Consider the following 144,179-nt stretch of genomic DNA (forward strand, 5'->3'; position numbering starts at 1 on the left):
CTCACCTTACTATGTCCTATAGAAAACTCTTGACCCATTGTCACCAGGATACAATGCTTCAGGTAGGCCCCTCGGTGGGCCAGAAGATCCTTGAGCACAGGGGACCATTGCTCTGAATCCTGGGGACCTCATACACTGTCCCACAGAAAAGGGACTTAATAAATGCTCCTTGGATCAGTTCATGGGGCCTGAGGGCAAGTCCCCTGAGAACATTTTAACTGCCCTGTGAAATGGCCTTCTCCTTGGGTTGCCCAGGGTTTCCCTGGGGGACTGAATGGAATGGGGCGGGGGGAGAGGTGAAGCTTAACACTTCTGCTGGTAATGAAGTGAGTTTTGGGAAGACCAGACCTGTTCAATGCTGCTACCCCAGGGGAGCAAGAAGAGAAACCCTGGATCCTGAATGAAGTGACAAGAACCAAAAGAATATTTTTAATAGTTGCCACAGCACTAGAATAGAAAACAGCTTTGAAAGTCTTCAGAAGTCGGACCAGTGTGTCAGTTATGATGGCAGAAAACTCCTGGCTACACCCCATTTTTGGTAGTGAGGTCCTCTGGGAGCCTGGCCTTGGGTGAGGAAGAGAGTGTGGTGGCTGCACAGAGCCAGGACCCAAGGGTGGAGATGGCAGCCCTGGGCTGGTCAGGAGCCTGGCGACGGGGTCTGAGAGCTAGCTTTGTTACCGGTTAGCTGAATAGCCTTGTGGGACAGCTGGGGGAGGCAGAGCAGCAAGGGAGCTGGGTTTGGTATCAGAAAATCCCACAATCCTAAGATCTTGGAATCCCAGAATTTGAGAGCTGGAAGGTGCCTCAGCTCTCTAGTCCAAAGCCGATCTGGAAGGAATCCAGGTACAACAGAGAAATCAGTCAGTTAATTTTATATTAAGCACCTATGCCTGGCAGTGGTGACACAAGTCCGAAGAAAGAACATTCCCTTCTCACCAGCTTTTATATAGATATATAGATCTGCATTCTGCATATTTAATTTTACTAGATATCATATGCTATATCATATGCTATATCATTAACATATCTTAATATGACATTATCTGTCCATCCATCCATTCATCCGTCCAATCCATCAATCCATCCATTTATCCATCTAAAGATGGATATGTCTCTGTCTGTCTGTCTGTCCATATGTCTGTCCATCTGGCATAATAGAGAATTGGTCTCTGCCCTAGGGAGTCCTGGATTCAAGTTTCATTTCAGACACACACTGATGCATGATGCAACGAGTTGCACTGACTAGCCTTGTGATGAGGAATTTCCTTAGTGGGTCCTTCCCTTTCTCCGCAAAATCACAGTCCTCCTCACTGTCTCCAATTCGACCTGGTAGTTGCAAAGCTGCTTGTCTGGGTCCCCTTCTGCTTTCTTCTGAGTATTCCAAAAAATGTCTCACTGAAGTTTATCTTCTTTCTTCATTTCTTGTTCCTACTTGCCAGTTCTTCCTGCTTCCCAAGTAGCAACCCTCCATTGTAGTGAGTGTGGTCAAACCAAGAAGCGAAGGTATCTGAACATGTAGGCCTCATTCTGCTCTTCCAGGGCATCATACTGCTACCAAAAATGGGGTGTAGCCATGAGTTTTCTGCCATCATAACTGACACACTGGTCCGACTTCTGAAGACTTTCAAAGCTGTTTTCTATTCTAGTGCTGTGGCAACTATTAAAAATGGTTTTTTTTTTGGTTCTTGTCACTTCATTCAGGATCCAGCCTGGGTTATTTTTGTTGGTTTTTTGCAAGTCAATGGGATTAAGTAACTTTGCCCAAGGGCATCCATCTGGATTATTATAAGTATCTGAGGACAGATTTGAACTCAGTTCCTCTGAACTCCAGGGTCAGCGCTCAATACACTGCATCAGCTAATTACCTCTTAGTTTTTCTAAATGTATTAAATTCACATTGTTATGATACATTAATATTCGGTTACATAAATCTCCCCAAATGTGCTCAGCCATTCCCAATGATTCAATCACTTTGTTTCTACTTTATTGCTACAATCAAAAAACTCTGGGAAATATTTTTGTATGAGTTTTTTTTTTAATCCCTTTGAGGTATACCTACCTTATAGTATTGCTAGGTCTTTGTATAGGCTCAGTTTAGTGACAGAATTTTGTGGCCTAATTTGGGGACCACTTTCTCCATTAGTCTTCTTATCCTTCCACTTTCCCTCCATAATGGCTAATTTCATCTTGGGTGACCTTGAGTAAGTGGTTTAAACTTTTTTGGGCCTCAGTGTCCCTAAGCTTGAACTTAATGGTCTGAAGTGTTCTTCTAAGTCTGAGAGAAGACTCAGTAACTGATTGGAAATGAGGATGGGACGAGGGAGAGTGTGCAGACCAGGAAAAGATGACAAGAAGAAAGCCTGCTATGGGGATGAGTTGGGAGATGGGTGAGGAATTGGAAATTTTCATTGGATAATTTGTGGCCTGGAACAGTGCTGATGAATAGATAGAGGTGAGGGATGGAATACTTTCTCCAATAACACACTAGTTTTAAAATACCTAGCACTGGTAGAACATTTCTCTAATACCACAACATTAACAAATAACTTTTCTCCCAAACAGCCTGGTTAGTAGATTTTATGAGGTTCGTGGATATGCAATGGGGGAAGGGAAGGCTGCACTCCCCTGCCCCTTCTAATGCTAGTGTGCTCACCATCTCCCAAGGCAAGTCTGTGCCAAGTCCTCTGGTGGGTAGGAACCCCACACTCACATACACCAACCCGAATATCCATAATGAGACACACTAGCCTTGTGGAAAATGTGAGATGTTAAGATATATTAAGAGTCTGGAGGCCAACTGAGTTTGAAGCCAGTTGCCCTCGGATCAACTTGACATCTTCTTTGCGGGTCATTTGACTGCTTTTTGTCATTATTTTGATGACAGAAGGAGTCCAAACTGCGCAATTTACAAGAAACAGGCTCTGCTGACTTGCCTCAGGTCACATTGTGAATTAATAGTAGTTTTGGGCTTTTAAAATTCATTGCGATGTGGGCTAAGAAAGCAATCTTACACAGTGTCAGTGGGGGGGGGGTTGAGAAAAATTTAAGTATTTGCTCTCTGAAAAAAAAGACTGAGCAGGCAGCACTTCTAAGGTTGATGAGCAGTATTAACATTTCTCCATCATTTTTCTAAGTCTTACATCGACAACATGAACTGGATGCCCATACATGCAGCCTTTGATTTCTGAGGTATAAATGTTCACACAAGATATTCAACAATCACTCCCTTCTCCAACTGGAGCTGGCTCCAGTCTGCACTGGGCAAGTTAGGGGGAGATACAAAAGTCTTAGTGACACTGTCTCTATGGGCCATCTTCCTGGTGGGCATGAGCAGAGCAAGCCAGCTGACTGTGACACTGAGAGGTTCTTCCTCTATGATTCCTCCACTTGACTTCCCCAACGGTAATCGCTGTCCTCTTGACTGGTCAGTCTCCCCCGATTCACCTTGCCTGCCCTCATAGGGCTCCCATTCTACCCAAGTCTAATATAAAGGCAATATAGACAGAAGATCATCCGAGAGGGAAAGCAGCACCTGGGGAAGAGTGCAGATTCCAAATAATCCCTTGAGATGGATTCTTAGAGGATAACAACCTTGCCTGAGGTAGAAAATGACAAGTGTCAGAGGCAGAATCGGAACCAAGTCCTCTGAGTACTACTGTAACCACACTACTGATCTATGGGTCCAAATCAAACACGCTCCATGCTGGATGATGGGGAATGGACTTCTCTTTGCCACAGGAGGAGGTAACTCTCCCATGGGATGTCTCTTCTTTGTGTGTTATTGGCTTACTTCTAGGCTGGAGCATAGACATTCATCTGTACATGATGACCCTCTGGAGGAGATCGGTCTCTGTTAAAAGTCAAGTTGAAGTAATCTTGAGAATTGCTTCAAATACTATTCCACTTGCCATCACCATGTCTTTGCACAGGTGGATCTGTGTGCATTCTCTCTGCAGAGGACCTGGACCTGCCTTCAGACTCAGGTACAACCTCCATGAGGCCTCTCCTGAGCTTCTCCACCACCCCAGGTGGTAGGGTCCCCCACACCAGCAAAAAAGTAAGTTTCTTCCAATGAGAGACTGATAGATTTGGCCTAATGCCTAATTATTCTTTGATGAACTCAACTGGGTTGCATCCTATTTAACTACATTCGGTCATGGGATTGAGCCTCAGTCTTTCCTTTGTCAAATGGGATTGAATTGATAGGACCTTCTGAGTCTCTTTCAGCCTTCAGTCTATGAATGAGTATGAATGGTTGGTCTGTCTCCCCTACCTCCCTCCTCTAGACTTACGACTCAGACATTGCCAGAGATTTCTTAGGGGTGACGTCACTGAAGTTTCTTTGATGTATGTCTCAGTCCTTGGAATAATTGACTCGATTTTTTGTTTCTTAAAAAAAGCCCCTCTTGTTGTACTCTCCTTCCCTGCAGAGGATGATTTCCCTCCTCAAAGAAGCCAAGGCCCTCTATTGCCACACCTTCTTATCTCCAGAGCAGACCATCTGCACCTCTCCTCTGTGTCCTGCCTTGATTCAGAGAAAGTATTTTCCTTGACCCTCAGGGGTGGTTTCAGAAGTCTGATTCCAAAGACAGTTAGGTTTCAGAACACTCAGCCCAACTGCCACACCTACTGACAAAAGGCCAAATGATTGGTTGGGAAGGCTGAAAAGGCGGCTGGTCCTATGTTAGATCAAGAGGTACGTCTGGGGTCTGAGCTTCGCCAGGTTAGACACAAGAGGATTCAGGTTTCATCTGAAGAGAGTGGGTATCAGATCTTAGGACTGAAAGAGAGCCTGGGGTGGCTGGTCTGACCCACATTTCAGCAGGAAGGTCCACCATACCATACCCTGCCCTGTCATCAAGGCTTGGCTTAAGGACCACCTCTTCCAGGCTGCCTCCCCTTATACTTTTATTGGCATTGAAGATCTTCTCACTTCATTTCCAGGCTCACACCTTTATTCCTGCCAAACTGTTCATTTTTCATGACTGAATTGCCCCTCCCTCCCTCTCAGTTCTACCTCTTGGAATGGAACCAGAGAACCATATGATCATCTGGAAAGTCATGTTTATTTCTAGAAACCACCTATCTTTTGAGAAAGCAATCTTGGTAAATAAAGACCCTACCATCCATGTCAACACTTATCACCAACTGCCATCCAATTTAATGGCAGGAAGGAAAACCTAAGAAATCTCAGGAACAGTGACATCACTTTCACAAACCAATGGCCCTATTTCTAGTCTGCCCTTGAATCCATTGTTCAAGTAAGCAATATATGGAGAGTGATGGCCTGCCAACTGACCCTCTAAGAGCCACAGCTCCCATCCTCACCAGTCAGAACTACCAAAAATATGGAAAAGGGGTCATCCATTAAGCCCTTGGAAGTGTCAAAAGATTCAACAGATATCAATGAGTATGACATCAAAGAAGGAGTGTGACCATCTGGACCTTCTAGTTAGTTCCCTCTACTCTTAGGTCCCACAGTTGAACCTTGCCATGGATATCATTGCTTCTGTGGTTGGAGACTAACTGGTCCTGCTCCTATCACCTCCTCAGCTTGCTCCCAGCCTTCAAATTCAGATGCCTCTTAGTTGTGAGACCCTTCCCCTTTCTGGCCTTCAGTTCCCTCATTTATAAAATGAGGAAATTGAATGAATGGCACCTGAGAACCCTTCCATCCTCCAGTTTCTGATCCTATGAATACAATGTGAGATACTTCTGCTTGTCTTTTTTTCCATCTCTTTCCCCTTTCCCTTCTTTTTCTCTTCCTCCTCCTTTTCTGCCTCTTCCATTTACTTCATTTTCTCTTTTTTCCTTTCTCTTCATTATATATCAGGCTCAGGTCTGGGGAGGAGGAGGACAAGGCCTAACCAATCTTTTCTTTTGTGATGGCATCATATCCACTGGTCCCATTTTCAATCTGCTGCTCATGAGGGAGCTTGGGGAACAGGTATCTGACTACAGCCCCCTGATCCTAGCCCAGGACCAGAACAATGAGGAGGCCCTCTTTATGACCCGGGTGAGTGGCTGGGCTTCTTCCTCACATTTCCAGGCTCATACTGTCTTGTGGCCAGACTTCTAGAAGATGGCAGGGAGTTCTTAGCCAGGTGCTTGGAGCCTCCAGTGAACTTTCCTAAGGGGTAAAAGAGTCTCTTCTGATTGACTTCTCAGGAGGCAGAATTGAAGTAGTTTTTCAAAAGAATAAAATGTGGGAATGCAGTCAGGAAGCCTTGGGTTCAAATCTTTCTCAATCACCTGTTTACTGTGGGATCCTGAGGAAGGCCTGAAGTTCTCTGTTCTAAGGGCTGAGGACTGGAAGAAAAATAAAATAATCCCTGCTCAGAGAGCTTCTATTCTTCTTGGGGGAGGGGGGAGTCAATGTGGAGGCAGGATTATGACACATACACAGAAAAACCAAATACGAGGTCGGGGAACTGGGACCATGGCAGAGATTCAGGCAAAAAGTCCTCAAAAAGTCCACAAAGAATGTTTGTGTTTGTATCTTTGTGTATGTGTGTGTGTATGTGGGTATGGGTGGGTGGGTGTACATGGGTGTGAAGACAATTTTGAGTGATCATATGTACCTGCATATTTCCAAATTTCCAAATTTCCTTCCACCCTCCTTTCCTGGCCCCCTCCCCTCATCAGGGCACAGTCGGGTTAACATTGTACATGCATATTTTGGTGAACATGTTTACTAATGAGTAATTTTGGGGTTGAGGATTTAGGATTAAAGAAAAGAAATACATAAGAGAATTTTTATAAAGTGTTCACCAGATTCTGAAGGGGTTTGGTTTCTGGCTTTTGCTTTTGTTTTTTTGTTTGTTTTTCTTCCTCTGGATGGGGATAACATTGTCTGTAGCCAGTCTAATACAGTCGTCCTAGCTCTCTGACCGGCTGAAAGGAGCTGCTTCCATCAAGGTTGTTCATCTCACAATGTTCTTGCTAATGTGTACATTGTTCTCTTGGTTCTACTCCCTTCACTCAGCATCAGATCCCATAAGGCATTCCATGCTTCTCTAGAGTCCGACCATTTATGGCTTCTTATAGAACAATAATACTCCATAGTATTCATGTACCACAACTTGTTTAGCCATTCCCCAATGGATGGGCATTCTCTCAATTTCCAATTCTTTGCCACTACAAAAAGAGCTGCTATGAAGATTTTGGAACATGTAGGACTTTTCCCTTTTCTATAATTTCTTCTGGATATAGATCTAGAATTGGAATTGCTGGGTCAAAGGGTATGAACAGTTTTATTGCTCTTTGGGCATAGTTCCATATTGCTCTCCAGAAAGATCGGATCCATTCACAACTCCACCAGCAATGCCTCAATGTCCCAATCTTCTCCAAGATTGATTATTTTCCCTTTTTCTCATCTTGGTTGATACCTCATTATTGTTTTTAATTTGGATTTCTCTAATCAATAATGATTTGGAGCATTTTGTCATTGATTATATATAGCTTTAATTTCTTCATTTGAAAACTGTCCATATCCTTTGACTGTTTATCAATTGGGGAATGACTTGTGAGCTTATAAATTTGATGCAATATTTTAGAAATGAGACCTTTATCAGAACTCCCAATTGTGAAGATTGCTTCCCAGCTTTCTGCTTTCCTTCTAATTTTCTAATTTTGGCAGCATTGATTTTTATTGTGACAAAACTTTTTGATTTAATATAGTCAAAATCATGATTTTGCAGTTTAAAATGTATTCTAATTCTTGTTTGGTCCTAAATTTATCCCTACTCCATAGATGTGATAGAGTATTTCATGTCCTATGAATTTTTCTATGGTGTTACTCTCTAGGTCTAAATCCTGTACCCATTTTGACCTTATTTTGCTAAAGGCTGTGAGATGTGGATCTATGCCTAGTTTTTTGCAATAACTGAAGAACTAAGGGCAAATTCTGTCTCCAACCCTCAGCCTCCTCATCTGGAAAATGGGTAGTCATTTATTTACTACCCATATCTCAGGGTTCATTGGTGGGGGGGGCAAGCATTTAGCAGACCTTAAAGGGCTAGATAGATGTTAAAGATGATAGTCGTTAGCTCTGCTCTTTTTAATAATGAAATGGGATTTCCAAATTTCGGTGGCTTGACCCTGACAACAGGTTCCCACAGGCCACACATCTACAGGTAAATGAGTGTACATTATATGTAATTACATAGATATGCAGTTTAAAAAGAAAGCATTTCATAATTCCTGATCTATTTGGCATTTCTGTGGGGGTGTCTCAATAAATTATCAACACCTCAAGGTCTGTGCCTATTGTGTGCCAACTATAATACTCTGGCACCTGCTATATAAATGTCTGTTGGTTTTGGAATATACCTGTAGATGTGCTTTCCTAGAGTCTGGGGGCATGTATGCATGGGGGCCTGACAGCAAGAGGGAGGGATGTTGTAAGGTGACAACTAGTAAGGCTTCTTCTCGGTGAATGAAATAGCTATATCCAAAGATGCTGATCCAAGTCCTTAGGAGAACCACCCTTCCCTGGCATTCATCTAAGGCGCCAGCCACTAATTTAGTCAATAGTCCCAAGGCAGGTGTGGGGTAGGGCTGGAAGTGAAAAAGGTGAAGTGGGAAAGGGGAGCAAGAGCTGAAGGGAAATCCACCACCCACCTGGAAAGATTGCCCACCCTGTCAAACTCATCCTTGAGGGCCATTTAGTGACTTAGAAATCCATAAAAGCAACATTATCTAGATTATAATGGATTTTCATTTCTTTTGTTCCTTATCTCCCTGAGCCCTGGATCTGCCCCATTCAGTAGAGAGCATTCCCAGGAGAGGTGGTGGGAGAGCCCACCAGCTCTATCTGAGAGGGGGCAGGCCCCTTCTCCAGGGCCTTAACTGGAGCCTCACTCTTCACTAGCGTCCTCCTCTTTCTAATGGAAAGGGGCTCCTTCACAGCATTCTGCACAATGGAGGGAGAGTCCATCTGGAGATCTTGGGAGATCTGAGAATGAACAAGGGAAGGGGGTATCTGTGAGTTGTAGAAAAGTGCAGGCCTAGACCATGGGCCTAGTCATAAGCAGGAACGGGGAGCTTGTGCTCTATGGGAGGCCCACATCTCCTGAGCCAGGGGGAGTAACAGGGTAGGAAGCAAGGGAAAGAAAGGGCCGGCCCAATGGTCACCATCTTTTGGTTGAATCAGGTGTCTCTGTGCCAAAGGCTTGGTTTTCATTTTATTTTCATCAAAGAGAAGGCAATATAAGGGAGAGAAAATAATTGTCATTTGGGGCAGGATGCTGTGTTTCAAAACTGGCCCTCTGGGGGCCAAAGGTATTTGTGAGATGAAGCCATTGCTTTCCTAAGTCTACACATCCACAATAACTCAGACTGTGGTTTGTACTCTGGCCTTTGCTGATCTGCAAGGTTCATACTGAAAGTTTAACAATCAGCTCTCCAGAGCTATTGAGCACTGCTTCCACAAAGCCAGGAGCCCAGGTCTTCCACTCGAGGGACAGCCAGCCCTCTATCCACTATTCCACACTGACATTCAAAAACCCCACCTCTTTTCTAAAAAGCTTGTCTCCCTAAACCCTCTTGGACCGTGAAGCATAGACCTCGATGACATAAAGGAGGGAATCCTGCCATAGCCTAATTCTGGAACCCAAGGTGATCGGCTTCCTCAGTGTTCAAGCAAACCTTAAACCAGACTGGAGAAGTATAGATATCCCCATAACCTGGAAGCTAAGGGGTGTCAGCCTCCCCAGGAGAATCAATCTGTAGCATGGGAGGGCAATAAGGGGTATCACTGATGAAGAGGGTCAGTTCCAGAGGTGATGGGAAAACAAAGATACCCTGACATAGACTGGGGCAAAGGGAAGGATTTTAACCCAGGGCCTAGGATGCTCCTCACACTTAGAAGTGTGAGGGACAACAGAAAAGTCATGAGGCAAAGGTCCCGGTGGGGAGGGGTGGGGCACACTATTTTTCAAGGGTTGATTTGCATTTGTTAATAGGAGTGAGAGATTAGTCTCTGGCATGGATTTCAAAACAATTGAGATAATAAGGACAAAGGAGCTGTGAGGAAGGCCCAGAAGTCTCTAAGACCAAGTCAGGGGTAGTGCAGGTACTTAGCTGAGGAGGTTGTTTCCTCATTGGTTGCTCCCTACACCAGTGGAATCTCAAATCCAGGCAAACAATCCTCCAAACCATCATATTCCTCTCTGCTGTTGACTTCATTATTTTTCTCTCTGAGCTGAAGTCTCAGAGAGGCCCAGTTCTGAAGCAGGTGGAAGCAAGGTTCAAAGCACTTGAAATTAGGTTTAAGAAAATTCAGAATTTTACAGCTCCACTCTACCTTCATTTCTAACTCTACCCAAGTCCCAGCCTCATCCTCCGTCAAGGACTGTCACTAACTTCTCTCAAAAAATCTTCTGGGTTTCCCTTAAGCACAGTCCTATGGCAAGACCAGAATTGAAACTGGCTCAGGGACCCTTCATGAACCTGCTCCCCAGGGGCAGGGTTCCATTCCCTTGGCTATACCCCCTCTTCTCTGAGACATGGCCTGTCCATGAGAACAATGATCCAGATGATCCAGACCCATCAATGCAAGTGATCTAATTTTTGGCACAGCTCTAAGTCCATGACTGGACATAAACAACAAATGCCAGAAGCAAAAATAGACAGAAGATGAATTCAACAGAAACAGAGGCTGAGTATTTTCTGAGTAATTTTCCCTTCTGAAAAATCCTCAATCCTCAAAAATCCTGGAAAATCAAAGTTTTGTTATATAAATGAAGATTTCCATGAAAAGTAGATTCAAACCCAGAGGACCTGAGTGTGCCCCCTTAGAGATGTACCATCACTATGAAAACAAGAAAGATGCTTTGGGTTCCTGGGTCTCTATCTTTTGTTGTTGAGAAAGGCATTGGAGGGTAGGGAAAAGAGCCTTGGCATATATTTGTAAGACATAAATGTTAATCTTGGTTTCATTACTTGTGCAACCTCTAAGAAGTGACTATGGCTCCCTGAGTCTCAGTTTTCTCATCCAGAAATTGAATGGGTTGATCCCATTGACCTTGGAGGTGCCATCCAGCTCCCTATCTATGATGTCGGAATCTAATGCAGAGACAGCAAGATCTCCTTCTTAGAGGCCCTCCCCTGCACTGCCCCAGGGTTGAGGATACTTCCAGTCACTTTCCACCATAGTAGAATGGAAACCAATAGGAATAAATAGTTCTTTGAGTGACTAGCTTATCAACGACTATAAATCTCAATAGATAGGAAGATTATGCCTTGGAAGAACAACATACCAGGGCGGCTGAGTGGCACAGTGGATAGAGCACTGACCCTGGAGTCAGGAGGACCTGAGTTCAAATCCGGCCTCAGACACTTAATAATGACCTAGCTGTGTGGCCTTGGGCAAGCCACTTAACCCCATTGCCTTGCAAAAACCTAAAAAAAGAACAACATACCATTGGAGAAGGGACAAGGGTTTCTAACTGGGAGTCCTTAAATAAATTTCAGAGGGTGCATGAATTTGGATCCAAAAAACATCCACCTGGTGTCTTTGACCTTTGATTCCTTTGAAAATCCACTTTATTTCCTGCATTTAATAATATATTGGAGGGGAAGCTAGGTGGTGCAGTGGATAGAGCACTGGCCCTGGAGTCAGGAGGACCTGAGTTCAAACCCAGTCTCAGACACTTAATAATTACCTAGCTGTGTGGTCTTGGGCAAGTCACTTAACCCCATTGCTTTGCAAAAACCTAAAAACAATTTATATTGGAGGGGGGCACAGCTAGGTGGTGCAGTGGATAGAGTACCAGCCCTGGAGTCAGGAGGATCTGAGTTCAAATCTGGTCTCACTTAATAATTGCCTGGCTGTGTGACCTTGGGCAAGTCACTTAACCCCATTGCTTTAAATTTTAAAAAATAAAAATAAAAAATAATATATTGGGGGAGTGGGGAAGTTTCTGTAGTCTGTTCAAGGGAAGCAAGGATTTCTGAAACCATCAATCTGGCCGGTGTCTTTTGAGGCTCCTCCTGTGTTGGGTTGTGGTAGGTAGGATGGAGAAATAGGGATACGCGCTGTTCTTTGGGCTTGATTGGTCGGGGGTGCTAAAGTCTTTTGGAGTTCTCATATCCTGTGATCCCCTGATAGTTCCCCTGGTTTGGCTACACCATTCCCTCAAGTCTTTTCTCCATGGATGGTGGGGAAAGTGCTGGTCCTGGAACCAGGGAAGATCAGTGTTCAAGCCTGGCTTCTGGCCCTTGCTAGCTCAGTGCCTCAGCCTTCACATCTGCTAATTGGGAACCATAATTTCAGGGGTACCTACCTAAGTTCACAGCAGGAACCTGAGGGTCTAATGGGATAAATCTATAAGGGCCACAGTCTTTCTCCCTACCACTATCCTCAATTGTTGAACACAGAGTAGGGTCTAAACTAGAAGCCAGCACATATGCTTGTGTGTCTGCCCCCAGCCCAGGGCTCTGGATCACCTCAAGAGATCTAGCTCTCTCCTGGCCCTGAGAGGTGGTCTTCCCTCAGCAGCAGCATCCCTATTTCCTTCCTTCTTTCCTCCATCCTTACCCCTACACCACACACACACACACACACACACACACACACACACACACACACACACACACAGCAGGAGTCCCTCAAAAAGTCACCAGTCCCTGGTCCAGATATTGATGGTTTCCAGGAAAGTGAAAGTCCCTGCTGATAAGAATGAACTTCAGGGAAGACGCCAGACTGATTGAGGATTGCTCTTGCAAAAGAGGGAAAAGGAGGAGGGGAAAGAAGAAGGGAATGGGAAGGGGGGGAAGTGGAGGTGGAAGGCTGAAGGAGGCTGAGGAAGATGAAGAGGGGAAAGGAAAGAGGAGAGGGAGGGGGAGATAAATGAAGCCCCAAACACAAAATCCCAGTTAAGTACTTTCTTGACCCTCCAGTTCCAGACTCTGGTTCTACTGGGAATCTTCTGAGTACCTGAAATTTTGGTTTTGGTATCTTTTTTTAATGGAGAAAAATTCTTGAGGGGACTTTCTAGGTCTGCCTTGTACTTTCTGCAGCTCTGCATGCTTTTCTGTGAGAGAGAGAGAGAGAGAGAGAGAGAGAGAGAGAGAGAGAGAGAGTCAGAGTCTAAGGTGATAAAAAAAATGTCACTGGGAACAAAAAAATATGTTGGGTTCCCAGCAATGAGCTTCTGATCATTGAGAGGTACAGGAAGGAGGAGGTTCATACTCCCCAAAACAAAAACAGCAAGAAATTCTCCCATCTTTGGAAGGTCCTGAAGTCGGGGGGCACAGCAGAAGCCTGGCCACACAGCTGCTGCAATATGGCTTAGGGGAGGTCATCCCCAACTCTCCTCAGACCCTCCTGGAACTCCCTCATGCCCCCTTTCTCTTTCTCTCCCTCCCTTTCTTCTTTTCCCTTCCTTTTCCACCTTCCATCCATAAGCCTTCAGCCAGCCAAGGCAACTAAAACATGACATGGTCCCACTGCTGGCCTCTAGATGTCATAGGTTCCAAAGATAGAAGATGGGGCTCCAAGGAGCAGGGCTCTAAGTTCACTAAGCAATAGTCCTCAAGAAACGAGGTGGGAGCTTGCTGCCCAGACCTCTTGGAAAGCAAAGCACCAGCTCAGTCATGTGATCCGGAAACCCCCCCTTACCCACTCATAGCTAAGACATCATTCATCTTCGTCTTTCTTCAGACACTGGATTTCCTTCATTTAGACAATTCATGTACAACTCACATGTCTGGCCAAGGGGCCCACAACCATGCCCATCCTCCCCAGAAGCTCCAAAAACAGCCCCTTCTTGAACCCTTCTGATTTCAGGATCCTCCTCGAGTGACTGGTCCTGTGGAATCTGAGATGAGCCCCATCCTCTGGACTGACAAAGAGGACTAAGGAGCAGTTTCCTTTGAACTCAAAGATGAAGCAAAGATCTTTGCCCAAAGAGGCACTCAGTCAACTTAGGATACACCCCAGGCCTGGGAACTTTCACCAAATCCATCCCCTTCCCTGGGTCTGTTTCCCCATCTGCCACCAACCGACGCACTCCTCTCTGCCCAACGTGGAAGGAGACACGTCAATGCATGGATTTCAGATCTGGAATCCATATCCAAGGCAGGAACGAACACTAGAGCTCTGGAATCTTTGATAATGATGAATGCTAACTGTAGAGGGCACCAAAGCTACGCTATGAACAGGGACTCAGACCTCTTCATCCAGTAGGAATCTGGGTGCACTAAGACAGCTCCATTTGCAGAGATAAGGAGAATCTAACACCATCAGAGCCTTCAACAAGCTCGAGTGTCCAACAATCTCCTCTTCTTCCAGCTATTGCCCCATTGCTGCCCCTCAAATGCTCTGGGCTTCAAAATTATATATCTCCTTTCCTGAGTTTCTTCATCAATCAAATGGAAGCTATTTAAACTGAAGCATGAGAGACTGATGGGTTTAAGTCATTTTCCCCAAATAACAGAAACCTGCCGAGATCTCAATGGCTTCCTGAGGTCCTACTGTGAGCAGCTATCCCAGGGAGCTCACCAGAGCTTCAGCTCCCTTGCCCACTTCCAGCCATGTAGGTTTCCAAAGATTCCTGAGGGAGAACTTTGTTCAAGCTCTTCCCCTTGACTGACCACATTATTCCCCATTGGCAATTTGTACCCCTATGGGTGGGTGTTGACCCCACGCCTCCATGCCCTGCCATGGTCATATAGCATTATAAGACTGGGGATTCCATCTTTCCCAAGAATCGCATTCTCTCCACTGAATCACCAGGAAGTCAAGTGGAGTCCTGGACTTTCACTAACTGAAGAACCGAGGGCAACTCACGTCAGCTCTCTCCCCTCAACCATGATGGGAAAGCCACGATATGGAAGGGATAGTGATAGTGAAGTAAAACAAACTCCCACATTGGTCATGTGGCTTCATCATAATCCTGGGCCCATCTCTTCTTTGGCCAAAGTGGGCTAGCAGCTTCATCCATGACCCTCAGACATCACAGTCAATCATTGGGTTGCTCAAAGTTTTAGGGTTTAGGAGAATTTTAGGTTCTCCCAGCTTAGTGTTCTCTCTCCATCTTTAATTCTTTCTCCAAGGTGATAAACAAGTTGAAAAGTGCAAATCCCTTGGGCTCTCCTCTAGGGACTCCCTGCCAAATCATTCTGGATCCACTAACCACCTATCGGTTCCTCTTGAGTGCCTCTGAGAATTCTACTTAGCAGGTAACTACTCATTTCCATCTGGAAGAGGCTCAGGTCAGTGCCTTGCTTGACAAGGTTTTCTAAGCTGATTTTTGGTTTCTTCCAGCCCCAGAAAGGAATACACTGGCAAATGGTGGCTTGACAGGCCTGGAAGAGGGAAACATTCAATCCAGGCTGGCCTATTTCATTTCTGGCTTTGTTAGGGTGGGCATCAAAGGTAGAGCCAAAGCTGGCCCATGACACATTCTCTCCAGACACAAAGGGAATCCTGAATCCACCTATGCTCCATAAGAATCTAAAAACCAGTTGATTTCCACAATAATCCTCTGCATTTCATATGAGACACTGAAAAAATGTACTGAGAAAGTGTCTAGTCTCTGTCCCAAAAAAAGTGCAACACATACCCCTAGGTTATAAGTTATTTTGTTCAACCCCTCCCTCCTAAATATTAGGAGATTGGGGGGGGGTTCTAAGGGGACCAAATGACTGCTCCAAGGACACTTCACCACCTTTAAGAACCAAACACCCCTCCTCACCAAGAGAAGACATAAGGGGAGGATTCTGGTGTCCCAAATTTAGGAAGAAAATCCCATTACATGAGGTCAATTCAAACTGTGTCCTGTGGGAAAGAGATCAGAAACTGATGGTTGATGGCAGGAGAATGCAGAATGCAGGTTCATAGTACCATAGATCACTAACCCCATGGTCATGGAGAACAGGCTGGGAAATGTGGGTGGCAGAGGGAGGGTCTGCCCCAGACCCAAAGGGCAAAAGCTCAAATTCCAGAAGGATGAATGTGCCACTCATTAACCATGATGTCGGAGCCACCATCAGGCCTCGGTTTGGGTTGGGCTTTTTTTTTGGGGGGGGGGGACTGGAGAAGGATTAAATTAATTTAATCAGAATGGGAAGCTCCCTTTATCAGTGCAAGTCAGCACCTCCCCAACGTCTTAGCAACTTCAGAGTGAAGAGACTGGTCCAGGGTCACACAGTCAGGATCTATCAGAAGCAGGGCTTGAGCCTAGCATCTTCCTGTTTCTGCCTGAGACCACCAAGCAGCACTGATTCTGACGTGGACTTTATGAACAGAAATGTTTAAATACACAGTTAAGTCATGTGCAATGCATTTATCACAGAATGTAGCTGTCTAGTAATGCTGCCGGTAGATGCAATAGTGATGCATGGCACATATGACCTTGCTCGTTAGTATTCTTAATGGAGCCCAGTCCAAACGCAATGTCACACTTGAATTCCTTTGATCTTATTAATATCAACTTAGAATTATTTTGAAATCTAGTCGATGGCATCTACTGATCATCTAGAAATCCGCAGGAAGAAAGCTCAGGGAGGTTATCACTTTCAGAGTTAACCAGAAGGTTCTAGTCAATCCCTCAAGCTTCACTAAACATCTAGTCTGGGTCCAGACCCAGGTTCCTGGCTCTAGACCTGGAGGGTCTAGAGATCATTGAGTCCCACCCCCTGCTCCCACCTGGATGGAAGGGGCCAGGGGTGACCAGCCCATTGACGGACCAGATGTCCTCTCCTTCTCTGTCCACCAGAGCTCCCAGAGAGGGCCAGGGGAGCGGCTCACCTGGGTCACTTCTGGGCAGGGATCCTGCAGGTGGAGAATCAGCGGCATCCAGGTCTTCCTGACCTCCATGGTGAAGAATTTTTTCTTCTTTCTCCCAGCCCAGTTGGCCAGCTTCTCAAAGAGGGTGAAGGCCTGAAGATGAAGCATCTCGGCCTCCTGCAGACAAGAGAACCAGACAAAGTGAGATCCCCAGGGCCTCTCCACTGCCCCATGACACCGGGGACCTGCCGAGGATTGGGTTTGATCCAATCCACAAGCCAAGCACTTCCTTAGGGGATACCTCCTGGGAGCCCCTCCAGGCCAGGAGAGACCAGGTTAGAACCAGAACTCCTCCTGCTCTGCAGGAGCTGCCATCCTCCCAGTGGGGGCATGGGGATGTGACTACAAAATGCACTTCAGTAGCAAGGAGAGACCCCAGAGGACCAAAGAGAGGGTGGGCCACCTACTGGCTGAGGGCTCCGGAAGGTCATGGGGGAACCTGAGCTTGGCTCCAAGCTCTTGGAGGATGGAAAGTGTCTGAGCAGCATTGCCTGAGAGGGCAGGGTGAGTGGAAGCCCCCTGCTACTGTGAGAGTCCCAGGAGTCATCCTAGGGACAGGCCACAAGGATTCTGCATTACTGCTAAGATGGCCACATGATGAGCCTGAAGTCAGAAAGATGTGGGTTCTAATCCTGCCTCGGATACTGACTAGGTGGTTTGGGGGAAGTCACTTGACTCTGAGCCTCAGGAAGGTGCCTTCTAGCTTGGTCTCTGATCCTGTGACCTTCAGTATCTGCAGATCCCGAGCTTAGCACAAATTCATTTGGTTGCATGGAATCATACATTTCCAGTCCACCACTCTTCTGCCTCTGCCTCTTCTCTCTCCATCCCTCCCTTCCCCCAGACACCTCCCCAGGACGGACCTCTGCCCCTCTCCCCTTGACCACAGAGAGAACATCTCTTGGACTCCAATCTCTCCCCAGTCCAATCCATCCCCACTCAAGATGCTTCTCCTGAGATGCTGGTCTGACCAGGTCACTCCCCGGCTCTGACTAGTCACACCTCCCAAGGGGACTCCCTCCCCCCTTGCTACCCATGTGCACCCTCCATCTTCTCTGGTCTCTTGGGCAAGCATTTTGCAAACTTTCCCTCTATGAGACTCATCTCAGGGGCCTCCTCTAAGCAACCCTCCCTGAGCACCCCCCTTGTACTGTTATCTCCTCCATTCCTCCCCAGGAGTGCATACCCTCCCGGGTCAGAGAATGTCTTTTATCTGCCTCTTTGTCAGCAAACTTGGCCATTCTGGTTGGCCACAGCTATGGTGCTTTGTTATTCTGCAAGCCCCAGGAAAAGAGGAATGGCACCATACCAACCCTGAAATCTCCTCGTGCCTGTCTCATTTGGGCTACCCTACCCCAGCCCCCTTCCTCAAAATCTGAGAGTTTGGCAGATTTGGCAGATGACCTTCCCTGATGAGGTCATCCAGACTCTGAATCACAGGTCAGATGTCTTTGGTGCCTCAGGGATGTAGCTCCCACCATCTCTACTGGGGCTCCATCTCAGCCCCTTCCCTTCACATGGCCATGCTCCCACCCTTTCCTGGCTCCAGGATTTTACCCACTGGGTGTGTCTGTAGGAATTGCTCTAAATTTCTCCCAATTAACCCCTCCAATTCTCCTTTCTCTATGGCCTCCCTTCACATGCCATCCCACTTTTGATCTATGTCTGGAGGAAGAGATGCCCAGAGACTCATGGAGTGCCTTGCCCAAAGCTTCAAAGGCCAAGATAAATGTGGGAGAACGTCCTGGTCCAGGTCCCAGCCTTCAAGAAGCTGCTTGCTTCACAGTAAATGAAGACTTGGATTTGGACCCCAGGGAGCCTGGTCTTCCCATCTGTGTTACCTGGAGAACCTGAGCTCACCACTCTGCCCTTAGCTTCCCTGACTGTAAAATGGAAGAAGACTTCTGAGACCCCCTTTAGCCCCAGAATCAGGGAAAAACCCCTGCCTGGCCCAGAGTCACTGACACACATGTCTTCAAAGAAGACCCTGCACCACTGGAGACTGAAGATCTCAAAGGTACAACTTGAGTCGGGCTTGTCCATCAGCCCCAGGACCTTGGACAGCACCTCCACCCCCTCTTTCATGACCTCAAAGGGTCCCTGGGGATGGGAGGAAGCTCCAGAAGCTTCCTCTAGCTTTTCACCTGGGGGGAGTGGGGGAAGAGACAGACCACGAAGCCCCCCGGCCACCCATGGGGGAGTACCCCCAGCTGCTCCCTCGTCTCACCTCCTGGTGGCCATGTTGCCCAGGGTCCTTATGGACATGAACTGCAGAGTGTTGTGGGCACAGCTGGCCCCCTTTGGCCAGCTTTGTGACTGTGGTCCTCAGCATCTTCTGGCCAAGACCTGGTTCATGCATGAATTTGGAAAGAGAAGTGTTCCCAAAAAAGAGGCCAGGATCAGTAGGGCACTCCCCCCACACACTGGGAGTCCCCAAGAGCACAGGGAGGAGGGAGGAGGCAGGAGCCTGATGAGAGGGACTCAGGACTGGGCAGTCCTTGATTCTGAGGAGATTCCCATTGTCCTCAGTACCTGGCGGGCACTTGGGATGCTTGTTTAACAAACCAAGCCTGACTGAGACCCCTCTGTGGGCAGCCCCTAGCCCAGAGGAATGCAGGTGGCTGGGGGAGCCTGGGGGCCCCTGAGCCCAGGACCAATGGACCTCCAGGAAGGAGGCACAGCTGGCCCATGTGTCTGCAATCCTAGAAATCTGGGCAGTCTCCCACTCCCCTCAGCCACCCCAGCTCCCTCACACACATTCACAAACATACACACACATACACACAATACATACACATGACTCATTTCACATGACACTCACATTTACAACTACTCCCACACATATGCACACAATAGGCTCACACATACTTACACATGGACATTCACACACATAAGCACACACACAAGCACATACATGCTCACACCTTAGACACATTCACACAGAAGCACGCACATGCTCACACATACACATACACATGAACATTTGCAATCAAACACACATATACTCACACCTACTTATACATGGACATTCACAAATACACACTCCTACACACAAGCATACAGCACGCTCACACATACTTACACATGGACATTCACCTTTATAAATATACGCACTCACACACAGAGAAACATTAAGATAACCTCCATCTCTGACTCCCCTGGGTACAAGTCAGGGAAAGGGATCACTGGCTCCCCACTCCCCACAACAGAGACCTAGCTGGGATCAGCTCCCCATGGAGTCCAGGAATGGCAACAGAGGCCAGGCAGGAAAAGGAAGAAGGAAGTGGACCCTGGCCTTGGAGCAGCACCCCTGGCCCCCCTCATACTGCCCACCACCTCCCCCAGCCCTGGGTCGGCACTCACTTCTATGAAGAAGGTCATGCTGTTGATTCTCCAGGAGACCGAATCCACATCCAGGCCCAGCAGAAGTAGCTCTGCCAACTGCTGTTTATAGGTGCCCAGGTGATGCCTGATGGCTCTGGGGAAGGAGGGGAGAGGCAGTTGGGGGAGACAAGGGCTTTTCTGAAGCCCCTTATGATTTCTTAGAGAACAATGATGTTCCATCAAGTCCATAAACCACAACTTGTTCAGCCATTCCCCAATTCAGCATCCCCTCACTCACTTGCCAATTATTTGCCACCAGAAGAGAGTTACTAGGCATATTTTAGCTCCTGGACAGTTTTCATGGTCAGCCATCAATTCATTAGCAAGTTGCCAATCAAAAGGGGGAGACAAACTGCAGATGAACAATGGGCAGCTGAGGGAAGGGCTGAGAGCTATCTGGAGAAGTGGGATTTTAGGGGGGACTTTCAGGAGACTTTCAGTAGTACCAGGAGAGGAGGGGAGTGTCTGGGTGTGACATAACCCAGAAGATGGGACCACTCCACCAACTAACACCACCCTTACTCCTCCAGCTTTGATCTCACATCATTTCCTTGACTGATTTTCCAACCCAATTGGACCACACCCTCTCACGGATGTCTCCCACAAATCTGCCACAGTCTCAAATGTGCCCATTGATCAAGACTTGTGTCGAACAGTTCTCTGGGTGGCTCATCCCAACCTCAGATTCTAAGTGGGGCAGGAGCTGCCCCCAAGCTAAACTGCCTATCAATCTCTTCCAGTGGTTAGCAATGTGCTCTGCACACAGTTGGTCTGAGGTCAAAGGAATTGACAAGAAGGAACCAACCTGACTATGTAGGAGATGAGACCTCGTCCAGGGGCCAAGGGCTAGGTCAGGGTGGGAGTCAGGGACAATGTTCTAACCTCTCCCTTCCAAATCTTAACATCTGTGATTCAGTGAGCACCTGTTCTGCTTCTTTAGTCAAGTCATTTCATCCCTCAATGATGCCTGAGATTCCTTCTCATTAAATCTGTGTGCTCTTAAGGAAGGCCTGCATGGGAGCTCCAATGAGTAGGAAGAACAGGCAAAAATTCCTGAGGGGGACTTGGAAGGATAAAACATGTGTGAGGACATGATTTGGGTTTGGGACCTCTGGTCTTGTTGGCATAGGGAGTTTACTCCCCCACCAGAACAATTGGCATTTTCTCTGAGGCTGCGAACCTTAGAGAGTTGCTTTAGATACACAATGGTCCATTGACTTGCCCAGGGTCACACAGGCAGAATGTGCCAGACATAGAACTTGAACCAGATCTTGATGACTTTATACTGGACCCACCATTCAACACGCCACCCTGCTTGGAAGATGTGAAATCAGAAGTGGGTCTGATTGCTCCAATGTGGTTGGGTGTCTTAATCTTCAAGGATGTTTCTAATGAAAATGTTTAGTTGTGGAGGTGGGGGTGGGGAGAGCATGGCATTACCCAGACTCCAGACTAAGGCTTGGGCCTCCAGCCAATGTTCACCTACTTATTCAGAGGCTGTGGCTGCCTAGCAGACAAGTCAAGACTACCTCCCTTTCCTGGTAACAGCCAGTCAACAGAACACAAGCTTCCACCAGGTGATGAAGCACTTCTCCATGATGGATGGAGGGCAGGTAAGTAAAGATGGTGCTCAAGATCTCTTGAACCTGAGGAGATGGAGGACCATGACCCTAGGAAAGGAAGTGCTGACAAGACCTACCCCACTCACTACCTTCAATTTAAGGTCATGCCCTCACAATTGGAGAATGGTCTTCAGCCGTAACTCAGCACCCTTGTTGTGTCTGAGGCCACTGGCCTCTAGGCTTTCACAGGCACTTTGACACTTTGATGCTAATCACTAGGGAACCATACCAATGGAGCAGAGAGGTCATCAGGGAGTTCCTCAAGCCTCCCATGTCCACTCACCCACAGGAATGAATCCAGAGCAGAGGCTCTTTACCTAGGTGGGCCAATCCTCTATATTTTCATTTGACACATTTAAACAATGTCTTCTGAGAAGAGTTGGAGAAGAGTTGGTCTGTAGACCACCCAACTGCCAAAGGGGCCCAAGATCCAGGAAAGGTCAAGAGACCTCATCTAGAGATTCATGGTCCTGGAGGGACCTAGTCTCCCTGGATCTAGAGAGGAAAGGCGGAATCTTGGGGCTGTAAGGAACCTCAGTGGAGGCACAGTCCCATCTTGGGATAGAGATCATTGTGAGCAAGTCTTTCCTAGAATCAAGCCTAAATTGACCTTTTGGCAATTTTTCCTTAGTTGCTAGACCCAGCCTGCCATATGACAGCCCTTCATATAACTGGAGACATCCAGCTTATATGGCCCTGCCTCCCACCCCACCCCCCATTCTTCTGAGCCACATCCCAGGTTCCTTCAATTGATTTTCCTACAGTAGCCCTGGGGACTTTCACCATCTTAGTGGCCCTTCCTGTGTACAGCCTCTGGTTTTCCCCAACGTACTTCCTCAACTCTGATGAAATCTAAGGAAGGGGATAGTGGGACCAGCAGCTCCCTGGTCTGGATACTAAGATGGTGAAAGTCCCCAGGGCTACTGTAGGAAAATCAATTGAAGGAACCTGATTCTCTCAACTGATACAGCCCATGGCTGACTCCTGTGGAGCCAACTCAACCCTTTCTTTCTGACTGACCCCACTAGGTCTCTGATGCCCAACCCAGAAGAAGGAGCCTTCCCAAACACAAAAGACATTGCTTGAGCACAGAGGGTGGCCCTGGTATGGTGGGGCACCAGGTGAAATCTCAAGCAATGTCCTTCCAGGCCATCAGTCTCCCCTGGAAGAAGCTAACTCTGATGTTAAGAGGTTCCTACACAATCTGGGGAGAAGCAGCCTAAAGTGGGGAGGCTGTCGGGTCCAGACTTTCATGGCTGCTCGACAGTTCAGCACACAGTGCCTGGGGTCTACAGTCAGAAAGGTCTGAGTGTAAATCCTCCCTCAGCATTGACTGGAAGGCTCTGGAGGGGCTGGGAGTCCAGCATGTGGAGAGATCCCAGGGGAAATCTCCCAACCCAGAGGATGCTGGGCAGAGCCCTGGGAAGCTTCTGGCAAGTTGCTGGGGACCACATACTGATGTCCTAGTGGAGGTGTGGGGAACATTGGGAAACAGACCCGCCTTGTGCAGGAAAAGAGTCCACCTTCAGCTCCCTCATGGGAATCATAATGGAGTCAAGCTTTCAGAGCTGTAAGGGTCAAGTGAGGTAAGAGGTGTAGAGTGTTTTACAAATCTTAACATGGTGGATAAATGCTAACCAGTGATGGTGGTGGTGGTAGTAGCAGTGGTTGTAATAGTGGTAGCAATGCGGGAAGTAGCAGTCGTCATAATGAGAGTGGGGGTATTGGTGGTGGTGGTGGTGTGGGTAGCAGTAGAGTTGCAATAGTAGTGGTGGTGGTGGTAGTGCCAGGAATCCCCCTGGGAAGACCAAGGAGCCCCACCCACCCACTCCCACCCTCTGCCTGCCAGCACACACAGAATTTGACTGGCAGTAGCAGTGGGCATGGGAGGCTCAGCCCTAGCTGCGGCCTGGATCAGACACTGCCCCAAGCTCAGGGAGCTGCCTCGGTCACCTCAGCAATTTTCAAGGACAGGGAGGACATCTCCTTTTCATCTGTGGTGTCCAGCTCTTCTTTTATCTTCCTCAGCACCCTCTCTGTCTTAGGGTCCCACTGGGACTCGGGCTGACCTGAAATTGGAAGAGACTGTGATAACCCTGCACAAGGCGGGTCTGTTTCCCAATGTTCCCCACACCTCCACTAGGACATCGGCATGTGGTCCCCAGCAACTTCCCAGCAGCTTCCCAGGGCTCTGCCCAGCAGCCTCTGGATTAGGAGACTTCCCCTGGGGCCCCTCCACACCCTGGACTACAAGCCCCTGATTAATGTGACAGAAAAGGGAAATGACATAGGATGGTGGGGATGTGGAAAAATTAACACACTCATGGATTGTTGGTGGACTTGGCCAGTTATTCAACCATTATGGTGGGCAATTTGGAATTCTGTCCAAAGGATGTTACCATTAAGCACACCCTTTGATTGAGCAATTCTGCTACTGGGTCAGAAATTAAAACACACAAATGGACAAAGACAGTTTTTAGCAGCTCTTTTGAAGATGGCAGAGGAATTAGACATTGAGGGAATGTCCATCACCTGGAGAAGGGCTAAACAAGTTGTGGTATCTGATTGCCATGCAAAACTATTGTACTTCAAGAAATGATGAACAGGATGAGCCCAGTAAAACCTGCCCTGATGTAAAATGAAGTGAGCAGGGCCAGAAGGCTGTGCACAGAAAAGCACTATTGTACAATGACCAACTGTGAAAGAATTAGCTCTTGTCAGCAATACAATAATCCAAATTGCAAAGGTCTCATGATGAAAAACCCTACCTACCTCCAGAGAACATGTGATGGAGGTTCAATGAAGAGCAAAGCAGTCTATTTTTCACTTTTTATGGTGCCTTTGGTACGTGTTTTCTTTCACAACATGTCAAATACTGAAAGGACTGCACATGTAGAAACTATCAAATTGCCCTACTTCTCACAAAGGGAGGAAAGACTTTAGAACTCAAAAAATGTTTTAAATGAATCTTACAAAAGTGACTGTAACTGAGGGAAAAACATAAAGTGGGAAAAACCTAAAGTCTTTAAATCTATAAGGGTCTTTGCTTTCTCTTCTCAGGAAGAGTGCCATCTCTTTAAGGGTAGGGCCAACCCCCAAAATCCTCTGAATGATCTCCCTCCCACCCCCAACTTGAGAAGAGTAGAAGCAGACTGATTGCTTGGTCTTCTCACCCTAGGTCTATCAGACAGATGATGGCATCAATGGTGGACTGGCAGGTCCTTAGATGCCAGTCACACTAAGTGGAACCAGGATTCCAAGGAGGGAGCCAAACTGACCAGGCTGCAGGTCTATCTGTTGATGATGCAAGGGAAAATGGCTGGACTGGTTAGAGACATTGACTCTGGCACCCTCTCTCCCCCTGTCTCTCTGCCTGTCTGTTTCTCTGACACACATACAATAAACACTTTCATTACACTCACAGCTGGTCTCAGATATCAATCCAGAGACAATTCAGTTTATTGCTAGAAAACTTATTGAGAAACATTTCTTCCTCCTCTCAACAGGAAGGCAAGGAGACTGGGGGTGTGGAGTGGTCCATACAACTTTAGCATGATCTCTGGGGGCAGCTGGCTTTATGTAAGAATTTCTGGATTTTGTTACAAGGGGGTGGAGGGTCAGGGGGATAGGATTGGGGCCAAAAAACAGGTGACAATGAAAAAAAACAAAGTTTAGTAGGCCAAACCTGCCCCTTCATTGTCCTGGAGGACTTCCAAAGAAGAAATACACTCTATCGATTCGGGGCTGTTATTAAGAGTCTTAGGGTCAACCCCAGCACTGAGAGGAGAAGGGAATCACCCAGGGTCACACATCCACTAGCTGTCAAAATTAGCATTTGAATCCAGCACAACTGGATGTTGTGAAAGTGCCCTAACACCAGGACCTGCAGTATCACAGGTTAGTGATGGAAGAGTGAGTGTGGCTGACCCTGGTTATTTACTGAAAATGGAAGCCGCCCAAAACAAGAAGAGTTGGATTGGAATCCCACCTCTATCATTTCCTGCCTTTGGGACCATTCTCAGCCTGAGTTTGCCTCCCCTAAATGTGGGATCAGAATAATATACTTCCTGTTGTTGGGAGGACCAAAGGAGGTCATACTGGCCAAGTGACTGGCTATCATTTTTGCAGCTTGTATTATAGTGTTTAGAGGACTTGACCTGGAATCCAGGAGTTCTGAGTTCAAATTCAGCCTCAGATATGTTTTACCTGTATGACCCTGTATCACTTGACTTCTTCCTCAGTTTCCTCAACTGTAAAATGGACACAATAAGAGTAATATCTACTTCCTCAGGCTTAGGTTAGTATAAAATGGGACACTTTTTGTACCTTAACGTGATGCTCAATGCAAGTGCTGGTGATAACAATAATAATGAAAACTATTCAACAAAGGTATGTCAGTGTGTATGTGTGCGTGGCCGGGATGGCGGGGATGATGATAAGGAAAATCAAGGAACAAACTTCTGGGTGAGGAAAGCAGAGCAAAAAAAGACAGTTTCGAGCCTGACAAAACTGATGGACAAATCTTGCCCTTGGAAGTTTCCCCCATGCCTGGTCTGGGGCAGCTGACTTGATTCCCTGGATATCAGGTTCTTTCCCTGCATATTTGTTTGAAGGGGGAGAAAAATGTCCATGGGATTTGATGTCCCAGGGTTGATGTCCTTGCCTCCACCTAGGGGAAACCATATTTCAGGAACCTGTATCTAAAGTCCAGTCTGTGCTAAAGAGCTCAAAAGAAGCCAATTCAATGAAATTGCAGAAATGTAATTCCATACCTCCTAACAAACAGGGACTGGGGTGGGAGGCCAAATACCCAATCAAAGCTTCTAACTCCCAGGAATCCTGCCTGCTGGCCATGCAATATTGACTTGGATAGAAATTGTACAAGAGAGACAACTGAGCACCTGAGGAACAACTCCTGGCCTGGGGCACCCCATCCTGGCTTTGCCTGAACTGGCCACATGTCCTGGGGAGCCACTGAATTCCTCCTGCCCTGTTCCTGTAAAGGAGGAAGTTTCCACCTACTTCAGTCAAGTCACTCAACATCAGATGTCCACTGTGATAGAGAGCCACAGCAGATGCCCATGGGAGGGTCTACCAAGTAACCTGTTGACAGAGTACCTGGGAAACAAATGATGGTCAATTGGTCCAGCTCTGTGTTCACTCCAAAGACATAGACTGCTGCAGAAAAAAAAGATTTAATCTACTAGGGCCAGTCTATGACAGGCAATAACTCCAAGATGAGACTGGGGTTACCCTTATCTTGAGGGTTTGAACCTCCCAAGGCCTTCCCACACCTGTCAAGTTCATTTCACAGGCAGATGGAAGGGGTTTGAATCCTAGTTCTGCCACTTCTAGCTCATGCCACCTTGGAAAGGATGCTAACTGCCCTCCATGAGCAGCTAGGTGGCATAGTGGATAGAGCACTGACCCTATTAGATTAGGAGGATGGGAGTTCAAATCCGGACTCAGACACTTGCCATTTACTTGCTATGTGGCCTTGGGCAATTCATTTAACCCTGACTGTCTCACATCCAGGGCCATCTCCAGTCATCCTGATTCCTATCTGGTCACTGGACTCAGATGGCTCTGAGGAGAAAGTGAGGCTGATGACTTAGCATAGCACTCCAATTCACATGCTTATCATGGCATCACCTTCCTGATGTCCTGGTCTTCTGTGAAAATGAAGGGCAAACATTATTATTAAATGCCCTCCAAGTCTGTTTCCTCATCTATCAAATGAGCATGTTAGATCAAAATTGCTTTTAGTCATCTCCAAGTCTCCTAACACTTTCTGACCCCTCTGTTTCAGGCATCTAAGTCTCCAGGCAGAGATCCCATACCTCTCTGCTCCCTCCAATTTCCATTATTATGGGCTCAAGCCCCCATGATCTGCACTGGGGGTCCTGTTATATTTTGTTTGGATGGTCTTAAAAGGTGCCTCTTGGGCATGTTTTGTTTTTTTTTATTTTTGAATTTTACAATTTTCCCCCAATCTCTCTTCCCTCCCCCCATCCCCCCACAGAAGGCAGTCTGATAGTCTTGACATTGTTTCCATGGTATACACTGATCAAAATTGAATGTGTTGAGAGAGAAATCAGATCCTTAAGGAAAAAATAAAATACAAGAGATAGTAAAATTACATAATAAGATAACTTTTTTAATTAAAGGTAATAGTCCTTGGTCTTTATTCAAACTCTACACTTCTTTCTCTGGATACAGATGGTATTCTCCATCGTAGATGCCCCAAATTGTCCCTGATTGTTGCCCTGATGGAATGAAAAAGTCTATTTGGAATGAAAAAGTCTATTAAGATTGTTCATCAACTTGGGCATGTTATCTTGCCCTCCCCCCCCAGGAGCTCCCATTAGTCTCTGGCATGGATTTCAAAACAATTGAGATAATAAGGACAAAGGAGCTGTGAGGAAGGCCCAGAAGTCTCTAAGACCAAGTCAGGGGTAGTGCAGGTACTTAGCTGAGGAGGTTGTTTCCTCATTGGTTGCTCCCTACACCAGTGGAATCTCAAATCCAGGCAAACAATCCTCCAAACCATCATATTCCTCTCTGCTGTTGACTTCATTATTTTTCTCTCTGAGCTGAAGTCTCAGAGAGGCCCAGTTCTGAAGCAGGTGGAAGCAAGGTTCAAAGCACTTGAAATTAGGTTTAAGAAAATTCAGAATTTTACAGCTCCACTCTACCTTCATTTCTAACTCTACCCAAGTCCCAGCCTCATCCTCCGTCAAGGACTGTCACTAACTTCTCTCAAAAAAATCTTCTGGGTTTCCCTTAAGCACAGTCCTATGGCAAGACCAGAATTGAAACTGGCTCAGGGACCCTTCATGAACCTGCTCCCCAGGGGCAGGGTTCCATTCCCTTGGCTATACCCCCTCTTCTCTGAGACATGGCCTGTCCATGAGAACAATGATCCAGATGATCCAGACCCATCAATGCAAGTGATCTAATTTTTGGCACAGCTCTAAGTCCATGACTGGACATAAACAACAAATGCCAGAAGCAAAAATAGACAGAAGATGAATTCAACAGAAACAGAGGCTGAGTATTTTCTGAGTAATTTTCCCTTCTGAAAAATCCTCAATCCTCAAAAATCCTAGAAAATCAAAGTTTTGTTATATAAATGAAGATTTCCATGAAACGTAGATTCAAACCCAGAGGACCTGAGTGCACCCCCTTAGAGATGTACCATCACTATGAAAACAAGAAAGATGCTTTGGGTTCCTGGGTCTCTGTATTTTTTGTTGTTGAGAAAGGCATTGGAGGGTAGGGAAAAGAGCCTTGGCATATATTTGTAAGACGTAAATGTTAATCTTGGTTTCATTACTTGTGCAACCTCTAAGAAGTGACTATGGCTCCCTGAGTCTCAGTTTTCTCATCCAGAAATTGAATGGGTTGATCCCATTGACCTTGGAGGTGCCATCCAGCTCCCTATCTATGATGTCGGAATCTAATGCAGAGACAGCAAGATCTCCTTCTTAGAGGCCCTCCCCTGCACTGCCCCAGGGTTGAGGATACTTCCAGTCACTTTCCACCATAGTAGAATGGAAACCAATAGGAACAAATAGTTCTTTGAGTGACTAGCTTATCAACGACTATAAATCTCAATAGATAGGAAGATTATGCCTTGGAAGAACAACATACCAGGGCGGCTGAGTGGCACAGTGGATAGAGCACTGACCCTGGAGTCAGGAGGACCTGAGTTCAAATCCGGCCTCAGACACTTAATAATGACCTAGCTGTGTGGCCTTGGGCAAGCCACTTAACCCCATTGCCTTGCAAAAACCTAAAAAAAAGAACAACATACCATTGGAGAAGGGACAAGGGTTTCTAACTGGGAGTCCTTAAATAAATTTCAGAGGGTGCATGAATTTGGATCCAAAAAACATCCACCTGGTGTCTTTGACCTTTGATTCCTTTGAAAATCCACTTTATTTCCTGCATTTAATAATATATTGGAGGGGAAGCTAGGTGGTGCAGTGGATAGAGCACTGGCCCTGGAGTCAGGAGGACCTGAGTTCAAACCCAGTCTCAGACACTTAATAATTACCTAGCTGTGTGGTCTTGGGCAAGTCACTTAACCCCATTGCTTTGCAAAAACCTAAAAACAATTTATATTGGAGGGGGGCACAGCTAGGTGGTGCAGTGGATAGAGTACCAGCCCTGGAGTCAGGAGGATCTGAGTTCAAATCGGGTCTCACTTAATAATTGCCTGGCTGTGTGACCTTGGGCAAGTCACTTAACCCCATTGCTTTAAATTTTAAAAATAAAAATAAAAAATAATATATTGGGGGAGTGGGGAAGTTTCTGTAGTCTGTTCAAGGGAAGCAAGGATTTCAAACTGTTCTTTGGGCTATGATTGGATCGGGGGGGTTGCTAAAGTCTTTTGGAGTTCTCATATCCTGTGATCCCCTGATAGTTCCCCTGGTTTGGCTACACCATTCCCTCAAGTCTTTTCTCCATGGATGGTGGGGAAAGTGCTGGTCCTGGAACCAGGGAAGATCAGTGTTCAAGCCTGGCTTCTGGCCCTTGCTAGCTCAGTGCCTCAGCCTTCACATCTGCTAATTGGGAACCATAATTTCAGGGGTACCTACCTAAGTTCACAGCAGGAACCTGAGGGTCTAATGGGATAAATCTATAAGGGCCACAGTCTTTCTCCCTACCACTATCCTCAATTGTTGAACACAGAGTAGGGTCTAAACTAGAAGCCAGCACATATGCTTGTGTGTCTGCCCCCAGCCCAGGGCTCTGGATCACCTCAAGAGATCTAGCTCTCTCCTGGCCCTGAGAGGTGGTCTTCCCTCAGCAGCAGCATCCCTATTTCCTTCCTTCTTTCCTCCATCCTTACCCCTACACACACACACACACACACACACACACACACACACACACACAGCAGGAGTTCCTCAAAAAGTCACCAGTCCCTGGTCCAGATATTGATGGTTTCCAGGAAAGTGAAAGTCCCTGCTGATAAGAATGAACTTCAGGGAAGACGCCAGGCTGATTGAGGATTGCTCTTGCAAAAGAGGGAAAAGGAGGAGGGAAAGAAGAAGGGAATGGGAAGGGGGGAGGTGGAGGTGGAAGGCTGAAGGAGGCTGAGGAAGATGAAGAGGGGAAAGGAAAGAGGAGAGGGAGGGGGAGAGAAATGAAGCCCCAAACACAAAATCCCAGTTCTCAAGTACTTTCTTGACCCTCCAGTTCCAGACTCTGGCTCTACTGGGAATCTTCTGAGTTACCTGAAATTCTTGGTTTTGGTATCTTTTTTTAATGGAGAAAAATTCTTGACGGGGACTTTCTAGGTCTGCCTTGTACTTTCTGCAGCTCTGCATGCTTTTCTGTGAGAGAGAGAGAGAGAGAGAGAGAGAGAGAGAGAGAGAGAGAGAGAGTCAGAGTCTAAGGTGATAACAAAAATGTCACTGGGAACAAAAAAATATGTTGGGTTCCCAGCAATGAGCTTCTGATCATTGAGAGGTACAGGAAGGAGGAGGTCCATACTCCCCAAAACAAAAACAGCAAGAAATTCTCCCATCTTTGGAAGGTCCTGAAGTCAGGGGGCACAGCAGAAGCCTGGCCACACAGCTGCTGCAATATGGCTTAGGGGAGGTCATCCCCAACTCTCCTCAGACCCTCCTGGAACTCCCTCATGCCCCCTTTCTCTTTCTCTCCCTCCCTTTCTTCTTTTCCCTTCCCTTTTTCCACCTTCCATCCATAAGCCTTCAGCCAGCCAAGGCAACTAAAACATGACATGGTCCCACTGCTGGCCTCTAGATGTCATAGGTTCCAAAGATAGAAGATGGGGCTCCAAGGAGCAGGGCTCTAAGTTCACTAAGCAATAGTCCTCAAGAAACGAGGTGGGAGCTTGCTGCCCAGACCTCTTGGAAAGCAAAGCACCAGCTCAGTCATGTGATCCGGAAACCCCCCCTTACCCACTCATAGCTAAGACATCATTCATCTTCGTCTTTCTTCAGACACTGGATTTCCTTCATTTAGACAATTCATGTACAACTCACATGTCTGGCCAAGGGGCCCACAACCATGCCCATCCTCCCCAGAAGCTCCAAAAACAGCCCCTTCTTGAACCCTTCTGATTTCAGGATCCTCCTCGAGTGACTGGTCCTGTGGAATCTGAGATGAGCCCCATCCTCTGGACTGACAAAGAGGACTAAGGAGCAGTTTCCTTTGAACTCAAAGATGAAGCAAAGATCTTTGCCCAAAGAGGCACTCAGTCAACTTAGGATACACCCCAGGCCTGGGAACTTTCACCAAATCCATCCCCTTCCCTGGGTCTGTTTCCCCATCTGCCACCAACCGACGCACTCCTCTCTGCCCAACGTGGAAGGAGACACGTCAATGCATGGATTTCAGATCTGGAATCCATATCCAAGGCAGGAACGAACACTAGAGCTCTGGAATCTTTGATAATGATGAATGCTAACTGTAGAGGGCACCAAAGCTACGCTATGAACAGGGACTCAGACCTCTTCATCCAGTAGGAATCTGGGTGCACTAAGACAGCTCCATTTGCAGAGATAAGGAGAATCTAACACCATCAGAGCCTTCAACAAGCTCGAGTGTCCAACAATCTCCTCTTCTTCCAGCTATTGCCCCATTGCTGCCCCTCAAATGCTCTGGGCTTCAAAATTATATATCTCCTTTCCTGAGTTTCTTCATCAATCAAATGGAAGCTATTTAAACTGAAGCATGAGAGACTGATGGGTTTAAGTCATTTTCCCCAAATAACAGAAACCTGCCGAGATCTCAATGGCTTCCTGAGGTCCTACTGTGAGCAGCTATCCCAGGGAGCTCACCAGAGCTTCAGCTCCCTTGCCCACTTCCAGCCATGTAGGTTTCCAAAGATTCCTGAGGGAGAACTTTGTTCAAGCTCTTCCCCTTGACTGACCACATTATTCCCCATTGGCAATTTGTACCCCTATGGGTGGGTGTTGACCCCACGCCTCCATGCCCTGCCATGGTCATATAGCATTATAAGACTGGGGATTCCATCTTTCCCAAGAATCGCATTCTCTCCACTGAATCACCAGGAAGTCAAGTGGAGTCCTGGACATTCACTAACTGAAGAACCGAGGGCAACTCACGTCAGCTCTCTCCCCTCAACCATGATGGGAAAGCCACGATATGGAAGGGATAGTGATAGTGAAGTAAAACAAACTCCCACATTGGTCATGTGGCTTCATCATAATCCTGGGCCCATCTCTTCTTTGGCCAAAGTGGGCTAGCAGCTTCATCCATGACCCTCAGACATCGCAGTCAATCATTGGGTTGCTCAAAGTTTTAGGGTTTAGGAGAATTTTAGGTTCTCCCAGCTTAGTGTTCTCTCTCCATCTTTAATTCTTTCTCCAAGGTGATAAACAAGTTGAAAAGTGCAAATCTCTTGGGCTCTCCTCTAGGGACTCCCTGCCAAATCATTCTGGATCCACTAACCACCTATCGGTTCCTCTTGAGTGCCTCTGAGAATTCTACTTAGCAGGTAACTACTCATTTCCATCTGGAAGAGGCTCAGGTCAGTGCCTTGCTTGACAAGGTTTTCTAAGCTGATTTTTGGTTTCTTCCAGCCCCAGAAAGGAATACACTGGCAAATGGTGGCTTGACAGGCCTGGAAGAGGGAAACATTCAATCCAGGCTGGCCCATTTCATTTCTGGCCTTGTCAGGGTGGGCATCAAAGGTAGAGCCAAAGCTGGCCCATGACACATTCTCTCCAGACACAAAGGGAATCCTGAATCCACCTATGCTCCATAAGAATCTAAAAACCAGTTGATTTCCACAATAATCCTCTACATTTCATATGAGACACTGAAAAAATGTACTGAGAAAGTGTCTAGTCTCTGTCCCAAAAAAAGTGCAACACATACCCCTAGGTTAGAAGTTATTTTGTTCAACCCCTCCCTCCTAAATATTAGGAGATTTGGGGGGGGGGGTTCTAAGGGGACCAAATGACTGCTCCAAGGACACTTCACCACCTTTAAGAACCAAACACCCCTCCTCACCAAGAGAAGACATAAGGGGAGGATTCTGGTGTCCCAAATTTAGGAAGAAAATCCCATTACATGAGGTCAATTCAAACTGTGTCCTGTGGGAAAGAGATCAGAAACTGATGGTTGATGGCAGGAGAATGCAGAATGCAGGTTCATAGTACCATAGATCACTAACCCCATGGTCATGGAGAACAGGCTGGGAAATGTGGGTGGCAGAGGGAGGGTCTGCCCCAGACCCAAAGGGCAAAAGCTCAAATTCCAGAAGGATGAATGTGCCACTCATTAACCATGATGTCGGAGCCACCATCAGGCCTCGGTTTGGGTTGGGCTTTTTTTTTGGGGGGGGGGGGACTGGAGAAGGATTAAATTAATTTAATCAGAATGGGAAGCTCCCTTTATCAGTGCAAGTCAGCACCTCCCCAACATCTTAGCAACTTCAGAGTGAAGAGACTGGTCCAGGGTCACATAGTCAGGATCTATCAGAAGCAGGGCTTGAGCCTAGCATCTTCCTGTTTCTGCCTGAGACCACCAAGCAGCACTGATTCTGACGTGGACTTTATGAACAGAAATGTTTAAATACACAGTTAAGTCATGTGCAATGCATTTATCACAGAATGTAGCTGTCTAGTAATGCTGCCGGTAGATGCAATAGCGATGCATGGCACATATGACCTTGCTCGTTAGTATTCTTAATGGAGCCCAGTCCAAACACAATGTCACACTTGAATTCCTTTGATCTTATTAATATCAACTTAGAATTATTTTGAAATCTAGTCGATGGCATCTACTGATCATCTAGAAATCCGCAGGAAGAAAGCTCAGGGAGGTTATCACTTTCAGAGTTAACCAGAAGATTCTAGTCAATCCATCAAGCTTCACTAAACATTTAGTCTGGGTCCAGACCCAGGTTCCTGGCTCTAGACCTGGAGGGTCTAGAGATCATTGAGTCCCACCCCCTGCTCCCACCTCGATGGAAGGGGCCAGGGGTGACCAGCCCATTGACGGACCAGATGTCCTCTCCTTCTCTGTCCACCAGAGCTCCCAGAGAGGGCCAGGGGAGCGGCTCACCTGGGTCACTTCTGGGCAGGGATCCTGCAGGTGGAGAATCAGCGGCATCCAGGTCTTCCTGACCTCCATGGTGAAGAATTTTTTCTTCTTTCTCCCAGCCCAGTTGGCCAGCTTCTCAAAGAGGGTGAAGGCCTGAAGATGAAGCATCTCGGCCTCCTGCAGACAAGAGAACCAGACAAAGTGAGATCCCCAGGGCCTCTCCACTGCCCCATGACACCGGGGACCTGCCAAGGATTGGGTTTGACCCAATCCACAAGCCAAGCACTTCCTTAGGGGATACCTCCTGGGAGCCCCTCCAGGCCAGGAGAGACCAGGTTAGAACCAGAATTCCTCCTGCTCTGCAGGAGCTGCCATCCTCCCAGTGGGGGAATGGGGATGTGACTACAAAATGCACTTCAGTAGCAAGGAGAGACCCCAGAGGACCAAAGAGAGGGTGGGCCACCTACTGGCTGAGGGCTCCAGAAGGTCATGGGGGAACCTGAGCTTGGCTCCAAGCTCTGGGAGGATGGAAAGTGTCTGAGCAGCATTGCCTGAGAGGGCAGGGTGAGTGGAAGCCCCCTGCTACTGTGAGAGTCCCAGGAGTCATCCTAGGGACAGGCCACAAGGATTCTGCATTACTGCTAAGATGGCCACATGATGAGCCTGAAGTCATAAAGATGTGGGTTCTAATCCTGCCTCGGATACTGACTAGGTGGTTTGGGGGAAGTCACTTGACTCTGAGCCTCAGGAAGGTGCCTTCTAGCTTGGTCTCTGATCCTGTGACCTTCAGTGTCTGCAGATCCCGAGCTTAGCACAAATTCATTTGGTTGCATGGAATCGTACATTTCCAGTCCACCACTCTTCTGCCTCTGCCTCTTCCCTCTCCATCCCTCCCTTCCCCCAGACACCTCCCCAGGACGGACCTCTGCCCCTCTCCCCTTGACCACAGAGAGAACATCTCTTGGACTCCAATCTCTCCCCAGTCCAATCCATCCCCACTCAAGATGCTTCTCCTGAGATGCTGGTCTGACCAGGTCACTCCCCAGCTCTGACTAGTCACACCTCCCAAGGGGACTCCCTCCCCCCTTGCTACCCATGTGCACCCTCCATCTTCTCTGGTCTCTTGGGCAAGCATTTTGCAAACTTTCCCTCTATGAGACTCATCTCAGGGGCCTCCTCTAAGCAACCCTCCCTGAGCACCCCCCTTGTACTGTTATCTCCCCATTCCTCCCCAGGAGTGCATACCCTCCCTGGGTCAGAGAATGTCTTTTATCTGCCTCTTTGTCAGCAAACTTGGCCATTCTGGTTGGCCACAGCTATGGTGCTTTGTTATTCTGCAAGCCCCAGGAAAAGAGGAATGGCACCATACCAACCCTGAAATCTCCTCGTGCCTGTCTCATTTGGGCTACCCTACCCCAGCCCCCTTCCTCAAAATCTGCCAAACTCTCAGAGGTTCCCTGATGAGGTCATCCAGACTCTGAATCACAGGTCAGATGTCTTTGGTGCCTCAGGGATGTAGCTCCCACCATCTCTACTGGGGCTCCATCTCAGCCCCTTCCCTTCACATGGCCATGCTCCCACCCTTTCCTGGCTCCAGGATTTTACCCACTGGGTGTGTCTGTAGGAATTGCTCTAAATTTCTCCCAATTAACCCCTCCAATTCTCCTTTCTCTATGGCCTCCCTTCACATGCCATCCCACTTTTGATCTATGTCTGGAGGAAGAGATGCGCAGAGACTCATGGAGTGCCTTGCCCAAAGCTTCAAAGGCCAAGATAAATGTGGGAGAACGTCCTGGTCCAGGTCCCAGCCTGCAAGAAGCTGCTTGCTTCACAGTAAATGAAGACTTGGATTTGGACCCCAGGGAGCCTGGTCTTCCCATCTGTGTTACCTGGAGAACCTGAGCTCACCACTCTGCCCTTAGCTTCCCTGACTGTAAAATGGAAGAAGACTTCTGAGACCCCCTTTAGCCCCAGAATCAGGGAGAAACCCCTGCCTGGCCCAGAGTCACTGACACACATGTCTTCAAAGAAGACCCTGCACCACTGGAGACTGAAGATCTCAAAGGTACAACTTGAGTCGGGCTTGTCCATCAGCCCCAGGACCTTGGACAGCACCTCCACCCCCTCTTTCATGACCTCAAAGGGTCCCTGGGGATGGGAGGAAGCTTCCTCTAGCTTTTCACCTGGGGGGAGTGGGGGAAGAGACAGACCACAAAGCCCCCCGGCCACCCACGGGGGAGTACCCCCAGCTGCTCCCTCGTCTCACCTCCTGGTGGCCATGTTGCCCAGGGTCCTTATGGACATGAACTGCAGAGTGTTGTGGGCACAGCTGGCCCCCTTTGGCCAGCTTTGTGACTGTGGCCCTCAGCATCTTCTGGCCAAGACCTGGTTCATGCATGAATTCGGAAAGAGAAGTGTTCCCAAAAAAGAGGCCAGGATCAGTAGGGCACTCCCCCCACACACTGGGAGTCCCCAAGGGCACAGGGAGGAGGGAGGAGGCAGGAGCCTGATGAGAGGGACTCAGGACTGGGCAGTCCTTGATTCTGAGGAGATTCCCATTGTCCTCAGTACCTGGCGGGCACTTGGGATGCTTGTTTAACAAACCAAGCTTGACTGAGACCCCTCTGTGGGCAGCCCCTAGCCCAGAGGAATACAGGTGGCTGTGGGAGCCTGGGGGCCCCTGAGCCCAGGACCAATGGACCTCCAGGAAGGAGGCACAGCTGGCCCATGTGTCTGCAATCCTAGAAATCTGGGCAGTCTCCCACTCCCCTCAGCCACCCCAGCTCCCTCACACACATTCACAAACATACACACACATACACACACATACATACACATGCTCATTTCACATGATCACTCACATTTACAACTACTCCCACACATATGCACACCATAGGCTCACACATACTTACACATGGACATTCACACACATAAGCACACACACAAGCACATACATGCTCACACCTTAGACACATTCACACAGACGCACGCACATGCTCACACATACACATACACATGAACATTTGCAATCAAACACACATATACTCACACCTACTTATACATGGACATTCACAAATACACACTCCTACACACAAGCATACAGCACGCTCACACATACTTACACATGGACATTCACCTTCATAAATATACGCACTCACACAGAGAGAAACATTAAGATAACCTCCATCTCTGACTCCCCTGGGTACAAGTGAGGGAAAGGGATCACTGGCTCCCCACTCCCCACAACAGAGACCTAGCTGGGATCAGCTCCCCATGGAGTCCAGGAATGGCAACAGAGGCCAGGCAGGAAAAGGAAGAAGGAAGTGGACCCTGGCCTTGGAGCAGCACCCCTGGCCCCCCTCATACTGCCCACCACCTCCCCCAGCCCTGGGTCGGCACTCACTTCTATGAAGAAGGTCATGCTGTTGATTCTCCAGGAGACCGAATCCACATCCAGGCCCAGCAGAAGTAGCTCTGCCAACTGCTGTTTATAGGTGCCCAGGTGATGCCTGATGGCTCTGGGGAAGGAGGGGAGAGGCAGTTGGGGGAGACAAGGGCTTTTCTGAAGCCCCTTATGATTTCTTAGAGAACAATGATGTTCCATCAAGTCCATAAACCACAACTTGTTCAGCCATTCCCCAATTCAGCATCCCCTCACTCACTTGCCAATTATTTGCCACCAGAAGAGAGTTACTAGGCATATTTTAGCTCCTGGACAGTTTTCATGGTCAGCCATCAATTCATTAGCAAGTTGCCAATCAAAGGGGGAGACAAACTGCAGATGAACAATGGGCAGCTGAGGGAAGGGCTGAGAGCTATCTGGAGAAGTGGGATTTTAGGGGGGACTTTCAGGAGACTTTCAGTAGTACCAGGAGAGGAGGGGAGTGTCTGGGTGTGACAATACCCAGAAGATGGGACCACTCCACCAACTAACACCACCCTTACTCCTCCAGCTTTGATCTCACATCATTTCCTTGACTGATTTTCCAACCCAATTGGACCACACCCTCTCACGGACGTCTCCCACAAATCTGCCACAGTCTCAAATGTGCCCATTGATCAAGACTTGTGTCGAACAGTTCTCTGGGTGGCTCATCCCAACCTCAGATTCTAAGTGGGCAGGAGCTGCCCCCAAGCTAAACTGCCTATCAATCTCTTCCAGTGGTTAGCAATGTGCTCTGCACACAGTTGGTCTGAGGTCAAAGGAATTGACAAGAAGGAACCAACCTGACTATGTAGGAGATGAGACCTCGTCCAGGGGCCAAGGGCTAGGTCAGGGTGGGAGTCAGGGACAATGTTCTAACCTCTAACCAAATCTTAACATCTGTGATTCAGTGAGCACCTGTTCTGCTTCTTTAGTCAAGTCATTTCATCCCTCAATGATGCCTGAGATTCCTTCTCATTAAATCTGTGTGCTCTTAAGGAAGGCCTGCATGGGAGCTCCAATGAGTAGGAAGAACAGGCAAAAATTCCTGAGGGGGACTTGGAAGGATGAAACATGTGTGAGGACATGATTTGGGTTTGGGACCTCTGGTCTTGTTGGCATAGGGAGTTTACTCCCCCACCAGAACAATTGGCATTTTCTCTGAGGCTGCGAACCTTAGAGAGTTGCTTTAGATACACAATGGTCCATTGACTTGCCCAGGGTCACACAGGCAGAATGTGCCAGACATAGAACTTGAACCCAGATCTTGATGACTTTATACTGGACCCACCATTCAACACGCCACCCTGCTTGGAAGATGTGAAATCAGAAGTGGGTCTGATTGCTCCAATGTGGTTGGGTGTCTTAATCTTCAAGGATGTTTCTAATGAAAATGTTTAGTTGTGGAGGTGGGGGTGGGGAGAGCATGGCATTACCCAGACTCCAGACTAAGGCTTGGGCCTCCCAGCCAATGTTCACCTACTTATTCAGAGGCTGTGGCTGCCTAGCAGACAAGTCAAGACTACCTCCCTTTCCTGGTAACAGCCAGTCAACAGAACACAAGCTTCCACCAGGTGATGAAGCACTTCTCCATGATGGATGGAGGGCAGGTAAGTAAAGATGGTGCTCAAGATCTCTTGAACCTGAGGAGATGGAGACCATGACCCTAGGAAAGGAAGTGCTGACAAGACCTACCCCACTCACTACCTTCAATTTAAGGTCATGCCCTCACAATTGGAGAATGGTCTTCAGCCGTAACTCAGCACCCTTGTTGTGTCTGAGGCCACTGGCCTCTAGGCTTTCACAGGCACTTTGACACTTTGATGCTAATCACTAGGGAACCATACCAATGGAGCAGAGAGGTCATCAGGGAGTTCCTCAAGCCTCCCATGTCCACTCACCCACAGGAATGAATCCAGAGCAGAGGCTCTTTACCTAGGTGGGCCAATCCTCTATATTTTCATTTGACACATTTAAACAATGTCTTCTGAGAAGAGTTGGAGAAGAGTTGGTCTGTAGACCACCCAACTGCCAAAGGGGCCCAAGATCCAGGAAAGGTCAAGAGACCTCATCTAGAGATTCATGGTCCTGGAGGGACCTAGTCTCCCTGGATCTAGAGAGGAAAGGCGGAATCTTGGGGCTGTAAGGAACCTCAGTGGAGGCACAGTCCCATCTTGGGATAGAGATCATTGTGAGCAAGTCTTTCCTAGAATCAAGCCTAAATTGACCTTTTGGCAATTTTTCCCTTAGTTGCTAGACCCAGCCTGCCATATGACAGCCCTTCATATAACTGGAGACATCCAGCTTATATGGCCCTGCCTCCCACCCCACCCCCCATTCTTCTGAGCCACATCCCAGGTTCCTTCAATTGATTTTCCTACAGTAGCCCTGGGGACTTTCACCATCTTAGTGGCCCTTCCTGTGTACAGCCTCTGGTTTTCCCCAACGTACTTCCTCAACTCTGATGAAATCTAAGGAAGGGGATAGTGGGACCAGCAGCTCCCTGGTCTGGATACTAAGATGGTGAAAGTCCCCAGGGCTACTGTAGGAAAATCAATTGAAGGAACCTGATTCTCTCAACTGATACAGCCCATGGCTGACTCCTGTGGAGCCAACTCAACCCTTTCTTTCTGACTGACCCCACTAGGTCTCTGATGCCCAACCCAGAAGAAGGAGCCTTCCCAAACACAAAAGACATTGGGTTGAGCACAGAGGGTGGCCCTGGTATGGTGGCACCAGGTGAAATCTCAAGCAATGTCCTTGCAGGCCATCAGTCTCCCCTGGAAGAAGCTAACTCTGATGTTAAGAGGTTCCTACACAATCTGGGGAGAAGCAGCCTAAAGTGGGGAGGCTGTCGGGTCCAGACTTTCATGGCTGCTCGACAGTTCAGCACACAGTGCCTGGGGTCTACAGTCAGAAAGGTCTGAGTGTAAATCCTCCCTCAGCATTGACTGGAAGGCTCTGGAGGGGCTGGGAGTCCAGCATGTGGAGAGATCCCAGGGGAAATCTCCCAACCCAGAGGCTGCTGGGCAGAGCCCTGGGAAGCTTCTGGCAAGTTGCTGGGGACCACATACTGATGTCCTAGTGGAGGTGTGGGGAACATTGGGAAACAGACCCGCCTTGTGCAGGAAAAGAGTCCACCTTCAGCTCCCTCATGGGAATCATAATGGAGTCAAGCTTTCAGAGCTGTAAGGGTCAAGTGAGGTAAGAGGTGTAGAGTGTTTTACAAATCTTAACATGGTGGATAAATGCTAACCAGTGATGGTGGTGGTGGTAGTAGCAGTGGTTGCAATAGTGGTAGCAATGCGGGAAGTAGCAGTCGTCATAATGAGAGTGGGGGTATTGGTGGTGGTGGTGGTGTGGGTAGCAGTAGAGTTGCAATAGTAGTGGTGGTGGTGGTAGTGCCAGGAATCCCCCTGGGAAGACCAAGGAGCCCCACCCACCCACTCCCACCCTCTGCCTGCCAGCACACACAGAATTTGACTGGGAGTAGCAGTGGGCATGGGAGGCTCAGCCCTAGCTGCGGCCTGGATCAGACACTGCCCCAAGCTCAGGGAGCTGCCTCGGTCACCTCAGCAATTTTCAAGGACAGGGAGGACATCTCCTTTTCATCTGTGGTGTCCAGCTCTTCTTTTATCTTCCTCAGCACCCTCTCTGTCTTAGGGTCCCACTGGGACTCGGCCTGACCTGAAATTGGAAGAGACTGTGATAACTCTGCACAAGGCGGGTCTGTTTCCCAATGTTCCCCACACCTCCACTAGGACATCGGCATGTGGTCCCCAGCAACTTCCCAGCAGCTTCCCAGGGCTCTGCCCAGCAGCCTCTGGATTAGGAGACTTCCCCTGGGGCCCCTCCACACCCTGGACTACAAGCCCCTGATTAATGTGACAGAAAAGGGAAATGACATAGGATGGTGGGGATGTGGAAAAATTGACACACTCATGGATTGTTGGTGGACTTGGCCAGTTATTCAACCATTATGGTGGGCAATTTGGAATTCTGTCCAAAGGATGTTACCATTAAGCACACCCTTTGATTGAGCAATTCTGCTACTGGGTCAGAAATTAAAACACACAAATGGACAAAGACAGTTTTTAGCAGCTCTTTTGAAGATGGCAGAGAATTAGACATTGAGGGAATGTCCATCACCTGGAGAAGGGCTAAACAAGTTGTGGTATCTGATTGCCATGCAAAACTATTGTACTTCAAGAAATGATGAACAGGATGAGCCCAGTAAAACCTGCCCTGATGTAAAATGAAGTGAGCAGGGCCAGAAGGCTGTGCACAGGAAAAGCACTATTGTACAATGACCAACTGTGAAAGAATTAGCTCTTGTCAGCAATACAATAATCCAAATTGCAAAGGTCTCATGATGAAAAACCCTACCTACCTCCAGAGAACATGTGATGGAGGTTCAATGAAGAGCAAAGCAGTCTATTTTTCACTTTTTATGGTGCCTTTGGTACGTGTTTTCTTTCACAACATGTCTAATACTGAAAGGACTGCACATGTAGAAACTATCAAATTGCCCTACTTCTCACAAAGGGAGGAAAGACTTTAGAACTCAAAAAATGTTTTAAATGAATCTTACAAAAGTGACTGTAACTGAGGGAAAAACATAAAGTGGGAAAAACCTAAAGTCTTTAAATCTATAAGGGTCTTTGCTTTCTCTTCTCAGGAAGAGTGCCATCTCTTTAAGGGTAGGGCCAACCTCCAAAATCCTCTGAATGATCTCCCTCCCACCCCCAACTTGAGAAGAGTAGAAGCAGACTGATTGCTTGGTCTTCTCACCCTAGGTCTATCAGACAGATGATGGCATCAGTGGTGGACTGGCAGGTCCTTAGATGCCAGTCACACTAAGTGGAACCAGGATTCCAAGGAGGGAGCCAAACTGACCAGGTTGCAGGTCTATCTGTTGATGATGAAAGGGAAAATGGCTGGACTGGTTAGAGACATTGACTCTGGCACCCTCTCTCCCCCTGTCTCTCTGCCTGTCTGTTTCTCTGACACACATACAATAAACACTTTCATTACACTCACAGCTGGTCTCAGATATCAATCCAGAGACAATTCAGTTTATTGCTAGAAAACTTATTGAGAAACATTTCTTCCTCCTCTCAACAGGAAGGCAAGGAGACTGGGGGTGTGGAGTGGTCCATACAACTTTAGCATGATCTCTGGGGGCAGCTGGCTTTATGTAAGAATTTCTGGATTTTGTTACAAGGGGGTGGAGGGTCAGGGGGATATGATTGGGGCCAAAAAACAGGTGACAATGAAAAAAAACAAAGTTTAGTAGGCCAAACCTGCCCCTTCATTGTCCTGGAGGACTTCCAAAGAAGAAATACACTCTATCGATTTGGGGCTGTTATTAAGAGTCTTAGGGTCAACCCCAGCACTGAGAGGAGAAGGGAATCACCCAGGGTCACACATCCACTAGCTGTCAAAATTAGCATTTGAATCCAGCACAACTGGATGTTGTGAAGTGTTTCATAATTGGCCCTCTGGGGGCCAAAGGCACTTGTGAGATGAAGCCATTGCTTTCCTAAGTTCACACATCAACATTCAATAACTTAGACTGTGGTTTGTACTCTGGCCTTTGCTCATCTACAAGGTTCACCCTGAAAGTTTAACAATCAGCTCTCCAGAGCTATTGAGCACTGCTTCCACAAAGCCAGGAGCCCAGGTCTTCCACTCAAGGGACAGCCAGCCCTCTATCCACTATTGCACCTCTTTTCTAAAGAGCTTGTCTCCCTAAACCCTCTTGGACTGCCAAGCATGGACCTCGTTGACATAAAGGAAGGAATCGGGAAGGCCCGAGTTAGAATATTGCCATAGCCATACTTTGGAACCCAGGATGATCTGCTTCCTCAATGTTCAACCAAACCTTAAACCAGACTGGACAAGCAGGGACTGTCCCCATAGCTGGAGACCAAGGAGTGCCAGCCTCCCCAGAAATATCAACCTGGAGCATGGGAGGGCCATGAGGTATCAATGATGAAGAGGGTCAGTTTCAGAGGAAACGGGGAAACAAGGATACTCTGACACAGACTGGGGAAAGGGGTACAACACTGACCCAGAGCCAAGGGTGCTCCTCACACTCAAAGAGCAGGAAAGTCATGAGACAAAGGTCCCAGACTGGGGGGGGAGACACTATTTTCAAGGGTTGATTTGCATTTGTTTCTCAATAGGAGTGAGAGAGAAAAAATAAATGTTTCTTATTTGGGAAGATTTATGTTTCAAATTTCCCTTCTACTTATTTTGAAGGGCAGAAAGCCACCCCTTGACCCCAGCATGTGAATGAGCTGAGTCCTAATCTGTGAATTCATATATGATCACACCTCACTGCAGCCCAGTCCCTGATTGGGGTTCATCAATGGGGGCTCATCCATGAAGGCTCCTCATTGGGTGCTCAGCCTCAAGAGCAGTGGGTTTACCTGATCCTGGGGACCTCCTGTGCTTACCTGGAAGTTAACATCTTCTTTAAAGACTTTTATTAGATGGAGGCTCAGTTTGACAGCTCTTTCTCTCTCTGCCAGGCCTGCTCTGGCTGAATCCACTTTTTTAAAGAGCTGTGGGATGGGGAGGAAGTGAGGAAGCAGAGAGGGACTTGAGCTCCTTCTGACAAGATCAATTGGAAAACTCTGGAGCTCCATAGCCTTCCCAGGGGAAGGCTTCCCCTCAGAGCCTGGGATAATCTCCCCACACTTTGCCATGAAGGGCCCTCAGACTCCCCATGCTGGCAAGCTGACCCCATGCTCTGGAGCTATGAAAGTTGAATCAGAAGAGCAGAGAGGGTTGGAGGACCCAGGTCTAAGATGCTCCATTCGTGGCCACCATGGAAGGCAGCTTCTTTGATCAGTGGGGAGAGGGCCTCGGGACTCTCTCCAGACACATCAAATGTCTCCGGGATTCCCATGTGATTCATCTCTTTGGAAGAGAAGGCTTTGAGTCAGTTTGAGGAGTGGACCCATGTTATTCTGATATAGGGTCTGAATCCAAGAGCAAGAATGCATGGGGTCATTACATCCATCAGCAGGCACCAGAACCTTAGTAAGGGCCCTTTTCTGCCAGATATGAGAGAGAACAGCAGAGAAATTGTGGGAAGGTTCCCTGGGTTGAGTCTTTTAAACACTGGTGGCCTCAGTTTCTTCCTTTGTCTAATGAAGGGGTCAGGTGAGATGATGTGGAGAGCCTTTCCATCTCACAGGCTATGACCCAGTGAATTGAGGCCCAGGGATGCTGGGGAAGCCTGACACACAAACCAGAGGTGATTCTACGTCTGATGGGCTTGAGACCAGACACAGAGGAGAAGCCAGAACCTGAGCCAGGTTCACCTTCACTGCCATGACTAGAGACAGAAGAAGGTATTTGGTAGGGATTCTCACTTCCCCAGGCTGCTTCTAGTCTGCTAGGCCTTGAATTTGCCCTTGTACTGGGACTCTAAGAGAGGGGTGGGGGGCTTTCCCTGTGGCAGGCTCTCCCTATGTGACTCCCTTGGGCTGAACTTCAGAAGAGTTTGTTCATGCCCCCAAGGGCTGATCACAAGGTCAACAATGGCAACAACCTGGGTAACACCCCCTCTGCTCTTCCCCCTGGTCAAGGAGCCTCACCCAGGTCAGGTCTCAGGAAGGCCACAGCCTGAGGATCACAGGTCAGTGGGGAGGTCTGCTTCAGCACCAAGTCCACCATAGAACAGAGGAGGAGTCCAGAGACCAGAACTCACCTGGGCCTGGTCATTGTTCTCTTCTGGAGGAGGGAGAGGAAGGACACTGCAGACTCCTATACAGCAGCTCCTGGGTGCTCTTAGCACTGAAGGACCCAGTTCACTAAGGAAACAAAGCACACTGAGAGGGGGCCCAGCAGAAGATAGATAGATAGATAGATAGATAGATAGATAGATAGATAGATAGATAGATAGATATAGATAGATAGGTATAGACAAAACCACTGCAGACTCCTATACAGCAGCTCCTGGGTGCCCTTAGCACTGAAGGACCCAGTTCACTAAGGAAACAAAGCACAGTGAGAGGGGGACCAGCAGAATATAGATAGATAGATAGATAGATAGATAGATAGATAGATAGATAGATAGATAGATATAGACAAAAGGGCCCCATTGTCCAAAGGCAGGTGGAAGGAAGATGGAAGGGGGCCAGTCCTAGTACAGGCCTGTTTTACAGTAGGAGCTTCACCAATGCTGATGACCACCTGAATACAGTGACAGGAAGGAAATTGCCCATCCTGAAGGATCTGACATGGATATAAGGGGAAAGAGAGGAGGAAATGGAGAGCAGGTGGCCCAGCCCCTGGAGAACCCTGATGGGTCCCCCAATTCATGAAAAAGAGTTCAGCCCAACCTAGAACCCAGACCCATGAGTGGGGAGATTGAGCTCAGTCTAGCCTAGAGTCCAGATTCACAGCTCCTAGGGCCATGGAGCCTGCCTTGGACACATCCTGGTCCCTTCATTCTGGGAAAGTTCTCCAAGTTCTAGATGCCTCAGTTTCATCATCTGCAAAATGATGTTCGACTTGTCAGCCTCTGAGGTCATTTCCAACTCTAAGTCTATACCCTTATATCCCCTGACTTCCCATTCGGGACATTCTTCACTCTCCCTGCTGACTGAATCAACCTAGCTGCCCCTGAATCCCGAGTCCTCCTGGCCTTGCCTCAAGTGCTCCCCTCTCCCAGGAGGCCACTCTGGACTTCCTGGCTGTGTTGGTGCCCTGGCCTGCCCAAGATGTGGGGCAGCATAAGGAGAGAGAGAGAGAGAGAGAGAGAGAGAGAGAGAGAGAGAGAGGATATAGACAGATACATGCATAGATATGGATCATCAGAGACATGAAAGAGATGTTAATAGATGACAGACAGACAGACATATATAGAGAGAGGTAGATAGATATAGATAGATGATAAATATACAGACAGAAGTAGATAGACATATATAGAAAGATAGAGGTAGACATATAGAGAGAAACAGATAGATATAAAGATATATAGATAGGCAGATAGATATAGATAGACAGACAGATATAAGATAGACAAAATCAGATAGATAGACAAACAGATATATAGAGAGTATATATATTTATACATGTATATATATATATTTATACATGTATGTATATATATATATCAGAGAGAAACAGAAAGATATAAAGATAGATAAACAAAAGCAGATATAGATACTTGATAGGTAGATATAAAGATAGATGGATAGATGATAGATAGACAGATAGATAAATAGATAAACAGATAGAGGGATATGATAGGCAGAGGTAGATAGACAGACAGACAATAGATACAAATAGAGATAGAGATAGAGATAAATAGAGAATATATAGAGAGATGTGATATATATGTAAAGGAAAACATATAGATATAAATAGATGATACATATGAAGATATATATATATAGGCAGATAAATATAGATAGACAGAGGTAGGTAGGTAGGTAGGTAGTAGATAGATAGGTAGATAGATAGATAGATAGATAGATAGATAGATAGATAGATAGATGATAGATAGATAGATAAATAGATAGATATAGAGACTGATTATATATATAGTGAGAGAGAAACGGATAGATATAAACCTAGATAGACAAAAGCAGACATATAGATAGTTGATAGATAAATATAAAGATATATAAATAGGAAGATAGATGATAGATACAAATACAGATAGAAAGATAGATAGATGTATAGATTATAGATAGACAGACAGATAAATAAACAGATAGAGGTAGATGATAGATAGATAGATAGATAGATAGATAGGTAGATAGATAGATAGATAGATAGATAGATAGATGATAGACAGGCAGATAGATGATAGATACAAATACAGATAGATAGACAGATGGATAGATGATAGATAGACAGATAAATAGATAAACATATAGAGGTAGATAGATAGATAGATCAATAGATAGACAGGCAGAGGTAGATAGACAGACAGACAATAGATACAAATAGAGAGAGATAGAGAGAGTATATATAGAGAGGTGATATATAGAGAAACAGATAGATATAAATAGATGATAGTTATAAAGATATATAGATAGGCAGATATAGAGGTAGATAGATAGATAGATAGATAGATAGATAGATGATAGATGGATAGACAAACAGACATATATAGATAGATATATATAGAGAGACTGATTATATATACATATATATAGAGAGAGAAACAGATAGATATAAAGATAGACAAAAGCAGACAGATATAGATAGTTGATAGATAAATATAAAGATATATAAATAGACAGGCAGATAGATGATAGATACAAATACAGATAGATAGATGGATAGATGATAGATAGATAGACAGATAGATAAATAGATAAACATATAGAGGTAGATAGATATAAAGATAGATAGATAGACAGATAGATCAATAGATCAATAGATAGACAGGCAGAGGTAGATAGACAGACAATAGATACAAATAGAGATAGAGAGAGAGATGATAGAGATAGAGATAGAGATAGAGATAGAGATAGAGAATATATATAGAATATATATAGAGAGGTGATATATATAGAGAGAAACAGATATAAATAGATGATAGTTATAAAGATATATAGATAGGCAGATATAGATAGAGATAGATAGATAGATAGATAGATAGACAGACATATATAGATAGTTAGATATATATAGAGAGATTGATATATAGAGAGAGAAACAGATAAGACAAGATAGACAAAAAAGATAGACAAAAGCAGATAGATAGATGGATAGATATATAGACAGGCAGACAGACAATAGATACAAATAGAGATAGAGATAAAGATAGAGAGAGAGAGATAGAGATAGAGATAGAGATAGAGATAGATAGAGAGAGAGAGAGATAGAGATAGAGATAGTAAAGATAGAGATAGATAGATGATAGATAGATAGAAAGCTAGGATAGACAGGCAGAGGTAGGTAGATAGACAATAGATACAAATATAGATAGACAGACATAGACATAGAGATAAGAGATAGAGACAGAGATAGACATAGACATAGACAGAGATAGATGATATAGAGGTAGATGTATATGTAGAGTAAGAGGCAGAGATAGAGATAAACAGATAGAGGTAGATAAATATACAGACAGAGATAGAGATGGATATATATATATATATATATATATATATATATATATAGAGAGAGAGAGAGAGAGAGAGAGAGAGAGAGAGAGAGAGAGAGAGAGACAGAGACAGAGAGGGAGAGAGAGAGAGAGAGAAAGAGGGGGAGAGGTCTATGTCCCAAGGTCTCCCAGAGCTGCCAGCCCTCCCCCATGTGTGGCCTGCACCTCCTGGCCAGCAGTTACCTGCTCCACCCCCCATGGCATCCCCTTCATGTCCCCTTTCTTCCCTGGTGTGTTCCCTCAGGATAGGGGCTGTTTTGCTTTCTTATGTTTGTAAGCTGGGCTTTTAGCAGAGGCCTGGCCCGGAGAAGTCCTTAACCAGTGGGAAAAATGCTGACTTGATTATCTCTCTGTCTCTGTCTCATCTATCTATATATTTCTATCTGCCTATCTATATATTTTTAAATCTATCTGTCATCTATCTATATGTTTTTATCTATTTATATCTATCTAGCTCTACCTCCACCTCCACCTCTCTCTCTCTCTCTCTCTCTCTCTCTCTCTCTCTCTCTCTCTCTTCCAGGGTCTACTCTTCTGCCCGAATGGGGCTCCCACCTGCTTCCCTCAGCTTTTCTCTGACCCTAAGAACCTCTCCTGTACACCACACCACACCACCTTCCCCCTCTGGGTCCATTCTCCTCCAGGATGGGCAGGTGCTGCCCAGTCAGGAGAAGGCCGAGAGCTCACCAACGATGACATGGGCTCCTGAGGCTGATCTCTGAGATGGGGTCTCACCGGCCCTAGCCAAGGGTCCCGGGCACAGGCCTGGCCTACCTGAGGTGCTAGAGTGGTGTCAATACCAGGGTAAGTACTGGAGCATCCAGGGACTCGGCCTTGAGGATCACCTGCCCAATGCCAACAAGGGGGCCAGTCAGAAGCACAAGGACCATCCTCATGGGGTTGAGGATGCAGGAAGTTCCCAAGGGGTACCTGCCAGGCAGCGGAGACCCCCTACTGCCCTACCTCCCTTTGTCTCAGCCACCTGGGTCACCCCAAGCCACCCCCTCCCAGAACATGCCGGAGCCAGACTCGGGGCTCACCTGGCAGCTTGTATTAAAAATGTAATTTTTCTGCTCAGCCCATCAATGTGGACCACGAGCATTCTTGGGTGCAATCATTTGGCTACACAGCCATACACGGCCAGGCGGCCGCTCATCCAGGGCTGGTCACGCTGAAAAGGGAGCAGAGGAACCGTGACCCTCCCGGCCTCCAGCAAGGTCTCAGAGAGCTCAGGGTCGGAGCTTCACTTTCCAGAGGCTTTCCACTTTCCAGACCCACAGGCACCAGGGCCCCTGTAGCCCGCCCCTGGAGGGCTGTCTCGAGTTCCTGACTAATCAGGGTCAGCTCCGGGGCTCAGGAGTCCCCTCACTGCCACCCTCACCCCCACCTTGTTTCTTGGGCCTGGGGGGCCTGTGACTCCCTGTCTCTGGTCTGGAGCCCCACCTGAAGACAGGGGATCTGCCTCCATTGGGGCATCACACATTCGCCTTTCTCCTAAACCTCTTTCAAAATGCATGACAGAAGGATCGTAGGACTGCCAAGAAGCCGAGCCCCACCTGCTCCATGGACCCGAGGACCCCCCTCCCCCCGCCAGGAAGAAGCTATCAGCTCCGGAGTCAGCCTGGCCCAGTCTGGGACAGCAGGGCCAAATGTTATTCCACACCTGTTTCTCCTTCCAAATGGAAGCAATTTCCTGGTCCCCCCCCCCCGCACCTGCAGATGCTGCATGACCCCCTCTTCTCCAGGCTGCACCTATCCAGTCTCTCCACTGGACCCTCTCTGGGCAGCGACCCACATGCCCTCCCCCTCACCATTGTCCCTTCTGACTGGCCTCCTCATTCCCCTGTTCCACAAGTCCCTGGGGTTCCCTCCTGGAACCCATCCCAATGCTCTGTGGCCTCTTCCTTGGCTTCTCCATGGACAGAATGCTAGAGAAGAGGTCCCCAAGGACCTCTTCCCATGAAGGGGTGTCTCTTCCCCATTTGAGTAGAGGGTGTCCCCCCTGCTCCACATTGGCCCCCCTGTGGGTACCCTCTCTTTCAACCCACCCAACCAGACCAGACAGGATTCTCCTGTTTTTCACATTCAACCTTCCAATCCTAGTCTCCAGGCCTTTGCCCAGACTGAAATGCAGTCCAAGTTCATCTCCACCCTGTCTCCTCTCATTTCCTACAATTTTCATTCTAGAACTTTCCTAGCTCCTGAGGGGCTGGTTTTAAAGGCATCTCAACCTGAACTTCTCCTCTTTATTGGGTTTAGACTTTGTATAAGCTTAGGTCTAGTTTTTGAAGTCAGCAAGTAGTAGACACCTACTGTATACCCAGCCCAAAGGGGAGTCTTTCATCAACATATATTGATTTCTGCAGGGGGGAGATAAGGCCAAGCTATTTGTTAAGCAGCAATTGTCTACAGGACCCACTAGAAGGGTGGCTTTCCAGGTGCTGGACAATGGACAGCCCCCTCCCACCCACCCTTCCCCTCCACCAGGTGCTTAGTTTACCTGCAAGGTCCCCAATTAAACCTGGAATCTCATCTCCCCCAAGTTTTGCCATGATGGGGGCAATAGTCTCTTACAGAGACTTAATCAGTTGGAATATGGTTCTACCTTATAGGGGTCTGCTAGAAGCATCTGCAGGTGCAAAGGAGGAGAGAAGACACAGATAACTCAGGTTGTGACTCCTCCAGAGACCCCAGGACATTTTGCTGCAATAACTAGGGTGAGAGGGGCTGTGCAGGAACAGACTCAGGGCCCTCAGACCCACCCAGAAGTGCCAACTCTGAACATGAGTGGCATGCTGCCACTCCACCTCCACATCTGCTTCCCCCCAACAACAAACAAACCCCACCTTTTCCTCACTAAAGACAAATTTGTTCAGCTGGGAGGGCCAGACACTCTTAATGAACCAAAGGTGTTTGGAAATGCCATTGAGCTCAGAGCATTCCCCTGCCAGTGTGGTCTGTATCTTTAGATTCTCCCTGGACCTCCCCCCTTGGCAGTCACCCCTCTCCCCAAAGAAGCTTTGATAAAGTCAAGCAGGACCCCTCTTATATAGGTATTGTGACATGGGGAGATGAGCAAATATTCACCCCACCCAGTCAGCAATCCCATTTCCCCAGCAGGCTCATCTTCCCCACCAGGAATCTGACCAGTAGCTTCTGAAAGGCAACAAGATTTACTAGAAAGAAGAACAAGCCAAGGTCCTGATCAAGGTCAGCCATGGATCATCCAGGACCAGCCTCAGGATGACTCCCCATTGAAGAGATCTTATTCATAAACATTTCAGGGACTCAGTCAACATCAACCATGGGGAAAATGCAAAGGTAGTTAGGAGGAAAATTGAGTCAAACCAACCAACCTAGGATGCCACATGTCCCAATAAATTCCAAAAAAGATCCATTATCAAACTGGAACAGGGCACCAGAGCATTCAAACAATTAGAGGAAAATGTCAAATGAAGTATTTCCCAGCTCAAGACAGGGGGGAAATTCAGCATAGAATCTATGGGGGAAAATTCAATAATCTATCTGTCAACCAAGCTTCAATGAGAATGCATCTGCCAGATGGTGAAAACAGACGTGCAAGGAAGAAGGGGCAAAGGGAAAGGGGAAAGAAAGGGGAGGGAGTTGGATCGAAGGGGGCAAACACACTGAATGAGATTGTATCCAGAAGCAAAATATTGGGGATTGGGGATAAGGTGAAAAAAAGGAGGGGAAATACAGAGGCAATGCATCATGGAGGATAAAGAGTTAGTAATTGTAACTGTGAATGTGAATGGGATGAACTCTCCCATAAAATGTTAAGTGCACAGCAGAGTAGATTAAAAACCAGAATTCTATAGTATGCTACTCACAGGAAAGACATGTGAAGCAGAGAGATACATGCAGAGTAAAAGTAAAAGACTGGAGCTGAATATATTCAGCTGAAGTAAAAAAAAAAAAAAAGCAGGGCTAGCAATCCTCTCAGACAAAGATGCTGCAAGCAAAAACTCTCATTAAAAGAGGTAAGGAAGGAAACTATCCTCCTAAAAGGTACCACAGACAGTGAAGTCATTTCAATACTAAATATGTATGCAACCAAGCAGGTTAAGCAACCACATTCTTAGAGGAAAAGTTGAATGAGCTACAGGAAGACATAGACAGCAAAACTCTGCTGGCGGGAGACCTCAACGTCCTGCTCTCAGAATGAGATAAATCTTACCATAAAATAAACAAAAAGTTAAGGAGGTCAATAAAATGGTAGAAAACTTAAGACATGATATACCTTTGGAGAAAATTGAATGGGGATAGAAAGGAATATTGCTTCTTTCCTGCAGTATATGGTACCTACACAAAAACTGACTATGTCCTATAGCATAAAGACCTCATAATCTAATGCAAAAGGCAGAAATACTGAATACATCCTTTTCAGATAATAATGCAGTCAAAATCAACTAGCAGAAATGTGTTCATGGAGAGATAAACCTAAAACTAATTGGAAACTAAACAACCTCATTTTAAAGAATGAGTGAATCAAACAACAAAGCATAAAAAGAATTCATGACTTCATCCAAGACAATGACCATAACAAGACAACATACAAAAACTTTGGGGAAGCAGTTATTAGGGGATATATTATATCTCTGGATGTTTACAAATGAATAAAATAAAGAGGAAAGCAATGAACTGAGCATGTAACTAAAAAAGTTAAGAGAAAGAAGAAAATAGAGGAAAAGCAATGAACTGGGCATGCAATTAAAAAAGTTAAGAGAAAGAACAAATTGAAGCCCCCAAATTAAATACCAAACTAGAAATTCTAAAAATTAAAGGAGAAATTAATAAAATCAAAAGCAAGAAAACTATTGCTCTAATAAATAAAATCAAAGTTGGCTTTATGACAAAAACAATAAAACAGATAAAACTTTGGTTAATTTGATTTTAAACAAAAAGAAAGAGGAAAACCAAATTACTAGCATCCAACATGAAAAAGTGACCTCACCACCGAGGAGGAAATTAAAGTAATAACTCAGAACTGTTTTGCCCAACTGTATGCCAATAAATTTGATGGATAATCTAAGTGAAATGGACGAATATTTACAAAAATATAAGTTGCCCAGGTTAAATGAAGAGGAAATTAAATACCTAAATAGTCCTATTTCAGAAAAAGAAATTCAACAAGTCAGCAATAAACTCCCTAAGAAAAAATCTCCAGGGCCAGATGGATTCACAAGTGAATTCTAACAAATATTCAAAGAATAATTCTCCATAAATCATTTGGAAAAATAAGGCAATTCAGAGTTCTGCTTAATTCCTTCTATGACACCGATAAGGTGCTGATACCTCAACCAGGAAGAATCAATACAAAGAAAGAAAATCATAGGCCAAATTCTCTAATGAATATGGCTGCAAAAATCTTAAATAAATAAAATATGAGCAAAGTAATTACAGCAAGTTAGCAATAAGATACTACACTATGACCAAGCAGGATTTATTCCAGGAATGCAGGGTTGGTTCAATATTAGAAAAACTGTCAGCATAATTGACTACATCAATAGCAAATCTAATAGAAATCATATGATTGTCTCAATAGTTGAAAAAGCCTTTGACAAAAAAAAACACTAGAGAGCTTAGGAATTAGTGGATTATTCCTTAAAATGATAAGCAGTATCTATCTGAAACCATCAGTAAGCATTTATATGCAATAGGGATAAGCTAGGGGCATTCCCAATAAGATCAGGGGAAACAAGGATGCCCATTATCACCACTACTATACAAATTGTGTTAGAAATGTTGGCTTCAGCGATAAGGAAAAAGAAATTGAAGGAATTAGAATTGGAAAGGAAGAAATAAAACTCTCACTCTTTGCAGATGATATGATGGTATACCTAGGGAACCTCAAATATCATCTTAAAAAGCTACTGGAAACAAATTAGCAACTTTAGCAAAGTCACAGGATATAAAAATAAACCCTCATCAATCCTCACCATTTCTCTATATGACTGACAAGATACAGCAGCAAGAGTTACAAAGAGAAATCCCATTTAAAATAACAGATAACACAGATAACACAAAATACTTGGGAGTCTACCTGCCAAGGCAGGCTCAAACTATGAAAACAATTATAAAACTCTTCACACAAATAAAATCAGATCTAAATAACTAGGCAGATATCAATTGCTCATGGATGGGCTGAGCTAATATAATAAAAATGACAATTCTACCTAAATTAAACTACTTATTTAGTGCCATGACAACAAAACTTCCAAAAAATTACTTCAATGAGCTAGGAAAAGTTGTAACTAAATTCAAATGGAGGGGGCGGCTAGGTGGCTCAGTGGATAGAGCACTAGCCTTGGAGTCAGGAGTACCTGAGTTCAAGTCCGGCCTCAGGGACTTAATAATTACCTAGCTGTGTGGCCTTGGGCAAGCCACTTAACCCCATTGCCTTGCAAAAAAAAAAAAATTCATATGGAAAAACAAAATGTCAAGAATATCAAAGGATTGAATGAAAAAATGAAAAAAAAGGCAGCTTAGCCTTACCAGATCTAAAATTATATTATAAAGCATCAGTCGTCAAAACTATCTGGTACTAGCTAAGAAATAAGAGTGGTGGATCAGTGGAATAGACTAGGTACAAAAGAGACAGAAGGAAATGATTATAGTAATCTGCATTTTGAGAAATCCAGAGTCCAGCTCCTGGGATGAGAACCCACTTTTCCATAAAAGCTGCTGGGAAATTGAAGACAGTGTAGAAACTAGGATTAAACCAACATATCACATTGTATACCAAGATAAGATCAACATGGGTACAGGATTTAGACAAAAAAAATATAAGCAAATTAGGAGTTTATCTGACAGATCTATAGAAAGGGGAGCAGTTTATGATTAAGGAAGACAGAACATTATAAAAAACAAACTGAATTATTTTGATTACATTAAATTAAAAAGCTTTTGCACAAACAAAACCACTGCAATCAATATTTAAAGGAATGAAATAAGTTGGGAAACAATTTTAAACAACTAGTATTTTTGGCAAAGGATTCATTTCTAAAATATATAGAAGAATTCAGTCAAATTTATAAAAAAAAAAAAGTCTTTCCACAATTGACAAATGGTAAGCAGATATGCAAAGGTGATAGGCAGATGAGGAAATCAAAATATTCTATAATTTGAAAAAATGTTCTAAATAATTATTGATTAGAGAAATACAAATTAAAGCATCTCCAAGATACCACCTCACACCTCTCAGACTGGTCAATATGACTAGAAAGGACAATGATCAATGTTGGGGGGGAATGTGGGAAATCTGGGACACTAAAGCATTGTTGGTGGAGCTGTGAACTCATCCAACCTTTCTGGAGAGCAATTGGGAATGATGCCCAAAGGGCAATAAAAATGTGCATACCCTTTGATCCAGCAATACCACTACTGGGTCTATACCCTGAAGAGATTATGAAAAAGGGTAAAAACCCCACATGTACAAGACTATTCTTAGCAGCTCTGTTTGAGGTGGCAAAGAATTTGGGAAGGGCTGAACAAATTGTGGTCTATGTATGGATTGGAACACTTGTTCTCTTAGAAATCAGAAAGATGGAATTTCAGAGAAGACTGGAAAAACTTGCATGAATTGATGCTGAGTGAGATAAGCAGAACCAGAACAACATTGTACACCCTAATAACTACGTGGGGTGATGGTGAACCTTGATGGACTTGTTTACTCCCTCAATGTAATGATCAGGGGCAATTTTAGGGGAGCTGTGATGGAGAATTCCATCTGTATCCAGAGAAAGAATTATGGAGTTTAAGCAAAGAACAAAGCATATTATCTTCAATTTATTGTTTTACATGATTTCCCTATCTCTAATATTTTCTTTCTTCCTTAAGGACATGTTTTCTCTTCTCAACATGTTCAATTTTGATCTATGCATATCATGGAAACAAATTTAGACTATCATATTGCCTTCTTTTGGGGGGAGGAGAAAAATTGTAAAATTCAAAACCTTGCAAAATGATTGGTAGAAACTACTATTGTATATAATTGGAAAACAAAATATTTTATAAATTTTTTTTTTACAAAATAGACATGCAGCCAATTCCAACCACCATATGTGTAAGGAAGGCATAGAAAATAATTCAATACAAGATAACTTGGGAGAGAATGAACTCCCTGGGTGAGATTGGGAAAGAAAGCTGTTGTGGGGGGGGGGGGAATCAGGAAAGTCTTTCTACATTGCCTACTTTATCAGCAGAGGATGACTCCCAAACCATCTTCTCCTTCTAACCTCATTTCTTTCAGTCTCTGTCTCTCCATTTGTTTTTGTCTTTGTCTCTGTCTCCCCCCATTCCAGTCTCTCCTCTCTCTCTCTCTCCCTCTCGACTTCATCTTCCTGCTCCTAACCCTAGCTCTAAAGGCACTGTCTACAAATAGCTTACTCCTAGACCTGAAAAAAACCTTCACCAGATGCAAGCATCCCCTCAAGTCCTTACCCTCTCTCTCTCCTCCCTTTCACAGCCAAGAGCCATCTTCATTTGCTGCCTCTCTCTCCTGCTTTCTTTCCCTTAACAAGCCCATGAAGCTTCCAAGCTAGCCCTTCAACTGAAACTGCTCTCTCCCATGCCCCGATGATCTCCTCCTTGTCAGCTCTGTTGACCTTTCCTCAATCCGCATCTGTCTCCGACTAGCTACAAAATGCATCTAACAGCAGCAACTACCTCTGAGGTTGGTTGTGATATTTTAGATTGGATCATTAATCACATCACAATGCTTGGCAAGCAGGGAGGGCTATGGAAATGGTGACTTTGGTTATCATTTTATCCAAACATACATGGCTGAAAGAACTATGACAAAGTCCAACCATTCTGGAAAATAAGTGGGATTGATGGGGAAAAGTGAGCAAGCTTTAATTCCACCTTGATCCAGGAACCTCCGCCCTGGGGGGCATCCCAAGGAGGGCAGTGACAGAAAGATCCAAACCCAAGAGCACATTCCCAGTAGTCCTCCTTGCATACCTGGAAACAAAACAGGCTCCCAACAGTAGGGGAATGACATGGGAATGAAATGAATAAAGGAGACCTCCAAATGCAACGATTGCAGAGAAAAATGGGAAAACTTAAAAGAAACAAGCCAGAGTGGAGACAGCAGAAGCCAGAGAGAAAAGCAAAGCCCAACAAATTATTTTCTAGGCCATTGTGATGTTATCCCTAAAATCTATTATGCATGGAATAGAGAGCATGTTATTGTATAATGATGCTAAATGAGACCAATTTTTAGAGAAAGTATTGATTACAGAGCAACAAAAAAGGAACAATCCCAGTGGCTAGAATTAATAGAGGAGTTTGTTTGCCTTATAGATATTACCTCCCTTTAGCCTCCCAGTACCCTGTGAGGTAAATATCTCCATTTTATCCATAAATGGAGCTGACTCCAAGTCTAACACTGCACACACCCCTACTGAGCCACTAGGAGTGACAAGGTGTGTCCCCCGACCCTGGATACACTCTCCCACAAAGACACACAATTCTGGGGGAGATGTGGGCACAAGCCTAGCATATCAATCATAAGGGGAGCACATGGGGCACCTAGGTGGCACAGTGGATAGAGCACTGGCCCTATAGTCAGGAGGACCTGAGTTCAAATCCCGCCTCAGACACTTAATTACCTAGCCATGGTAATGCAAGCCACTTAACCCCATTTGCCTTGCAAAAACCTAAAAAAAAAAAAAATAAGGGGAGCACACATGACCAAGCCAAGTGTGGAAGTGCAGGTCCTTGAGGCACCTTTCTCCTGAGGGGCCTCACACACTTCCTGCCAAATGGGGCCTAAGGGATAGATCCCTGGCCAGCTAGGCAGGGGTGGTCTGCTCCTTGGCAGTCCTCAGGGGGGCATGTTGATGACCGGGTCAAGTCAGGCTGGGCTGGGCTAGGCTAAGCTTTCCATGGAGCACAGCATCTGGGAGGAGGCTGGTCCTCTACACTTCCTGGGCTTGCACTTCAATGGGAAGCTGCTGGCACATAGGAGGAGTCTCCTGACTGATAGGTCTTCACCCCCTCAGGCCCTAGTGACTGCTATTCTCAGCAGAGCTGGACCAGGGTCTGAACCTAGACCTGGGCAACCTCCTCTCTTTGACCCTCTCAGAGCCTCTGGCCTTGGAGGGGATCCCAGCCCCCCTCCCAGATTCCTGCCAGACCTTTGGGAGATGGGGGGGGGGGCATTGTTCAAAGGCCATTTGAGGAACACCACTATTTAACCCAGTGAACCTTTCTGAGACCCTTTCCTTCTGAAAGGGTCCTCCCTTTCCCATCAATGTCTAGGTTTTGCCCCCTTACAACACATACGGGGTAGCTTGTGGATAGCAGGTCAGGCCTAGAGTCAGGAAGACTCATCTAAGTTCAAATCCCGCCTCAGCCTGGGGAAGTCACTTCACTGTTTGCCTTAGTTTTCCCATCTGTCAAATGATTGGGAGAAGGAAATGGGAAATGACTACAGAATCTTTGCCAGAAAAATCCCAAATGGACTCATGAAAACTTGGACACAGCTAACTGACTAAACATCCACAAGAAAATACATACATACACATATCCTTGCACATTAGGAGGGAGTCCAGGGAGGGTTGAACCCCTAAGCTCATCCCAGTCAAGCTTAGAAAGAAGTCACTACCAGTTATATAATCATTAGTTTTCAGTTAGCAAGAGACACAGGCCAGGGAAGATGAATCCAGTTGGGGAAGAAGGCACAGAAAAGAAGATGAGAGCGTATGGGCTACTTTTCTTCCCTTTACCTTGGTTGGCCCGAGTCCCCGATTTCCCCAGAATGGGGGAACTGTTCCTCCCAACCCCCAGCCCTGACCCTGTGAGACCTGAGACTTCTGCTCCCCAGCCTCGACTTCACATTCTTCCCCAGGAGACGGCCAAGATGTGTCCCTTCATTTATTCTCTTCCCTTTTTTTGGAGCATTCTCTACAATTATTACTAACCAGCAAGGTTGACAAAGCACTTGGTCTCCATCTCATCTGAGCTCATAGCAACCTGTGAGGAGTATAGAGACACTCAGACACAGAGGTTAGTGATTCTGTGATGTAAGTGCTATGGGTTGAAAATCCAACAGAGAAAAGTGACCAAGTCTCTGGACTTGATATCAACCAGATTCAACAGGTACAGACACCCCCTCCACCATTTTGTACAGACAGGACCAGAAGTCAGGGCCAGGATCCGCTCAGCATCTGCTCCTTGTCAAGGTGTCTTAAGTCAGCTCCTATCTTGGCACAGGGTGAGGTAACCATCTCTGAGTCGGGGATCCAGCCCCAGGCAAACCATCTGAGTTTCAGGCCACCAGGAACTAGCACTGGCTTCTGGGAGGGGTCACTCTCTTCACTGAGAGTAGAGCAGACCAGCTCCCCTGGACCACTAGGTCTCCACAAAGCCCTCCTCCTGCCCCCCACACTTATTTTCAGCACACATCCCCCTGTCAGCCCTGGCTTCCACCTCCATGGAGAGGATGGATCTGTATTTCAGCAGCCAACTGACCTCTCCTGACCTGACTTCCCATTTGTCTCCGATGAGTCTCCCTGGTCCTGATGCCCTCCATCCACTCTAGGCCCTGATCTTCGATGAATGATCCTCCAACGCTCTCCACTTGAAGGGTGCCTGCTAGAATGCATGTTTCTCAATAGAAAAACCAAATTATGAAAGACCTGAGACATCCAGTCAACAATCTACACAACGGCCCCTTCCTGGGGGGCAGAGGGTGGCGAACCCATCAGAAGAAACGGGCATTTTCCCAAGGCCAGCACCCCATGGGCCAGGTCTGGTGGAGTCCGAGGAAGCCCCACATGGCTCACTGACCTGGTTCCTTCCTGTCCTTGTTGAATTCTGGACGCTGGTGCTGACTCTCAGTCAGCTGGGCCAGGCTGAGGAAGAGGGGCGGGAGGACCTCCACGTGTTCTGTCTTCCAGATGTTACTCAACAGAGTCAGATCAAGTTCCTGTCAAGTCAACAGAAGAGAGATGAGAATTAGCCTCAGTTCAAAGGCCTGAGAGTCCTGCCCAGATGGGCTGGCAGGGAGAAGAAAATCCTCCCCAAGTTATCAAACACCAAGGTGAATGAGGGAAAGAACAGAACCCAAGAGCCATTCCCTAGAGGTGGATCCCAAAAATTACCAAGAGAGAAGCAGAGAACCCTTCAATTCCTGGGTGAATGAAAACCCCCTCATTTGGAAGGTACTGAAAAGACAGAGTTGCTTGGGTGGGAGAACAGGAGGGAGCACCCCAGGACTGGAGAAGGACCCATGGCCTGCTTTCATAAGAGAGTGGAAGATGCAAAGTCTAGTCTAATGAACCCATATTCCATTCCTAGGAAAGCTTGGAAGGTATTCTTAACAGGATGGCTACTGACCAGTTAGAAAAAGGAGCCAGCATGGCCACATCAAGAATAGGAGGTGCCAACAGATAAGCTTTGTCTGCCAGTGTTTCTAAACTGGAAGATGGAGGAAATGTTGTAGATGTCATTTATCTTCAAGTTGGCAAATATTGGATAAAGTATCTCATGCCATTCTTGTGGAGGAGGAGAGTGGTGGGCTAGGTAAGAGCCATGTAAAACCTGGCTAATGTGGAAATAGGTTTAGTGAGATCTGCTATGTCTCAGTTATTTTATTTCTTACCTTCACAATGAGTTGGGATAGAGAAAGAGAAGTGGAACCGAAAAGAAAAAAAATGAAAAATAAAAAAACCTGTTGAAAGAGACTATTAAAGGTTTGTTGTCAGCTTGAGGGATCTCTGGAGAACACCCTAGGCATCTAGACCTGGCCCAGGACTGTCACCTTTCTACCAATGACTTGAAGAAAGCCATGGCTAGGCACCCTCATCCAATTTGTAGATGACTACAAGTTAGGAAGAATAGCTAAATTAGAAGCTGACCATCAGGATCATTGACAGGCAAAACTATTTGGGCTCAATGAAAATATTTTATGAATATTGATGTTTTGCACTTGGGTTCAAAAGAATGAAACTGTACAAACTAGGCAGCCATTGGTCTGAAAGAAATCTGGGGGTTGTAGTGGACCACAAGGTCTTGTGTCATGACCATGGACAAAGCTAGTATGAATATTGGACAGCACAGAGGGGTATGATGTAGAGAACAAAGGAGACAGGAGACCCACTGTGAGCTGCCCTGGTCAGTCTACATTTGGAGGACTGTATCAGGTTCCGGGTGTCACTTTGAAGGAAGGCTATTGGCAAGAGGGAGGGCAAATCTAGTGGAGCAACTGTGGCACATGCCATTCAAGAAAGTAGAAGTCTTTGGGGATATTAAGTCTGAAGACCTGATGGCAGGTTGCTCTTGAGATGCTGTTCCAGGAGAGAAGGATCGGGCCCCAGGGCAGAAGTGGTATTGGGAATGCTTTACAGACATGGGACCAGGGACTTTCTGAGGTCTCTGTCATCTCTTCTTTTTTTTATCAAGAATTTATTAAGTGCCTGCTATGTGCAAGACACTGTACTCAGCAACAGGAACACACAGGGACAAAAACAATTCTCTGCCCTTGAGCTTACATTCTACTATTAGGGGCAAAGGAAAGATACAAACAACATGAAAATAGTATATACAAAGGAATTGGGATGGAGTCCAACAACTGGAGAAATTGGGAAAACACTGTAGGATAGTTTATGTGAGTGAGTCTAAGCCTTTCCTAAGAGGTAAAAATGAAGATGGGCATTCCAGGCATGGTTAAGGTACAGAAGCAAGAAATATAATGTAATGTCCAGCAAATAGTCCAGAAATCCAAGACAGCATAAAAAAGTAATGGAAAATATACATGAAAAAATAGGCTGGTGGCATTTAAGGGCCAAACAGAAGTTTGTATTTTAACTTATTATAGAATACTCTATGGTCCTCATACACAAAAATTGCAGCAACACCAGCATTAAATAAAATGTTTCCTCTGAGCTTATTACTTTAAAAAAACTAAAACAAAGAATCTTCAACCAATCAAAGCTCCAGCTCCCTCCTTTTCCCCACATTCCCTAATCTTTCTCCAGGTCCTACTCATAAAATCTAATCTGTTTTCACAGAAAACCTACACTGGGATAAAGGTTAAGGAACAGGGTAGAAAGCAGTAGTATAATCTAAGCTCCACCCAGTAAGACTGGGGAATTTAATTGCCCAGAGATCTATACTGGATGGAGATTCACAGAATCCAACTGACAGGAGGTAGGGAATGTGGAAGGAGGGAAGCAAAAGTTGAGAGTAAGCTATGGAATCACTATCTCACACTCAGAACAATTTGGGGAGAGGAAGAAATCAGGTGAACCACTAGGTTATCAAGCTAAAGGGCATCTCTCAGATCTATTGCTGAAGATGAAAGGGGACAGAGGGCACAACTAATAGACAAAAATGGAGTCAAGATGGGTTTTTTCCAAAATCATTCAGGGTTCACAAGAACCACAGGTGTCACAAGAACCACAAGTAATACTTGAAGAGGGGCAAATTGTGGGTGAACAGCACCAATTAGATATCCATTACAACTTATCAGCACTAAAATTACAATGTTCCTACCCTCATCCCATCCCCTCTAATAGAGAAAAAGGTAGATGATGTAGATCAATGATTGATAAACCTCTCAGACCACTACTGATGTGGAATGCTGCATACTCTGTGAGATGTGGTCCATTCAATAATTTGTGTAAGTGATTTTCTTTGTTACAGGACAGGGGAAGGGTGTTACTGGGAAGTGTAAAAACCAAAAGTATCAATAAAACATTATTTTAAAAAAAAAAAAAAAACTTCTGTTATTCCTCTCACCCACTCCGTGCCCCCCCCCCAAATCCTCCCATATCCCTAAGGAGGGGAGGGAGAGGGCTCAAGTTGCTTCCTTGGCCAGAGGTGTCAGGCAGAAACACCTCAGAGAAGCCAACAACAAAAGAACAGGGCAATGAGTTTCCAGAATGGAAAAGGTCCAGTGGAGCCTGATTGATGGAAGGCATAGTTTTACAATGGAGGTCCATTCACCCCTGGGTGGTAGAAGGCACAAAGATCCTCATAGCGGCAGTGGCCCTTTGAAAAATGTCTGCAGATAGGGCAGTTGGATTTATCTGTTCTATCACCTTCTTGGACTCCATCATTGAATTGAGGGGCATTCTTAGGCCGTGGGATGTTCTTAGATGGATGGTGACTACTGCCCCCTCCAAGGTTTCTCCATCCATTGGGAGGACCATTCCTGGCATGATCCCCATAGCCTGTTCCCCTCCTAGGTTCTGGATCCTCATAGGCCCAACGACTATGTAGATATGGTCGAGGCCTTGGACCTGGGCCCCCTCTCACCAAGCATCCTCCCCAGAAAGGAAGTGGAAGGCTCAGGAGTGGTGGAATCACTGGTCCCCTTAAGCCCTGAGGGCCTCTGTGGAAGCCTGGATCAGGGCCACCCATTGGCTATGGGGGGAGGACCCAGGAGACTGGGTGGACCGGCGGGGCTCCCACTCTCCTCATTTCCACTCTGCTCGGAGTCCGGTGGCCACTGCTTCCCCCTCTTGGGCATCTTGGACAGCGTAATAGCAGCGTTCAGAATCGGGCCGGTGGGAGAAGGGGGCAGTATATCCCATCTCTTCCATGGTACCATGAAACCACATCAGCCAGGACACCAAGCCCCTCCCCAATATGTACTCCCATCTGCTGCTGTCTTCTGCCTCCTCTCCTTAGGCCTACTTTCAAGCCCTTAAGGTCATTCTGCAGACCCCATTCCAGGCTCTGCTTCTAGAAGCTCCTTCCCCTGGATGTTCATGGAAAGCACCCTCTGTCCCTGATTGGCCCGTCCCACCCAGAGCCTCCATTGAAGAAAGTTGAGGGAGGCTCTGCTGGGGTCCCAGATGTTCCCTACTCTGACCCCACAGGAAAGGATGGCCTTCCTTCTCTTGTGCTTGTGCTTCCAGGACCATTAGTACCTGGCCTGGCACCTGGGAAGGGCTTCAGGAATGCTACTTAACTTGACAATGCTTTCCATCATTCCCTCCTACCTACTCCAATTCTACAGCCCTATCCAAGACAGAAGCAGGATTCCAAAGAAACTTCCTATGACCTTTACCTTATTCTAATCTCCCAGGGATGAGGGGGCACTTAGAACTCTTCCAAGGCAGAACAGCTGCCTAAAGAGGCCACCCCAAGTCCTTTGGAATTCGCCAAGTCCAAACTGTCTGCATTGTTGAGGTTGCACCAGCCTGCACTCTATCCTCTTTGGAAGTCTGGAAACTGTGGGCTGAGAAACCCCTCTTGAGGGGTGTGGTAGTGAAGACTCCAGATAGACCCACTGCCTGGGACCTCTTACCATTGTGTTGAATCTATGACATCACAATGTGGGCCAAGGAATAGGATAGCCTTGGGGAGCTTTGGGTTACTCCATACATCTTGTCTCCTGCCAAGATATCTGCTCTCACTTCTTTTGGTCTGTGGACTTCATGCCTACAATCTGGGAGCCACCACTGGGTAGATGATGGAACCCAAATTGTGGCCTCCTGGTCCAATCATTTAGATATCCCATTGGCATGATAGAGCCAAGGTCATGACTACAGTGTCAAGGAGCTGTATCTCTCTTCCTTCTCATGCATCACTGTATCAACCATAATCACAGGTACACAGTTGGTATTCAATAAAGACTCCAAATTCAGACCTTAGGAAAGCTTCCTTCCTTGTCCTATCCAGCTGGAGGCAATCCTGGAGAAATCACTCATATTGGTATACCCACTACCAGAGTCCATGATGATCCTCACAGTGTCCATGGCCATGCCATAAACTATCCCTTCTTCTGATCAGCCAGAGGATTCATCTGAAACACAGAACACAATAACAAAGCATCACAGAGGGAGAGTTGATGCTCAGATAACTAGGAGACCAAACTGGAGCCATAGGATCACACATGACAAGGGATTTGTCCAGGATGCATCAGAAGAAGAATCTGAGCTCAGGTCCATTAGGCCATACTCTGATCATTCCTTGGTTACACAGACCTGATGTCCTCATGGACCAATGAAGAAAATTAACAAGACATAGGGCAGGGGGTCCACTTCACTCCTGTACAACCACATAGCTGGTTGGGGGCGGGGAGAAAGAAAAAGAAATGAAGGAAGGATTGAATGAAGGAAGGGAGGGATAGAAGGAGGCAAGAATGAAGGAAGTAAAGAATAGAGGACAGAAAGAAGGAAGAAAGGAAGGAAGAAGGAAGGAAAGGAGATAGAGAAGGAGGAAGGAATGGAGGAAGCAAAGCAAAGAGGAAGGAAACAAGGAAGAAAAAGAGGAAAGAAATGAGGGAGAGGAGGAAGGAGTGGTGGAAGTCAAGAAAAGAGGAAGGAAGAAAGGAAAAGCAAAGGAAAGGAAAAGGGAAGGGAAGAGAAAGGGAAAGGAAGGGAAAGGAAAGGAAAGGAAGGAAGGAAAGGGAAAAGAAAGCAAAGAAAAGGGGAAATGGAAGAGAAGGGAAGGGAAGGAAAATGGTGTCACTACCTTCATAAATTATAAGCACATTTTAAACACAACTGGTAGAGTGGATGAGTCCACACACAGTGCTCTTAGCCTAGAGCTCAGTATGTAGTCAGTGCTTAATAAACATTTGCTGACTGGCTACAATGGTCTTTGTTTGCCAACATGTTTTAATTTGTTGACAAGTTCATAACCAAAAAAAATTGTAATTATGAAAGAACTTGGAATTCCTTGTAAGAAAAGGGCAGACCCATACATGCCCTCCCATAGAAACACAAGCTGAGCATACCCTGCCTCCTGGTTCTCATCACCTCCTCCTCCTCCTCACCAACTTGAAGGTTGACTGTTAGTTGAAGTGAGATGCATCTCGGGGCCCAGCCTCGGACACTCTCTGGGTAGGCCAAGATGGACAGCTGCCCGATGACCCGCAAGATGGAAAGCTTTACCTGGCAGGGAAAAGCAGATGCCACTGAGGCCCAGGTGGCAGCTCCCGGGGGCCACTGAGCACTCACTACAGCCACCTTCTCCGGGGCTAAGACCTTTCTTTGGACTAGATTTACATCCCCCTTCTCCCCACTCGAGGCTGTGCTCCCTCAGCGAGATTCATCCTAACAGACACATTGGTGAGACCACCCAAACCCTCCAATTGTCTCCAGTTTAGAGAGGAGGGTGCAGGGCAGTCACTGCTTGGCCTTGACAGAAGGAAATTCCCCACCAGGAGTTTCCCATGCACTGGTCAGGACCAAGTAGAACTCAAGGAAGGAGCCATCCCTGCACCTTAAGAGATACTCCCAGAGTGCAATGGGAGAGAATAGCAAGTCCCCCATCCTTGACAGCCCTCAAGTCGACCCTGGATGACCAGAGCGCAGAATGCCAGGGTCTCAGGCTGGGAGGGGGGACCTCAAGGGTCATCAGCCTCCCCTCCATGACTGACTCATCCTAGCTCTTGTTCAAGACCCCCAAGGAGGGGCTGTGCCAGCATTCCAACCCCCGTGGGTACAGGAGGCAGCCACAGCGGGCTGCTTTAGTCTCCTCCCCACCCACTGCCCCAGTTCTGCCCTCAGATCCCTGAAGCTGGCTCTGGGGTCAGCCCTGAGTCATCTTTGCTCCAGACTAGAAATGCCCAGTACCTTCACTGAGCTGTGAGACCTACCCCCCAGGCTCACCACCCTCTGGAGGGGGGCTTGCTGGGGGGTCCTGGCTGAGAGATTCCTGCCTAGCTGTCCCAACCCTGGGTGTCTATCTGGTCTGGCTCATGTGGACCCAGCTGCCTCCCAGGCCTTCCCTCTCCCCTCTCCATGCTCCCTATCTCACCTGAGTTCAAGGATCCCCTAGAGTATATTGAATGGTTTTCATAGTGAGCTTCAGTCTGAGGCTCTAAAGGAAGAGGAGCCCAAGAGAAGCTGATTTCGGGGTGGCTGAGATGTTCCACCACAGTCCCTGAGTCCCGGATGAGCAGACACCTTGACCTCCCCACCTTCCCTTCCTATGCTGGGGCCTGTCCTGGAAGGGCCTTCTTCACACCAGAAGGGCAGTGGCAGCAGGGGTTCAAAGGCTGGGTCCCACCTGGGGTCCTCAGCCCCTCTTGGCCTGCTTCCTCCTGGATGGAAGCCGGAGATTCCTCTCCCATGGTCTATTAGCTCAAGATAGTGACTCCTGATGCTCGCTGCCCCCATGTCCACCAGTCTGGCCCCCCTCCAAGGCCCAGCTCCAGACCACTTCTCCTAATGGGAGTCTCCTGGACCACTGCAGCCAGCTCTTACCATCTTCTGGACCGACCTCCTCCGGAGGGGAGACATTACACCCCACACTTTGGGCCCCCATTCTAATCTAGCTGTTTGTGAAGTTAAATGGGGCTCCCTGGAGTCAGGCCTCCCCATTCCCACCCAGTCGCTTCCAATGGTGTTTTGTTGTAAACAACCCCAACAGCCAACCAATGACCCCATGTGCTCAAGAACTCCTGCGACTCCAATTCGTCTCAAGGCCTAACTGGGCCTAGCTAGCTTGAATTCCCTCCTGGCTCAATCTTGGCCCCCAGCTCAGCTCCCCCACCCCCACCCAGTGATGACCTACCCAGTACACCTTTTATTCTACACTGAGCAAGGTGCTGGGGAGTCCACGTGGTGATTGATGGATTGCTTCTGTGGAGATTCCTGCCATGGTGGTCTCTGCCAGAAAGGCCCCAGGTCTCCTCACCATGAATGCTGAGCACCCCCTGGAGCAGGGTCAGCGGCCCCACACAGACGGCCTCCTCTCCTATTTGCACTTGGGTCAGCAAACATCTCTTGAGCTCCCTCAGGGTATAAGCAGCCTGGGGAGGAGAGAAGGAAGAAGGGTGGGCCATGTGGGAGAGGAGGGAATCCATGCCCCCCAAGGACCAACAAGCACACCCCTGGGAAATGAGTGAAAGGGAGGAAGCCATATACTGTAGGCCAGAGAGAGACAGACAGACAGACAGACAGAGACAGAGACAGAGAGACAGAGGCAGAGGGACAGAGAGAGAGAGAAAGGGAGAGACAGAGAGAGACAGAGACAGAGAGAGGCAGAGGGACAGAGAGAGAGAAGAGAAAGAGAGAGAGAGACAGAGACAGAGAGAGACAAAGAGAGAAAGACAGACAGAAACAGAGAGAGAGAGAGAGGGGAGAGAGAGAGAGAGAGAGAGAGAGAGAGAGAGAGAGAGAGAGAGAGAGAGAGAGAGAGAGAGAGAGAGAGAAGAAAAGGAATATCAAGCTGAGTAGAAGTTAAGACTCAGTCATTCAGTATTTCGAAGTAAAAAACAATCCGTTCTGCTACATGGCAAGAGAGGCTGGTGGAGACCCACAAAAGTCCCACAGCCAACTCCCAGTGTTTTATAGCAGGGGAGACCCTGGTCCCCTGGGGGTCACAAAGCAGGCCTTTGTGATTCATTTTCATTCATGAGCTGCTAATGATTTTCTCCTTTTATGGCAGAGGTGGAGGACTGTGGGAGCTGGAGTCCTGGCAGACTTGCTTAATGTATTGGGTAGTTTTGATGAACTGCCTTTTTTTGGGAAAAGGGATGGTTGTTGGAGAAAGGAAGAAAATTCATCAGATTTCTAATAATAACTAGCATTTATAAGCTATTTTTAGGTTTCCAAAGTGTTTTGCATATTTTATTTCCTCCCCACAACATCCCTGTGAGGTAATAAGATTTTCCTCATTTTCCAGAGAAGGAAATTGAGGTACATCTAGAGTAACTTGCCCAAGGTCACAAGGTGAGTAACTCTCAAAAGTAGAATTGGAAAGAAAGGGAATTGTTTCTTAATTTTTTTAAAAAAAATTTTAATCTACAAAAATTTTCAAATTAAAAATGAAATAAAATGGATGCTCCTGTATAATAGGCTGGTACAATTAGAATCCAGTCAGTTTGGGACATTGCCAGCATTCAAGTCTATTAGAATCCAGGCTCCTCTCCAATAAAAGAGTTGCAGTTGGCTGTGGGGGTTTAGTGGGGACCACCCTCTCTGCCAGCCTATACAGCTAGATAGCAGAGCTGATTCTTTTACTTCAGAAATAATGAATGATTGGATCTTTTCTTTTGGTCTTCATATCTCCACCACCTAGTAGAGTTACTGACACATGTAGGCATGTGATAAATTACTGTCGATTGGCTGAGGAAGGGGTTTCAATTGATTGAAGAACATTTCCCCTTCACTAAAGCACACACACACACATGCACACACACACATGCACACACACATGCACACACAAACACACACAGCTACATTGAACCTAGTAAACCATGAAACCTCCATGATGGAGAGGAAGAGTACAAGGAAATTCCATATTTAAACAACAGAGTTGGCCAGGAGCCTTTGAATGCTAGTCCCCTAGGAAGCTTCATACCGGAGAGCTGGCTGAATGTCCCAAAATTGGCTTGGTTCCCAAGGAGATAATGAAGACACTGAAAGATGAAGTAGGAGGAAGCCCTGCTGAGACAAGATGGGACAGAAGAACCTAAAGGCAAATGTCTCTCTGGTTATTATGTCTCCATAAAAAACAAATAGGTCACGATTTACATGAGCTCAGATGTCTTCCAAGGCTCTACATCTTCTGATTTGGGCTTTAAGTTCTCTTGGAGGGACCTATCTTTCAGTCCAAGCTTTCTTAGTCAACATTTGCTCCTTTAATAAGCCAATTAGCTTCATTAATTCTGTTAATGGGGTCACAGAACCTGTTGGACTCCCTAGTTGACTTTCCAGAAGAAAAATCCATTCAGACCATAGATTGTACCAAGAAAGTTTGCTTACATTGACTTCCCCATAGTGGCAACCTCTAAGACATCAGCAGATGAAGGATAGGACCATCAGTTTAGCACTGGGAGGGACCCTAGAGATCATCCTTGATTCCACTCATTTTACAGCTGGGGAAACTGGGTTCCAAAGAAGGGGAAGTGTGATTTACCCAAGATTACCCAGACAAAAAGTGGAAGGTCTGGACTCTTATGCAAGCATCCAATCCCAACACCATACCTATATGCCCCACGTCTTGCAGTATCCTTCCCCATAAAGCCAAGAGCAGAACCCCAGAGTTGGGACTACTTTGGGCATAGCCGGAAGGTCCCCTTTGAGAAACTGAGACCAAAAGACAAAGATAACTGCAAGAAGAGAGAGTCCTTTCTTTACTTCCTGCTACCACCTTTCACATGTTAAGGTTATGGGGCAGGCAACAAGTCAGAAGAGATTCCAGAATGGTGAAAGCAAACAGACAAGCATCTGAAGAGGAGCAGAGCAGAAGACACAAGCCCATCTGGTAGCTTTCTGTTCAAACACATTGCTCTTGCTAAGGAGGAACAGAGCTTCATTGTTTTTGGTTTCAGGAGTCCAGGGATGGACTCTCAGTGTCAGCATCCAGAGGAAAGGCTCTGGTCACCTCATCTTGTGTTAAGGCAGGAGCCCTCACCATTGTTAGACATACCTCAGAAAAAAAAAAAGTCAAACCACAAATACAGGATTGAGTTATTGTTTGAGATTAAAGAAAAGTCTGGAGAAATGTTAACAATATAAATTAAACTTCATAGTATGTCAAATATGTATATATATATATGTGTGTGTGTGTGTGTGTGTGTGAATTAAGGATATGCACGTGTACACATGTGTATGTGTGTAATGTGTGTGTTTATGTGTGCATGAATGCATGTGGATTGTGTTCATGTGCACATGTGTATCTACACCCAGATGTCCATGTATGCATGTGTGTGCAATGGATGCGTTGTAGACTGTGTGTATGTGTGTTAAACATTTACAATCCCACACCATCACAAAAAGTTCTTTCTAAAGGACCCACTGACACAAAAACTACCATCAGGACCACAAATATGATCATTATAACTCAAATTGAAAGTAACAGGAGTTGTTTACTCTTTTCAAAGGCAGATTATTGATCTTGGGTGGTTACTGATAATTCTGGTATGGGGAGGATGTGGGTATGAGACCTTGCTGTATAATTTACTCGGGCAAAAGATGTCCATCAGCTGTGCCCCCATAATTCACAGCACCATGAGGCCCAGAGTGAAGAGCCTCTCTAAAAGGGTTCTCTCAAATAGCCTCAAAGAAGACACTTTCCAGTTAACACCCCAGCAGAATCTACACCACCAGGTACCCCAGGACCCTCTTTTTGCTCTCCTGGCTGAACAAAGTAGTGCTATGTGTCTGGCAATGATGAGCAAAGACCCTCACCTTGACCAGGTCATAAGGTTTCTGCAGACACATTTGGAAGAGAATTATCACCTGGGCCAAGACCCAACTGAGCCCATGCAAGGAGCATTGAAACCTGGAGAGAAGAGTCAACTTGTCTGTCCAGAGTGGTTTCAGAATGGTAAGACCCAAAGGTCCCATCAACAACATCTACCTAATCCAACCCTCTTATTCTACAAAGGAGATTCATGGGATCCCAATGCATTGTGCCTTCATCAGACCTTAACCAGAGGACTAAGTTCAGGTCCAGACACTGTGATCTCAGGATAACCAGCACCTTAAACAATATATAATTATAAAAGAGAAAGCTCAGTCAGAATATGAGAATTTATCTTCCTCCCTTCTTGACAGAGCTAGGGCCTCCAAGGAGTGTAATGCTAACAATTTGGGGGTGAATTAGTTCAGTTTGTTGGACTGCCTCTTTCTGGACGCTCTGTCATTTTTTTATTCTTGTTTTAACTATGTCTCCCTCTTTTTCTTTCACAGCAAATTTCTATAATAAGGGCAGGTGAGCAGTAAAAGTTTCACAAATATAATGCTAAATCTATTAATTAAAAGATTGATCCTGAATCATCTCTATGATATACAAGTACAAAAATCTTATAGTGTAAATCTGCATTTGTGATCAAATTATATCTAGAGATACATCCTCCTAAGGGGTAGGGGACACTAGACAAAGTAATAAAATAAAGATGCAATATAAAATTTTTCTAATTAGATGGGATACAGAATTTTGAGAAAACAACAGGATTAGACTTTTCTTATTTACAGGGGACAGCTAGGTGGTGCAGTGGATAGAGTATGGGCCTGGAGTCACAAGGACCTGAGTTCAAATTTTGCCTGAAGCACTTAATAATTAACTAGTTGTGTGACCCTGAACAAGTCACTTAACCCCATTGCCTTGTAAAAAAGCATTTAAAAACAAAAGAACTATTTATACCTGTACATGATAGGCTTCCAAATGTATCCAGCATGAAAATTCAGACTTTGTGTATGTTAAATTCCCTAAATTGAATTTAAAGATTTCACATATAAAATTGCATTGATAATTATAGAAAAACAAAATTATTTTTTCCATTTTGGCTCATTTTACAAGACAGACCCTCATGAATTTTTTTAGGAGTTCAGGATTCAGGAAAATATATAAAAACAAGAAATGGTATAGAAAAATTGAAATTCTCTAAGAGTTTCAGGTGAATTATGGGTTCCTCATTTAATGTTCCTCTTATAGCTCTGTTAAAAAGATTATTTCCATAAGAATTGAACTGGTTTTCACTACATGAACCAACACTTTAAAAACCAAATTTAAAAGATAGAACTCAATTGCATTGTCTCATTGCTGGCAGATTTTAGAATTATCTAGGAACTTCTACAAGTGATTTGAAACAAGAGAAGAAGGGACCTCTTCAGAGACGCCCTGAGAATGAGGCCTATTCTAGAATGTCCAAGAGCTATTTCTATGGTACAGGTGACTCCACATTAACTCAAGACAAGGTGAAATGATTAAATGGACTTTGGGAGTGAGTTACTAGGATACAAGGAGACTTGTACTATTTAACATTGGTGATCATCATTGTATTGATTTGGCCTTTTGTCTCTTGGTGCTTACATTTGCTGAGTTTTCTTGGCTACCTTGGGAACATGGAAAACTCCCTTTTCAAAAGTAGTCCACTGTGAATTCTCTAAGTAGTTTGATCTATAACCTAATTTATGTAATTCTGAATATGAGTATATTAAAAAACCTTATAGATCTGGCTTACAAATAAGTGATAGGGGAGAGGTAGGAAATGAGCTACTGTCCTCTCCCATGAATCAAAAGGGGGAATTGAGGGAATTAGAACAGCAAGTGGGAATTGAATGAACCTACTGACTTTATCTTGTGACTCAGTTCCCCCCAATTAGAAATTAAGTTATCTAATTTTGCATTCTAGTTAATTGTTTCCTTTTAACTAATTGGTGTTATTTGGTTCATTGTTTTTTATTTTTTTATTTATTTAAGGCAATGGGGTTAAGTGACTTGTCCAAGGTCACACAGAATAGGCAGTTATTAAGTATCTGAGGTCATATTTGAACTCAGGTCCTCCTGACTCCAGGGCCAGTGCTTTATCCACTGTGCCACCTAGCCACCTGGTTAATTGCTTTTAATGCATAAAAATCTGTTTCCCCATGTATGGAGTCCAGTGTCAAAGCTTGGGGGGGGGGGGGGTCCTGGTCCCATATGTTGAACAATTGGCATTCTATGTTTAATAAATCAGTGTGCTTAGAAGCTCAAAGCTTTGTTCCCTCAGTCATTTCAGTTCTAAGAGATGTCTGTCTAGGTGGAGGAGAGAAAAGAGACATATTGGAAAATGAAAGTGATCTAAAAATCAAATCAAATCAATAAAAATTAGAGCAATCATTAGGCTGGGCAGCTCCTAGTTAATGCAGCTAATGATTGTCTGAAATGGTCACTTGTATTCAAGCTGGCATTGTTCTATATATGGAACTCCTAGAAGAGGAGATTTCCTCTTCTAGGTCAGCACCTCAGTAAATTACAGACTTGAAATAGTTTCCTGGGGACACAGAGCCAGTAGGAGTCAGAAGAAGGACTTGAACACAAAAATAATATAAAATAAAGTTATCTTTGGAATTCATAGCTATTGGTAGAACCCAGCCTTTCACATCAGCTGCTCTGAGAGGTCACCAGTCTGGAACCACTTATGCTAGTATCCGGAGCATCCCTCCTGGGTCTTGACCCACAAAAGCCCCCAAACAGACAAGCAGTTGGCCATCAAACTCCCTTAAACCTGAAACTAGAATCCACGCTGGATAAGAGTAGATATTTATACATCCAGGCTTTGCTTTCTATGTCTCTTGCCCATACAGCATAGTCTCATCACAACCAAGGGGAGAATCTGTTGACTATCTTATCACTTTGGTCCAGGATTAGAGTCTGACAAGATGGCCTAGAAAGCCCTCAAGAGGCCACCCACCCAGTCCTCTGCTTTTAAGTGGCTATGGTATTGTGGGTCCCGACTTGTAACACCAGAGGTGGGGTTGGGGTCCCTAGCCCCCTTCAAGTTCAATGAAAGAGTCACTCAGAACAACTTGAACAACCAATCCTCAGCCTAAAACCATATTCCCATAGGTTCAGGATGATGGAAGCATCCTCACAGAGAAAGGATAAACAAGCAGTCAGGTGATAAAATCTGTCATGAAGAAGGTTTTTTTCCATCTCTATATTCTTTTTTTTTTTAAAGAAAGATTTTATTTTGAGTTTTACAATTTTTCCCCCCTTTCTTGCTTCCCTCCCCCCATGCCCCACAGAAGGCATTCTGCTAGTGTTTACATTGGTTCCATGTTATACTTATCTCAGTTGAATGTGATGAGAGAGAAATCATATCCTTAAGGAAGAAAAATAAAGTATGAGATAGTAAAATTACATAATAAGATAACACTTTTTTTTCTAATTTGATGGTAATAGTCTTCAGTCTTTGTTCAAAGTCCATGATTCTTTCTCTAGATACAGATGGTATTCTCCATTGCAGATAGCTCAAAATTGTCCCTGGTTGTTGCACTGAAGGGATGAGCAAGTCCATCAAAGTTGATCATCACCCCCATGTTGCTGTTAGGGTGTACAGTGTTTTTCTGTCTCTGCTCATCTCATTCAGTATCAGTTCATGCAAATCCCTCCAGATTTCCCTGATTTCCCATCCCTCCTGGTTTCTAATAGAACAATAGTGTTCTATCACATACACATACCACAGTTTTTTAAGCCATTCCCCAATTGAAGGACATTCACTTAATTTCCAACTTTTTGCCACCACAAACAGGGCTGCTATGAATATTTTTGTACAAGTGATGTTTTTACCTTTTTTTATCATCTCTTCAGGGTATAAACCCAGTAGTGGTATTGCTGGGTCAAAGGGGATGCACATTTTTGTTGCCCTTTGGGCATAATCCCTAATTGCTCTCCAGAAAGGTTGGATGAGTTCACAGCTCCACCAACAATATATTAGTGTCCCAGATTTCCTGTACATGAAGAAGGTTTTAAAGTCTTCAATAGGGAAGACCCAGGGTCTCCAGAGCTCCCTACCAAATGCTCAAAAACTTCTTCTGCTCAAAAGGCCCAAACTTTGACCCCAGATCAATCTACCTCAGTGAAACCCACCTGCCTCCCCCAATCCTTGCCCCACAATTATAGTCTGGGATGGTTTTGTGAGAATGTGGAGGACAAACTTCCACCTCCAGTTCCACCAATGTCCTGGCTCACATTAGATAGAAAGTATATAAAATTACAAGCCAGTAAATCAAGATTTGATTTCCTACTTGTTGTGTGATCTGCAAGTTCACCTCACTGAACCTGTTTCTCATCAAAATGAAGCCTTTGCAGTAATGACTTTCAAAGTTCCTCAAAGTCTCAACTGCTATGCTTACGTCTGCCTTCTCTGAGTTGTTGACCACCATCTAGGGATCACAGAGACATGTTGCTGACCATTATCTAGGGTTCACAACACTATGCTTTGCTTGTCTCAGATTGGAGGTCTCTTCCTGTTGACTCCCCATCTGCTCTCCCAGACAGAGCACCCATAGGTAGTAGTCATGGGGGCCCCAGGAACTTCCCTCTCCGTGGCTCCCCATTGACCCTGCAAGGCTTTGATACCTATATTGTCTCCAGCCTTGTTGAAGGCTTTGAACCTCAAGGTCACTGTCCATCTGTGTTGAGGTTTCTCCTCTCTTATTCTCCTTTGAAATTTCTTCTCCCATAGGTCCATATTCCTGGGCATTCTTCTCTATTCTGGGTGGGATTATACACAGACTTCTGTCCCTGAGGAGTCTCTGTAGGAATAGGAAATGGGGCTTTCAGCCTACAGGAGCCAACCTACAGGGACTGGGTATCTCAAATGTAGGTGTCATAAAAACTGGAGACCTTCCTTGTGTAGGGCACAGTTCTGCTTGCTGTGGAGAGTTATATATTAAAAAGATCTGGTCTTGGCCCTTCAAGTTTTAAAAAGAAAAAAGAAAAGCTAATCCCTCCAGTCCCTCCACCTGTGAGTCAAAGTTTAATGGAGCTACAGGTTAACGAAGTTAAGACTTATTTCAGTGCTGGCAAAGCCTTCCTGATCCCAAGGGACCTGTTTTCACACTCCCTGACTTGTGAAACCCCTACCATGGTGCCCAAGGACTAATTAGTTAAAGTTTAGGTTTAATCTAGGTTTCCCCCCAAAGACAAGTCCAAAAAGTTTCCATATAGAATATGATGGGCAACCATAGAGTAACCAGAGATAGATCCACCCACCTCACAAAGCCCCCCTCCCCTTTGGCAGAAACTCTTAAGCAATTCTGGAGAGAATGGATGAAGTGCAAGAACTAGGGGTCACCTTGATCATCAAGGAAGGGGCTTCTAGGCTGCATTGAGTCAGCCAGGCATGGGCACCTTGCACCCTCCCAACTGTTATTCTCATTCACCCACCATGTCCATTGGCACCACATGTCCCAAGCAATGGCCTTATCTGGGCTCCATGTCTACCATAGAGTCAGCTGCTGAGATTTTAACTCAGTCAACTCATAAGAGACAAGAATGTGACTCACCCAGGCTTTCCTGCAACTCCAAAATTTTATTTTCATTATAAAAATTCTAATGAGATCTAGAAAGTCTGGTACCAATATATAAAGCTCTATTGAAAGCTCTACAGAGATCTGCGGGATTCCAGAAACAAGAAAATAATTTCTCTCATTCTATTATATTGGAAGTTCCATGCTGGCAGGGACTATTCATTTTTTGCCCTCATATTCCTAGAATCTATCCTGCATAGCTCCTAGAACATAATAATTAAAAAACTTTATTTATGGATTCAATGCTTGATTCTCTCCCAAAAGGAAGACCATAACTAGGTAATAGCTAGACCAGAAAGGGAAAACTCAAGTTCACCCCCATATTAAATGTTTGAGAGTTGACTGGTTATCAAGTCAATGGCTATGACTCTGGGGAGCAAATCCCTAAGGAATGGGAGAAAAAGCTGATGGGGTGGGGGCGGGAAGGGCAACAGTAACTTTTTTTTTACTTTTCAGAGAACCTCACTTTTGTTCTTCAGTTTGGAGAGAAGCTCGGGGCCGCCTTGGAAGTCTCTATTTTGGATTAATGAGATGTTTCTGGGATGTTCACTTTGAAACGTCCAAGAGTCGGTTCTGGAAAAAAGATGATTGGATCTGGATGCATAGATCTTCACAGACATGAGAGTTCAACCCACAGCATTCGCTGAGATCCAAAGAGAGAGAACATGGAGAGAAAAGAGAAGAGGACTCAGGACAGAACTTGGGGCGTAGTCAGGGGGCAAGATGTGGAGGGAAATAAAACATCTGAGAATAGAGAAAAGAAAGGGGGAAGGAAACAATCATTTATGGAGTGCCTATTAGGTACAAGCACTAGGTTAAATGTTATCTCATTTGATCCTCACTACAGCCCTGAGGGGTAGATGTTGTAAACATCATCCCTATTTTAGAGCTGAGAAAACTGGACCAATAGAATTAGGAGACTTGTCTGGAGACACACAAGTAAGAAGTGACTGAGGTTGGATTTGAACTTGGGTCTTTCTGATTATCAGACCTGGAATCAGGAAGACTTATCTTCCTGAGTTTGAATCCAACTTCAGACATTCACCAGCTGGGTGATCCTGGGCAGGTCACTAGCTTGCTTGTCTCAGGATCCTCATCTATAAAATGAGCTGGGGGAGGAAGTGGCAAATGGCTCCAGCTCTTTGCCAAGAAAACTCCAACTGGCGTCATGAAGAGTCAGCCACGAATGAAAAATGACTCAACAGGTAGAAGCTCCTGATTCCAGGTCCAGGGTCCTAGCCACTCCACCACCCTGCTGCCCCAGCAAGCAGAAGGGAAGGGTCCCCCAAAAGTGTCAGCCTCTGCTGAGAGGCTGAGAAAAGGCCCTTCCTCCTGGGTAAGTGAGAGACCTCAGGTAGCTATAGAGAAGGCAGGTTCAGAAGAGGGATCCGGCCAGCAGTCCTTGGTCTATCCATGGGGATGGGTGGGGGGAGACAAGACTGTCCCCCTTTCTCAGGCAAGTCTACTGAGGAGTGGAGAAGTTGTGCTGATGTTTCACAAGAGGGGTCTCGGGGATGAAACTAGAACCCAGGCCTCTTGCCTCCTCCTCTAGGGTCCTTCGGTCACACCTGGATTGCTCCTTCCCAATGAGCTGTCCACAGGCCAAGTTTTAGTCTCTGAAAAGGCTGAGCCCCCCACCCCAACCTGCCATCAATCCATGGCTTTTATTTCAGAATCCACGGGGTCCAATGACCTCAGAAGCAAAGTGGATTGTGGGTCAGGGCAAGGAGAGCCCCAGGCCCAGCCTCTGGAGGGAACCCCTCCACCCTCTCAGCAGCAGCAGCATCTAAGAGGCCCCCAGGCTCAAGGCTGCAGGGAGGTGGGGGGGGAGGCAGGGGGATGGAGAAAGTGAGAACGTTCATGGAAAAGGAAGGTTTTCTGTTCTGTCAACTGTGAGAAAGTGGTGAGATTTGTAAGTAGAAAAAAAAAAAACCTAGTGAAGACTGAGGAGGCCCTTTGGGGTCCTGCAGGGAAGTAGCCTGGGAGCCCTGCCCAGAGAATGTGCTACAGTGCAGGAAACCCTGACTGGGACAAAAGGCCCTGGGTTCAAATCCTGCCTGCTCCAAAGCCTTGAATTTCTGATGAGACTCCAATTCTTCCTCACTCTTTAAAACTAAGGTGTCAAGGGGACTCAGTGGCCTCTGAGTCCCTTCCCACCTCCATCATGATCCTGATGCTTTAAAGTCTCCCATCCTCAGTTTCCCCATCTGTCAAATGAAGGGGCTGGACTCCATACCCAACCAAGGGCAGCTTCTCCTTATCAATCCCTGAGACCCCTGCAGAGTCCGAGGGAGAGAAGAGAGCCTCGTCTAACACCACCCACCCACCCCCCAGCACCCTGGGCCTCCATCACAAAGTGCCTCGGAGCAATGCACAGAGAGCAAGGTGAGGGAGAGAAGGACACAGCCACCATCTCTGCTCTTGTCCTGGGCCTGAGGTGGTGCAGAGAGAAGTGGAGGGGGGGAGAAATTGGGGAGAGAAGCGGGGAGAGGAACAGAGAGGGGGGAAGGCAGAGAGAGAGACGGGGAGGGGGAGGGGAGGGGAACAGAGAAAGAGCCAAGCAAGAGTCACAGGTGGGTAAACCAACCCATCCTCTGGATACCTGTCACCAGCCAAGAAATAAGACCAAATTTACTCCTTGTTATGTTATAGTATTTACTAGAAAACATGGCAGGATTGTCATCTAATTGTCATCTAGTTCAACCCCTAATTTTACAGGGGAGACAACTGAGGCCCAGAGAAGGGAATCCATTAGGATCTTCCAAGCATCTGGAAGGATTCCAAAGGTCACCCGGTCCAACCTCACCATTCTACAGGTAGGGAGACTGAGACAGTCAGTGTGACTGTCCGGGGAACAGAGGGCCGGGCCCTGTGGCTTCAGACCTCCTGCACGCTGCTGTCACTGTGGTCTCGGCCGCTCCCTCAGCCCTTTCAAAGGGGAGTTTCATTTGGGGATCACGACAGGGGCAGCAGGGCCAGCCTTGCCGGATGCCCTTTGGTCTGTTGGTGGTGTTTCTTCTGGGCCCAGGGGACTTTCCCGTCAGTCTCTGCCGGAACCGAAACTGCTGCGTCTCCTTTTCCATTCTCTCCTCGCCTGAGCCTCAGCCCCAGCCCCGCGATCTCCCTTTGCTTCTCTCTCTCTCACTTGCCAGCCGTCCTCGCCAGCCAGGCCAGCAGGTGACACTGGAAACTCTCTGAAGCCTCAGGAGCTTCATCTTCCCTCCGCTCATTGAAACTGTGTGGAAAACGTCTGGGTGCTGGGGCCCCCAACCCGGGGTTATCAGGAAAAGAAACAAGGCCCCCACATGAACCCCTTCTGCCTCTCCTGAGCCTCCTGCTGGTGACATAGGGAGGCCTCTTGTCCACCCCGTCTCGGAGGCACAGTCATACTCTGGTCACTCGGCACATGAAACAAGTCTGTCTGACCGCCTAGGACCCAGCAGCCCTCTGGCAAGAAGGCCTTGCTTGGGTCCATTATGGCCTTCTGGACTTGGCTCAGGAATCATTTCTCCCACCTGAAACCTTCCCACACTCCCCCTCTCTCTCCTTGAAGTATCTGGTATTGACTTATCTAGGTACCTTATAAATTGCCACACCCAGTGGGGACCCCTCAATAAAAGAACACCACTTTTTCAACACTTATAAGAGGAAGAGGAGGGAAAGAGGAAGAATGAGAAGATAACAAAGAAAAGGAGGAAGAGGAGGAGGAGCAGGAAGGGGAGGAGGAAGAAGAGGAGGAGGAAGAAAAAGACAAGAAGAAGAAAAGAAGATAATAATAAAGAAGTAGCTTTCTGGACTTTTTCTGCTATCACTTTTAGAAAGAAAAAATTCCTCCCACACCAATTGCCTCTGTGAGGAGGGTCAGTCTATTTCTCAGAGCTGGGACTCCAAAGGACTTTCCTCTCCAAAGGGAGATTTCTTGATTTCAGGGGTCATGTGTTGTGGACCTCTGAGCAGAGCCAGCTGCAGCTAACTAATTCCTTCAGGCTTAAATGAATTTTCCACTGAGATTTCCTGGCCACCAAGGGTGGGATTTCTGATGCTGGGAGACCTGTCATGAACAATGCCATCCAAATTAGAGAAAAAGAAAGTAAAAAAAAAAAAAAAAAACCCACAGAATCTGAATTAACACTATGTTCATTTTAAGTTTTTTGAAAACTTTAAGTTTTTAAAAACTTCTCCTATGTTTTCCCTGCCTTTCCCATGGTTTGCTTTCTTTTTCTGTGGTTCAAATTCCTAATACACAAAATGACTAATATGTAAACATGTTAAGCACAAATGTACATGCACAACTTTTACCAGATTTGTTCACCACAGAGGAGGGGGGGATGGGTGGGAAGGGAGGGGGAAGAAAAATGTATAACTTATAAATATGCAAAGTAGATGAATGTTGAAAAACTTTCATAGCATGCAATTGGAAAAATAAAATATCAATTTAAAAAAAAAGGATGGTATTTCTGTCAAAAACTTCCCTCTTCCACGGGGGAATCATTCCTCATGTCTTCCTTTTTAATTGCCTCTCATTGGACTGTACCTGGTGAGCATCCGTTTCAGAGGCTGCCCTTCAGATGAATTGTCCCTTAGCCCTTGCCCTGAAGGCTGGGATGCCCAGATTCTCAACCCCCAACTTCCTTTTCTGTGAGTTCCTTGAGAGCAAGGACTGTCTTGTGCCATTCTTTGCATCCTGGGTGCTCAGCACAGTGTCTGGCATGTGAGTGATGGTTAATAAATGTTTTTTGAAGACTATTGGCTCCAAAGAGTGGGAGATGGAAGGGCCCATCAAGCCTAAGCTCTCATGTCTCCGTGACCAACCATATTCTTGATCTTTCCCATGAATGTATAAGCCTACCGTATTTAAGCAAAATAAGAAGAAGAATCATATGCTGTTGTGTTGGGTTTTACTCAAAGAAGGACAAAATGACATCTCAATGTTGGGGTCAAGGTGCAACGTATTCAATTGGGGTTGATCAGATCAATACAAGCTCTATCACAGGTTTGGCACAAATAGTCCCTGTGAACATTAAGAGTGGTGATGGCTCTAAATTCGCACATGGCACATTTCTTTTGAGCTACTGCGATTCTGCTTCACTCAGAGCACAGCACCTTCCTTGATACAGGTATGCCATGCTGGGTGCTCCTCCACCATGTTGTCTCCCTAATGGATATGAAAGTTCTGCAGAGAGACCCTAGTGTCATTCTATCTCTTCTTCTGACCTCTGTGTGAACACTTGCCTTGTGTGAATCTCCATAAAATAGTCCTTTAGGTAAATGTATAGTTGACATTTGAACATCATGGCCAGTCCATCAGAGCCACACTCTGCAATAGAGTTTGAATATTGGCAGTTGAGCTTGAGAGAGGACCTCAGAGTCTGGTATCTTCCTTCTCCTACCAGGTGATCTTCAGAATCTTCCTTAGACAATTCAAATGGAAGTGACTCAGTTTCCTGGTGGACTGTCCAGCATGAGCTAGCTCTGGCGATGTGTGTGTCAATCTCATTATCAATCTGTTCATCTCTGGAAAGTATACTGCCAAAGTGAGTGAATTTAGTACAGTATTCAAACTTTTCCATTGGCTGTAACCTTGGGCTCCATGTAGGAATGGTGTGGTGCTGGCTGTGGACAACTTTTGGTATCTTCCTGTTAATTGTTAGAGCCAAATTAGCACAAGAGGCAGAGAATTACAGATATTTGTGAATATATGTGAATAGTTACACATGTATAGATGTGGGGGGTATATATAGATATATGCATAAGCCTATCCATATACATTAAATAATAATATAATGTAATATATATTAATACTCATAAATATTAGCATAACTCCCTCAGGTTGGCATTGCTTTTTACATACAGTATTGTTTTTGAACACAGAATATGTATTTAATATATATTTGTTGAATTGAGTTGAAGGTCCAACTGAACCTGAGGATGCTCCCATCAGTTCCCAAGTGGCTGCTCTCCACTCCAGGAGCACAGATGAGCCATCACTTTCCCATCACATCAAGGAGATCAACCAAGCTGAACCACCAATGCCAGACTCCTTGGGCTGGGGAGCCTGAAGACTCTCCCTGCTGGATGCTTGCCTAGCCCCACCCTATGACCAGTCTCACCTTTGGCTTCATTAAATCTTGGTTTGGGGTCAAAGAACCCTTTGAAACCATTGCTCTCTTGCCAGAGATCATCTGAGGTCGCCTCCTTGTGCCCGGGTCAGAGATCCAGAACAGCCTGCCCAACCACACTTGGACACAAGCAGGGGCCGGCCAAGGCTTCCTCCACTCTTCCACCCGACTCTTCAGCTCAGGCCGGTGAAAGACCAGGAACCAGCAGCAAAATCTTCGGGAGGCTTCCCCCCCCCCCCCCTATTTTTAAGGACAACACCTTTTATCACAATTGGAGGTAGCCTCTGTACATTTGGTTCAGTGGGTGGAACTGGTTACAAGAACTGTCTTTTTTCTCTTTTTCTCTCTTCACATGTGGCCATTAAAGGAAGCCTTGTAGCCGGGAGGACATCCAGTTTTGCTTCGTGACCATGGGTAGGCATGCAAGTCTCCATTGCTTTCATCTGCCTCCTGAGGACCTGTCCTGACCCTGTGGTATCCTAGGGATCCCAAGACAAAGCCAAACCAGGCCTTGGCCTCAGGGAGCAGGAAGGCAGGTAAATCAACTACAAAGAAGACTGGTCAGAACAGCTGGGAAGAAGATGAAAAGTGAGGCAGCAGATGGGCCAGACCAAAGAGAAGAGGCAGGATCCAAAAAGGAGATCTTCAATCGGTCCCCAGGTCTTTAGAAGAGCTACAGTCCCACTGTGTCCCAAGCATGATGTGACGTGCTGGGAATCCAGATACAAGGAACAAAAGGGGGCGGCTAGGTGGCGCAGTGGATAAAGCACTGGCCCTGGAATCAGGAGGACCTGGGTTCAAATCCAGTCTCAGACACTTAATAATTACCTAGCCGTGTGGCCTTGGGCAAGTCACTTAACCCCATTTGCCTTGCCAAAAAAAACCCCTAAAAAAACAGCAAAGAACAAAAGAAAACAATAGCCTGGTACTTTGTGCTAAATCTCTATTGTGAAGAGCATCAAGGTAGCCCAGTGGATAGAGTCAGGAGGACCTGAGTTCAAATCCAGTCTGAGTCACTTACTAACTCTATAACCCTAGGCAATTCATTTAACCTGAATACCTTGTCAAAAAAAATCTCTGTCCTGATTCAGTCATATCTGACTCTTTCTGATACTGTGGATCATAACATGCCATGGAGTTTTCTTGGAAAAGATACTGGAGTGGTTTGCCATTTCCTTTTCCATTGTCTTGAGGTTAGCAGGGTTATAAGCAGGTTGTCCAGATTCACACAGCTAGTGAGTATCCAAAGTGGATTTGAACTCAGGTCTTTCTGAATCCCGGCCCAGTGCTCTGTCCACTGAGTCACCTAGCTGCCCAGGCTGAATCCAGGAAATTTGATAGAGGTACTGCAGAGGTACCTGGTTGGTTGAAAGCCTGGGAGGTGGATTCTTTAAGCTATAAAAGACATCATAGTGTGAACCCCTTTAAGCAGGGAAAGGGTTTCCCAGCAAAAGTCTCTAATGGTAAATTCATGATATGGTTTCCCAGCATCCCTATCAGTGAAAGCCATAATAATAATACGAATAGGTAGGTAGGTAGTTGTCCTTTGGTACTGAAGAAGACCATGACATCAGTTAAGATTGATTACAGTAAGGGGGCAATGGGTAAAGCTGCCATTCTCACCAACCATATGAGCCTAGTGGTCTGATGGAAGAAGATATATTTAGGAACAAAAGAACTTATTTAGAGAGGACATTGCTCCCCCCCAAAAAAGCTGGGTGCTTAATGAGTGGTGGTGGTGATGAACAGATGACCTTGACCTTTCAGAGTCGGGTCATTCCCATGTCACTAAGGCTCTTCTGGAGTAGTGTGATCTCTCAGTCATCAGCATGGCAATTTTGTGTGATTCTTCAAGTAGGTAGGGACAATGGGAATCTCATTCATTCATTCATGTGCATCACTAATTAGATGATGAGCCATTTGCCACCTTATCATCAATGCAAGCTATAAATGTTGTAAACCAAGATTAATGTGAGTCAAAAGAAAGCATATTCACTAGAGTTTGACCAGGACATGACCAGTCCATAACCTGGCATGTCCAGGACTCCAGTCAAAAGAGAACTGACATAGGCCCCTTGTATCTGGGACCCGAGGCCAGTGCTGAGCTAAGGAAACCAAAAATTATCAACTACACTGACAGACTTTGCTGCTCCTCCTATCTTTATCAAAGCTGGGACTCAATGCACTGGCTATATCAGAGGATGTTTCAAGGAGGAAGTATGGCCTTTGTGATCCTCAGTTTCCCCATCTGTTAAATCACCTCTAGCATTGTCTCAACCTCACCACATTGGCAGGAAACATAGGACATATCACCTTTTTACTGTAAAGAGCCATGCCTTCTCCATTAAGGGCACGATGATTAATGACCCCCACAAATGGTGGTTGCAAGTGGTTGTGTCCCAAAAGTCCATCATCCTGCAGCTAATTTGGTGAGACTGGACCTCAGGCAGCAGACTCGGCTGACATCCTGGTCTATACTGACAAGACCCTCTAACCCTAACCTAGGTTCGAGCAACCCACAAGATTCTAGGGAGAGAGGGAAAGGATTGGAGAAAGATGCCAGTACCTCAGAGCAAGGCAATGGGAGACACTGAGCGGAGGAGTAGGGTAGAGCAAAGGCAGAGCTTCCTCTCTCCTCCGCCACCCTGCCCCCCAGCTGGTAGCTCACAACTTTGCCTAATGATTTCTGATAACCAAGTACTGTGCTTTGTTGTTTCTATGTTGCTGAAAGCAATATTCAGTACCCCTACACTGAGCCCCAATCACCCCATTCTAATATCACCTTTGCCCTCTTGCTCGGTCTGATGGGCCCAAATGGATAAAAATTGATTCCAGTCACTTTCAGATAGATGTAAATGGTGCCCATAATGTGTTTGGAGATTCAAGACTAGAAGTTTCTCCCCTTGATTAGAAATCTGGGGGAGAATTTCAGAGTAAATAAAGAGATATATTTTTGGATCAGAGGCTCTAATGACTGGATTTATCAGTGTCCTCAATTCGTGGACAAACAACAGCAACAATTCGATAGGATGCAAACATCCTGAGGGCAGGAACTATTTTCTTTCCTTCTTTGTCTTCCCCTCATCTAGCACAGTGTAGTAATTTCTTAATAAATTCAGGGAATAGTTTATTTTTAATTCTTCCCCTCACCCCAGCAAAATAACTCTTCTTCGAGGGAAGAGACTCTTTCATTTTTTAAATGTTCAATAAATGGTGATTCAACCGAAATTCTGTGAGCTCTCCACTGATCAAGACGCCTAACTGTAAAGATTTGACAGATGCCGTCATCTGTAAAATGGGGATAATCATTGCATCTGTGTAAAGGGTGATGGAGCTAGCTCAAAGCGGCTTCTAAGAGTTCATTGATAAGCTGCCGATCTGAGGATTTATACGTCAAAAACTGGCAAACTACAAAACAGGGCTCAAAAATGAGAGTGAAAGGGGTTCATAATGCTGCAAAGGCTGCCTGGCCAGGTTGTTAACCATACACAGGCACACGCCACTGTGCCGATCTCACAAAGGCAATTTGAGTCAGAACAAAACTCAGCAAACCTTAGCAAGCTCCAAAAAGGTCATCAATCACTATGAGCATCCTTTAACCAGTTTGGACAAGGGAAAGATCTTGGACATCACCTGTCCAGTGCCTTTGTTTGACAGAGAAGTGAAGTCCCACAGGTAGCAAGGACTGGGGAGGAGGAAGGGAAGAAGAGCAGAAAGCAGGGATGATGAGTATGGAAACAATGATGTGATGGAGAGACAAAAAGCAGCCCCTAAATTCTGCCTCCACCTACCAAAGGAAGGGGTTTCCATTCCCTGGCCTCCAAGGGGCACTGAAATGTCCCTGATAGAAGTGTCTCTTTCCTGCCTCACCCCCTGAGTCCCCTGGCCCAGATCCAACATCAAAGAGCCACTTGTCTGTGGTGGACCCCTAGGTGGGTTTAACCACACTCCGCTCCCCAGCCCTCTAGGCCTAACTTTGGCCTCCCAGTCTGGTACATGCTGTCCTTTGAGAGGAGCCACAAAAAGCCTAATTGTATCATCTGATAAGTGAGGTTCAACGTTCAGAAGGGAAGCAGCCAAGTAAGCAATATGATTGAGGTTTTCTACCCCTTTGACTGGTTCTCTGAGCAGCATCTGCAGGACAACCACAGCCAGCTCTGCCCCATTGGCAGATGCCACTCTGGCGAGCCTAGCAAGATCTAAGCCGTTACAGAGGCAGAAGGATTAAGGGCATCCAAAGCCAAACTCTTCCTCCACCCTCCTCCCTAATTCTCAATAGCAGCCCAGCCCTTCAGACACTCAAAGGTGGCTCTCAAATCCCCCTCCTGCTTCTCCTTCCCTCACAACCACCAACCCCTTTGCCGTGCTGGTCACCCTCCAGCTGATTCAATATCTTGAAGCTGTGTGGCCCGGAATGGAGCACAAGACTCCAGATGGTCAGCAGGGCTATCACCTGCCTACTCCAGGAAGCTCTGCTGCTTCTTAAGACAGCCTAGGATGGCATTGCCTTCTTGTCCGTCACATCTCACTGTTGACTTGTAATGAGGTCCACTGAGACCCCCCTGGTTTTTTTTCAGAAGAGCTATTGTCTTTTTAGGCCTCCCCATCTTATTTTTTTTTTGAAGTTGATTATTTCAACTCATGTGTAAGACTTTTCCTTGAACGCTTCTGAATTCCTTCTAAATAGACTCCTAGCCAAGATGTCTGGAGGTCCTGACTGTCATCTACCACGTTAGCAAGTGAATTGAAGTGAATGGATGAATTGGGAAGGAGGGAGAGATGTGATTGGATGGCGGAGATTAGACCTCATAGACAAGACAAGCTTTCCAGCATAATTGGGTGAATTCGTTGTTTAGTTTCTATCATGTTTCAAAGTATGAAGGAGCTAAAAGAGAACACTGGACCCAGAACTGAAAAATTCAAATCCTGCCTCAGACACGGCAAGTTTCTGCCTCTCTGTCTTCAGTTCCCTCATCTGTAAAGGGGGCCTTAAGCCCAGTAGGCTCTAAGATCCTTTCCAGCTCTGTTTCTGAGTCTTTAATCACTATTAACCAGACAGACAGAGAGAAAGGAACAACCCAGCTCACAGGATTAAGAGACAGCATGGGTAGGGGGTCAAGGCCAGGCTCTTGGTACTCAGGGAACCTCTCCCTCTGGCCTTACACACCCTCCATCCTTCATCCCCTCCGATGTCTCAGCTGAGCCATCATAAAGTGTTGAGACAACAAATTGGGGCAATGCACCCAAGGAACCAGAGGGCCATGGTGGGGGCAGAACAGGGGCCTGGGAGCAGACGCTTTTGATTGAGTAGTTGTGGAAAATTATATGTGTGTGTGTGTGTGTGTGTGTGTGTGTGTGTGTGTGTGTGTGTGTGTGTGTCTGGCTACAGGATGGGGGTGGTTGGGGTGTGAGCACATAGGTCCCCACTATTGTGACTAAACCTGAGTTTAGTGGGGAGGGGAAGGGAGGAGACAAGAGAGGAGTGTGTAGGTGAGGGAGGAGGCTGAATCTGGGACCAGGAGTGTGGGCTTGCCCAGGCTCCGGATTACAAAAAAGAATCAAGTATTTCTAGGGGCACAAGTCTGTGTGTCTGTGTGTCTGTGTGCACACATGTGCATAGGAATGTGTGTGGGTAGACGTGTGGGTGCTTCCACACAGAGGCTTTCTGTGTCTACTTCTACACATATGTGTCTGTGGATCCATGCGTAAGAGGAGTGTGTCTACGTGTGGCTGGCTCTAGGATTATATGAATGGGTCTGTACATAGGAGTGTGTATGGGATGGTGTGGGTAGACGAGTGGGTGACTCTACAAAGAGGCTTTCTGTGGCCACTTGGAGCACATGTATGTGTCTGCCTGTGGTTCTGGGCATGGAGAGTTGGGGGGACTCTGTGTCTGTGTGTAGCTAGTTATGGGACTCGTGTGTGTGTGTGTGTGTGTGTGTGTGTGTGTGTGTGCGCACATGTCTGTCTATCCAAGGGGGTGCTAGGAGGTATGTGTAAAGGAGTGTGAGTGTGCAGACAAGTGTGAGACTGGGGGAGCACAGGGGAGCTGCTCACCCCTCCCTCCCCTCTGCCCTTGTCCCTGCAGCTGCAGGTGGGTGCCAGTGACACCTTCTCCCCAAGGTGAAGAAGACAGTGGAAAATGTGAGGCGTCCCTGGGCCCAGCCCCCCGGAGAGCCCTCTGACAGGAAGCCGCCAGCGGCTGGTGACTGCCTCACCCCTCCACCTCCACAGCCCTGCCTCCCATCTCCCTGTCCCAAGGAGAGGCCCCCCGCAGCCAGACTCCCTTTGCTCCCCCGCTCTAGAGACTTGGGGCCCTGGCTGAGCTGGCTGCTGACGCCAGACTTTTAAGCTGCCCCAAGAGGGCCAGGACCTCCCTACCAGGACCAGGAGAGTCCTTTGCCAACTTTGCCAGTCTCCCAGTGTCCTTTTGTGGCAGAGATAATTAGAGTACTGTCATGGTTTGGTCTTGCTATTGGGGGGGGGGCAAAGCCCTTGGCAGCATCCTGAGGACTGTATCCCCATTTCAGAGATATGTTCACTGAGACTCTGGGAGAACTCTTGCCTCCCTTCTGTCTCCGTCATCTTTCCCTTGGCAACTTCAACAGCTGCCATAGTTTTCATCATCTCTTCTTTACTGTTGGCTCCCAAATCCACATACTTGGTGCCAGTCTCTCTCTTGAGTCCATTCCTGAATCACCTCAAATCAGACATCCTTTGGGTTGTTCAGACTATACCACCCAGCAATTTTTAATTCACGCTGCCTGAACCCCAAGTCCTAGGCCCCAGTCTTCCTTCTCTTTTTGTTCTCACTCTTGGGGATCCAATCAGGTGTCAGAGGGTCAGTCAGCATTCCTAGGTAGATGACTCCCAAATAAGTGGTCCCTGGCACTTCCTTGGGCTCCGGTTCCATTTCACTGATTGCCAACTGGAAATCTCTGCCAGATATGGTACAGGCTTCTCAAATCACCTCCCCTTCTAAGAAGCATCACTGTCTTTCCAGTCACTCAACCCTGGACTGATTCTTGACTCTGTTGACCCTCACCACTGAAATCCAATCAGTCATCAAGTCTATCTCCATGAAATCTCCTCTGAGTAATTGTGGAAAGTTACATACGTGTGTGTGTGTGTGTGTGTGTGTGTATCTGGCTACAGGATGGGGGTGGTTGGGGTGTGGGCACATAGATCCCCGCTATTGTGGCTAATCCTGAGTTTGGAGGGGTGGGGAGGAGAGAGGAGGAGACAAGAGAGGAGTGTGTAGGTGAGGGGATGTGGGGGGCCCCTCCTCCCCATTTTCATGGCCCCTCACCCTACAGCATATCCTCTTTAATCAACTGATTTCATTCTTCTCTTACTCTGTCCGTATTCCAGTCAAACTGACCTGTCCATCACACTTGCAATACTCTCCCTCCTCCCGGCGCCCTTGACGGCTCAGCTCAAGAACTGGTGCCTTCCCTGGACCCTCCCTCCAGCTATTTCCCCTAAAAGTCTGTCCTATCTCCGTATTGCTATACTTGCTGTTTCCCTTCCCCCATAGAAGGCATGCTCCATGAGGGCAGGCACCGTTTTGTTTTCTCTCTCTAATGCCCCATTACCCAACATGAGTTCTGGTGCATCATTGAATTGAATTGAATCCTATAGCTTTTCTGGTCTTTTTGTGATAGCTCTGCCAACTGCTCTCTTGGACCATGCAAGTAAAATGTAAGCTTCTTGAGGGGAGGAATTGTTCAGTGTCTGCGCTGCGAGTGTCTAACCAGACACAGAGCAGATGCTGAACAAGTGAAGGGAATGGCACTGTTCCTTCATGGTTCATGGAGAGACTCTGGTCTCTCCTCCCATGTTTAGGCTCCTTGAGGTCATAGCCTGGAGTATCTCCGGTCTCTGCCCCCTCCCCCTCCCCAGCAGAGTGGAGACCCCAAAGAAGGGGGTAACGATTGATGGATGGATATTGGGAGGGGGGCCTGGAGGTTGGTGTGGGGGGGTTTCTGTTGCCACCCCAACATCAATCTACAGACCTTCTGAGTTACTTCCTCTTCCAGCACTTCTTTCTCCAGGGCCTCTCCTCTCTCATTCTCTTTACCCACCAAAAACAAGACCACGTTCACAAACACTTCTTTTAAGACATATCTTTTAAGTTTACGCTAGAAAACAAACTCTTGAAATGAGGCACCAAAGGCCAAATGGGCCTACAAACAATTAGGGAATGTCAGCACACAATATTATCTTCTGTTTCCACCCAATTCTCTCTCTTGTCGTCCCAAAAGTCCCTGGAAGGCAGCTCCAGACTAGATTCATCTCAGCTGCTCACCATAGTCTTCACTTGGGGGGGGGGGGGAGATCAAGTGCAAATATGCAAAATAACTAAAGAATTTCAGGTCATCTATTGCAGACCATCTTAAATACAAGATTTAGAAATGCCAGTGGACTGCCCCCGGGCAGTTCATCAAGAGTTATGGGTAGTGTCCATCAGAATCCAGGGATTTGGGGTTCACCCACATCTCTTGTTAAAATAAATAAATAATAATAATTTTAAGAAGGCAAATCACTGTACACACAAATTCAAGAAGAAATGACTCAGGAGCAGCTAGGTGGCATGGTAGACAGAGCATCAGCCCTGGAGTCAGGAGGACCTGGGTTCAAATCTGATCTTAGACACTTAACCTAGCTGTGTGGCCTTGCGCAAATCACTTAACCCCATTGCCTGACAAAAAGTTGAAGAAGAAGAAAAGAAGGAGGAGGAGGAGGAGGAGGAGGAGGAGGAGGAGAGGAGGATTAGAAATGACTCCCAAACTTGAGATGTGCATTCTGATTGAAAAGATTAGGCGTCATCTTTACAGAAAAAGGTGAGACTAGCCTCCAATCCATTACTGTTAAGCAGACAGAGACTACCCCCAGGAAGCTATCCTGGGGCCTGGTGTGGGGAAGTAACTGGGTCCTTGAAGGAGTTTGAGGAACTAATCAAACCTAAAATGGCTTTGGCAGACAATGGCAGAGCTCCAGGCCTGTAAAGTGAAATTGCTGTCCTGGGGACTTGGGAGAGCAGGTTACTGTATGGGTTGGGGGAAAAGGCACATCTGGGGGCTGAGGGGGTGAGAATAGCAAAGGGATGAGTCAGTGGAGTGGGTCAAGGTCCCTTAGCTTCCCCTGCCCTCTGGAGAAGGTTGGAGTAGTCCCAAGCAGAGGAGGAGGAGAATTAGGGTTCACCTCCCCACCCCCCCTCAATCCCACTAAGGTTTTCACTTTCATAGTTAGCAGCCACCTGTACCCACAAAGTTTGCATTAACTCTCATTAAGAATGCCCACATTTGGCCTATTTTGAGGTAGGGTGTCTGGCTTGCCAACCCCTCCTTGCATCTCTGTAGTGCTAAGTGTACCCCAGGGCTCGCTCCTTCCCTCTCCTTCTTTGTTCAGTCCCCACAGCTACTCCCCCACCCAGGAGAAGTTTTTCATCCTTCCTAAGCTTGGAGGATTCCATCTGTCCCATTCATCTGCTATCCTCCTGAAGAAGCTCTTCCGAGGGAAGAGCCCTGGGTGAGGTCTGGGTTCAAGAGCTGCTTCTGATAGCCACTGACTGTATGGTCCTGGGAAAAAAGCTTTAACTCTTCTTGGCAGCTCCAAAGATTAAGTTTCAGAGATGATTCTGGTCTCCATCGGCAGGGAGATGCCCTCTATCCATGCAGCAGTCTTGGGGGATCTCAAAGGCCCCTTCCAGGTCTCCATTTTATGAATAGACACTACCAAGAGGGAAAATGCGGTGGGGGAGATGTGGGGAGAACAGCATGGAACTGTGAGTGGGGAGACTTAGGGGTTCATCCCAGCTCTTGGAGCAACTAGCCAGGCTTTCTGGGGCAAGACCCTCTCTGAGTCTCAAGTTTCTCCATCCAATGGTGCCCACCTTGCCTAGCTCAGAGGTAAGGAACAAGTTCAGTGAGTACTTTCTTAGCTTGTGGCCTCCCAAGGGGACAGGTGTCCTCTTGGCTCCTACAGTCTCTAGCCTCTAGCGTTGGCCCCCAGAAGCCCTTCCCACGCTCACTCCCAGGCCCCAGGGCAAACTGTAGGCTGGCAGCAAGAAAGTACTCCCACACTTCTCCATGTTCTCCTAGGGTCCCTGGGCAGATATGAGGACCTTTTGCCTCTCTCCCAAGATTGCCCTTTCCCAGATGGAGCAGCAGATGGAGAAGAGGGAGGAAACCGGATTCCCACTCCTCAGGGACCTGCTTAGGCTTACAAGCAGATCCCCAAGAGTCCCAGAGTTGTCCTGCAAGTGTCCTGCAAGTGTCCTCTCAAGGCTGCCACATCTTACTTCCTATGGGGAGAGCTGCCATAGAATGTAGGCTTCTCAGCTGGGAAGATGATCGTGGCATATTCTGTCTGTTCACAAGAGTCAGCCCCACCTTGTTTGGGACCCTCAGGCCTCTGGAAATCCAGCTGACCGTAGACCACAGTGGACACCGACACAATGGATGGCTCAGCCTTCTTCAAGGACTACAAAAAGAAGATGCAGAAGATGCTCCTAGCATTATTCCTTCCATTCAACATTCAGGTTTAGCCACATCACTGGCTAGAGTGTGGGAACTGGGGAGCCAGAGACACCCTGCTCTAATGCTGGCTCTGTCACTGACCAGATGAGGTCTTGTTCCTTCATTATCTGACCACATCTTCAGCAAGGACTATCCAATCCTCCTTCTGGCCTCTTTTGAAAAGGCAGTTATGGACCTGGGGTCAAGAAGACCTGAGTTCGAATGCTGCTTCAGACACTAGCTAGCTATGTGATCCTGAACAAGTCCTTTAATCAATGCTTGCCTCAGTTTCCTCACTTGTAAAATAGGAACTATCACAGTATCTATGCCACAGTGTCAGTGTGATCAGATAGGTTTGTGAACTTTAGTATGCTTCTATTGTTGATAACAATAATAATAATCATTATTATTTTGATACTAATGAGTGGAAATATTTAAAGAACCTAGGGCTAAAACGGATTGCTTTGTTTTATTAGACATGGGACACAAGATGCTCTCAGGCCAAAGAGGAAACCTGATGTCATCCCCACTAGATGTACCCTCTCTTTCTTTCTCTTTTTCTCCCCTCGCCTACCTCCCTTTCTCTTTTCTTTCTCTCTTCCCTTTTTGAGAGATGTGCTAGAAAGAGAAATTCCATTTGGAGTCAGAATAACCAGGCTCAAACCCCAGAGAGGTGGCATTACATTGCCCAAAGTCACAAAGATAAGACTAGATTTGAACGTGACTCCAGAATGTGTTTTTTTCCATGTACTATCTTGAACTGACATGGCCAACATTCACTCAAGGGGAAAAATGGCAGAACTGAGTTTCGAACTCAGTCCTTTTAACTCTTCTAATTTCATGCTCTTTCTACCATATCATGATAATCTCAGGAGCTAGTGCCAGAGGGGCTTGAAAAAACATTTAGTCCAATTCATTCATTTTCAGCAGAGGAAACTGAGGCCCAGAGGAGGGGAAAAGGACTTGGCTAGATGTGCCCAGCTAGTGTTCTGGGATTTGAACTCAGATCCTCAGGTTCTGAATCCAGGATTCTTCACAGGGAAACAAGCCTGTCAGTCTTCCCCCTTAAACGTGGATGGTGCCACCCTAATGACAAAAAAAAAAGAGGAAGGGGACTCTAAAGAAACTCACCAGGGAGTCCTTATCGCTCTCCGAGGTACCGGCCCCTGTGAAAAAGACAGGCGCTGATTAGAAAAGGGAATCTCTGAGTTGCGTTCTTGTTGAGGTCATCTCCTAGACCCCACCTGGTCTTCCCTGATGGGGAAGGGAGCACCAGGGGCCAAAGATGGGCCTTCTGCTCAGCCCAGGAAGGGACCCCCGCCTCTTGTCTTGCCTTCCCTATTGCCCCACTATTGTTCTTTTAAAACCTACCGCTCCCCAATCCCCAGAGATTACGAGGGAGGAGGAAAGCTCTGGTCCAGAAAAGTGAGAAATCTGAAGCAAAATCTCCAAGGAGAACATCAGAGCAGAGTTGAGATATATTATAGGAGCCCCCCAGGAGAGCCCTATTATGTAAGAAGAGTCATTGCACAAAGGTTACATCATGGACAGTGGAGGGTAAAGGGGCGCAATCTCCACAGTCCCATCCTGGATGGTCTTTCCTCTGGTTCCCACTCTTTCCCTTACCCACAAACAACCCAAGGACTTGGGCAGCTGCTCCTGTCCCACTAACAGGGAATGAAATAAGCCTTGCTCCTCTGTGGTCACCTTCATTGGCGGGGCAGAGCAGGAGGGCCGGGGGGGATAGAAGAGGGAATCAGGCCAGAGAGGTAGGAAAGGGGGCTTTGAGATCAAAAATCATCACTTCCTCCTGCCCTAAACTGGGTTATGGAAGATGCAGTGAATATGGTAAGAAACTTGGGGAAATGGAAAGTCAAGGTTGATGCAAGTCTCTAGATGTTTCTGCCAGGGGAGGAGGTGTCAGAGTTGGAGACTCACTTGGAGCCAGGATATTCTTCACTTTACTCCTTTCACTTGCACTAGGTCCTGATCAAGACCATGCCCCAAGACCATGCCAAAGGATCTGGGAAGACAATGCTCTCCACCTCCAGAGAAAACCGATGAACTCTGAGAGCAGACTTTTTCATTTTTTCTTTCTCTTTTTCTTTCATTCTTCTTTCTTTTCTTTTTTGCAACATGGCTAATATGCTTTACATGATGTCACATATATAATTGAAATCACATTGTTTGCCATCTCAAGGAGAGGGAGAAAATTTGAAACTCATTTTAAATAAAAGCAAGAAATATATTAACTGGGAGACCCTGGAATAGTGGTTTAACCTCTCTTAGCTTCAATTTTCTCTTCTATAAAGAGGGTATAATGACATTTCAAGTCCCTATTTCACATAGTTATTATGAAGCTCAAATGAGATGATGCCTACAAAGGAACCTCACTATACAGCAGCAGTGGTGTTTGAAGGCAGAAGATCTGAGTTATAGAGAGCAGAAGGAGGAGACTGGGACCTATTGAGCTCCAATTTCTCTTGCCTGTGTCTTGGCTCAGAGGCCAAGGACCTTCCCTGGCTCATTATCATAGTGACAAAGGCCATAATCAAGGTTGTAGCTTTGATGATTCTAGAAATATCTCTCTCAGCTAGCTACCTCTTCTTTCACAGACCTCAGGCCTAGGTCTAGGCTTCCCTCGGGAGGTGTCTCACCTCTGTGTGAGGTGGGAGAGTCACCTGGCTTGATGGAAAATGTGTTAGAAGCCGAGTGTGGAGGCATCCACTGCCCTCGTGCAATACCAGCCACCATAGTAGCTAAGACTGGCAGATTCACTTCATCATCAGAGTTCTGAGGAATTCTGTGATGGGCTTTACTAACTGGGTATCCACATCAAGACTGGCATGCATAGGATGAGCTCACAAGAGTAGGGGAACACAAAATTACCTAAGGAGGTGGTCAGCAGCCCAAGCCAGAAATGGAATGTGTCAAAGTTTCCATGCCAATGAGTGTGGGAGAACATCCCTGAGTGTTTCTGCCCTCCAGTTTTTTTAATGGTGGGTACAGATCAAGGACATGTAGGTTTTCTTCCTCATGCTGCCACTTGGGAGGAGCCAATTATTTCACTTTTATGAGCTTCAGTTTCCTTATCTATGAAATCAAGTCACAAGAAGACAGGAGGGGGAAGAAGTCAAGGGAGAAGCAGCTAAACAGCAGGGTCATATAGATCAATATGGGGGCATCATCTCCCTGAGGGAATGTAAGAAAGATAGGGATCATTTTATTTTTTGTCTTTGTATTCCCACTTCCTAATAGTGTCTGGCACATAAGAAACCCTTAATAGCAGCTGAGTGCTGCATTGGCTAGAGCTCTGGGCCTAGGGCCAGGAAGACCTGAGTTCAAATCCAAACAGATATTATTGGTTGTGGGACCCTGCGCAAGTCACTTAACCACTTTCTGCGTCAGTTTCCTCATCTATAAAATGTAGATCATGATACCTTCTTCCAGGGTTATTTTGAGGATTAAACGATATGAGTTGTAAGACACTTAGCCCTTAATTCCAGATACATAAGTAAGCTCTGTATAAATATTAACTATATTATTATCATCATCATTTATTTTTATTATGTGCTTATAGCTGAAAAAAGCTAACACAGAGTTTGCGTGCCCTGCATAACTTGACCTTTGAGAGTTCACAGGATTATTGGTCTAGAACTAGGAGGATTCCTAGAACTAATCCAATCTTTTACAGATGAGGAAACTGAGGCCAGTCACTCAACATGTAGTGGTAGAATTTGAACTCAGGTCTTCCAAAGTCACAACAAGTGTTCTTTCAGTTGTGAAGCCCTTCCACACTTAGCTGGTCTGGGTCTCAGACACCTTGTCCATCACAGGGTTCATTGTGGAAAGAGGTAGGACCCAATTAAATTGGTAACTTCATGTTGTAACCTTCAAGAATTCGGCTCTATGGCCCAGTGAGGTTGGTGAGGATGTCATGGAGGAATGGAGAGGTTTCAACCCCAAAGCTATGAGGATCCAAGATGGCACCAAATGCTTGAGACACTAAGTATAAGACTGTTGTGGTAACATTTACTACTAATACTAATATTAAGATTATTCAATATTGTTACTATAACTCTAATTTCCAGAGCTTATAGGGTTTGTGCTGTCTTCATAATCCTATATGAAGAATAATGAGTAAAGGATGGATGGATGAATGGATAGAAGGAGAAAAAGCATATAAGCGCTTACCATGTGCCAATACCTTGCTAAGTGCTTGGGATATAGATGCAAAAACAAGACAAATCTCTAACCTCAAGGAGCTGATAATCTAATATGGAGAGGGAGACAGCACTAGAGGGGGGGTGGTGATCAAAAAAATGGAGCTAGGAAATCACCAAGATGGTAAGTGGAACAACAAAACAGTCTGTTCACCCTCCGGAGGTGATGGCTGTGGCAAATTAGATTATTACTTCCATTCTGAAGATGAGGGAAATGAAGTAAAGACAATAAAGATTTTAACCCAAGTCTTCTGACTCCAAAGTCAATGATCGATTCACTTTTTCTCTGATGATGAGGACGCAGATGAAAGAGAGGAAGAAGGAGAAGAGGAAAAATGTGGCAATGGCCTCTTGAGCTCCTCGAGACATGGGATAGTCAATTAAACAACTAACTAATAAGCATTTCCTCTGGATCAGTCACTGTCCCAAGTCCCAGGAACACAAAGAGAAAGCAAAACCAGTGCCTGCCTTCAAGGAACTTCTGTTCCAATGGGGGAGACAAGATCTCTCAATAGGTACATACACAGAAGATAGAAAGTACCCTTACCAAGGAGGGACAAGCAGGAAAGAGGTAGGGAATAGGATGGGTGAGGGATGCTAAGGGGAGTCATTACCTCCTCGACCTCGGAACTCTACCACAAACAGAACCCAACAGAGCAGCAGCAGCAGTAGCACAACGCCAACAATGACAGAGACCACCACAAAAATCCATGTGGAATTTTCAGGAGTCACTTGAGTGATGAAGGGAGGAGTTGTTGTTGAGACCATAATTCTTTCTAGAGGTTGGAGAAGAAGGCAGAAGAAATCTCAAACCTCTCCATGAGTTATACCTGGGGAAGTTCCTACTCATGGGTCTTCCTCAATGGGTCAGTCATAACTCCATAGAGCTGAGACTATGGGAAACCAGGGAGCCCATGGGTTGCTTTCTTCTTTTTATTTTATTTTAAGGCAATGGGGTTAAGTGACTTACCCAAGGTCACACAGTTAGGCAATTATTAAGTGTCCAACGGTGGATTTGAACGCAGGTACTCCTGACACCAGGGCCAGTACTCTATCCACTGCGTCACCTAGCTGCCCCATGGGTTGCTTTCTTAATGGTAGGGTTGGGACTAGATAAGAAAGGAGTAGCTATTTCCCACATCAGTGGCACATGACACAGGATGGCATTGATCTGGACCCAGAATTATTACAAGGGTCTTTCCCAGTCTCTGGGACATCATTTGGTGACCTATTTTCCCTAGGAAGGGAAACCTAGGAAGGCTAACCCACCTGTCACATTGAGCTCTGACCGATCACTTTCTTCGACTGATGGCAATTCCAAATTCATACTGATTCTTCCACAGAAGTATCTCCCACTGTCATTGAGTCGAAGTCCCACAATAGTCAATTCATAGGTCTTTTTATCATCCCGCATGGCTATGTGATACCTGTCCTGCAAGGGAGAGCTGGGTGTATCTTTTGGATAGCCAGCCAACTTCTCAGACTGGCTGCCATTCTTTTCTCTGTACCAGTTTAAGACATGTACTGTCGGTTCGTTGGCGACATTGCAGATGAAAGTGGCATTTTCTCCTTCTGCCCTGGAGAGTTGCAGTGGTGAAAAGCTAAGGCTACTCTTGGTTTTCACTAGGGAAAAAAAAAAAAAGATGTAACAGTTCATTGTCCATGACATCTCTGGCTTGTGCCCTCTTAAACTTTTCTTGTGCCCCACCATACTATCCTCTCTGAACACCAGTCTTGGGATAAGAATTGGGCTAGCTAGACTGGCACCAAGAGACCTCTCCAACCCTAAGATTCTGTAAGTGAAACATTATCTTAAAGGTGGGATGACCAGGTGAGGGAAGTGATTGACTAGAAAAGGCAGGGGATTGTTGAGACCATAATTCTTTCTAGAGGTTGGAGAAGAAGGCAAAAGAAATCTCAAACCTCTCCATGAGTGATACATGGGGAAGTTCCTACTTATGGGTCTTCCTCAATGGGTCAGTCATAACTCCATAGAGCTGAGCCTATGGGAAACCAGGGAGCACATAGGTTGCTTTCTTCTTTTTATTTTATTTTAAGGCAATGGGGTTAAGTGGCTTACCCAAGGATACACAGCTAGGCAATTATTAAGTGACCAAGGACAGATTTAAACTCAGGTACTCCTGACTCCAGGGCCAGTGCCCTGAAATTGCTACTTGGTCTAAGATCAGTCTGTTTGCTGTAGATTCAATCAAGTCATCTGACCAACATATATTGTAGATGTGTCCTGGGCATAGGGCCTTCCCAGTAGGTAAAGATTACACAGTGAGGGATTGCAGGATTCTAAATTTAAAGGACCCCCAGAAGTCATATATTTAATCCCTCTTATTTTACAGAAAAGGAAACTGAGGCCCAGAGAGGAGAAAGGATTAGTTGCAGGTTATACAACTGGTAATCATCATAAGTGGGATTTGAACTGACACTAGGCTTTTCTGATGAAATTTTAACTATCACCAAATATTTCCATGATGTAGAAAAGACCAGACCTATGAGAACCAAGGTAAAGAATATCTTGGGGGGGGCGGAGATCATCCCATGATCTATTTATGAAAGAGGAGAGATATGAGTGGATTCTGAACTGGTTGAATAACTAGGTCTAATCCTTCAATCCTTTGAAGCAGGACACCAGGGACCTTCCCAAAGGACCTGTGCTAGGCTGGCCCTGAGCAATTTAACAGTGAGTTGGATAAAGGCAGGAGTGCTTGCTCATTGAATAGACAGATGACCTAAAGCCAAAGGGACACAATACACTGGAGGGAGAAGAGAGAGCTCAGCAGTCTTGGATTCAATGTAATGCTGTGAGATGGAAAAGGAATGCAAGTAAAATCCTATTTTGGGGTTCCCCAAAATCCATCATTTGTCAGGTGTTCTCCTGATGGGGAACTTTTAGTGAGCAAACAAGGACATTTTCAGTTAATAGTGTGCCAGAGCCTTTTTTTTTGGAGAAATTCACAAGTTTATTAGTAAAACTACCCGGATACTTCTTTGGCTAAAATAGAGGACAAATGAAGTGTCATATAGTAAAAAGAGAAGTGAATCTATAATCAGAAGACCTGGGTTCAAATACTATCAGAAGTATTCATTTTCTCTACATGCTTGAGTCAGTCATATAATGTCCCTTAGCCTCAATTTTCTCTCCATTTATAAAATGAAGGGATTAGATTGAGTCATACCCAAATAGGAATGGATCCCTATGACATATTTGTATTTTTATTTATTTTAAAATTTTTCCAATTATGATTTTTGTATAACAAAGTAAGATTTTTTATTTTTTGTAAGATTATGAATTTTATAATTTTTCCCCACCCTCCCTTCCCCCCACAGAAGGCAGTCTGATCCATTGTTTTCATGTTGTACATTGATCAAAATTGAATGTGTTGAGAGAAAAATCATATCCTTGAGGAAGAAATAAAATCTTAAAGATAGCAAAATTGTGTAGTACACAAGACAATTTTTTTAAAAAAATTGAAGGTAATAATCTTTGGTCTTTGTTTAAACTCCACAATTCTTTCTCTGGATACAAATAGTATTCTCCAACACAGATCCTCTAAAATTGTGCCTGATTGTTGCACTGATGGAATGAATAAGTCCATTAAATTTAATCATCACCCCCATGTTGCTCTTAGGATGTACAATGTTCTTCTGGTTCTGCTCATCTCATGCAGCACCAATTCATGGCATAGCATTTTGAATTAACAGAAAGAAAAGTCACCTTGGGCCACCCTATCAAAGGTAAAACATTCAAGTGAAGGGAAAGGGTGGACCCTGTGTCCTCTGTCCTCTGCCCTGCTCAGTTCACATTTGGAAAACCACGTTCATGTCTAGGAACCACACATCTTCTGAGAGAGCAATCTTGGTGCACAAGGAGCCCAAATCCATGCCAACACTAACACCATCTGCCAACCAACTTTTATTCAGCTAGATGGCACAGTGGATAGAACATTGGCCTTGGAGTCAGGAAGAATGGAGTGCAAATCCAACCTCAGACACTTACTTGTTGTGTGATCTTGGTCAAGTACCTTAACCCTGATTGCCTCGCATCTAGGGTCATTTCTAGTCATCCTGATTCACATTTAGCCACTGAACCCAAATGACTCCAGAGGAGAAAATGAAGCTGGGAACTTGGCATAGCAATCCCTCACTCAACTCCAGTTCTTGTGCTGGCATCAGCTCCGTGATGTCATGGTCTTTTTCAATAAAGAAGGACAAACATCAATGGCAGGAAAGAAAACCCAAGAATCACAAGAACAGTAGCATCACCTTCACAAACCAATGAACCTTCTTCCAGGCTGTCCCTGAAGCCATTGTCGAGGCAAGCAATGCATGGAGAGAGATGACCTGCCAACTGCACCTACAGGAGCCACAGCTCCCATCCTCACCGACCACAGCTACCAAAAATATGGAAAAGGAACTAGTCATCCACTAAGTCCTTGGAGATGTCAAATGGTTCAACAACAAAAAGAGATATGACATCAAAGAAGAGGCATGAACATCTGGACCTGCTAGACCCATTAACTTTTTTTAGGTTTTTTTTTTTTTTTGCAAGGCAATGGGGGTTAAGTGGCTTGCCCAAGGCCACACAGCTAGGTAATTATTAAGTGTCTGAGGCCAGATTTGAACTCAGGTATTACTGACTCCAGGGCCGGTGCTCTATATACTGCTCCACCTAGCCACCCCCCCCCATTAACTTTTAAGCCCGGGGCCCTCCCCTCTGTCCTTCAGTTGAGCCTTCACATGGATATCATTGCTTTTGTTTGGAGACCAACTGGTCCTGCTCCTCTCACCTCCTCAGCTTCCTCCCAAGTCTCTTCATGCTCAGTAACCTCGCACCTCAGATACCTCTTAGCTATGTGACCCTTCCCCTTCCTGGGCTTGAGTTCCTTCATCAGTAAAATGAGGGATTAGAGGATCGCACCTGAAAACCCTTCTACCCTCCAGTGTGTGACCCTTGGAATATAACAAAAGGTGAGGTATGAAGATAAAGCACAGATTCCTAAAAGCTAAAGAGAGAGAAAACTCAAGCCTTTACTAAGAGCCTGGCATATGCAGATCACTGGGGTAGGGGTGGGAACAAGGGGCGAGGGAAGGAAGCAATGCTTGCCCTCAGGTACCTTACGTTTCACTGAGGATATGGGAGCAAAATGGCAGGTACAGAAGTGAGAATTTAAGGATAGAACACGGAAGGGCAGATTAAGGAAGCACCTAAGAAGATGGCCCTTCAGCGCCATTTCAAGGGATTCCAGTCCTGGAAAATGAGCAGTTTGACAGGAATAAAAGGGTGAGCCTGGAAATGATGCCAGAAGAACTTAAAGGCCAACTGAAGAAACAGGGAAGGCCACCTAGAAGAGGGGGTCCTTAAGCTAAGCCTTGTGTTGACAGGGCAGGGTAGGGTAGAGTCAATCTTTCTGTTAGAGAGTGGGTCCGACCAGCCACCCCCCAGGCTCTCTTTCAGTCCTAAGACTCAACACCCCACTCTCTTCAGATGAAATTTGAATCCTGTTTTGTCTAACCTGGTCATACTTGGAACCCCAGGCTTACATCTTGGTCTAATATAAAACCAGTCATTTTTTCAGCCTTTCCAGTAAATGTGCCATTTTCGGGTGGGTGTGGCTGTTGGGGTGAGTGTTCTGAAACCTGTCTTCCGCAGCAGGATTCTGAAAAACTGCATCCACCCGCAAGGTTCAAGGAAAATAACTTCTCTGAGCAGCATCAAGGCAGAGAGAAGAAGGGTGGATGGCATCTGCCTGCTCCGTAGAGGACAGGGCAGCAGTAGAGGGTCTCGGCTTCTTTGAGTTGGGCTATCTTGCTCTCCAGGAAAGTAGAGTACAGTAAGAGGGGCTTTATTTTTTTTTTAGTTTTTTTTTTTTTATTTTTGCAAGGCAATGGGGTTAAGTGGCTTGCCCAAGGCCACACAGCTAGGTAATTAGTAAGTGTCTGAGGTAGGATTTGAACCCAGGTACTCCTGACTCCAGGGCAGATGCACTATCCACTGCTCCACCTAGACACCACAAGAGGGGTTTTCTTAAGAAACAATAAAAACCCAGTCAGTTATTCCGAAGTCTGAGAAATATATAAAAGAAACTTTAGTGATGCCATCCCCTAACAGACCTAAGGCAATGTCTGAGTCGTAAGTCTAGAGGAGAGGGTGGGGGAGACAGACCAACCATTCACACTCATTCATAGACTGAAGGCTGAAAGGGACTCAAAAGGTCTAATTTTCCCTATTTTCTCCCATTTTACAAAAAGAACTGAGGCTCATTCTCATAGTTGGACATAGTTAAATTGGGTGGAATCCAGTTGAACTCATCAACTAGTAATTAGGCATCGGGCAAAAGGAATCAGTCTACATTTCTGGTGTAGGGGGGACCTTACCAAGGGAGGAGGACCCCAGCAAAGGTCTTATGGAGATTTTACCTGAGCCTGAATGCAGGTCCAGGTCCTAAGGAAAGTGAGGAGAGAATGCATACAGATCCACCTGTACACAGACATGGTGATGGGAAACGGAATAGCATTAGAAGCAACTATAAAGCTTTGGTTCAACTCGACTTTTAACAGAGTGAAACCAGTATCCTCCAGATCGGTATCATGCACAAATGAACTTTCTATGCTCCAGCCTACAAGTAATCTATAACACACAAGGAAAAGAAATTCCATGGGAGATTTACCTCCTTAGAGTCAATGTTGGGGAATAGTCTGTGGCAAAGAGAAGTCCATTCCCCATTGTCCAGTGAGATACAAAGCATGGAGCACATTGGATTTGAAACCAACAGTCCTTAGATCAGCAGTGTGGTATATAGCACTACCACAGGACTTGGGTTCAAACCCTGCCTCTGACACTTGTCATTTTCTACCTTAGGCAAGGTTGTCACCCTCTAAGAATCCATCTCAAGGGATTATTTGGAATCTGCACTCATCCCCAGGCGCTGCTTTCCCTCTCTGATGGTCTTCTGTCTGTTTTGTCTTTATGTTGCATGTATTGACTTGTACTCAGAGCCCTTTGACAGCAGGCAGGGACTGTTTTTGCTTGTCCTTTGTCTCTCTAGGGACTGGCCCCAAGTTCGGGCTCGTTAGTTATTGCTTGGTGGAAAGAAAAAGGGGAAAAGATGTAAGTGAAAAAAAGGAAACAAGTTCCCCAGTTTGAGTCCCTCCATGGAGAGGGATGGGATGAGAAGGCTGGCTGCTGGGAGGGAGAATCAGGGAGACTGACCAGGAGGAGGACAAAGGTCACCCTTAGGGAAATCAAGAGGAGGAATTCTGGAGGAAGAAGGAACTCTGTGGCTTGTGTGAGCTTAAAGTCTCACCCAGTGATCTCTCTGTGGGATGGCCAGTTGCCTTGCTCTGCTCATGCTCACCAGGAAGATGGTCAGCAGAGATGGTATCACTTAGACTTTTGTATCCCATCCTGACTTGCCCAATGGGGACTGGAGCTGATTGTTAAATATTCAATGTGAGCAGAAATCAACAGACCTTACACATGAATAGCCAATTAGTTTTGTTGCTATGGCTTACAAAAATGATGGAGAAATGGTAATATTGTCCATCAATCTTAGAAGTGCTGTCTGCTCCTATTTTTTCAGAGAGAAAAGAGCTAAACATTTATCAGTCCCTACTGACACTAAATGTGAGTCTTTTTTTTAATTCACATGAAAATGAATCCAAGAAGTCAACAATTGCTACCAATTCACACTGTGACCTGAGGCAAGTCAGCTCCCCTAGCAGAGCCTCAGTTTCTTTCTTGTAAAATGAGCAATTTGGTCTCCTTCCTGCATCAGAATAATGAAATAAAGCAAGCTGATTACCATCAAAGAAAATGCTGAGTTGATCTTAAGGAAACTGTCTTCAAACTCATTTGACCTCCTGACTATAGTACTCAAATACCACATTTTACAGAAGGCTAGTGAGTGTGAGTCTCAATGTGGATATTTGGGTTGGGGTGTGTGTGTGTGTGTGTGTGTGTGGTTTCTACCGACAAAAGGACTTGGCACAGACTTCCTTGAGAAATGAAAATCACACTTGCATTAGAAGATGCAGGGGAACGGAGCCTTCCCTTCCCCCATTGTATGTCTATGACCCTCAGGCTCCTCTTCTGTAAAAAAGGAAATAAATACTAATACAACATATTAACCAGGATGATTGGGAGAAAAGTCATTTGTTAATGTTGAGGTATTAGAGAAATGTGCATGACTCACCTCTGATAATGTTCTACCACTGCTAGGCGTTTTAAAACTAGTTGGAGAAATTATTCCATCACTAACCTCTCTCTATTCATTAATACTGTCCCAAACCACAAATTATTCAAAGAAAATTTCCAGTTCCTCACTCTTCCCATAACTCACCCCCATTATAGGCTCCCTCTTCCTGTCAAGGTCTCACCATCTTTTTCTGGTCTTCTCTCTCTTCCTCACCCCACCCCATTTCCAATCACTTGCCAAGCCTTCTCATAGACCTAGAAGTAGAGAAAAGTTTTCAGGCCATTAAATCCAATCATCTCATTTTACATTCAGGGAAACTGAGACCCAAAACAGTTGAACCACTTTGTCCAAGTCCTAAATGATAGGTGGGATTTGAACCCAGATTCTCAGATTCGATGTCATGGGCTCTTTCACACTTAGTATCTCTCCTTTAAATTAGTTCCTTCTCCCTTCTCACCCAAGTTACCTCATCACCTCTCACCTGGATTGATACAATAGCCTCTTAACTGGTCTCTTTGCCTCAAGTTCCTTTCTTTCTAGTCCTTCATGCCTATGAAAAAGATATACCTGAACAAAAGTCTGAGTCATTCTCTCACTCCATAAACTCAAGGTGCCCCCTACAACCAAATATAAATTCTTCTGTTAATCATCTGGAGCTCTGTATAACTTGACTCCAACTGAACCTCCCAACTACGTGTCCATTCCTGCCTTTCACATGCACCATCCCCAGTGAAACTCACCTTCTTGCTGCTCCTAATACATTATATTCCATCACCCATTTCTCTGACTCTGGACAGCTTTTCCTCCAGGCAGATAGCATCTACTCTCTCCTTATCTTCACCTTCTAGAGTCCCTGCTTTGATTCAGATATGAGCCCAATATCATCTCCTATAGAAAGCCTTTCTTCTGGTTCACAATTGGACAAAGAAAGAAAATTGACAAAATGTATGGACTTAAGACAAAACATGACTAACCACAACAATTTGTCCAAGAGATCACTGTCATATGAATCAATGTTTCCTAATATTAAAACCATTAAGGAAACAAACACAATCATATTTTTAAAAAAATAGCTGGGGCGGCTAGGTGGCGTAGTGGATAAAGCACCCACTTTGGAGTCAGGAGTACCTGGGTTCAAATCCAGTCTCAGACACTTAATTACCTAGCTGTGTGGCCTTGGGCAAGCCACTTAACCCCATTTGCCTTGCAAAAACCTAAAAAACAAACAAAAAAATAGCCAAAAACCACAAGATGATCTCAGAAGATACAGAAAATGCCTTGATAAAGTGCAATACTCTTTTTAAAAAGTACAGTGCTCTTTTATGCCTCACTAAAAAAAACTACAAAGTATAGGCATAGAGGGATCATTTTTTTGATATTGTAAAAACTATCTAACCAAAAACAAACATCACATGCAAGCAATGATGATACACTAGAAACTTTCCTGATAAATGTAGGAGTAAAGCAACGGTGCTCACTCTCCCTACTATTATTTGATTGTAGAAATGCTATCACAAAAATGTTAAAAGAAAAGCATAAAGATAGATAACATGACAAAACTATCCTGTTTTGGGGTGACATGATGGATTAAATAGAAAATATGGGGAATTACCAATGATACTCATTGACACAATAGCTCTATAAAATAAACCTACAAAATCACATTTCTATATATTAATAAAATTCAAGAGAGAATGGAAGCAGTGTCAAAAATCACAGGCTCAAAAGTCACAACAGATAGTAATTGCAACCATAAAACTAAAAGACATTCCTTAGGGAAAAAAAAGTTATGGCAAATCTGGACAGCATAGTAAAAAAGCAGAAACTTCATCTCCCTAACAAAGATCCTTATAAATCAGGACTTTTCCATTGTTAATGTTTGGCTGTGAGAGTTGGACTGTAAGGAGAGCTGCATGCTACAGAACCTACTCTTCCAATTATGGTGATGGTGAAAACTTTTGAGAGTTCTTTGAACAACAAGGAGATCAAATCCATCAATTAAAGAAATGAATTCAGACACTGGAAGGTCAAATACTGAAACTGAAGCTTAACTACTTCGGCAACATAATGAAAAGATGGAACTCATTAGAAAAGGTCTTGATGATGGGAAAGATTAAAGGCAAAAGGATGAAATGAATTGTGTTATGGAAACAACAAATATAAATATAACAAATATAAACTTGGGACTGACTTTGGGAGATAATGGATGAGAGAAGAGTGTTGTGATATACAGGATGATGAAAAGCTGGATATGACTGAAAGAACAACAGTCATACATAATAATGAAGAAGGAAATCTCATCTAAAATAACTATAAAATCCATATAATACTTGTACCCAATCTACCAAAATAAACAAAATACTTGTATGGATTCAAATGCAATGGGTACCTTAAAAATATAAAGAACAACTCAAATAATTGGAGGAATGTTCAGTGCTCAAGGCTGGGCTGAAATATAGCCCTAATAAAAAATGACACTTCTAAAGTTCAAGGACTATTCCCTTTAATTTAGAAAAAAACCAGATATCTTATTGTCTGATCTTGTTGTCTTTTATACTTTATGCTTCTTCCTTAAGGATATGATTTCTCTCTCATCATTCAATTTGAATCAATGTACAACATGGAAACAAAGTAAAAAACTGATAGATTGCTCTCCATGGCGGGGAGGGAAGTAAGATTGGGGGAAAAATTGTAAAACTCAAATAAAATCTTTAATTAAAAATTTTTTTAAAAAATGACAGTTCTACAGAAGTGAGCTCTCTCAAAAAGAGAGCTTTTAATGCTACACCAATCAAACTATCAAATAGATACTTTATAGAGTTTGACCAAATAACTATATTTGGAGAAAAAAGATTTAGACTATCAAGGGAAATAATGAAAAAACTTAAGGATAATGGGCAAATAGCATTTATTGAATTCGTATAATAAAACAGCAATCATCAAAATCTATCCCGTCTTGGCAGATTAGTAAATCAATGATAAATAAACTATACAAGAGAGAATCTCAAACACTGAAACTCAGTAATAATCCAATGATCCATAAAATAGAAAAAATAAATTACTTGTGAAAGAATTTTCTTTTACATAAAAATTAATGGGAAAATTAGAAAGCAGTCTGACACAAAACAGGCTTAAGCTTCAACTTCAATAAATGCACAATGGATACAGGACCTTAATATTAAAGATCATACTCCATCACAAAGAAAAGAAGCAGATCATATAGCTTTCATAACTATAGGTAGGCTATAGATTCCTAAGCAAAGAAGGGATAGTGGGGTTTTTAATTAGATAACATTAATCACATGAATTTTAAGAGTTTTTACCAAAAATAATGCATCTAGGAAAACAGAAATAGTCAAAAAATAGCAAATTTCTGAGAAAAATCTACCAGTTCTACAAAATAGGAGTCCATCGATTAGGGAATAGATAAACTGATACATAAATTTTAATGGAATATCACAATGCCTTAAGAAATGACAAATATAATGAATGCCGAGGAGCATGGAAATTTTACATAATATGATGCAGAGTGGAGTAGGTAGGAAAACAATCTCCCCAATGACTATAACAATATAAATGGAAAGACCAACCACAAAACAACCAACAACAAATGCTGAAAAATTACAAACAAGAATGTCTACAAAGAAGAGAAATGAGAAGACCCTTCATTCCTTTGCAAAGGGGAGATTAATGGATGTGGTCATTGTATGTATTTAAAGACTTTTTTATGTACTGATTAGATTGACTTTTTAAAATCTTTTTTTTAAAAATTTATTTAAAATAACTCTAGTAGGGTGAGAAGGAAAGGATAATGAGAGAAATTCTATGATGTATTTTAAAAATCAGTAAAAATTATTTTAAAAAATTAAAACATATGGGGGCAGCTAGGTGGTGTAGTGGATAAAGCACTGGCCTTGGAGTCAGGAGTACCTGGGTTCAAATCCAGTCTCAGACACTTAATAATTACTTAGCTGTGTGGCCTTGGGCAAGCCACTTAACCCCATTTGCCTCGCAAAAAAAAGCCTTAAAAAAATTAAAACATATAATCTCCATCAACAAGAGGCCACAGAGAATAAAGAAAAGAGTGAGATGACAAAAGATGGGTTATCATTTGGATCCCTGCAAATGTCCTTTTCATCTTGATTCCCATCTTGGGCAAGTCGTGATACCATGTGAGAGGAAGGCACCACAAAACAAAACATACACACACATCAGTTGTATTAGCAACAGCTTCTCAACAGTTGCCATAAAAAAAAAAATCCAACACTATCTCTTTTTCCCACATGGGGTTGTGTGAGCTTCCCTCCCTAAGACCTCTGCCTCAAACTCATAGCCAAAGAAGAGATGGTGATTTGGACATTTCCTTCAGGAATTCATGTCAAAGAGCAGAGGACTAGGAGGGGACAAAAAAGATCACTGGCCAACATCCCTTCTTTGCCCAGAATCTGGCAAGACATTAGGAGGGGGTAGCCACCAACCTAGACCAGAGGCATACACGGTTAGGGGGATCCAGGAGACCACATCAACACAGCAGACCCTGGACCAGCATCGATTCCCTTTTCCTTTTCCCCAAGATAGCCATGTCTGGTTGGTTCAAAACAGAGTTTGATTTTCCATGGAGGGAGTTAGAAAACGGAGCTCAGCTTCCCTGCCCTGGACACATCTTTTTTAAAATGGTACATTTCTGTCCTTTCAGAAAAAAACTATGAAGGACCTTGGGGCAGTGACATGTAACCACAGTATCAAAATTCAACCCACCTTTCCCTGGTCCCCAGGAAGCACTGAAGTGTACTAGTATCTTGAATCCATTTATGAAGGCCCCATTATTCTCAACACTCCTGTGCAGTGGGGAGAGCATTATTATCCCCATTTTACAGATGCAAAAACCCCCAAACTCAGAGTGGAAATTGCTCACCCAAAGTTACATAACTAGATTGTGTGAGAACCAGGGTTGATTCAGCTCAAGATTCAATACTTTTCCCCAGCACCCTGAAATAAAGGGGGGGTCCTCCTATCTTCATCTAGAGCCCTCCCTTGGAGAGGATCTGTAGCATGTTTAGTCAGACTTGTTTTTCCATTGTCACTCCCATTAGGCCAAGAGTTCTTTGAGAGTAAGAAACTGTCTTTGGCCTTTCTTGGGATCCCCATCACATACAAGAAGACTTAATAGTTGACTGTCTAAATTCAAGTTTTTCAAAAGTCATATGACATAGCCGTTCCCACACCACCTAGCTTATTCTTCCCTTGGTAATAATTATTACTGACATTCTGTCACAATCACTTTGAATAAATGTTTCCATGTCAAGTGAGGCCAATGGCCCATGTATTATCGTATCATTGCAATCATTTTCCAGATGACGAAAACTAGAAAAAACTAGAAAAAAAGTTCTGTTGTCATGAGGCTAATAAGAGGCAAAACTTAAACCTCTAGCTCAGATAGCCCAACTCCAAATCTTGGAGCAATTTTGCCTGCATCATCCTGTCTTTTGTTTCATATCAATGTATAAGTTTGGGCATGCCTATCTGAGGCCAGGTCTTTGGGTCCTTGGAATTCATTTTATCCCAAACCTTCACTGAGTCACTCCCTTGACTAGTTCTTCTTGTTGCTGAGAAGTCCAGATTCTTTCAGCCTCCATGTTATCCGAGGTCCCTCTCAACTCTAAAATCTGTGATTCAGCTAAACCTCAACGTCTCCCACTGGAGAATTCCCCCATCTGGGTCACTGCTGAGTGATCTCTCTTTTCTTTGTCATCTCAGGGAGAGGGACACAATGTGGGTGCCAGGTTGGGGGCGATCCAAGCAAAGTGAAGCAAATAGGAAGAATGTCCACCACACACTCAGTGTTGCTCTGGGTCCTGTGAGAGTACAACTGAAAGAGCCGAGAATCAAAAGATCTGGATTGAAATTGCTCTTCAGCTCACTGGCTCTGACCTAGGCTTTAAACAAGTGAATGAAATGAAAATGGTAGATGGGACATAAAAATGGTAGATGGGACGGCCACTGAAGTCTCTTCCAGCCAATCTGCTAAACGCTGATCTCTTAGAAGATCTCAGTGGATAGAAGGAAAGAAGGAAGGAAGGAAGGAAGGAAGGAAGGAAGGAAGGAAGGAAGGAAGGAAGGAAGGAAGGAAGGAAGGAAGGAAGGAGAAAGTGAATAAATAAATCAGTGAGTCCCCTTTTTTACTTCTTATCCTGGGGCTTGTCTCTTAATCTATTGTTGATTTTCTTTCAATTTATTCCCAAATCATCCTCTTTGCAAGGTTTTATTTTGCTCACTGCCATTAGTAAATTTCTGCCTTCCCATAAATTCTCACCTGCTGAGACTATCCTTCCATAGCTATCCCTTCCCAGCATGGCTTCCAGCTTCTCTCCTGGATTTTCCTCCCTCCCTTCCTTCCTACCTTCTTTCCTTGCTAAAATCCTTATTGATTATAACCAACTCCACTTTAAAGTCATGGAAACTTCCTGAACATTGCTGATCTGACTGTCCCTGTATTGGGCATGGAACATAGAGTGTGTCTGGGAATCTTCACTGCTGTGTACTTCTCTCATCTGCCTTTCATCTATAATGCTTGAATTTGGTAGGGATCCTTGGACTGGTTTTAAAGCCCAAACAAAAGCATAAAAGAAAGTGTGTGTCTGTGTGTGTGTCTGTCTGTCTGTGTAAGTGTGAGTATAAGGATCCTTGGACTCGTGTGTTTGTGTGTGTGTGTGTGTGTGTGTGTGTGTGTGTGTAAGTGTGTGTGTAGGCATCCTTGGACTGGTTTTACAGCCCAAACAAAAGCATAAAAGAGAGTGTTTGTGTGTGTTTGTGTGTGTGTGTGTGTGTGTGTGTGTGTGTGTGTGTCTGTACACATCTTGCCAAGCTGGAAAGACTGGCAGATAAACTGTGGGACTGTGTTTATCCCCCAAGTTCCAGCCTTCATCAGTTGGGTCAGATCCCTCTCCAGTTCTGCCCTGGCATGGCCACGACATCAAGTCATCCATCCCCTTCGGGATGTCTTCTGGACAAGAAGAGCCCAAGACCTCCCTAGCCTTGTTCCCTCCAGGGTGAATAGTGGGGTGAGTTGCCTGTTTCCTCTTCCATGAACATGATGGAGGAAGACAGCTTTTCAAGAAATCCATGAATGGTTGGCTGATTTTCTCTCTTGGACAGAGAGCCCCAAACTATCCAGTTTCTCCCCTAGTCTGGGGGGAGGGCACTAAAACTTATCCCTGAGGGAAACTAAAAATACAAACTTATTTTGTTTCTGGAAAAAAAAAAAAGATAGAGCATTATCAAAGCTTGGGGGAGGTTTGGGTTCTTTTTTTTCCTCTTTTCTGTAGGTGGTAGGAAAAAAGACTGTGAGACTAAAAGGGGATGGTATGTTCATGTATGTGACACAGGATGTATGTGTGTGTTTACAATTATTTTTAAAACCCTGGAGGATCCTTCCCAAGGGTCCTCGAGAAATATCTCCAAAGAAGAACAGATTGCAACTAAAATGAATCCCTTGAATAGAGAAAGCTCATTACTGATGACGACCCTCTGATCAGCCCTTTATAGTTCACCACCCACTTCCCTATCTATTGTCTCATTTAGTCACCTCTGGAACTCACGGGTCAGGCAGGGCCAGTATTACCTGCATCCCCATTTTACTGATGAAGAAAAAAGAGATGTTCTGAGAACCCTAGGTTCTCTGGGTCAAGCATGAGCCTCAAGGTCACCAGGGTGAGAACTGAATGCAGACCCTCTGACTCCAGAACCCCTGATGGGAATCCCATTTCTGCTCTTTGCTTCCTTCTCTGGGCCTCTTTCAGAGACTAGGCTATGGACCAAGACCAGAACCAGATAGTTCTGAGTTCTTAGTTTAGTTCTCAAACTAAGATTCAAGGGAAACTGAAGAACATCTCTGTGCCTCAGTTTCCCTATGGGTAAAAGATGGCCTGTGATTTCTGCCTGCCCTTCCCCCCAGCATACACCAGAAGAATCTCCCTGGCCAACATCCATCATAGGGATTGCTAAAATGTGTTCTTTTCTTATCTCCAGGCCAGGGTGTAGACTTCTGTGAGCAGTCAGACTGGCTCAAAGCCCAGTTTAGATGCCCCCCAAATTCATGAAGCCCTCCCAGACTGCTCTCCTTCCCCCCAGAGCCCTCCATTCTCTGTTCCATATCTATTCCTCATTATTGTTGGGTGACTGCTAGCAAGATCTCCTCAGTTAGACTTGAAGAGGGGGCGGCTAGGTGGCTTAGCGGATAAAGCACTGGCCCTGAAGTCAGGAGTACCTGGGTTCAAATCTGGTCTCAGACACTTCATAATGACCTAGCTGTGTGGCCTTGGGCAAGCCACTTAATCCCATTTGCCTTGCAAAAACCTAAAAAAAAATTAAAAAATAGACTTGAAGGCTCCTTACAAAGGGAAAGGTGATGTGGGCTACTGTAACAGTAGTATAATAGCCCAGACTTTGGGATCAGAGGACCTGGGTTCAAACCCTGCCTTGACAGTTCATTTCCACTCTCTGGGCCTCATCTCTCACATGAGGGGGTTGGACAGGATGTCTAGATTCTGAAAGCTTGGATGGTCCTAGGGAAGTCACTTTATCAAGTTGAGCCTCAATATCCTTACATACAAAATGAAAGTGTTGGAGGAGATGCCATTGAGGTACCTTGGAACTCAAGGTCTAGGAATTAATAGCTCCTAGTTCTGGCTTTGATTAACATGGAACCTTGGACACCGCACTTCATCTTCTTCCCATCTGCAAACACTCCGTGTGTGTGTGTGTGTGTGTGTGTGTGTGTGTGTGTGTCTAGGTGCCTCGCTATCTGCCGCTGTCTCGCTATGTGTCTCTCCCTCTGTGCGTCTGTGTCTCATTACCTGTTGCCCCAGACAAAGCAGTAAAGAAAGTTCATTGTTATTCTTTTGATGCCCCTGATCCTTTCCTACCCATATTTGGCACTCAATAGCTCCTCTTTGATTGATAGGCTGATCTCCATCCTCAGCTCAGTTACCTTTAGCAGGGTTGGCTCCTAGACCCGGACAGGTAACCCCCAGACCCGGTCTGCTGATCACCCTCCTGGCCCAGGAGCCTGGTGGGACCCAGAGAACAGCCCTAACCCCTGTGAACTCCCCACCTACCTGATGACGGGTGTGATGCCCCGAGAAGCAGTACAAGGAGGAAAATAACCCCATTCACCCAAGAGGGCCTCATGGCCACCTCGTCGAGGTGGGATCCTAAGGGGCCAGCCTCCTCAGTCCCTAGGTGAGGAACCAGCTCCACAGCAACCTGCCCAACCTCCGTCTCCTGGAACACTGAGGGCCCTCACCCTCAGCCCTCCAAGGTACTAGTAGGTCATGGAAAGGAAATGAGCCCCATTTCAACAGCGAGGGAAGCCCTGGCAGGGCCCCCGCCCCCTCATCCTCCACCCCCTGCTCTTCCTCTACCGCTGGTTCTCAGCATCTCACCCCAAGGCCTGGAAAAAGAAAAAACCAACAGTTTCTGGCAGTCTGGTCCACCGGAGGGCAGAGGAAAGAGGGGCCTTGAAAGGAGGTGATGACAGACCGAGAGGAAGAAACCGCAAGGGAAAGTAGGAGATGCATTTCCTGGGCATGCTGACACACTCTGAGTCCTGTGATGTGATGTGTGTGCGTGCGTGCGTGCGTGTGTGTGTGTGTGTGTGTGTGTGTGTGTGTCTGTGTGTGTGTGTGTGTGTGTGTGTGTGTGTGTGTGTGTCTGTGTGAGAGAAAGAGAGACAGAGAGAGAAGGCTTTGTTCACAGGTGGCATGTCATCGTCTCTTCTCTCCTTTCTGTTTCCTTTCCAGAGTTCTGCCTTTGTCAGGGCCTCAGATGGAAGAGGTGAGATGGATAGGCCCACACACACACACACACACACACACACACACACACACACACACAGCATCTCACACATAGACCCACTAAAGATTATGGGGAGACACACACCCACTGACACTCACTCAGACAAACACACAGAACAGACACACAAACACCCACACCCACACTCACACCGGCCTGCAGTTGAGGACACAACTACATAACCTAACCACAGATACTGGATGTCACAGAGATGCTGGCCTTACATCCAGGCCAGGCTTCCTGACAGCTAGGGTCCACCCCACCCCAACCTGTAGCCTTGAGCCTACAGCTTCCTCTCAGGGTCTCCTTCCCAGATCTCAGCTCCTCTCTAGGGCCCCCTCATCCCCAGGCCATTGGGCCCTAAATAACATTTGGGTGGCAGACCCAGATTACTGGGAGAGAAAAGAGAAGCTGACTAATCCCCCCAGTGGAAATAAACCACCAAGCCCATCCATCCTGTATTCCTCCTATCTCAATGTGCAAAAACTTTCTCTAAGCATAGTTGTTTGGTTAAGAGACACGATGGGAGAAGGAAGGATTTGGGGTTAATATTTTGGGGTAAAAATTAAGGATTTGATCTGACCCTGTAGATTTGGAAGGACAGATAGAAGTTCACAGTAGCTGAAATATGAGAAGTGATGGCTCTGTGCTCCTGACTCAACCTTAGGATTTTGGAACTTTATAGGACTGAAGACTCAAAACCAGGAAGGCCTTCTGTGGTAAACTGGTCTGTCCCCTCTATGATGGTGAGAAGAAACATATGGATCTAGGATCAAAAAAAAAAAAATAAGATCCAATGGGAACCAGGCATCCAGGCTGGGAAAAGCAGGGTGTTATGAGTCATGAAGATTGCTCAGGAGGCCAAGAAAGAAAACAGGATTCTTGGGAAGATGTAGCCTAGCTCCCACACTCACAGAAGACCAGAAGTTAGGGACCTCAGCGCTCCATAGTCCAATCCACACCTGAAAAAGATTCTTTCCACAATATCTGTAGTGCGTGGTCATCTAGCCTATGCCTGAAGACCACCAACAACCCATTCCAATTATTATTAGTGCAAGGGAGACAGTTTCTGAGCAAGGTTTTAGCCTAGAAAGCCCAGGATATAATCCAAGAAAGAACGGAGGGCATCACAAGGTATTACACTAACTCTAAGAATGATTCATTACCCTCTATCCATTTCTTAAATGTGAAGAGTTTCCTTGATTAAATATCACTGACCAGCAATGATGGACCACATTCCTGAGGATCCCTTAAAAGCCCAAGTCCATCAGCTCTGAGTGAGTCCAGGAAAGGAGTCACTTTGCAGAATACAACCCTTGCTCCTATACCAGAGGATCAACTAGAGAGGGGCTTATTCTCTCTTTCCCCTCCCACACTGGCCAAGGCATTTTGAAGTAGAAAATGCAAGTCAGTTTGAAAAATTGTAAGAGCCAGATGAGGGAGCAGAGATTCACATTCTCCAGATAGACATGGACATGGACATAAAGAGGCAGTCATTTGAAGCCAGAAGCATCTTTGGGGTTCATGATCTCTGACAGCAGGATCATGACTGAAAAGGAAATTTGTCTTAAGGGTTGAGAGCCAGAGTAGAGTCTAGCAGGAGGGAATAAACATCAAGATTCTATAGTATCAGAGATGGTATCTGCCTTCGACATAGACGTTTCCTATTTGCTTGCCTCACTACCATTTTAGTCAAAGTTGTGCCCACCCTTCCCATGGACACTAAATCTATTTGTGTTCCACAGATTTTCAAGAGGAGAGTAAGAAGGAATGTTTTGTCCTGCTGTTCTTATTATACAATCTTAGTAAATGTCTTTCCTATGAGTTACTTTAACTGTCACTAGCTGACAGTTAAAGGGAAACTCACTGGTAGGAGCTCACAGTCTAAGAAGCATAGCTCCACTCCACTTATAAGAACAGAACTGTTCTCTAGGAATTCATCTTTGATTGTGTTGCAATGAAGTTTTATTGACATCAAGTCAAAATTTATACCTTTGTATTTTCAACCCTTTGATCCTATCTAACCCCTCTTCTGTATGATGGGCCTTCAAATACTTGAAGATAATTATCATGTCTGTCCTGAATCTTCTCTTCCCCCTACCAAGCATTCCCAACTCTGCCCTCTAATGACATGGACTCAAGGCTCCTGATTGTTCAGGTCACCCCCTTCTGGACAATTTCCAGCTTCCTTACAGAGTGGTATTCAGAACTCAACATGCCATTCCAGAAATGGTTGCTGGCTAAGATAAGGAGCAGAGAAATTATCACTTTGCCAAATTCCTAAATGCTATTTATGCCTCTCAATGCAGTCCAAGCTTGCATGAGCTTTTTGTGGCAGCCATATCACAATGATGATTCATAGTGAGCTTACAATCCACTAAGATCCCCAGATCTTTTTCAGACAAATGATATCCAGCCATCCTTCTCTGATCCTGAGCTTGTGAATTTTAATTATCTAAATCTGATGCAATACTTGATATTTGTCCATACTGAATTTCCCCTTATTAGAACTGGTCCAAAATTTAAGCCTGTCAAGATGTTTTGAGACCCAGACTCTATCTTCTCCTTAATGAGCTGCTCCTCCCAGCAATGTGGGACCTATCTAAACTTCTTCAGGTCACTGATTTAAAATGTTTTATCTTAGGCTTAAGCCTAGAACCTATCTGGTTCTGGCACTCTACTGGAGACCTCCAACTAAATTGACATCCAGCTATGTCTGACATCCCTTCTCAGTCAGCAGTAACAGTATAGACAAAGGTGTTCTCTGGGAGTTGGAAAGACCGAGGCTTTCCAACACTTTGTAATTATTCCATACAGGTGGACAAAAACATACATTTATTTATCACTGGTAGAAGGTGAACTCTTTGAGGCAGTGACTGTTCCATCTAACTCTAACAGTGTGACTTTAGAGTAGGTTCTTAATAAATTCTTGTGGAATTGATTTCAGTTCCCATCTTGCTGATGGGAAAACTGGTCCAAAGTATCTCATGATCTTCTCCACAGTACAGTTAATAAGCAACAAAGCCAAGATTTGTGCCCAGGTCTCCTTCCTTCTATCAAGATCATCTCTCCAGAACAAAAGACTTCAAAGTTTTTAGGTCATGCATCCTCATTAGTAGAAAAATGGCTGAGCACATACATCCCAATGGATATATATTTATTTATAAATAATATAAATTATTATTATTTATTATATTGTACTAACTATAAATTATATTGTACTAACATTTTGTACATTGTAAATCACACTAAAAATAGAATTTTAAAAGTATGCAATTTTAAAAATATTCTTAGTTATTAATGATACTTTGCTCTCACAAGCAAAGCCAACTCATTTATTACTATATTGGGATAAGCCCTGGAGAGAAAAAGAAAGACAAAAAATAACCAGTCCCTTCCCTCCAGGAGCTCACAGTCAAATGGGGCAGACAACTCCAAATAACTATGTAAAAATAAGACATAAACAAGATAAATTAGAGATAATCAAGAGAGGGAGGGCCTCAGCATGAAGAAGGATCATAAGTAGACTTTCTACAGAAAGTGAGATTTCCACTGGGGACTTACAGGAAGCCAGAGAAGCCAAGAGGAGGAGACGAGAAGTGAGACCATTCTGGGTAAAGGGGGATAGCCTTGGGAAAAGGATGACCTTGAAATAGGAGAGTGTATAGTGTGAGGAACAAGAAAGCCAAGGGTACTACATTGGATAGTAAGAGGAGGGGATTAAAATGGAAGAAGACTGGACATTTAGGAAGGGTCTGACTTATGCAGAGTCTTAAAGCCATAGAGAGGATCTTACCACTGGGATTTTTTGAATATGGGAGGGAATGGGTCGTATCTGCCATCCCATGGGGATTGGGCTGGAGGGAGGAAAAACTTATGGTGGACAAAGTCACCAACAGACCATTTCAATAGTATGAGACTGGAGTAGCTGGATGGTGCAGTAGATAAAGCACTGGCCCTAGAGTCAGGAGAACCTGTTTTCAAATCCAGTCTCACACACTTAATAATTACCTAGCTGTGTGACCTTGGGCAAGTCACTTAGCCCCTTTGCCTTACCAAAAAAATAGTATGGGAGTGAGGCGAGGAAGGGTATCACTAAAATGATTTATCAATCATAAGAATTCATCATAAGGGATGAGAGCAATGTGGTTGCATTAGTTTTATCATTTTGAACATCTTATTTATCAAGATGTGATGGCAATTTGAAAGCCTGGTTAGCAAAGGAGACAAAGTGCTTCACAGCACAGATATAAGTGGAAGAAATGCATCATGGGCTGAGTTTACTTAATCATACTACTCATTACTCCATCCCCTCCACTCATAATGCAAAGGTTATTATGAAAATTTGGATAGTAAGTTTCCAGTTTCCTCAATGGCAATGAGTTGTTCTTGCAAAGTAATCAGGGGATGTTGCATTTTTTCAATTTGTTAAAAATGGATTCAAAACCCACTGAAACTCCTCACTTGGAAGATATTCAAACAGGCTAGAAAATTCTGTTTCCAGGTATTTTTTAAGTGGGCAGATATGAAAGTTTGCATAGATAATAGACTTGCATCACTATCTGGAAAAAAAGCAGCTTAAGTTTTACATGCTTTGTTAATTAGGATGGCCTCTCAGCTACCATCTCAAGGAGCAATATACATTTAGGGTGGTGGTTATTGCCAAAACCTAAGATCTTTGCATCAAGTTTCTCTGGTAGAGGTCTCATTTCCAACAAATAAAGGACTTGATCCAAATTTTCAAGAATGAGACTCATCCCCCAATTGGAAAGGCCATCATCAGGCAGACCTCAAGGGAAGAGTCATTGCTAATCCACATTTCAAGTAATTGTGATCATTTATGAACTTGCGCATAGGTCTCAGGAGATATCTATAATTTTAATGTGATTGATAGTAGGAATAGGAGAATTGTCAGCTTGGCCATTTTCTTACTCCTCAGCTGTATCCACACTTAATATTGTCTTCAATCTATGCTATCTTGGCAGGACTCTTTTTTAGCTATGAGTTTCAATGAATAAGATTTGGATTAGTTAAAACTAGATAACATAACCCAAAAAACCATTCATCTGCAAGACTTTACAATTCACTGAAAGAAAACAATTAAGGGTGTACACCAGTATCAACTCTTTTGCACTGTGGGATTCTCATACTTCCCTAAGGATTCTGAGTAAACCATAATGACATATTGCCTTCTGACAGATAGATTAAGAGAAGGAAAACAGGCATTCCATGAACATCAGTCAAGTTTAGTTTTTTTAAGGTTTTTGCAAGTCAGTAGGGTAAAGTGACTTGCCCAAGGTCACACAGTTAGGTAATGATTATGTGTCTGAGACTGGATTTGAACTCACATCCTCTTGACTCCAGGGCCAGTGCTCTATCCACTGTGCCATCTAACTGCCCCCCTTTTTTAAAAAAGTCAATAAAAATTCTAATTATTTCTTCCTGAGCTCCAGGGTCCTGACTTGTCTTCCCACCTATCCTGAGGTCTACCAGGGTCACACTACAAATAAAGATCAGTGGGAACATTGGAACACACATTTTCCTGACTCCAAGTCCAGAAATCATTCTACTGTAACATCTCCCTAGCAGAACTCTCTAAATTTTCATGTGTCACCAACATTTTGCTACATTCATATCTTTGTATTTGCTTGAATTTGCTTCACCTTCCTAGAGGAAGTGAAGCTTGAGTTGAGTTCTGAAGGAAACTCAGAGGAATTCTAAAAAACATGGAGTTGAGGAGGGTATGCTTAACAGACAAGGTGATCAGTCGGGTCAAAGGCATGGAGGTGGGAGGCTTAAGGTCCTGCATTAAGACCATTATGCCATTACAGGGTCCAAGATCTCCGTTTTCCTTTTGGAAGAACTAAGGAATATTAAGCAGCTTTCTCCTGGCCACTTAGCTAGTCCCAGTTCTCTCCTAACTGCCTGTTCTGAAGGCGCTTTACTCTTTCTCAAGTTTCCACCCACCGGTTAACCGTTAGGCTAAGACAAGATTTGAAAGGGAGGAGAGGAGAAGGTGACTCTTGTCTGCTCTCTGGTTTCCCCATTTTTCCACTTCCGCTGCTCCTTTGTTTTCCTCCCTTTCAGCCCTGTCCTCACCCCTCACATCTTTTCTGGCCCCACTTAAAAAAGAATGAAGACGGTGACCCTCTGAAAGCCACAAACCAGGGTGGTTGGGTTGGGCAGGGTGGCAGGGGAGAGGGGTTGACTTTGAAACTCAAGTCAGAGAGCTGAGAGATAGAATCACTCTTTTTGTACTTCTAAAGAGCTGTTCCAGTCTCACTCTCGCACCTCCAATCAGTTTGTCTGATAGACTCTCACAGGCAGTGGAAAAAAAGTGATATTATTTTGTTCATAGAGATTCATCTGATATACTATTGATGAGTGGGTGTCACTTCTGCTTACAAGACAGCTTCTCTTTGCCAATTCGCATACAATATTTTTATTAACACTTCCTGCCTATGCCCTTTGAAGCAAGTAACCCTTGTGAGCGTTGTTTTGCATTTAGGGGAAAAAGGCTGGGAGGAGGGGTGAAGTGGTGTAAATGAGACTGGAGAAAGATGTGGTCAATCCAAAGCCATGTTAACTATGGAGGCCCATCCCCCATCTTGGCATTTGCAAATTGAGGCAAAGGAAGTCCAGTATCTCCTTCATGTCCCCTGGCTTGACCTCTGAGTAGAAAATCACCAAGGGGAAGTTGGGATTATCTAAGGAATAGTTCTAACTTTGAGGATGGTGTCATGGAAAGTTACCGTGCTCTCTCACTTACCACCTTCCCCAAGCTTGGCGGCACTGTCAAAGTCAGAAAACTAGGCTGGATGGGTCAAAGGTCTGGCAAGGTAGACCTTATTCTATCCTTCAGGGAAGCCAGAACATTGATATCTCCTGGGCAACCAAGTGGCGCAATAGACAGACCAATGGACATGAGATCAGGAAAACCTGAGTTCAAATCCGACCTCAGACAATTACTAGTTGTGAGATACTGGGCAAATCTTAACCTGGTCTAACTCAATTGCCTCATCTATAAAATAAGATTAATAATAGTGTCTATTTTCCAGTTGGTGCAGGGATAAAATGTGTAAAATGCTTTGTAAACCTTAAAACATTAGAGAAATGTTAGTTATTATCATTTACTTAATGATCATTGAGAACCAGATTCTACTTGCCCTTCCACCAGGGCTTGTCTCAATCCTTTCTTCTTAGTATCTCTTCCCTTTTTGTTCCCTAAGATAATATGAGCTGTTAACTAATTGATCCTTCAGGAATGCTGCTGCTCGAGGAAGCCTCCCTGATTTCCTTAGCTGCCTTGAAGCTGAAGCCTCCTATACCTGCTCTTATTAAGCTCCTTGAAATCAGGGTGGTGGTACTTTTCTCTCTGTCGCTTATCCTAAACATAGTGGTTGACACATGATAAATTCCTTTTCATTCATTCTTTATATTAAACCTTTGAGATCTGACTCAGTGTTTCCTCAAGATCTAGCCTAGAGTCTAGCACAAAGTAGGAGCTATATAAATCCTTGCTGGATACATTTTCATTATTTCCTCCATCCTCTATTTGAAGAAGAGAACTATTGGAAATTCACAACGTCCTGCCCTTAAAACAACTCTGCAGGTTTTCTCCCTAAAATCATACCTCTTTCTATGTTCAGATGCCATTGGCTGGGCCACTGTCCTTCTGGGGGGGGGGGGAACCTTCTTTAGTCCGTGATCTTTGTGATCTGTGTGATGTTTAAAAACACTACAGAAAATGAGTCCAAATTGGGTGAACTGCTCACTCCATTGGACTTGGCTTCTCTTCAAGGAATTCACGTTTCTGTAGAGAGTAACTCCAAGAAGTAGAATCCTCAAATCATTTTGAGATGAAAGGTATGTGACCAGAAGATAGGAGACTTGGTGCATCCTTGGCAGCTGCCCAAAGGCTGCCAAGTGGAAATCGTTCACCTAGGCCCCGGGGACAGAACTAAAGACCCAAGGTGGAAAATTTGATTTTGTTATGGAAAACTTTCTAACACTTAAGAGTTGTCCCAAGGGGGAAAGGATTGCATGAGACAGAGGGAGCTCCTCCCCACCAGAGGGCTTTGAGCAAAAGCAGATGACCACTCAGAGAAGTAAGGCAGGTGGCTTCTTGGGTCCCTTCCAGTACTTAAGACTGAGGGATCTGAAGTGCATATATATATATATATATATATATATATCTGCCTTGATGGACCCTGAACCTGCTACCTGCCCCCTGTTCAACCTTGACACCATGTATCACAGGACCCCCTCTCCTCTAGAGATCATGATATAGATTAGGTCTGATGAATAGAAGACTTAGGGCATCATTTTGTCTGTCTTAACATATTTTCAGGACTGTTTATGGAAGAGGAGCTTGTGCCATGTGACCCTCCCCCCCAGAGGAACAGGACCAGAAATAACCAACAGAATACCCAAAGAAGTTGATTGGACTTGAGCTCAGGACAGACTTCCCAATAAATAGAACCTCCCAAAAATAGAGTGAGTAGCTCCAGGGAGTGGTAGGTTTCCCTCACTGAAAGTCTTTAACTGAGGCTAGACAACCCTTTGGCAGTTTTGTTACAGTGATGATACCCTTTGTGTGTGGTTTAGACCAAGTTCTGCCTTCATTCAAAAAAAGACCTAATTTACTATGTATCAGTCATTATTCTTGGCTTGATGAGAATTTGTCAAACTGAAATGTTTAGAAACATGATTTCTATCCTCAAATATCTTACCATCTAGTAAGGAAAGAAGATGTGCACTGATATTTTTAATGAAAATTACCTCAAGAGACAATGTGGCACAGTGGATCAATTATTGGATTTGTGACTGCCAGGTAGGCCTGGGTTTGAATGTCAACTTATAGACTTAAAAAAACCATTCAACCTCTGACAGTCTCAGACTACTCATCTCTAAAATGGAGGGAGGGTTGATCTTGACTTCTGAAGAGACTTCCTGCTCTAAATCAATGAAATAATGGAATTTCATTCATATTTACTTTAAGGAACTTCTTACATTTTGCCTTATTCTTATCTTCTGTCCTCTGCTAAACACAGAACTCAATAGAGATAAGTATCTTGTTTCTTTCATATCCCTTACAACAGAACTCCCATCTGCAAATGTTTGTTGAATGAATATGGAATGGATAGATAGATGACTAAGTAACTGAATGAAAGAATAAAATTATCAAAATGCATTTGGGCCATTATAGGCCAGTAGAGTAATCAAGACCCTCAAAAAGATAAAAAGGACTAAATAACAGAGGAGGACTCACACAGGCACAGTGACAAAGACACATAATAGATAGTTATGAACTATGTTGTGACATAAGAAACATGTTCACATGGAAACCAGATATTTTAAAAAATCTCCATGCAGTACCAACTTTGCCATGAAAATGAGGACGTGATATTTCCATTTAACATAAAAAAAATATTCAATGGAAAATGCTACATACATAAAGCTATTCTTGGCTGGTCAATAATTAGTAAGCCTCAATATGTATAGAAGACAAACAAAAGATGGGTCATTTATCAAAATTAAAAGTCATGGGCAACAGAAATAAAATTCTGGACTGGAGCATGAAGAAGGTGGGGTTCTTCACTTTTAAGTCACTGGGTCAAAGAGCTTTTGTTCTGACCCCAGAAGCTCAATTAGCTTCTGACTTTTGAGTCAGGAACAGGAAATGGTTAATAGTATTTGCAAATAACAACATTCTGTACTTTTCTGTTTGTAAAGCATTTCTCAGAAGTTAGGAAAGATAGCAGCCTTCCACACTTCAGAGATAGTCACACCTCATTTATCTGTCATCTCTGAGAAGACTACTCAGGAGAAGTGAATTTTCCCAATAACTGAATCAAAAGTCATTACTACTGTTTAATAGAACCATTTTGCCTGCCCCACATCTCTCTGTCTTCTGAAGAAAGAATGTGGAACATTACTTAACATTTCTGGATGACTCAGGGTCACCATTGAGAATGTCAAATACGGCATGGGGCCACATGGTAGGAGGGCAGTGACATCCTTAGGAGATGTTGAGGTTGTTTGCCCAAACATTCCACAGCCTGTCGTGCTCTTGAGTGGCTGTCTGGTGCATTTTCTAATTGTCCCATTTTCTTCCTTTATTGCCAGGTTGCCAAGTAATCAGTAATATCAGCCACTTGCCCCTCAAAGTCTCATCATTTTTCTGATTTGCTGCCTCTCCTTATAGGAGCTAGAAAGTTAAAGAATAAGACCAGTCAGAGTTGTGCATGATGCCTGCAAGAGAACCTTGCCTGGATTCATGCATATGTCTGGCACCATTGATTTAACTGTGGCTTTCACAATAGCTGAGCTTGCCAAAGAAATCTAGCTGAATAAATGAGGTGTTGGTTCTATGAGTTTATCTTTCTTCCCCTTGCTATCACAACCAAGGATCACTCTTTCTGAATTTCCCTATTACTGCCCAGGATACCACCAGCTGTCACTTAGGCATGTAGCTTCAGCACCATCCTCCACTTCTCTCTGTCACCCATCCTATTCTTAAGTGTTCTAAATCTTCTTAAGTGTTAAAATTAATTACCTGAAGTAAAAGATTTTCTGAGGCTTATTATTTTTCAATAAAAATAATTTAATAGCAAGATTAGCAAATTACAATCAAAATGGGCCAATTAATTAATTTTTCAGTAATTAGTGACAAAAATAATTTTCAGAGCTTATTTTTATAATCAAAAAGAAGAATTAAAAAAATAAATTTATTTTGAACATAATTCAATTGGATAAGATAGATCATCTAACTAGTTTACTTCTCCCAGGCCTTCTTAACCCAACAATATCTACTTGTCAAAGTGAGATTAGCTCTGTAAACATTTTAAAAACAAATGTATATGTATAATGTTCACCAGACTGTTTGCTGCTGGCAGGGGGCGGGGGGAGTGGAAGGAAATTATGTAACTTGTAACTATGCATATGCATGTGAATAAATGTTGAAAAACTTTCATATCATGTAATTGGAAAAATAAAATAATATATCATTTGAGGGGGATAAAAGGGACAAAGTGAGATGCACTCAGATATCCTTGCCTTAGAGATAATGCCTTTTGTGACCAGAAAATATACTGCAAAAGAGAGATTAGCTATTTGATCTTAGCAGTCATCCCCCATTCTCCTTAGAGAATTCCATTACTCAGTTTAGACTCTAGTTCAAGAACAAAGCTGCTTATCCCCAAAGACTGGAAAGAGGAACTTAAGCTTTAACTAACTCCCTTTTCCCAGATGCTAGAAAGGGGAACTTGGCTTCTGGTCAATCCCTCTTTTTTCCAGATACTTGAAAGGAGAATTTTGCCTTTAAATAAAAATTTATAATCCTATAATTATTTTATTCCTCTAAGTTAACTGCTATTAAATGATAGTCTTATCTAAAGGTAACGCAGACTTAAGAGACCATGGTAGTCTAGTTTAGCTGTTAGAGCTAGTCTTTTCTAAAGAAGAGAACTTAATCCTATAAGCAATCTAAAAACACATCAACTATTAAAACTAATTGGCTTCCTTTTTGATGTCTCTCCTTAAACGTCCCTCCCTGGTGCAGCTTTACCTGTCTCCAACCTCTTCCCAGACTCCACTCCAGTTCAGCCTCTTCTGAACTAATACAGTGGTCTTTCTAGAACCCAGGTCTCACTTCTGACCCCTACATTCAGTGACACTGGTGGCTCCTCATTCCCTCTAGGATGAAACTCAACCTTCTTTCTTTGACTTTCCTTAAACTGACCCATCCTCACTTTTCTGGTCTCACTTAGCAATCTAGCCACACTGGCTCTGTCCTATTTCTCACTTCCACATTGGCCCTCTCTGACCCAGGGGTCCTCTCATGCCTGGAATGTTCTTGGATTCTCACCTCTACTTCTCAGCCTCCCTGATTCCCCATATGACTGTGTTCCAAACTCACTTTTTCTAAACGTACTTGCCCATCCAGTTGCTAGTGCCTCCTCCTCTGAGATGCCCTCCTTTTACTCTACTTTGAACTCATTGTGGGCAGAGACAATAATTTTTTTTCCTTTGTGTATATCCCTATCATTTAGCATAAGCTGGTTCAAGGAAAATATTTCACTCATGCTTGTTGACTAATTGTCTGATAATTTGAACCCATGTAAAGGAGAAAGAATCCTCAGGATCATTGGCCAAGGTCTAGCCAAGTCCTAGATGCAGGATTTAAGTTCTGGCAGGAGCAGAACAGGTAATAAAGTATAAATCTAAGAGGCAGGGCCCAGGGAATGTACTTTCTAGGACGAAGGACCCAGTGATTTTAGAAACTGGAGCTCAACGATAGGGAAACCCAGTCAAATTAGGAAATTTGACACAAGACAAGATCCCTAGACAAGGGGTAAATTTAGATACAAGGCAAACAAGCCAATCAGTGGTGGGGAATTGGGGAAAGAGATATAAAAGTCAGAAAATAGAGCTGAAAAGAGACCTGAGCACCAAAGAAGATCCTCCAGTCATCATAGAACAGAACCATGGTGTAGGGCAGGGAACTCAGTGTGGGTCAGAGATCACAAATTAAGGATCCACAGCTTAAAGGGGCCTTCAAGACCAGTTAACCCAACAACCTATTTTATAGATGAGGAATGAAGACCCAAGCAGATTCAGTGAATTGTCCAAAATGAGCAAGAAAGGTGTGAAGCCTTTTTTCTACTCCACCAGGCTGAGTCAATGAGCAAGACTGCCCTCATGCTATCTGGACCTAGGACTCCCCCTTAGAGACCCAGCAGGACAAAGAAGGAGCAGAGTCAAAAAATCAGGACTAGAGAATCCCACCATAGAACCTTCTACCCCAAAGACACCTTCCTGCTCAAATCTAAAGAAAACCTGGGGCAGCTCAGCTAATGGAATCATCCTAGGAGACTTGGGCAAATTGCCTGGTTCTTGTAGGTCTCTTGTAGGTCATCTATAAAATGAGGGGTTTAGTCTGATAACATCTGAGGTCCATCCATATTTCTATGATCCTATAACCTCAAGGCCTTTGAAGAAGTAGAGCTCCTTTGGGGCACAGGAAGTGTCTCTATGTCAGAGCCACGTCAACCAGTGCATTCAATCTGGTTGCTGCCAAGAGATTCATCTTGGAATAAGCAAGGTCTCTTATCATCTCGGACCTCACCATCCCCAGGATTGGCCCGGGATCCAATTCCCTGGTACCTCCTGCTTGTTTCTCCTTAACATTATACATCTTCCCTGATCCTGGGTTCTCCCACCATTAGGGTCCTGCTCCATTTGCACTCAGCCATTCTTTTAGAGCAGCCAAGCTGTGGGGACAGGAGGGCAGCAGCTCCAGCAATAGCTCAACCACTCTCACTATGAGCCTGCTAAGCTGTGTGGATAGCAAAGCTCCAGCTCCAGACAATAACCCAGAGAATTTTACCATCTGGCTACAGATGACACAAGTACAAAAAGGCTCAAGGAAAATCCCTTTGTTTTTGACCCATTCATCCTCTTGGGAGGAGGGATGGGGAATGAAAAGGTTTGGGCATTTTCTCTGGCTCTCCCCATCCCTCTTCATCTCTGCCCCCTGGGTTCCTTCAAATGCCTATTAAAATCTGGTGTGAGAAGCCTTTCCTAGCCCCCACCCCTTATGCTGACTATTTCCAGGGTCTCATCTATATCTTCCTAGTCTATATTGCCTATATGTCTCCATCATCAGTCTGGGAGCTCCTTGGGGTCAAGCATCTTTTATTGCCTGGTTAGTTTGGGGGATTGGGAGGGGGGTGTCTTATTTTTGTATCCTTAGTTCTCAACCTAGGACTTGGTGCAGAATAGCCACTCAATAAATGATTCTTGAGTGTCACTGATTTTGACTTGAAACAGTAGCGACCTCTGGTGACAGAAGAATGCAGATTGTTTTTCCTCAGGTGACCTTTGCTGGACACTTTGCATTGTTCTGGGCTCTCCAAGTGTTTCAAACAACCCCGATATCTGCCTGAAGTCTTAGGACAGAGATCACCAAAGTATGGCAACAGCCGCTTCATCCTGGACAAAAACTTGAAGGCATCCCGGTGTCGATAGTCATGGGACACTGATGACAGTCACAGATGATGGGGCCTTGACATCAAGGCTGATGGCCTCAGAATTTGGGGCACATCGAAATGGACAGGTTGTGCTAAAGTTAGAGGGATATAAAGGTAGGAAGATAAGTAATATATGATGGTGGTATCATATACTACCACCATCTTGGATGAAGAGAGTGAAAGCTGAGTCCTGGGGGCTCAGGTAGGAATTGTGATTTAAAAAAAACACATCGTGAATTTGGAACCAAGCAACCTGGTTCCCAAATCTAGTTCTGTTACTTAACATGACCTTATGTGAATTGCTTAAACTTTCTTTGCCTCAGTTTCTCCCTCTGTAAAATTTTCGTGTTCAATCATTTCAGTCATGGCTGACCATAACCCCTTGGCCCGGGCGGGGGGGGGGGGGGGGGGGGCAGGGGGAAGGGAGGTTTTCTTAACAAAGATTCTAGAATGGTTTGCCATTTTCATCTCCAGCTAGTTTTACAAATGTAGAAACTAAGTCACCCAAAGGTTAAGTCACTTGTCCAAGTTCATGAAGATAGTAAATAGGAAAGCCTAGGTTCAGATTTGGTTGCTATGGATCTAATCCCTGTACGCTTTTCATGAGAGCACAGATGAGAAGAAGCATCTCCCCTCCAGCCAGATAGATGAGCAGAGTGGTACCCAATGTAGGCTGGCTAAGTCAGCTGTTCAAGGTTCTGATCGCAAGATGGCAGTGTTGTAATCCCTGGGCCTGGAATTTCACAGGTTGATGATGGAAGAGTGAGTGTGGCTGACCCAGGCTATTTATCTCCTTTAAATGAAAGCCCCTGAAAAAAACTTAGCAACCAGAGAAAAGGGACCACAGGGGAAGAATGGGTGTGGAGGCTACTGAGATATGGAGGTGGTGTGGTGAGGATAGCTCCCATTTGTTTGGCATTTTAAGGTTTACAAAACAATATATACATATATATGTATGTATGTATGTATGTATGTATGTATACATATATGTATATGTATACATATATATATATAGTCTCAGTTACAACCCTGGGAGGCAGCTGCTATTATTATTATCCCTATTTTACTGATAAGGAAACTGAAGCAAGTAGAGAGAGTCTGAACTCTGGTCTTCCTGCCTCCAGACTCTGTCCTATCTACTATGCCACCAAGTGCGTCCTGGTAGAGGCAGAGAGGAGCCGCTTCCACTTCTTCCCTTGTTACTAGAGGGGCCTCTAGCCTGTAAGAGTAGGTTTCCCTCGGAAAGTTAACACAACTGGAGTTGCGCCCCACCCAATCGGGCAGGCGTGGAGGAAATGTCCAGGTCTTTTGCTCCTCTTTGTCATAGCTTTGGTCTCTTGCTAACTGTTCAACAGGGAAATAGCTCCTTGGGAGCTGTGGGTTTCTCTACAAGAGGCTGCTAATGGTGGAATGCTCCCCTTTCTCTCAATAGAAGAATGGTTTCTGAGATCTTTTTTTTCTCTCTCCAAGAGTGGGGGGAGGATCAGGACAGACTCCCATAATGGATGACATCTGAGGAAGAATCTTGAAAACAAATAAAGAAGGTGGTGAAGTGGATAGAGCACCAGTCCTGGAGTCAGGAAGACCAGAGTTCAAATCCCACCTCAGACACTTATTAACTAGCTGTTATGACCTTGGACAAGTCATCTAATCCCGTTGCCTTGGCAAAAAAGAGTTAAGTAAAAAGTAACATACCTGGTACTTGCCTATTCAGAAAAGTTTGGGGAATAAAATATCAAACAGACTTTTACTAACAACTAATGAGCAGCAGAATTGTGTAATCAGGATGACAAACTCATTGTTGCCTCTTCAAGGTGTCTAAAGTCATTTTTTATTCCAGGCCAAGATTTGGTTATAACAGCAATGCCATAAGAGTGGCTCTGGACTTCCTGATCTCTGACAACATGATGAAAGGTCTGCTGATCTCTGTGAGAGAACACAGTGTAATGAAAGTCATTAGAAAAACACTCTCAGTAGCATGACTCTGAGGAGGACCTGTACTTTTGCGCTGGGAAACCCTCCACACAGGATTTTACATGTGGGGAAACTGAGGCATACTATATTGCTCTGAGATATATATATATAGCTCTGTCAATATGATGAGGCTCCTGAGAGCTCTCCAGGGTGGCCAGGCCTCCCCAACTATTCCTTAGTTTATTCTTCCTGGGCAATCTGGACAATGATGCAAAAGAAGCTTCAAATAATCAATCATTCAGCAACATGAAGCACATGAAGCAAACATTGTGAGCAAAAAGGTCTCTTTGGGTTCTGTTTTCTGATGGTTTCCAAGGCAACTACTCTTTGGTTGATTCTCTGATCAAAAATAAGTGATATTTATGGGGCTCTCCATATCCTAGGTGTGGCAGTGGATAGAGCACAGGCTTTGGAGTCAGGAGGATGGAATTTTGAGTCCAGCCTCAGACACTTGTGATGCTGGGTAAGTCACTTCACCCCAATTGCCTCATATCCAGGACCATCTCCAGTCATCCTATCCAAAACTGGTCATTGGACCCAGATGGCTCTGGAGGAAAAAGCAAGGCTGGTGACTTAGCACCACACCCTCTCACTCAAATCCAGTTCACATACTTGTCATGGTATCACCTCCCTGATGCCATAGTTCTCTTTGAAAATGAAGGACAAACATTATTATTAGTATGGGTCAGGAGTGGGTCAGATTGAAACCCAGCTCTCCCTAACACTGACTCCAGCACTTTGATTCTAGAGCACTGTTCTCTACAAAGTAAATTCTTCACCAAAAAAGCCATAAAAATTGATATTCATAAAAGATGAGAACTTTCCTGAAGCCAGATCTGAACAGAGTACTGCAGACATATTGGGTCTCTCACTCCCCAACCCCTTAACATTCCCTAGAATTCTTGTAAGGAGGGAAGGAGGCCGATATCCCCATCTGCCTCAAATAATCAGTGATTAGACATGATCAGCTTTGTAAATGTTTAAGCAAAATTGTCCACATATTGACTGTCCTGTGTATGGGACTGCTGTGTGTGAGAGCATTGTAAACTTTCATCACCTGGTGTCCTCTGGAGAGTGCCGAGGGATGGGAGTGGATCGGGGATGGAGGAGGATATTTAAGCACTTGTATTTGCTTTAACAAACGGAGATCTTGGAGAACTTTAAGGAGAGCTTGTGCTCCTTGTCTCCCACCCTTCAACGTTCACCTGGGTTAGCATGAGCTAGCTGGCAGGAACCTAACACTTCCTGCGCAACTAGTCTAACTGGAACATGACAGCCCTGTGCTACTGTTGAATCACACAGTCTTAGTGAGGGATACAATCATTTGTTAAGCCCCTAAATATTCAGTGTTGTCCACAGCTTAGATCGCACTCCATCCCTGTCCTCATAGGGCTTAAGTCTCAACCGAGTAACAGAATGTGCTACATTTGAGAGAAAAAAATACAAAACTTAAACTACTTTAGCCTTAAGAGGCTTCCACGCTAAGGGGAGGAAGAAAGGAAGGTGGGGAAAGGAGCAACACCAGGAGATAAGATAAAGAACAAGATAAAGCCCCTGGTTGGCTTATATAGCTCCTTTCCACCTGTCCTCAACCCACCCTCCATCCTAACTGTATGCTCCCCCCTCCCTGCCTTTTCACTGACCATTCCATGTCTGAGATAAATCACCCTTTTCCCTCTTAGTGTCTTTGGTTTCTGCCCAGAATTAAGGAAAGCACCAATTTCTACTAGAAGCTTCTCTAGTCTTACCTTCTTCTACTAGTGTCCCAAGCTCCCAAAACATCTTGTTATATAAATGTGTGTGCAAATAAAGTGTGGCTACACATAAATGTATATTTGAATATAAGTGTGGATACACACACATATATATAATATATTTTCCCTCTATACTTGCATGACTTTCTAACTTAACTCCTTCTCCCAATTCTTTCTTCACTGATAAGAAGGGTTTCCCAGAGCAAAAGTACAGGTCCCCCTCAGAGTCTGCTACTGAGGGCTTAGGGTGTTTTTCTAATGACTTTCATTACACCGTGTTCTTCTCTACATCAATCACCAGTTATAATTGAAATCAATTTATCTCATAAGCATACTCTAGTGATTAGTGCCCCATTTAACCAATTAACCCCAAACATCTTTTTTTAAATGACATTTCCTGAGAAGATACAGCAAGAAATGTTCCTTTATAGCAAATCTAGAAGCTTCCTTGGAGTGACACAGAAACTATAGCTCTAGGAAAATCAACTTTTTATTGGAATAAGGAATTTGGTAAGCTATTCCCCAAAAAACCCCATTGGGGTCAAAAGAGTCAGACACAACCGAAACATCCAAACAACAAAAATGGCTTTGAAAGGCTTTCCAAATTCACCTGAATCAATCAACCAATTAAATGTCAATGAAATATATTAAGCCCCTCTGATGCATCAGGTGCTGTGCATTAGAGAGACAAAGGGGAAAATGGAATAGCCTTTGAGTTCAAGAGTTTCCATTCTATGGGGAGAATAAGAATCAGTCATCTGTGGAGCAGCTAGGTGGTGCAGTGGATAAAGCACCACCGGCCCTGGAGTACCTGAGTTCCAATCCAACCTCAGACACTTAACAATTACCTAGCTGTGTGGCCTTGGGCAAACCACTTAACCCTATTTGCCTTGCAAAAAACCAAAAAGAACCAGTCAACAAGTAAGCATGTATTATGTTACTGAGACATTTTCAGACATGCCCATCTCCCCATGACCCTATTTGGGCTTTTCTTGGACAAGATACTGGAGTGCTTTACCATTTCCTTCTCCAGTTCATTTTACAAATGAGAAAACTGAGGCAAATGGGGTTGAGTGACTTTTCCTGTGTCATAGTATCTGAGTAAGATTTGAATTCAGGTCCTCCTGACTCCAGGCCTGAAACTCTATCCACTGCACCACCTGACTAGCCAATTACTCCGTGTTAGGTGCTGTGCTATGAGCTAAAATCCAAGGTTCCTTCCCTCAAGAAGCTCACAATCTAATGGATGAATAAAATATGTAAGATACACACACAGAAGGGGCGGCTAGGTGGTGCAATGGATAAAGCACTGGCCTTGGAGTCAGGAGTACCTGGGTTCAAATCCAGTCTCAAACACTTAATAATTACCTAGCTGTGTGGCCTTGGGCAAACCACTTAACCTCATTTGCCTTACCAAAAAAAATAGCTTAAAAAAAAAAAGATACACACACAGAATAGATAAGCAGTTAATCTCAGAAACAGGGAAGGAGAAACTGGGAAATGTCTCTGGCAAAAATTAAGAATTGTTCATAATAACAGTTTCCTTAAGTGGCTGAATTATAGAATTCCAGAAGGGAAGTAAAGAGGGTGGAAGGTAGGTTAGCCCCAAGATATAAAAAGGGCTTAAGTGCCAAATGGACAAGGAGTTTCGTAATTTAATCTAGAGATAATAAGGAAACACTAGAATTTACTGAAAAGGGAGGGCATGGTCAGAGCCACAGCTGGGGCCTGAGAAAGACCAGAGAGGAGCAAATGTGAGCAAGTGCAAATAGAGGGAGGGCTGGGCGCCATCCACCATCTTTCTTCAAATATACTTCATCTTCAGCTGCTGAAATCCCTTGCTTCCTTCAAAGCTCAGTTCAAGAGCACCTCCTCTCCAGGAAGTCTCCTGATATCCCTTTCTCCCCAGAGCTGGGCAAGTGATGCCTCCTTTTTTCATGGGATTTGAGTTCTTTGTCTGGCCCCTTCCTTGGCCCCCATCACAATCTGACCCCTATTATTTATTCATCTTCTCTACTCCCCACCCCTACCCCATAGATCATGAGTTCCTTAAGAGAAGACATTTTTCATCACTGAATCTCCAGCTCTTTGCCCAGAAATGAATAATGAATGTTTGTTAATAGAAATGAATGACCTTCCTAAAGCAAGCCAGATGCGTTTGGACACTGAAAATTCACTCAGTCAGGCTGGGCTTCCAAAAGGTGACAAATCTGAAACTCCCTCCTCCCTTTTCCTCCCTGATCTCCTCTCTCAGACTCCAAAAATGGGGAAACCCAGCCTTTTTGGAAGATTCCCTGGACAAATTCCCCTGCTGGTCAAACCCCACTTTGGGCACAGGCATGGGAAGCTGGCTTTGCTGGCAAATGACCCAGTACTTAATTAGAGAGAACTAAAGCCCACCAGAGGGCCTGGCACTCAACACTTCAGAAATATTCATTCTCTATTCTCCAGGTCATTAGTGTCCTCTGAAGACTCTGTCAAACCTTGGAGACCACCTCAAAGAACCCAAAACTACAGGCATGCATTTAGCCCCTTTAGGTCTAATCCCTAATGTGCGGGATTTCCCTCCAACCCCTTTCCTTGCCCTTCTCTTTATCATCCCTACAACTGTAGCCACAAAAAAAAATCCAGACATCTAGGATCAATCCTCTTCTTCAGAAATCATCTTTCCAACAAAGTTTCTATAGTGCTATCAGGGCTGTGACTCAGACAAGGTAAACAGGGGTCCAACCCAGAGTGCTGACATTAAGGAAGGGCTTGCATCACCATACCCCAGCTAGTACCCTAAAGGTCCCATCTCTATGGCATCTTTATACTGGGATCCATTCCCCTCTTATTCCTCATGGGTACAAAGGCCACTGTCTCTGGAAGAAGGGTTTTTGCCATGCCCTGGCAAAATTTTACCTATATTGAGACCATCTTCTGCACTCTACCCTTCTCCAATGATGCTGTTTTGGACATAATTATAGTAAATTACAGCTCTGACTGCCTTAGTGAGAAAGGATGATGATAATTCTGCTCATAGGAGTTACAAGAAGTCCCATTGAATATTTTCCTTGCTCTAAGGCCCTCTTGGACTTTCACCTCTTCTAGTGATGAGAAGCACCCAATCGGGGAGATGCCAGCCCAACCATTAGAACACAAGAGAAGAACAGACCACTCAATACTCTTACTATAGATGCTTAAGAAAATAGAACTGTTTATTTAGAAAACAGCACATGAAGTAGCTTGACTCAGAGAATCAGAGAATCTCTGAGGTGGAATAGGACTTCAAGGTCATATGACCCAATCCATACAGGAATCCTCTCCACAGCATACCCACCAAATGGTGATCCAGCCTTCACCTGGAGAGCTCCAAGTGAGCTGCTGAGACAGTCCATGACACTGGGCTATCTCTGTTTGTTCAGAATCAAACCTCAGTCTGTCTTCCCCTCACTAGTTCAAGTTCTGCCTTCTTGGGGCAAGTAGCAGATCTTTAAATGTGAGGGAGGAGCAGCTTTTGTATAGCCCGTAGGGCTTCTCTTGTTCAGGCCAATATCTCTACTTCCTTTCCTATATCCCACATGATATGCTGTTCAGTCACCTCACCTTCTTGTTCACTCAGCCCAAGTTCTCCAGGTCATTGGTGTCCTCAAATTGTGGTGGCCAGAACAGGCCATGGTTCTCCAGAGATAGTAGGAGAAAGGGAGAGGACAGTGAGACTATCCCCTTCTTCATTCTGGTTATTATATCTATCATGATGCAGCTTAAAACAGTAGAGTGCTTAGCAACCCTGAAAAATCAGGAAACAGCCCAGTTAAAGCATCAATAAAAATAAATGTAGTATGCACTTAGGCCTTGTGCAGAAAAAAATGAAAAATTATCCACATCCTCAGGCAGCTTACATTCTAATGGTAACATAGACCTACTAAGGTCTACCATGATACATACAATGAGGGTCTAGGTGAGCTTCGATAATATAAATATGCAGTGGATTCATTCTAAGGGATTTTGTGACTTCCCCTACCTCCATTCACAGCAAAAGTGAGGAAGGGAGATGGCTGGAGCAGTTCAGGGTTGGAGATTGACAAAGTATGAGATGATAAACCAAGAGGGCAAGGGAAGAAAAAGTGCAGAAAAGTGTAAGTTCCTAAGTAGTCCGTATGGAGAACTAAGGAGACTCTAAACAGAGTAGGAGTGATAGCTTGACAAATCCTGAGGGCTGAAAGATCAACTGGAAGTCATCAGGAAAATGAAGTCATAAGAAGATATGGAATGTTAGATATCATGATTACACAGAAGAATTGGAGAGTTCTTGGAGATACAAGTAGAACACTTGTGGCTGAAGGCAAGATCAAGGTTATGACCTCCCTTGTGTATCTACTGGGGACAGGACATGGGAGATGATGAGACGGACAATCTAGAAATCAGGATATTTGAGAGTCCATCAACATATATGCCCACCTCCTCAATATTGAGAAGAGGATTGTGAACCAGACACTTATCTCAAGAAAAGAAGAAACTATCCTGGGAGTCTGGTACCATATTGGAGAAGAAACAAGGGTTAAATTTTTTGTTTGTTTGGTTTTTTTTGCAAAGCAATGGGGTTAAGTGACTTGCCCAAGACCACACAGATAGATAATTATTATGTGTCTGAGGTCAAATTTGAACTCAGGTCCTCCTGACTCCAAGGCTGGTGCTCTATCTACTGCGCCACCTAGCTGCTCCAAGGGCTAAAATTAAAAGAGAAAACATTCCTATGTTATATAACTGTTGGCGTGAGGTTTCATTATACACACTTAAGTAAAAGACATTTTTAATTCTTTGATAATATAATCTCTGTTCCTCATTTTTTTCAAGTTTTTATTCTGTTCCTAGTTCCAAGTCTCTTCAATACTAATGTCCCTGAAATAGAAACATGGATGCATTTAAGGTCACTGTTTCCCTCCCTTTTCCTCCTAATTAATTCATTCAGGTATGAGACACATGACTAGTTAAGAATGGTGAATTAGTAATTCTATGCAAACCCCTTAACACTTCAACTTCCAAACATCAAAATTAGGAAGTGACTATAGCATTTCTAAAGCTTAATTTTAAGACTGGACAAAGGAACCACTATAGTCAAGCTAAAGGTCTTATTAACAATAGGGAACTTCCTACTTAGAGCACTTCTAAAGAAGGTACCACCCACCTCCACTAGTCCCTGGCAACCAACATAAGCAGTCCCAGGTTTGTGCCAGGAGCCTAGCTCTGAGGTAGTAACACCCTACAACTGTGGTATCTCTGCCTCAACTCTCCTAACCTCTCAACTTCCTAGACCTAAAGAATTGATTCTATCCAGTCATACTAAAGGAAAAGCAAAGAGGAACCAAGAAGACTGAAAATGAGCCAGCATAGGCAAAGGCAGTAAGCCTGAGGAAAAGGTGAATGGAAATTCAGATGAGATCATTAGAGACCAGACAGATGAACCAACAATCCCCCCTTTCTAAGGGGGCAGTTAGGTGGCACAGTGGAGAGAATACTGGCCCTGGACCTGAGTTCAAATTTGACCTCAGACATTTAATAATCACTTACCCGTGTGACCTTGGGCAAGTCACTTGACTTCATTGCCTTGCAAAAAGAAAAATCATTCAGGCAGTCTGTATCCCAGTGGCACAGTGAGCAAGGTCTTTAATATCAGTGAAAGAAGCCAGAAAATAGGGATGGGGAATACAAGAAAAAAGGATGATAGTGATGACAAGAGCAAAAGGCTCAACAACAAGCCAGGATACCAGCAGAAAAATCAACTTCTAGGATACTGAAACAGCAGAAGGAAAATCATGTAAAAACACCAAGAGATTTCCAAGTACAATGAGAAAATAATACAAAATGAAAGAAAAGAGTGTCTAATGAAAGACAAAATCCTATCCATCCAAAATGATAAATCATCCAAATGACTCAAGGGAGAAATACACATCATAAGGAAAAAATTTAGGAATGAATTTAGGCAGAAAATGAAATCCTCCTTTCAGAATTGAGAAAATCATAAAAAGCCTAATTCATTCATTAGGAAAGCCTCAGGTAAATGATACAACCCAAATTCTTAAGGGAGCTAGTCCTCTATTTATTTTGAAGCCATCAAAAAAAATCAGATGTGAGTTTAAAACATTAAACTATGTTTGAACCATGTTTCAACTTCAATGAATGTCCACTAAAAACTGATGATGCATTATAAAATGATGAAGCCTTAGGAGTATTTCTATGTATATTTAGTATTAAATATTCAAGGCTATTCTGGCGACCTCCCTTCCCAGGAGAATGAGAGAATACTCAAGAGGTCACACAGTTTTTCCAGTAGTTCTTGCTTCCTGTCTGGCAGTTGTGACTCAGGGAACTAACCTTTGTGGGGATATTCTCAATGACTTCAGAGAGTGTGAACAGACAAAAAGAGATCTCTTCATAGGCATACCTGGCCCCACTTTCGTAGAGGCAGGCAAAAGTGATGGCCGGAATCCCTGGTGGGGACGGTTCTGTAAAGGGTAACTCGATAGCTGCTAGATCAGAATAAGCACTGGGTCCTTCATATATCACCCAGGGCTCTGTCCAACTGTCAGCATTTCTGGGAAAAGTACTAAGGTAGACGCCCATATTGACCCGAGACCTGTGACTAGTAGGGTGGGAATATAATACCCAAGTAGGTGCCAATGAGGTGGAAGGTTGAGAGATGGGTCTTGGACCAGCCTGGCCTGCATCTCTATCACCAGCAGAGATCTTTTGTTCGGGGTGGCCTTGGGATGCATTTCTTAAAGAGGGGACTGGGATATTTCCAACACTCTTTCCATTGCTCCTCTGTAGTCTATGAAGCTTTTGTAGGAAATGGGAGTAGTCACAGCCACCAGCAAACCATCTCTCCCCTTGTGACCGAAATTGAGAGAAGTTCCTGATGAGAGGAGCTGGGAACCCAACGATGCTGCCATGGCAACCACGGTTGCTCTCCACTAACTTCCGGACCAGCTGGCCTGGAAGAAAAGCAGCCCCATCATCCATGCTGAGGGCCTGCACCCGGCAGCCCAAGGGACTCCTAGCATTGCAATAAAGAATATTGCTGCCATCTTCCTCATACACAGATACCAACTGGCACTCCCCAGTTTTCAGATTGGGGATGAAATCCCCAAATTGCCAACTCTGACCATGGTCATCACTGTAGAAGGTGAAGGAGTGGGGAGTGGTCTTGCAGATTTTCCCAAAGCACTCCTTGCAGTCAATGTGATAAGTGTAAGCTGGAACAAGCAGACGTCCAGACCTCAGTTGGATACCATGGCCCGGACCCAAGGCAAAGGTAGCCCAATCTGCAGAGAAAGAGAATGAGAGAGGCTGACGTGAATGAGTGGGGGCAAGAGGAAGAGAGGAGGAGAAGGAAAAGGAGAGTGTAGAGAAGGAGGAAAAGTCGGGGAGGAGGGAAAGAAGAGAAGGAAAAGGAAGAGGAAAAAGAGAATTAGTAGTAGGAACATTAATGACCCTCTCCTCAACCCACTTCTGTAGAAGCACTTACATAAAGAAGAATACCACAGGGAACATTTAGGTACCAGCTTCAAAGCCCAAGCTACTCTGACCTTTTGAATCACACCAACAAATGTGGATCACTTTAGAGGCCCTGTCCTGGTCAGGTCCCCCTTTCTGGCTTCCCTATAGCTGTTTTCTTCCTCCCATAAGGAAAGGGACAATCTTGCTTACATTTTTATACCCAGTGATTGCCTGGCAGATACATAGGAAAAAAACACTCTGATCCAGCAATACCACTACTAAGTCTGCATCCCAAAGAGATCATAAAAAAGGGAAAGGACCCATATGTACAAAATGTTATATCTAACATATGTATCATCTGTCTATCCATCCATCCACTTATTCTCCCATCTATCATCTACCTATCCATCCATCTATCCATCCATTGATTTATCATCCATCCTTCCATCCATCTATCCATTCATCTATCATTTATCTATGCACTCAACTATCATCCATCTATCCATCCATCTATTCATCCATCCATCCATTTATCCATTCATCCATCATCTATCTATTCATTCAGTCATCAATCTACTCATCTATTATTCATTTCTCCATTCATCTATCAGCTCTCAATCCATTAATCCACTCATCTATCATTTATCTATCCATTCATCTATTAACTATCTATCCATCCATCCATCTCTCCATTCATCTACCTATCTATCAATCCATCCATCTCTCCATTCATCTACCTATCTAATCCATCCATCCACTCATCTATCATCTACCTATCTATCCATCCATCCACTCATCTACCTATCTATCAATCCATCCATTTCTTCATTCATCTACCTATCTAATCCATCCATCCACTCATCTATCATCTACCTATCTATCCATCCATCCATTCATCTATCATCTACCTATCTATCCATCCATCCGCTCATCTATCATCTACCTATCCATCCATCTATCCACTCATCCAAAATTGAATAGCTTAGAACATCCCAAATAGGCAGAGAAATTTTACAAAAATATTGTATAAATAACTTTCTTTATTCAGGCAGGTAGAAAGTATAGTGGATAGAAATTGCCCTGGAATTAGGAAGACCTAGGTGAAAATCCAGCCTCAGACATTTAGTAGCTGTATGACTCTGGGCAAGTCACTGAATTTTTCTGTCTTTCATAGTTATCTCAAGTATAAAATAGGAGTGATAACAGAACTTAATTTCCAGGGTTGCTGTAAGGATCAAATACATCATACTTCTAAAGTACTTGGTATATCATAACTGTTAAATAAATATTAACTGTGGCTTAGAAAACTGTAGTATATTTATGTCATGGAACACTATTGTTCTATTAGAAACCAGGAGGGATGGGAATTCAGGGAAGCCTGGAGGGATTTGCATGAACTGATGCCAAGCGAGATGAGCAGAACCTGAAAAACACTGTACACCCTAACAGCAACACGGGGGTGATGATTAACCTTGATGGACTCGCTCATTCCATCAGTGCAACAACCAGGGACAATTTGGGGCTGCCTGCAATGGAGAATACCATCTGTATCCAGAGAAAGAATTGTGGACTTTAAATAAAAACCAAGGACTATTACTGTAAAATTAGGGGGAAAAAGTTATATTATTATGTCATTTTACTATCTCATACTTTATTTTTCTTCCTTAAGGATATGATATCTCTCTCAACACATTCAACTGAGATCAATGTATACCATGGAAATAATGTAAAGACTAACAGAATGCCTTCTGTGGGGGGGTAGGGGGAGGGAAGGTGATTAGGGGAAAAATTGTAAAACTCAAAATAAATAAAATCTTTCATAAATAAATAAATAAATGTTAACTGTGACTATAATCCT

At 44.9% G+C, this 144,179-nt stretch overlaps 2 protein-coding genes, 1 long non-coding RNA gene and 2 pseudogenes across 3 annotated transcripts in view; all 5 read right to left on the reverse strand.

Annotated features, from left to right (window-relative positions):
* Nucleotides 1-49,416: 49,416 nt before the first annotated feature.
* Nucleotides 49,417-66,193, reverse strand: LOC141490599 (uncharacterized). Its single transcript, XR_012469290.1, has 6 exons — nt 65,461-66,193; nt 61,233-61,371; nt 60,915-61,037; nt 60,365-60,416; nt 50,456-50,586; nt 49,417-50,260 (listed from the first exon to the last, which is right to left on the reverse strand). It is a non-coding gene; the product is annotated as an uncharacterized LOC141490599 (long non-coding RNA).
* On the reverse strand, nt 64,237-65,246 carry LOC141491570 (proline-rich protein 3-like; annotated as a pseudogene).
* A 5,911-nt stretch (nt 66,194-72,104) lies between the features above and the next one.
* LOC141492076 (receptor-transporting protein 3-like) lies at nt 72,105-77,325 on the reverse strand (annotated as a pseudogene).
* Nucleotides 77,326-92,822: 15,497 nt separating this feature from the next.
* On the reverse strand, nt 92,823-116,539 carry PDCD1 (programmed cell death 1). Its single transcript, XM_074192505.1, has 6 exons — nt 116,343-116,539; nt 100,286-100,639; nt 99,631-99,792; nt 95,925-95,959; nt 94,577-94,758; nt 92,823-93,320 (listed from the first exon to the last, which is right to left on the reverse strand). Exons 1-6 carry the CDS (start codon nt 116,413-116,415, stop codon nt 93,173-93,175), a joined length of 954 nt encoding a protein of 317 aa, XP_074048606.1. The 5' UTR covers nt 116,416-116,539; the 3' UTR covers nt 92,823-93,172.
* Nucleotides 116,540-141,009: 24,470 nt separating this feature from the next.
* LOC141491572 (sialidase-4-like) overlaps nt 141,010-144,179 on the reverse strand; it is an 8,907-nt gene continuing 5,737 nt past the window's right edge. The window contains exon 3 of the mRNA XM_074192506.1: nt 141,010-142,146. Within this exon, the coding sequence (XP_074048607.1) occupies nt 141,128-142,146 (1,019 nt within the window). The 3' untranslated portion in view covers nt 141,010-141,127. The remainder of the gene's footprint in view (nt 142,147-144,179) is intronic.

Source organism: Macrotis lagotis, chromosome 6 (genome assembly GCF_037893015.1).
Source record: "Macrotis lagotis isolate mMagLag1 chromosome 6, bilby.v1.9.chrom.fasta, whole genome shotgun sequence".
Lineage (NCBI taxonomy): Eukaryota > Metazoa > Chordata > Mammalia > Peramelemorphia > Peramelidae > Macrotis > Macrotis lagotis.

Bases quoted from the DNA above. Each gene is read 5' to 3' on its own strand.
- PDCD1 (XM_074192505.1), bottom strand. From the start codon at position 116,415: ATGAGGCCCTCTTGGGTGAATGGGGTTATTTTCCTCCTTGTACTGCTT. The intron at 99,793-100,285 runs GTGGGTTAGCCT...TCCAACCTCTAG, and splicing joins GTCAGAGCTCAATGTGACAG to AAAGAATTATGGTCTCAACA. The intron at 94,759-95,924 runs GTGAGTTTCTTT...TTCTTTTTGTAG, and splicing joins AGAGCGATAAGGACTCCCTG to TCCTTGAAGAAGGCTGAGCC.